Consider the following 144179-nt stretch of genomic DNA (forward strand, 5'->3'; position numbering starts at 1 on the left):
TGCGCGTTGTGCAACATTACTGTGCACTCACTTCCAAGTTCCCCTTGAAGTGCAGCCCACCAAGTGCATGCCCTACATATGCTGCTGTGAACCCTATTGCACGCCAATGTGCTTGGATGATCCAGCTTGGAGGAATGATGGCATCGGGCTGGCCTTATAATGATATGCAGATATATTACAATGAGTTTCCCGACGTCCGATGATGGGAAACATGGCCCACCATTGACGAGCAGAGTGGACAATTACAAACTGGTTTTGCAACGTCGTGAAACCGATCTTTGGCCTTCTCGCCATATTGTCCGCTCATGCCCACCATGATGCCCAACACCAGTGGGCAATGGAAATTCTGCCCTCGGAAATGAGTCTCCAAGCAGCGATTTTAACCATCATCCTGTCAACTTCAGTGTAAAGAAGATCAAGTGTGGTTAAAAATCAGCTGTTGATTCACTCCGAGCCTGGTTTGAGCTGCTTGTGTAGGCCTGTTTCACCCTCAACAGCTCTGATTTGAATATTTTTCCCACAGCCTTCATTTGAACTAAATGGTGCTTTTGCTTCAGTGTTTCATCTAATTGAACACCTCACAACCATGAAAATAGATCCAAATACACCAAAACTTCATCTATTCAAATGTCAATAAAAATAATTCAAGAAATTACTGTAGATGATATAAGTGAACAAATGCTCAATGCATTATGTGACAATCCTTTTAGCTCCTTTTTAAGCAGTTGTCTACTAATATCACCAGCCATAATTTCTAGGCTATAGGCTTTGTCCATAGTTTTATTCACACTTTGTTTTCTGTTTTCTCTACAGCTGATTTCCAGTACGATCCACACAACATATGGCATGCACTTTGTTCTAATGCGATTTGCCTGCTATGTGCACTGGACAGTAAAACTATAATAGGTTGGAGCAACGAATTAACTCCTCTTATTGTTAACAGCGTGAACAGTTGCTTGCAGCTGCTTGAAGCCGTAGCGTAGCCTGAAATCAGTGAAGCTGTTAAGTCGCTTAAGTACGGAACTGCAAGAAACATCCGATACGATTAATACCATTCAAGGATTGCCTTTGTGATGAACGTAATAGTGTTGAACTATGTAGCTGGTATAGCTGGCCATCCATGATAAGCATGGCCAAATGTAATGGTCGGTAAACGGTTGGAATGGTATCGTTTTTGACTGTCATTTGCCCATATGTGGATGTGAATGCATGTAAAAAACCCTATTTAGGTTGTTTATCATTGTACATTGTTTTTAATGCAATGTAAAACCTCAGCCAAATTGGTTTGTTACTTTATGAGATTTTGGCAGTGCTGACATAGATTTAGATTTTTAATCTTCATATTGTAAGAATCTGAAAACTCTCAAACTATTGATCTGACATCAATGTGAAGTTTGTCTCGTTGTCGTAGTCTTGGGTTCAATTGTGTTATGGGGTGCTGCCAAAGTCAGTATCTAAATGTAATCATGACATCAGTAAAAGTCTGATTCATCCAAAGATAAATGATTTCCTTGACATTGATGACAATGTCGATTGAAACCCTATAGACAATGTTCCAATCAAAGCATCCCACATGAGACAGCCTTTTTTGTCTGAGTATCAACTTTGTACGTCAACAACTTTTTATCATGAGTCTTGTTTCTTAAAATTGCACAAAAATACAACATACATTGTGAATAGCTTGACAAGCACATTAGTGCCCAGTGTATAAATGGCTGCCAGTTTCACTTAAAAGCCCTGTGTGAATCAACCTTCAGTAATTCAACTTTATTAGATCATGTTCCACAGGTTGCGTGTCAAGGTGAAAAACAGTTTCCACACACTTAATTACTGCTATGGGAGAAAAGTACCATCATTGAATTTTGAAAATTGCAGTCTGGTTCTGTGCACTTATTACTTCTAAATCATTCAGAGTGACAAGCCCATGTTCATTTTGATGTGGCTCAGCATGTCATCCTAGTTACCCTTTATTTCCTGTCAAAAATAATTCACTAAGGGCTGAACAATACTTAAATGCTCCTTTTTGGCATGATTTGACCAATACCAATCAAAATGATGCCTGAGCATAATCTTTCCCAAAAGCAAGTTTGTGAAATGCAAATTTGTGAGTGGGTATGACAAAAAAACCCCAGCCAGCCATAACTTTCTCTTTAGCAATAAAGCTCTTCAAGCAGTTAAATTCGCACTTAACCAGTACAACTCACCAAAGTTTGGAGTACCTGCCAAGATGGTGAGAAAGCTTTCCCAACTGTCCACAGAAAGAAGCCCTAGCCAAAATGGAATAAGGTTTGCCATGATGACAACTCTATCAATTATTTGTATAAATGCAGCAATTACAGAATCTTAAACATGAATTTAGGAATAAGGTATGTTGTATATTTATAGAAATCTATTAGACTGCAAAGTCTGGGCCAATATGTCGTGTAATGTTGCAGGAGATTTTAAAGCAAACTTTTAGAGTCCAACCCTGTTCTCATCCAGCATTTACACAGATGATTGTAGGTTTTCTGGTTCCTGCAGCTGAGACTATTGGAATGTCTGGTAACCTTGATTACAGGAAGAATTGGGTGGGGAAGAGTGCATGCCCCTGGCAGACTCTGCTCAGTGTTCCTGCAATTTCTGTGCCCCAGTAATCCAATATTGTCAGATACAGGAGCTGGAAAATCTGACCCATGTACCTTTGAGTGTCGGAGTCACTGGACAGCAATCAGAGTAGGAACCCTGAAGGATTTTTCTTCCTTCCTTCATCTGTTGGCACTGGTGCACATTCCAATCCCCTTAGTGCCACTAACGAGGAGGCAAGGCTCGTGATCCAACCCTAAAACTGTCACTTCACATGTCTGAGTTCCAAACTGTGGAGTGCTTTTATTAACTAGACCATCGAGGGACTAAGGCTTGCTTTGTTTTAACATGCTTAACTTTTACAACGTAGCAAGGTGCCGATTTAGAAATTCTGCAGTTTATTTCAGATTAATTGAAGTTGCAAACTTTAGTATGCCTCTGGTGTTCTGATTTGATTGCACTGTTGATTTGTTAGCTGCAGTGTAATGCATCTGAAATATTTTATCTTCTCCTGTATTCTGAAAATTAAATCCGTGGGGAGAAATAAATATATGGGATACATTAGACATAGTGCTTAATATTTAGAGTGCTTACACTTCAAATCACTTTCTCCCGTATCCTACATCTGAAATCCTTACTTACATGTTTAGTGCTTATTTTAGCCTCAGTTAAAGCCAGAAACAAATGCAATCTGAGCATGAGTGGGAATATAGGTAAAGATGGGGAGCATTCTCTCTCTGTCCATAATATGCAGCTGATGTTGGGTGCTCTGAATGTCAGAGTAAGCTCTTTCCATAATAGGGGGCAGTAGTTTCAGTTCAAATTTTTGATGGGGGTGGGGTGGGGGAGGTGGGAGAAGTGGCTGAGAGGTCCCCACTATATTGCAGCCTACATATCAGACCTGCATTTATTTATTGAAGTGCTGACTTACAAGAGGCATCCATGATGGGCAGCTGGTTGGATGCAGAGATGTATCAAAAGGACAGGTGGCAACAAAGTACAGTGTTTACAGATACATTTTTTGCTTTTGTGCTGTGGGTTCTGACCCTGGCATATTTTGCTTTCATCGCAGAAATTTGGATAGTGGGCCAACTCTTCTGAGGTAATTTTAACTTTGGGTGATAATGAATCTGCAACCCTTGTTACAATCTCACCATATGTTTTAGTTCCATTGACTTAAAATGTAAAAACATTGTGACCCTGTTACAGTGGAACTAATTGCAATATGTTATTTAAGAGGAATGGTAATGTGTTAAGTGAGCATTCTGTTACTGCTGTGGATAAGAGCAGTGACAAAATGACCTGTGTTGCTCCCTGTTCTTACTGTGGCACACTGAAAAACTGCCTTGACAAAAGGTGACGGTAAATGCAAAATAGCCTTGGATGCTGCTTTGCTTATGATGTCATTAGTAGCTTCAGCAGCAGCACCAAATATCTTGAGTGCATAGAAGGGGAGAGAAGTTGCTATTTTCATTGGTGCTAGCAATACGCAACTTCTACCCCAACTCTTCTTTTAATCACTCAAACACAGTCATTTCATTAAACTTATTCAAATTCTGGGAATTCTGAGGAGTGGTTCCTTAATTTGGTGCAGCTGACAAAAAAACATAATAGAATCAGAGATTAATTGTGCCAAAGAAATATTTTGCTTATTCCTCAGGTCCATGTATTTTCATAATATTTCTTGCAGATGGGATCGTGTTCCTTTAGCCATTCTGATATTACCCTTTATCCTGTGAGAGTTTACAACTGTCATACTATGTATGTGCACATATTACCTAATATATCATGTGTGAACATGTCATTTGTGCCCCTTATCCACGAGGAAAGTGATTACATTCCACGGCATTCATCGCATGTCCCAATTTTGTTGTTTGATTAGCAGCAACATTATATTGTGTTTTCATTTCTGTGAAGGTGTAACAAAATATGTGCGGGATTCTTGTGACTGGATTGCAATCTGTAAATGCTACATGCATTTTTTTTTTTGGATTTTGAACCATGACCTTCTGAATATCCTTTGGATGGCATGCTCCATTATAAATCTTCTGTACTCGTGTTTGGGCACAGGAGTCTTGAGGCATTGCTTTGCTTCAAAGCCTGTCAACTGGGAGAGAATATGATTAATTGTCGTGCAATTCTAGACACAGGTATTCACAGACTAGCCAAGTATCAGTTGGTTCAATTTCCAAGTCGTTAACTGGAAAAGGATAAATGCGTCATGATGCTAGCTGAGGCAGTTAGGAAATATCTTGAAGATATTCTTGGCATTACCTACCATCTGCACTTCCACAGAAAATAACTCTTTCTTTTTAAGGCATGTGCATTCTAAGCAAAAACACAGATAAGTATGTTGCAGCATTCGATTGCTTCTTTATGATAGGTAATAAAACAGAGGCACAACCAAAGCTGCCTGATGCCCTATTCCTAAAGTGGCACATTAAAAGATGGTCCTGAAAGAAAGTTTGCCCCTAGATGAAAAATGTCGGTGGTTTATTTATTTATGATCCTTATTAGTTTGAGCAGGAACATCAAATGTTTGGGTAACATAGAAGGAGAGAAAAGTTGAGACCTTCATTGGTGCTAGCAATGCTTAACTTGTGCTCCAACTCCACTTCTAGCTACATACACAGGGCAGAATACTTTGCTCCTCTGGTGAAGAACTTGGAGGCAGGAAGGGCATGTAATTAGATGGGATGGTGGCATGCTGGAACTTCGCCATCTTCCAGCCTCCATTAGAATTAAGTTCTAGGTGGGAAGGCCCATGTTGACCTTCCACCCCTCTGCCACTGGAGGTCCTTAAGAGGCCAATTAATGATTAGTCCCTCGATCAAAGGCATTCAGTGCCCAATTGAGGGACTGGACTAGGGGAAGAGAGCATCAGGGAGCTCACTGAGAGCCAACCCCCTGCTCTTGTTGCTGATCTCCCTATACCCCTCTCCTAGTGACCCCCACCGCATGAAATCCACCACCCCCTTCCCCACTGTGGACTGGGACTCCAGAGTTTGGTCTTTTGGCAGCAGCCATCATCTCCATTGCGTGGTTGCTGAGCACAAGAGCCGCCAGCCTCTGATTGACTGGCAGTTCTCGTAGGTGAGACTTCCGCCCCCGGGGTCTTGATTACAGGTGAAGGCCCGCTTCTGGCTTCACCATTGCCCGATTGCCTTGTAGTTCAGTGAGCTGTCTCAAAAAGAGGCAGTGTGGCTTTCTCACCAGCTCTCCAGCTGGTAGGCGAGACCCCCCGATGCCCCAAGAAGATTCCATCCATCATCACTGTGTTGGGGCATTTCGTTAAACTTATTCCAGCTTTGGGAGGCCTGAAGAATGGCTCTTTGAACCTAACATGTTGATAATGGTGCCACTAGCATTCATTTGTTATTAAACTCTACGGGTATTTCATAAAAAATAGCTGCTCATTATATTTCATGATGTTTGTCATGCCACTTTACCACAGAATAATAGGAACAGAAGTAGGCCCCTTGAGCCTGTTACATCATTCAATTAGTTCATGACTGATCCTCCATTTGCTTGCCTTTGTTCTATATACCTTTATACCCTTAACCTTCAAAAATATATCAATCATAGTTTTAAAAATTTAATTTGGTACAGCTTCCATAGTGTTTTGAAGGGACAAGTTCCAGAATTCTATTAACCTTTGTGTGAACAAATGCTTCCTGAATTTACTCCTAAGTAGTTTTCATTTTAAAATTATGCCCCATGTTCTGTATTCCCCCACCAGAGGAAATAGTTCCACTGTGTCTTTTCTATTGAGTCTCTTTTTAATTTTAAGCACTTGAATTAGATCACCCCTTTTAAATGCAAGGTAGCACAAGGCAGATTTATGTAATCTGTTGTCACAATATAACCTTTTACACCCTGGTATGATTTTGGTGAACCTGCACTGTGCTCCTCTCAGGGCCCTATATATCCTTCCTGAGAAGCAGGCCTGGATTTTCACTGAATCGGCATGACTCACAAGCCCTTTAAAGATGGCAGGCAAGTCCCAATTCCAGGATTCCCGACCCATTCCTGGGCTGTCTAATTTTCAAGAGTGCCTTTCAAGGATGTGGGCTGGTTCCTGTCAAAAGCCCACATCCGGCACTCCCAACATGGCCAGTTCCATTGCAGAGATTGGCATCTCCTACTCCTCCACAATTTTAATCAAATCGGGCGAGGCTTTTAAATAGATGTAGTTCACGGCCTCTCAGAGGAATCATGAACCCTCATGTGCATGAGGGGACATTTTGAAAAGTAAGTTCAAAAGATCCTCATCATACTTCTATGCCAAGCTCTGCCCTTCCACTCATCCCCTATGTCCCTTCATGTCCCCATGCCAAGCTATGCCCTTCTACCCTCCCCCATGACCCTTCATGCTGCCACGGCAAGCTCCGCCCTTCCACCCATCCCATAATACCCCTCATGCCCCCATGTCTAGCTATGGCACTTCCGTGCTCATTGGCCCACTATACACTGTCTAGGGCCAATGAACCCTATAATGTATAGTGGGACATTCAAAAGGAAGCTTTAAAAACAAGTAATTAATTTATAACTTTCTCCTATGTTGAAAGAAAGGTCATTTCACAGTTAGCTAATAAAAGTATCAATCACCCAGACCCTTTAAAGTATCAATAACAAAAACCACAAACCCTTGAAACAATTTAACTTGTGTAAACAAACATTGTGAAATTGACAGTTGAGATCAGAGAGTCTGAGCTGTCAATCAAACAATGTTTTCTCTGGGGTGCAGGCATTTTGGTACTCTAATGGTTGTCTGGGCTCTCAGCCAAGCATACATAATATAGTGTAGTACTCCAGATAGGATCCCACCAAAGTGTGATATAACTGAAACACAACTTCTTTCCCTTTGTATTGCAGCTCCCTTGGGATAAAAACTTACATTCCATCAGCTTATTTTTGATTACTATGTGTACCCATGCATTAGCGCCATTGGACACCTTTGCTCCTCCAGAGCTCCTAGTCTTTCGCAATTAAGAAAATATTTTGTCTCTCTCAGATCCACACATTAAATTTCAACTGCAATTGCTTTGCCCACTCTGTGGTCTATGGTCTATGTCCTTTGTAACTTCCTGTTCCTATCTACGCAAATTACTGTCTCCTACATCTGTCATCTGCAAACTTGGATATATAACTCCCTACTCCTTCATGCAAGCCATTAATACATTACAATGCAAACCTAGAGGTGGTGCATGCAGACCGATTAACTGCCAGAACAGTTCTGAAATACTACAATGTTATGCTGGTGCCATGATTTAAAGGTAATATGTTAGTTATTTGAACTTTTTGTTCTGTTCCTACATTAACAGAGCAAAGTTAGCACTTGTTTATCATAAACCAGAGATTCACCTTTTGAACTTCTTTTGAATTCAGTCTAGCGTTTGCATTTCCTGAAATTTCACTAATGTCTTGTTGGAATGTATTTTCTAAGTAGGCATTTTCTGAATTTCTTTTATGCTCAAATTCACTACAGATGGCTTTATTATAAGAACGTAGGCATTAGGGTTAGATCCTCTTCAGAGAATAGCACTGAAAAAGCAGGCTTTCATCTGACATCATGCTGGCTGATTTATTTTGATGTGAGTCTAATATTATCACCACAAAAGTGCTTGGTTCAGTGCCAAAATAAAGACTTCATACTGGCCTTCTTCTATTTTCTAATTTCTCTTTTTATCCGAAATGTGCTTTCGAAAGAAGTAATTGAGTTTGGAAAAAACATAGTTGACATGGGTTTCACCTTGAAGAGGTGTAGGACTTTCTCATTTTTTTGTTAATCAGAAGTATTCCATGATTAAGGTTAGCAGGTTTATCAATGTTTTATTGATATTTCCACACCCAATGTCCTCTTCAATTTAAAGCCTCACCCGTCGCCTAGGTGTTGGTTGCACTATTTTAAGAAATTGAGGGCAAGGACATATGACACCACATTTTCCCATACTGTTCTTTTGAGCACTTCATTCTTCTTCTTCTTTCAGTCCCTTCCTCTTGCCGAGGGTTGGATGCAATGTTGCACCAGTCTTTTCTACTGATGGCAACAGCAGGTTTGTGACTCGATTTCATTTCTAAAAATGGGATGATGCTCAGTTATATCCCAATCTTTTTCAAGGTGACTGACCACAAGTCCAAATGGCTACAAGTCTGCTTCAGCAGGAGAATGCCTTGAACGTGTCACACATCTTGCTGGTGTCCGCCTTCAGAGCCATTGCCATCTTGCGAGGATCATCTGTCCTTTCCATCCTTCTAGACTTCATGTAATTAGGGGGCTGATGGCCCCCACCAGATCTACACCAGATGGAATTGATGATACCCTCACTTAGTTCAGCTTGTCAGCTGCAACAAGGTACCAAGGTATGCCTGATGGTGTGCATTACCAGCTATTTGGAGGTATTAGAGAGAGCTCGGAACACTGTGGAATACTAAAAAGCCTACTTTACATTCAAAACTGAAATGTGTGGTTGGCAATGACTCAGATATACAGTTATGTCACAGAAATTTCAAATATATCCCTTATACTTCCTTCTAATTAAACTATTTGCTCAGAGGATATTAAAGAATATCAATTAGTGCAGCCTCAACTGGAGGATTTAAACTGTATCCATAATCTAGAATTATTTATTAGAAAAATTATTGATTTGCATGAGTGATTCTTTGTGTTGGAAAAAATTGCCATGACACTAGTTTATTTGGGATTAATATTGTAGTTGTCTTGCTTTCTAGGAATGCTAGAATTTTTTGACAATTTTGCTGTTGTCTGCTAAAATTATTCACGACTCCAGGGTAATCCTGGAAAGCAAAGAGACTTCCCTTTCACCACAACCAACCATCCCCTTACAACCTTCTGCTCAGCCCCCTTAGCCCTCATCTATATCAACAAGTGCAAGGAGCTCATGGTGTTCTTGACCACTAAGACTGAGACCGTCTATTCAGCTGCGTTTCCCACTTACCCTTGCCTATACCAAGCTAAACCTCTTCCAAGGTTCCATTTTTAAAAATTCATTCAAGGGATGTGAGTGTCACTGGCTAGACCAGCATTTGTTGCCCATCCCTAGTTGCCCTTGAGAAGGTGGTGGTGAGCTGTCTTCTTGAACCGCTGCAGTCCATGTGGTGTAGGTACACCCACATTGTTAGGGCGGGAATTCCAGGATCTTGACCCAGCAACAGTGAAGAAACAGTGATATAATTCCAGGTCAGGATGGTGAGTGGCTTGGAGGGGAACTTACAGGTAGTGATGTTCCCATGTGTCTGCTGCCCTTGCCCTTCTAGATGGTAACGGTTGGTGGGTTTTGAAGGTGATGTCTAAGGAGGCTTGGTGAGTTCCTGCAGTGCATAGTGTAGATGGTACATACTGCTACCAGTGTGCGTCAGTGGTGGAGAAGGTGAATGTTTGTGGATTGGGTGCCAATCAAGTGGGCTGCTTTGCCCTGGATGGTGTTAAGCTTCTTGAGTGTTGGAGCTGCAAGTGGATAGTATTCCATCACATTCCTGACTTGTGCCTTGTAGATAGTGAACAGGCTTTGGAGAGTCAGGAGGTGAGTTACTCATCGCATGATTGCTAGCCTCTGACCTGTTCTTGTAGCCACAGTATTTATATGGCTGATCCAGTTCAGTTTCTGGTCAATGGTAACCCCCAGGATGTTGAAAGTGGGGGGATTCAGCGATGGTATTGCTATTGAACGTCAACGGGTGATGTTTAGATTCTCTCTTGTTGGAGATTTTTATCTCTGAGCCTGTGCCAATTTTTTATTTTTTATTTTCTCTTCTATGCCTTCCCCATGCACTCTCCGGTTTGATCTCCTCCATTAGACCCAACTCCTGCTTTCTTGACCGCATTCTCACTTAACTTCTGACCACCTAACTGTCCTTCCTGGCTCCATGTTAGCAGACATTGTAAATGGTTCACATTGCTCAGGAACTGTACTCCCCCATTCAAAGCCACCATTATGATTCCCTTCTGAAATGCTCTTTTCTCCTTGCAAATTACTGCCCGATTTCCAACCTCCCCTTTTTTTTCTCCAAAGCCTTTGATCAGTTATTGCTTCCTCAATCCCTACCTAAATTTCCATAGCTTCATGGTTGAATCTCTCTAATCATGTTGTTTCTACCGCCAGAGCACTGAAACACTCACTTTCCTTAGTCACTGAAGCACATTGAGCCAGGCTGTTTGCAATCTCGGCATCCTGTTTGAGCCTGAGCTGAGTTTCCAACTCCAGATCCATTCTATCACAAAAACTGGCTACTTCCATCTCAGTAATGTCAGTGATCTCAGCCCCTACTTCAGCCCTTCTGATGTTGAAACCTTCATTCATGCTTATGTCACTTCCAGACAACTAGTCCAATGCTCTCCTGGCTGTTCTCCCATTCTTTGCCTTCTATAAAATATAGCTCATCCAAAGCTCTGCTTCATGTACCCTGTTCCACACCAAGTCCCACTCATCTATCACCACTGTGCGCACTGGGTTAAATTGCTTCTGGTTCCCCAAAGCAGCCATCCTGCTGTTCAAATCCATCCATTACCTTAATATAAAAGCAAAATACTGCAGATGCTGGAAACCCAGAACAAAAACAAAAATACCTGGAAAAACTCAGCAAGTCTGACAGCATCTGCAGAGAGGGATACAGTTGATGTTTCGAGTCCGTATGACCCTTCATCAGAACTAAAAAATATAGAAATGAGATGAAATATAAGCTGGTAGAGGGGGGTGGGACAGGAGGAGCTCGATAGGGAGCCAGTGATAGGTGGTGGCCAAAAGAGACTGCCAAAGATGTCATAGACAAAAAGACAAAGGGGTGTTGACGGTGGTGATATTATCTAAGGAATGTGCTAATGGGGACATTAAGGGTAGCAAGCAGGACAAGCTAGTAGCAGATGGCCCTAGTGGGGGTGGGGGAAGGGATCGAAATGGGCTAAAAGGTGGAGATGAAACACTATGCTCTCGTCTGGATCTGGGAAAATGTATTAATTTTGCTTCCAATTTCCACCCCTCCATCATTTTCACATGGTCCATCACTGACACTTCCCTTCCCTTCCTTGACCTCTCAGTCTCAATTTCTGGTGATAGACTGTCCACCAATATTCATTACAAGCCTACCAACTCCCACAGCTACCTCAACTACAGCTCCTCACACCCCGCTTCCTGTAAGGACTCCATCCCAATCTCTCAGTTCCTTCGCCTCCATCGCATCTGTCCTGATGATGCCACTTTCCAAAACAGTTCCTCTGACATGTCTTCCTACTTACTTAACCGAGGTTTTCCATACACAGTGGTTGACAGGGCCCTCAACCGTGCCCGGCCCATCTCCCGCGCATCCGCCCTCAAACCTTCCTCTCCCTCCCAGAACCATGATAGGGTCTCCCTTGTCCTCACTGTCGCTTGCCATTTCAACACTCCACCCTGCTCTCATGCCCACATGTCCATCCTTGGCTTGCTGCATTGTTCCAGTGAAGCTCAAAGCAAACTGGAGGAACAGCACCTCATCTTTCGACTAGGCACTTTACAGTCTTCCAGACTTAATATTGAGTTCAACAATTTCAGATCATGAACTCACTCTTCCATCCCCACTCCCTTTCCGATCCCTCTTTTTCCAATAATTAATAATTTTTTTACAAATATATTTTTCTTTTCCCACCTATTTTTAAATTTATTTTGATCTATTGTTTCATCTCCACCTTTTCGATCCCTTCCCCCCACCCCACCCCAGCTAGGGCCATCTGCCACTAGCTTGTCCTGCTTGCTACCCTTAATGTCCCCATTAGCACATTCCTTAGATAATATCACCACCGTCAACACCCCTTTGTCCTTTTGTCTATGACATCTTTGGCAATCTCTTCTTGGCTCCACCTGTCACTGGCCCCCTATCAAGCTCCTCCTGTCCCACCCCCCTCTACCAGCTTATATTTCATCTCATTTCTATATTTTTTAGTTCTGATGAAGGGTTATACGGACTCGAAACGTCAACTGTATCCCTCTCTGCAGATGCTGTCAGACCTGCTGAGTTTTTCCAGGTATTTTTGTTTTTGTTCCATTCATTACCTTGCCCCTTTCTATCTGTAACTTTCTTCATCCCTACAACCCTCTGAGAACTCTGCATTTTTTCATCTGAGGCTACTTGTGTGTCCCCACCTCCAATATTGATGACCCTACATTCAGCTCTCTAGGCCTCAAACTCTGGAATTCCCTCTCTACACAAATGTCTCCACCTGCCTCTTCTTCTTGAAGACCCTCCTTAAAAACCACCTTGTTGATCAAGCATTTTGTCACTCATGTAATAGCTTCTTCTTTGGCTTGATGTTGTTCTTTGTCCAATTCAAAGTGACTTGGGACATTTTTTTAAATAGTTGTAATAGAAGTAATGGCAACAGAAATAGCACTGTTCCTGGTTCTGTTAGCTGTGGGTATATAAATTGCCTACACTGTGCTGTGCAAACCTGCCTTCCAATCTGCAATCACTTGAGCATGAACCAGCTACGCGACAATCGCGTTGGGGTTAAGTGCCTTTGCTTCTTTTGCTGGAGGTTTCTGTCACTACAACCTGTCGTCTCCCTGCTGCTTTTTAAATTTGCCATAATTGCCCATTGTTAAAATATTAGGCTTTGTTTATATTATGCAAAAATGCTACTATTTCAATCTATAATTTTTCCAAAGCTTTAAAAGAAACCTTTTAGCAAATTCACCTGGATCTGGAGAAAAAAAGAGGCAGTAAATGGCTAAAACAATGAACTACAAATGCAATTGAGAAATGAACAATTGGAAGAGTTGGGCTTAAGAACAGATATTACTTCATGGAATAATCCTTTTCTCAATAAAGGATAAAGCAAAAACCAGTGTTGATTTTTGCATGTTAAATAAATACTTGAAAGGATCATTTTACTTTAGCTCCAATAATACAGCTTGGTGATTGGTCTCATATGGGGAGGAGGGAGGGTAAGAAGCCAGAGGGAAGGGTGCAAATGGAAGGAGAATGCTGGAGACAGATAAAAGGGCTCACTGCGCCAGGGGAAGACTCCTGGTCAAAGAAGTGGGCACAGAGGTGAAGGCTCGGTGCCATACAGAGCTCGAAATCTGTTGTGGTGGGGGCATAAGGGGATGAAACTGAAGCCTTTGCTAAGGACAGCACATTCAGAGACAGAGAGAGAAAGGTTGGTGGGTGTTGTGAATACATGACAAGAGGCTAGAATGGAAAAAGGGATAAGGTCAGAGGGAATGAAAGGGTAGAAGGATCCAGATGGGTGTTGGTACGTATGAGTCTTTGAAGCTTGCGATCCTTCATACCTGAAAAGTTACTTTGGTTAAAGTGCCAATGAGACAAAGAATGAAATGAAAGTTGGGAACTATTTGTTATTGGCCAAGATTGGGGCAAGTGCCAACATATCATCTCTGTGAATTCTAGAAGATACTTAACCACAGACATGAAAGGCCAAGGTGAAACATACTGCTGTGAAACTTTCAACATACAACTGCTCACTAATTCCATGTGCAGGATCCATAGTCCTGGAGTGCAAGTACAATCAATCCTCCTGGGTGTCGCCGATGTTCTACATCATAGAAACAAAAGGCCCAGCAACTGCAGATCTACAAACATGTCAGGACCTCCAACTAGTAACAATCCAGGGAATCAGTCAAACATCGCAGTGCAGCTCAACCTCAGAAACTACTCCGAACACCTCAGTTCATGACTTATCATCAAAACATCTAAAATGTTTTGAGAAAATTGGCAGCTTCAAAGGAGCTGCAACATAACAATTGCAGGAGAATGCAAGTCCCTCAATTGATCTGCCACATAAGTGCAGTATCCATGTACAAGACAAATTGCAGGTCAAAGAGAAAGATGGAATAATTCGAAGAGTATAAATGTACACAGACTGGTACAGCTCAATCACATGTCTCATACAGAAGATGGATCATTGAGATTATGCCTCGAACCACAACATTTAGGCACAGCTTTGAAGTGTTGTCCTTACAAAATACTAATATTAGAAGTGTTAATTCCAAGATTTGCAGGTGCAAAATTCTTCTTGAAGCTTGATGCCAAGAATGATACATCTCGCAGGGAAGTCCCAAGAGCTTACTACAGTTTGTACCCCATTCAGATGATACTGTTTTCAATGTCTTCTTTTCGGGCTGTTAGCCAGGATCTCTTTCAAGCTCACAGGGACCACATTACATGCACTGTGTGTGAATGCATCTGTATCGCAGATGTCATAGCTGTTGTGGGAAGAAAAAAGCAAGAACGTGACTAATCTGCACGTAATATAATCTATATCAATGATTTGGAAGAAGGGACCAAATGATTAGTAGCTAAATGAGTCAATGGGACCAAGGTCGGTTAGAAAGTAAGTTGTCAAGAGGAGGTAAAGAGTCTACAAAGGGACATAGACAGGTTAAGTGAGTGGGGAAAAAAAATTGGCAGATGGAGCATAGTGTGGGTAAATGTGAACTTTTTCACCTTGGCAGGAAAATATGAAAGTAGTGTACTACTTAAATACAGAATGATTGTAAAACTTAGTGGTACAGAAGGACCTGGGCGTCCTGGCACATGAATCACACAAAGTTAGTATGCAGGTACGGCAAGTGATTAGGAAGGCAAATGGAATGTTGGCATTTATCGGAGGTAGAATGGAATATAAAAGTAGGGAAGTTTTACTACAGCTGTACAGGGTCACATTGGTGAGAACACATCTGGAATACTGTGTACAGTTTTGGTCTCTTTATTTGGAAAAAGATGTAACTGCTTCAGAAGCAGTTCAGAGAAGGTTTACTCTACTCATTCCAGGGATGGAGGACTTATCCTATGAAGAATGGTTGAACAGGTTGGGCCTATACCCACTGGAGTTAATATTGAGAGGTGATCTTATTGAAACATATAAGATCTTGAGGGGACTTGATAGGGTGGATACCCAGAGGATGTTTCCTCTTGTGGGGGAGAATAAAACTAGGGAACATAGTTTAAGAGTAAGAGGTCTAGCTTTTAAGACCAAGATGAGGAACATTTTTTTCTCTCAGAGAGTTGTTAGTTGTGGAATTCTCTTCCTGGGAAAGTAATGGAGGCTGGGTCTTTAAATTTATTCAAGGCTGAGTGAGGTAAATTTCTGATAGACAAGTAAGTCAAGGGTTATGGGGGGCAGACAGGAAGGTGGAGCCGTGGCCACAACCAGATCAGTCATGACCATATTGAATGGCGGAGCAGGCTTGAAGGGCCAAATGGCTTACTCCTGCTCCTAAGTCTTATGTTCCTATGTTCCAATGTAATGGAGGTTTGGTGTTGAACAGTCTGAAATATGGCATCAATATGCAGCAGATCAATTTATTTGGTTCTATTTATGTCCTAATCCAAATAAAATAGAGGATATTAAAGCCATGCCAACTCCTCAAGACAAGAACAATTGTCAACGTTGTGTAGGTCTCTTTAATTTCTTGTCTTCATACATTCCCAATTTCACTCAAAAATCTTCATCGCTAAGGGAATTGCTGAGAAAGGATGTGCTTTTCCTCTGGCACGTAGACCACCAATACCACTTCGAAGCTCTGAAACAGTCATTATCAGAAGCATCAACGTTACAATTTTATGATCCTAGGGAGACACTACCCTGGAGATAGTTGCCTCACAGAAAGGCCTGGGAGCATGCATACTACAAAAAGCCAAACTGACTGCATTTGCTTCAAAATCCCTGTCTGTAACACAGATGGGAAATATTAGTTTTGGTGTTTGGAATCATGCATTTTCATACTTATCTCTTTGGCAAAAGATTTTCTGTAGAGATTGATCACAAGCCACTGGAGATGATTTGGCGAAAACCATTGATGAGTGTGTCACCAAGATTGCAAGTCTTTTAATAAAGATTCAAGGTTTCAGCTGTGAGATTAGGTACAAGCCAGGCAATGATCACATTGCATACACTTAGCAGATTGTCCAACCCATATTGGAATGCAGGCAATATAGTCTAGTACAGAAATAGCTATTCTTCACATATCTCATCCTTTGGACTACACAGCATATTCTCAGAAACAAATTGAACTCTTGTCCATCTTCAGTGATCAAATGGCAATGCTATCATTGGATGCCAAGAAGAAATTTGATCTGATCAATTGCTTCATTTTTTGGCATTGGGCATTTCTGATAGATAGGTAGCTGTTTAATATGCAAATGGAAGTTAGTACTGTTGGATGGATATTGTCTATATTCAGGTTATACATAATATGCATTCCAAGGCTACTCCTTTGCTATTGGTTATCATGTTTAAACTGTTAGCTGAAGTCACTGCATTACAGAATAACTTCCAAGTTACTATAATGGACATCGCAAATATAATATTTTGTTATAATGCATGTGACATTTTTTTGGTTATGTTGCCTGGATTTAATAAGATATCAAAAACAAACTTTATAAATATATTATTTTAAAAATGCAGATTTTTTTTTTATATAATGGAGAAATTTGATATTCCACAAGTATAAAATTAGTTTCTCAGGACCAGAGAGGTTTATAATCAGTAATTACGGATTTAGTATGCCTTTAAAAACCCAATTAAACATCATTCAACATGGTGTAACGTTTTCAATGGTTTTGAAAAGTGAAATTAACGGCATGAAAGGACAAGTTCTCGTCAGTTCAGTGATTTTTATTTGATTGTATTCTGTGAGAACTTGAACAGCACACCATCTAGAGAAGTGATTATTCAAGACAGAAACTTCTGGATTTTTGGTTTAAGCATGCATGTACAGATGTCAGAGGGTGCTGCCAGTTTCAGAGGAGTACTGATGGCAAACACAGACAGTTTAGCCATCACGATCACTGCAAAATCCAGGGCAATAAATGAATTAGGCTGTAAAATAAAATGAGCAAACCCTAATCTGTGCAGAATAGTCATTGTGTCATGGACCTTGATGAGTAGTTGCCATTTCAATGGGGATGTAAAGGCCTTAAATATAGAGGAGCTACCTCGTTTATCACGAGCGATGCTGAAACTTATAAGAGCTTTGCCTTGATGGATTTCCAATCCCTTATTACAGCGTTATTAACAGTTGAATAAAAATATCTTTTGCATCTGAGGTTATTTTTTCCATTAAGAAGTCTTCATAAATAATGGCCAGAATTTTATGTCGCATGGGTGGGCATGTGCCCAACCCGATTGGGCATAAAATCGCGCGAGATGGCATTGGGCAAGCGTCCCAATGTCATCGCGCACTTGCGCGATATTTCGCTCGGCAGGTGCATGCAAAAGTCGGAAGCGCAACCACTGACAATTAAGAGGGAAAATTAATCCCATTAACGGCATAATTGACTCTGATTTTTCATGGCCCCTCCAACCTTACGGTTGGCGGATGGACGAATCGGTCAGGCGGCCTTTACATTTTTCACCAAACCTCATCCAAAGGTGGGATGAAATCTCAGTCATGAAATAGAATAAAAATAAATGTCTGTGGACAGCAATTTTATAAGGTATATTTTCAGTTGCTTGATTGTGATGCATGGACATTTTTTTTTTGCAGCTTTTTAAACCTTCATTTAACCATTTGCAGGTCTGAAGCTCCCTGAGACAGCTGTCTGCCTTCAGGAAGCTCTCTTGCAGCGCTCACTCTCACCCGCGGTGACATCATCACCCATCCTTTTCCCGCCCCCACCCCCACTCCAACAGCGCTGAGCTTTTCAGTGCGCATTTCACACTGGTGGCTCCCAGGCCCGCTGATAGCGCATGCCCGCCAAAGGTAAAATTCAGGCCTATGTTCTAATCTCTTTGATATGCTGTGGCAAGTGTTCCTGCTCCTGCCCTGAACATATTGGATCACCTGGGTGCAGCACACAGGAAAATTGAGTGGGGAGGACCACCACTGATTTTGCCTCCATGGAAAGAAAATTAGGCCGATTTCCTCATGAACATAAGATTACCCCTCCCATTTCTCCACCCTTCTGCTAAATGTTCTTCCCAGGTGACCCAATATGCTGAGGCACAATAACAGGACAATATATCCAATATATCTTTATAAGCTCCTAGTTATCAGCAGCTGACTAACATTGATCTCTTTTAGCAGGGTTTTGGCATTTGTTGTCCAACCTCCAGGTACATCATGTGGAATTTTGGAGTTGACAGTTTGTTGACAGTCAGTGATATACATGTGTAGTAGTGACCTGCCCAGGTTAATAGGCATCACACTCTCCTGGGTTCATTTTTGGGGATAATTGAATTTTGGCCCCTCGATGTTGCTAATCTTTCTTGTAATCTAAAGTTTAAAGAAATTATTAATGATGCAATATATGTTTACTTGTATAGAGAGGGAGATATTTCTCCAACCCTTCGCAGTCTTGAGCTTTCCTCATCAGTTGCTTGTAGAATCCTCCCATTTTCAATTTTAATGAGCAACATGACTTGGAAAAAGAATGCATGAGGTTGTTTCCTAAATGACTTTCCTTCAGATGTGTTTAAAGGAAACACAAGCCCTCTTCCCAAAAGATCCCCCATCTGTAAGCAGCCGTTATCCCTCGAGGCTCTAGCGCTTCCTCCATCACCACCGAAAATTTGCTGGTTCTGCCGTTGGTCATGTCTCGTAACCCTGCGCATGGGATTCTTACCCAGGACTGGAGTGACTCAGAAAAGGACAGGATTAACCATCCACTAAGATCTGAAATATCCCTGTTACCCTAATGGTGTACATATTGCTGGTGACATTACGCTTAGATTCCAGGTAGTGAGTTAGAAACACCTTTTTAATCTATGATTTTTTTATTTTTTTGTTGTATTAAAAGCGTGAAAAAGCTAAACCATAACTGAAGGATCTTTTGGAAATCATCAAATTAACTAAACAGCCATTAAACAAGTGGGACAATCAAGCTGTGGATTGCACAATATCTGTGAGAAATTCACCTATCATTGCTTTTTGATGAGCTGTAGCCTCCTCCGTGATGAGGTTGAGGTATCTCTGTTGCTGGAAGTAAACATACAGCCAGGGGTAAGCATGGATCTGAATGGATCTCCTTCTATGGGCTCAGAACACCTTAGTTCATCCCTGTCTTCCTCAAGCAGGTCCAACAAAAGACTAGTGAATGCACCATCTGAGGTATGGACTGAAACAGAATACTCCTAATATTGTCTCCTGCTCTGTTCCATGATGGACCTCTGCACGCTGTTTACTGTAATAATAGCGCTTTTTATGATGGGTAACATTAATACAATGTGGAGTCGAAGGCAAGAATGTGAACATTTGCATATTTATTTTCAGTTGACACTTATAAGCTCCTAAAAGCAATAAGAGCAATAACCTATAGTTTTATAGGTGCCTTCAGGATGTCTACAGGAAAGAAAGTAAAAGTAGCATGTGAGTAGGACTGGCGGAAGTAAAATTAAATCTCAGAAGCAAAAGAGCTTTTTGAAATCAGATAGGGAAATGGTATGACAGAGGGAAGGACAAGGAATTATAGAAGGCAAAAGCATAGTGGGAGCCATAGGAGTTTGAAGAGTATTGACATGAACGGTGTTGGGGGATGAATTGTGGGGAAGGGGGATGGTGCTTTTAGGAATGCAGACCATTGTGCGGGAGAGAACACAGGCTATTACATGAAGATTGAGCTGACGTTTGTGGAGAAAAATGGTCAATTTTAGAGAATTGATCCCTCAACATCTTAATAAACATTAACATTTGATTTTAGGACTCAGCAGAACTTTTGGGATGTGGACAAAATGCTCTAATGTTGCATTAATGCTGAGGCACCAAATTGCTACCCATTAACTAATATTGACTGCAGACTTTAGCTTTAGTCATAGAGCAATTTTAATCACGACTGCATTGATGTACAGATGATGTCTATGTTTTCACATTTGGACACTTTTCCCCTCATCAAGCTTTTGGCCATCTGCCCTCATATCGCCTCATGTGGCTCAGTGTCAACCTTTGCTTTATAACGCTCCTGTGAATTTGGGATGTTTTATTATGTTAATTGTGCCATTTGTTGCAATATAAAATCACACAGTAAAGTTTCACTGTAATCCTTTTCCCGTCTCTGCAAATTTGGAAGGAAAAAATATAAGCTGGCTTGTCATTTTTCTGTGTTGTGCCACAGCAATGAACATGGAAATAAGTGCAGCAAGAGAAAATAAGAACATAAGAAATAGGTGCAGGAGTAGACCGTACGGCCTGTCGAGCCTGCTTCGCTATTCAATAAAATCTTAGCTGAACTTCTACATCAACTCCACTTTCCTGCCCTATCCCCATAGCCCATACCCCATGATTCCTTTAGTTTGAATTGAAAGTGAAGGCTTCTCTATGACAGGAAGCCCAACATGGGTGACGAGGAAAGATTTTGAGATCGTGGCCCAGTTTTTATGCTCAGCAGTGAAGCTCAGCAGTCTGCCCAACGTGCTGCTGCTCACCAGATTCGAGTGGGACGCCCTAAAGCTAGAGAGCTGGCGCGCTCCACGTGCAACCAGGCGTGGAGAGGCGGGGGTGCCAGATGAAGGTAAGAGTGCAGTGCACAGAGTTGAGAGTTTCAGATTGTGCAACCATTCCAGTGTAGTCTCTTCACTGATGTGAGCTGAGAACCTAGAGTCCCCATTGATCATTGAAAGATGATGGCACCATGATGCAGATCTCCATTGTCTCACCAGGATACCTAGCATGCACAGTGACAGTGTGATGACTTTGACTAATGACGTGTCCTCAGATTCTCCCTTAGATTCACCAGCATGCACTCACTCTCTAGACCCTGAAGGGCCACGCCTGATGCCAGAAGATGGCTGGGTTCAATTGGGCCTGCTTCATGCTGACATGCTGACCTTGAAAAAGCTGCCCAAAGACCCAGCCATCTCTGTGGCTTGGATTTCCCCCTTTGCCGACAGCGGTGTTAAATCTGGCACAAGGTTAATGGGATATCTGGGCCTACAGCAGCAGCGATGGCAACAAGCAGGATAAGCACTCAATCACATTGAAGCATTCTCACAGAATGCAAATTAGAAAATTAAAAGCATTGATTATCCTTCACTTTTAATTTAAATTTTCTCGTAATGAAGTGACTGATTATGATTGGATTAAGATGGAAGCTAAGATAAAGTTAAATATGTGGAATCTTTTTATCATTACTGAGAAGTTTGAACTCCCACAAATATAAAATAAGCTTCTCAGCGCCAGTGAGAATGTTTAGCAGTAGTTACAAAGTTAGAACAATGTTTAAAACCCAGTTACACCTCCTTCAATGAGGTGCAACATTTTCAAGAGTTTTTACCGCAAAGCTAACAACATAAAAATGAAAGCTCTTGCCAATTAATAAGATTTCTAATTGACTGCAGTCTGGGGACAGTTGGGGGTTGGTGAAAATGGGGGCTACCACAAAGCGTACCCTCTGGAGAAGTGCAGAATCACTGACAACATCTTCTGCCATTCCTACATAGTTCTGCACATGTGTCGACTCCTTGGCCTGAATTTCACGCTTGGCATGCATGCCAAGTTGGCGGGAGTGGAAGCGGATGTGAATCGGCTCCCAGCTACGGCTGCGTTGAAAATGCGATTTCACTGACTGGATGGCCAATTAAGGCCCGTCCAGCCTGAAATGTGTCTGCCTAATGGTTGGGAAGGGTCGGGCGGTGGCAGTAGCCTGTTGGGTACCGGGTCTATAGTGACCCGACAGGCGCTTTAAAACCGGCAGAGGCAACTCCCTGAAGGCTGCCAGGGGGGAAACGTTGGAGTCTGTCCATGAGGCCACTTCACTCAAACAATGGCCTCACCAGCGGCTGGGAATGTCAGGCGGAGGGGCAAGTCTGGTGGGCACTCGGTCCCCTGTTTCTCGGACAAGTGCCTCGCAGTCCTTGTGGAGGAGGTTGGTGTCAGGCGGGATACTCTAGTGCCCAGGGATCGCAGGAGGAGGCAACTGCACCTGATCAAAAAAGCCTGGGAGGGGGTGGCAGCCAAAGTCAGTGGCCACGACATTGTGTGGTGCACATGGGTGCTGTTCTGCAAAAGTTTCAACAATCTTCTGTGCTCAGTGAGTACCACGTTGGCATGGATCAGTGTGGACATAGTGAGGTAACTGCCTCGCTGCCTGTAAACCCTGGCAGCAGGATAGTGGCCCCTTCTGCCATGGACTACCTGCTGTGCCTGCGCCTCTCCTCCCACAGGTCACTCCCCTGGAAGCTGCATTGGGACACCTGGCCTCCTCTCCCTCTGTCCCTTTCTTCCTCCTCAGAGGAGGTGCCACCAGTGGAGACCACAATCCCCATTACCAGGGTAATAGAAGGCTGCCTGGTGCCTAGAAGGGTCCACGCAGTCCGAATCCTCCAGGGGCCTTGGAGACACCACTGAGTCTTGAAATGATGCCTAGAAAAGCTAAGACTGAAGCTCAGAACAGAGATTAGGCTGTCAAGTTCAAATAAACAACCAGCAGCAAACTAACTCCTATCTCCTCACTATTCAGAATAGCAATGCTGCAGACTGTTTTCATCCCCCCCTTGGATGAGGTTTCATTAAAGAAATGGCTGACCAACTAAATACATACTTTGGTTCTGTCTTCACAAAGGAGGACACAAATAACACACCAGAAATGGTTGGGGAACACAAGGTTTAGTGAGAGGGAGGAACTGAAAGAAATCGGTATTAGTAGGGAAATGGTGTTGGGGAAATTGATGGGATTGAAGGCCAATAAATCCCCAGGGCCTGATAATCTACATCCCAGAGTACTTAAGGAAGTGGCCCTAGAAATAGTGGATGCATTGGTGGTCATATTCTGAGATTCTATAGACTCTGGAACAGTTCCTAGATTGGAGGGTAGCTAATGTAACCCCACTATTTAAAAAGGGAGGCAGAGAGAAAACAGGGAATTATAGACCAGTCAGCCTGATGTCAGTAGTGGGGAAAATTCTAGAGTTCATTATAAAAGATTTAATAGCTGAGCACGTGGAAAACAGTGGCAGAATCGGACAGAGTTAACATGGATTTATGAAAGGGAAATCATGCTTGACAAAGCTACTGGAATTTTTCGAGGATGTAACTAGTAGAGTTGATGAGGGGGAGCTAGTGGATGTGGTTTATTTGGGCTTTCAGAAGGCTTTCGACAAAGTCCCACATAAGAGATTGGCATGTAAAATTAAAGCGCATGGGATTGGGGGTAGTGTATTGAGATAGATAGAAAACTGGTTGGCAGACAGGAAACAAAGAGTAGGAATAAACGGGTCTTTTTCCGAATGGCAAGCAGTGACTAGTGGGGTACCGCACGGATCGGTGCTGGGACCCCAGTTATTCACAATATATATTAATGATTTAGATGAGGGAATTAAATGTAATATCTCCAAATTTGCAGATGACACAAAGCTGGGTGGGAGGGTGAGCTGTGAGGAGGATGCAGAGATGCTTCAGTGTGATTTGGACAAGCTGAGTGAGTGGGCAAATGCATGGCAGATGCAGTATAATGTGGATAAATGAGAGGTTATCCATTTTGGTAGCAAAAACAGGAAGGCAGATTATTATCTGAATGGCTATAAATTGAGAGAGGGGAATGTGCAACAAGACCTGGATGTCCTTGTACACCAGTCACTGAAGGTAAGCATGCAGGTGCAGCAGGCGGTAAAGAAGGCAAGTGGTATATTGGCCTTCATAGCCAGAGGATTCGAGTACAGGAACAGGGCTGTCTTGTTGCAATTGTACAGGGCATTGGTGAGACCACACCTAGAATATTTTGTGCAGTTTTGGTCTCCTTACCTGAGGAAGGATGTACTTGCTTTAGAGGGAGTGCAGCGAAGGTTTCCCCAATTGATTCCTGGGATGGCGGGACTGACATATGAGGAGAGATTGAGTCGATTAGGATTATATTCGCTGGAGTTCAGAAGAATGGGGGGGATCTCATAGAAACCTATAAAATTCTAACAGGACCAGACAGGGTAGATGCAGGAAGGATGTTCCCGATGGTGGGGGAGTCCAGAACCAGGGGTCAAAGTCGAAGGATATGGGGTAGACCATTTAGGACTGAGATGAGGAGAAATTTCTTCACCCAGAGAAGAAAGACCCATGGAAAGACAATATAAAATAAGGGGTGACATTTTGAAGAGGTTTCAGGAGCAGAAAGACCTGGGTCCCGGGTGTATATGTGCATTGGCCATTGAACGTGGCAGGACAGATGGAGAGAGCAGTTAATAAAGCATATAGTATTGTGGGCTTTATTAATAGGGACATAGAGGATAACAGCAAGGAGGATATGCTGAATTTATATAAGACACTGGTTAGACCTCAGCTGGAATATTGTGTACAATTCTGGGCGCCACATTATAGGAAGGATATGAACACATTGGAGAGAGTGCAGAAGAGGTTTACAAGAATGGTTCCAGGGATGAGAAACCTCAGTTACGGAGATAGATTGGAGAGGTTGGGATTGTTCTCCTTGGAGAGAAGAAGGCTAAGGCGAGATTTGATAGAGATGTTCAAAATCATGAGGGGCTGGACAGAGTAGGGAGAAGCTGCTCCCACTCATTAAAGGATCAAGAACGAGAGGGCTCAGATTTAAGGTGATTTGCAAAAGAAGCAAATGTGACGTGAGAAAAAACTTACTCACACAGTGAGTGATTCAGGTCATGAACGCACTGCCGGAAGTGTGGTGGAGGTAGGTGCAATCGAAGCATTCAAGAGGGCATTAGATGATTATTTGAATAGGAACAATGTGCAGGGGTATGGGGAAAAGACAAGGCAGTGGCACTTGGTCATAATGCTCATTTGCAGAGCCGGTGCAGACACGACGGGCCAAATGGCCTCCTTCTGTGACATTAAAATTCTGTGGTACTGTGATTTCAAAGTTTGCAAATGGCCAGAAACTCAAAAATATAACAAACAATGAGGGAGATTGTAATAGGTTGAACAGAAAGACATGGGACAGATTTTCTGGCCCCACCAGCCACTGGCATCGTCCGGTCCCGCTGAAAGTCAATGGATTTTTGGCTGGCTCGTCACATTGCCCATGGCAGGGCCAGAAAATCCCAGCCATAGACTTGTAAAATGGACAGACACATGGCAGATAAAATTTAATGCAAAAAAAATGTGAATTGATCCATTTTTTTTAGGAAGAATTAGTAGAGACAACGTGAAAAGAAAGTGCACTTTTAAAGAAGTACAAGAACAGAGAGAACTGGGGGTGTGTGGAGACAAATCTTTCAAGGTGCCAGGAAAAGTTCAGAAAATTATTAAAAATGAAACATGTTGGATCCTTGGCTTTATAAACAGAAGCATGGGGCCAGATTTTTGTGAAGGAGATGGGAAGGTTGAATCAGGAATCTTCCCAACCAGCAGACCCGTCCCCTTTAAAAAGACCCCAACCCGCCATATTTTCATTCCGGGAAAGTGGGAGAGGGATGGTGTTAGGCCCATTACCTCTGGAGGCAGGCCCAAGGTGACAATGGGGGTGGTTGGATGATCAGGCCAGCGAGCTGGAATACCCGCCTTCATTCACTGTGACGTCAGCCCAGTTTTAACAATGAATGTCAGGGCCTCAAACCTTTACACATCACTCCCCATCCATCCATGCCCCATACCACCCCAATGTCCCCAATACACCCATGCCACCACCTCCATGCCCCATGGCCGGTTCAGACATGATGGGATGAATGGCTTCTTTCTGCATCATAGCTTTTCTATGGTTCTATGGTTCTACCCCCATCCCCTCCATAGGCACTCACTCAGTATCCACTATGGGCAGATCTCAGGATATCTTTGAAATGGGGGTGGCGGTGGCATAATGGTATTGTCACTGGGCTAGTATTCCAGAGACCCAGGGTTATGCTCTGGGGACCTTGGTTCAAATTCCACCATAACCAATGGTGAAATTTGAATTCTATGAACATAAACATAAGAACTAGGAGCTGGAGTAGGCAATTCAGCCCCTCAAGCCTGCCCTGCCATTCATTACGATCATGTCTGATCTCATTTCGGCCTCAACTCCAATTTCCTGCCCTCTCCTCATAACCTTTCAACCCATTACTAATTAAAAATCTGTCTACCTCCTCCTTAAATTTATTCAGTGTCCCGGCATCCACTGCACTCTGAGGTAGTGAATTCCACAGATTCACGACCCTTTGGGAAAAGTAATTCCTCCTCATCTCTGATTTAAATCTACCAACCCTTAACCTAAAACTATGGCCTCTCGCTCTAGAATGCCTCAGAAGGGGAAACATCCACTTCATGTCTACTTTGGCTATCCCCTTTAGCATCTTATATACCTCAATTAGATCTCCTCTCATCCTTCTAAACTCTAGCGAGTATAGGCCTAAATTGCTCAATCTCTCCTCATAAGACAAGCCCCACATCTCTGGAATCAATTTAGTGAACCTCCTCTGAACTGCCTCCAGTGCAACTACATCCTTCCTCAAATAAGGGGACCAAAACTGTGCACAGTACTCCAGGTGCGGACTCACCAATGCCTTGTAGAGTTGCAACAATACTTCCCTATTTTTATACTCTATTCTTTTCGCAATAAATGCCAAAATTCCATTTGCCTTCCTTATTACCTGCTGTACCTGCATACTAGATTTCAGCGATTTATGCACGAGGACATCCAGATCCCTCTGCACTGAAGCATTCTGAAGTTTATTTCCATTTAAATAATAAGTCGCCTTTTTTTCTTCCAACCAAAATGGATAACCTCACACTTATCCATGTTAAACTCCATCTGCCAAATTTTGGCCCATTCACCTAACTTTTCCATATCCATTTGTAAATTTCTTATTTCTTCATTGCAACTTACTTTCCCACCTATTTTGGTGTCATCAGCAAATTTAGCTATAGTACCTTCTATCCCTGAATCCAAGTCATTAATATTGATTATAAATAGTTGGGGCCCAAGGACCAAACCACAACATATTGCTCCAAGAAACAATCTCTAATACACTCTATGAACTCTCCCTCAAGGCTACCCTTGCCAATTTGATTAGTCCAGTCTATATGCATATTAAAATCACCCATGATCATTGCCATGCCTTTCTTACATGCTCCCAGTATTTCCTGGTTTATACTGTGCCCTACTGCTAAACTACTGTTTGGGGACCTATAGATTACTCCCACCAGGGACTTCTTTCCCTTGCTATTTCTTATTTCTACCCAGACTGACTCTACGTCTTGCTCTCCAGTGCCTATATCATTCCTCACTATAGCACTGATCTCTTCCTTTACTAACAAAGCTACTCCACCTCCTTTTCTTTCCTGCCTATCCTTCCAAAACATTGAGTACCCTTGGATATTCAACTCCCAGACCTGTTCTCCCTGTAACCACGTCTCAGTAATCGCCACCAAATCATACCTATTTATCTCTATTTGCACAGTTAACTCATTAGTTTTATTCCGAATACTATGTGCATTCAGATACAAAGCCTTTAAGTTTGCCCTATTGTCAATTTTCCCTACTCTTCTATGGTTCTTTGGTGCAATATGGTGTTCACACACTCTGTCCCTTCCTTTCATGTTTTGATAGCAATCAGCCTCGTCACTAACCTACACTCTTACCCTCTCCTTAAACTTTGATTTTTTGTATTTCTATGCAACTGAACCCTCCCCCCAACTATTTAGTTTAAAGCTCTATCTACGACCCTCTGGAATGATGATGACTACGAAACTGTAAAAACCCATCTGGCTCATTAACGTCCTTTAGGGAAGGAAATCTGCTGTGCTTACCTGGCCTGGCCTATATGTGACTCTAGACTCACAGTAATGTGGTTGACTTTTAAATGCCCTCTGAACAAGAGCAATTAAGGGTGGGCAATAACCGCTAGCCAAGCCAGCGATGTCTACATCTCATGAACGAATAAAACATTTGTAGATTTTTTAAAAAGGCAGAGGTAAATAGATTCTTGTTAGGCAAGGGTTTCTTATTCTTACATGATGAAAACTTCGAACATTCTAATCAAACTGTCATATTCAAGGATACTACATATTGAAAAGTCTCATCCATAAAATCCATTCAAAGAAATGGAAATCCACTCAATTGGTCAATCAGTTATAAAAACAAACACTCATCCACTTATGACATCAAAGAAAGTAATCCTATAATAATCTCTTAAAACTGTCAATCAAAATGTGAACGCAGCTGCACTGCTGAGATAAGTGTTTCTGAACATTTTGAAACTGAGCCAAGCCTTCATAACAAAAAACAAATCCTGGAAAATGTCAACAATGGAGTCCATTGAAACTGAAATACCTAGTGGCCTTTTTTTTTTAAGCTGCAAGCTGCTTTTTCATTAACATTTCAAAGTAGATTGGCTGTCAATCAATAGAGTGCAGCAGATGCTTAGATATTTTTTAAAATTTCAACAGCAGGAGCATTTTCTTCAAAGCCAAAGATTGTTGGACATTTAAATCTGTACCCAAAACATGACAGGGGAGTTTCCCAGCACATTTCCTACAGTTTTGAATGCACTATAGCACTTTCTTCAATGGGAAAAGTACTATAAAGCACGTTAACACTTACCAAATAATGTTCAGTGTAATGGTCAACTTAATTTGCAGGACAGAGACCAATAATCAATTATTACATTGAAAACACATCTAACTTACAAGAGATCATCCAACTATTGAAACTGAAAGAACATTTTTTTTTTGTATTTCAAAACCTGTCAATGAAAGGATTCCAGGAACAGGTGACACTTTTTGGTTCTTCATCTGGAACTGGGCATTCCTCATGGGTCATGATGCCTCTGAGGTGCCATGAACCACAGGCTCGACTCCATGTAAATATTGGGGCTTCTGAAATGCCCACCTCTGCAATGGAATAGGCAAGGGTGGGATTGTCGAGTGTGGCCTCACTACCCGCACCTTATCCCATGGCTATAAAAATCCCATATGAAGAGATGGGAATTCCGAAATCAGGTCCCATTTTGCCATTTTTTGATCTTCCCGCCTCCATTCCAACATGGACGGAGGCATAAAAATCTGGGCTATAGAGTGCAAAACCTAGCAAATTGTGTTAAACTTCTATAAAACAATGGTTAGGCCTCAGCTGGAGTATTGTGTCCAACTCTGGGCACCACACTTTAGGAAGGATGTCAAGGCCTCAGAGAGGTTTCAGAGAAGATTTACTAGGATGGTATCAGGGATGCAGGACTTCAGTTATGTGGAGAGACTGGAGAAGTTGAGGTTGTTTCCCTTAGAGCAGAGAAGGTTAAGGGGTCATTTAATAGATGTTTTCAAAATCATGAAGGGTTTTGATGGAGTAAATAAGAAGAAACTGTTTCCAGCGACAGAAAGGTCACAGATTAAAGTTATTGACAAAATAACCAGAGGCCAGATGAGGAGAATGGCTTTTAGATCGCAAACTGTTATAATCTGGAGTGCACTGCCTGAAAGGGTGAAGGAAGTGGATCCACTAATCACATTCAAAGGGGAATTGGAGAAATATTTGAAGGGGGAGAGTTTTGCAGGTTTATGGACAGGTACAGGCACAATAAGGCAAATGGGCTCCTTCTATCATTCTACCAGTCACAGTTCCATTGATAGTTTGTTTCATCCACCCTGCCCACTCATTTGGCTGAAAGGTCACATTGTCCTGGATAAATAAAAGCCAAATGGAATTAATTAAAAAAGCAGCAACTCTCCCTGATTGTTCAACTCTAGAATTATTTGCTCATTGTTAATCACTGGTATTGAATACTTGGACGCACAAGCATCCTTAAAATAGCTTGGCACTTGAAATGTTTAAACATTCAACAAGGTGAACTTAAAGATATATTGCTGAAATCTACAAGATTTTTTTGGCCTTCTTTATTCTTTTAATGGCTTTTGGGCACACAGCTCAGTGCGTTCATCTGTGACTCAGTGCTAACTAATCATAAGTTTACTGGCCTTAAGCAAACAAACAACTTTTATTTTTTTTCCATAACAGATACGAATTCATTACTAAGAAAATACACCTCAAAACCGATCTGCTGTATTGCATTTAAGATTAAATTTGAATCCATTTCAAAGCAATTCGGGCTGAATGAAGGACTGTGTGTGAGGTGTCAGACCCATTCCATCATGATTTAGCTTCTGTTGACTCTGCAGGTTTCGAGAGTTCCTGAGCCAGCAGGCGCAGTTTTAAGTTACTTTGTTGACAGAATGAAAGCAGTGGAAAAGATTGCATTTGATTAGTCTAAGTGCAGTAGCTGTGTGATCCCTGTGCCCCAGTTTATTCCCAGTTATTTCATATTTTCCTTCTGTGGCGGACAAAATAAGCATTAACATCTAAACTAATGCCATTTTAACCATTGAAAGGTTATGTTAGTATAGCCTGCACTAATGATTCTTAAAGATATATCAGCATTGCATTTCACAATTTCAGATAGACCTTAATGATAACTTTGACTTACATAAACCAGAAATTGTACCAGCCCGAAGACCTATGCATCTTAAAGGGATGCTATCTTGTTAGAAAACCTGCCTGCTAATTGCTTTCTTGTTCATAGAAGATCTGTAACAGCTGCATACTATTTCATTTTGAGATGCTATGTAAACATATAAAAAAGAATTGGGCAAAATGCTTAGGTGGTGCCAGTGTCATGTTAACACCCATGTTAACCTTAAAATAAATTATAAGACATTGTTCTCCATGCAGTTGGAAACAACAATGCTAATGCACAATGCAACAATGCACAAAAAGCACCCATTTATTTTTTTCAATTCCACCTTGATAACTTAGCAGATATTTTCAACACTCAGTTCCAACCACTCTTTCTCCATTATAATCATTGTTGACTGTGACTCTCTCTATTGACAATGCTTTGGTCAGTGCACAAGTGAAAATTTCACTCTGACTCTTTCTAAAGTTCAAATATAGTGTTCTGCATAATCTTCCTCATCCCTACATTTTCAGTCTCCTGCTCTAACATATTTTCAAAGCTGGAACATTTTCTACCTCCCTCAGTTTTTTCTTCCTCCTCTAAGCTTCTAGCTTTTGAAAATACAATCATGCCATTAACTAATAACTAATCCAAAGGAAGGACCATAGGAACAGATGGAGGCCAATCAGCCCCCAAGTCAGTTCCATGATTTGTTTCTTAACTCCATCTACTTCCATCATTTTTAATATCCTTGTCTTACAAAAATCTAGCAATCCCAGCTTTGAAATTTTCAATTGACTCCCCGCCCCCGCCCCACTCAAGAGCTTTTCTGGGAAGACAGCTCCAGATTTCTACCACCCTTTGTGTGAAGAAGGGCTTCCTGAATAATCTGGCTCTAATTGTACCTTTATGCTCTCTCCCACAAGAGGAAATCATTTCCTTCCATCTACCCTGTGAAATACTTTAGTCATCTTAAACACTTCAAGTAAATCACCCCTATAGTCAAAGGAATACAAGCCGTGCCTATGCAACCTGTCCTCATTATTTAATCCTTTTAGCCTTGCTCTCAGTTTGCACTGCACTGCACCCCCTTCAAGGCTTCCTGAAGTGTGGTGCTCTGAACTAAATGCAAGAGTTCAATTGGAGTCTAATCAGAGTCTGTACACCTTTAACATAATATCCAAATGTTTGTTGCACCTCGAAGCATCTTTCTTTTTCCTTCATGTTCCTGTTTAACCAATTGGGTAGCCAGCTGATCTCAGGGAGTGGGAGTTTTCTTTCTTTCCCCTTTGACTCCAATCATTTTCTCCCTATCCCTCACCCCCAAAAAGTGTTCACTGGTGTACAGTTCAACAGGCATGGCCAATCTGCTCTGCCATGCTTGCGTCCAAGTAGGTGGCCATTGACCCGCAGTTGGGAGCACTGCATTCTCTTTTGCCTCACCAACCCTGAGGCTGAGGCCAATTGCGTAGCTCCTACCATTGCTTTAGCTGGGATCAGCTCACACAATTCAGGATGCCTTGGTCTGTATGGTATAGCTACCCTCTCCTTAACTACTTACATCACAGGCCAACAAGATCATTCAGTAGCAGAGACATTGGGTGGAATTTTCCAATTATGAGACTAACTGTGGTGGTGGGCTGTTTTGGCAGCACCAGAATGGCCGGAATGGCTGGAACTTGTGCCTGATTCCGCGCTTGGAAGCTTATTCATTACGCACAGACGAGTATCAGGCTGAATCACCCGGTGGGCCAGGAGCTGATTCATCTGCCCGCTGTCAGCTGGTGGGGTTGAAGGCCCGGACCCCACATTCAAATGCCAGTCCAACACATAATCTCACTTTCTCCAGCCCAACTGTCTTCAGGACATGTGCAGAGATGTCTTCCAGCCACGAGAAAGTGGCAAAAAGCCTCAAGAAGAGAGCAGCATTCCACTTCAACCACTAGGCACTCCAGGCCTTGATCAGAGGAGTGCAGGCACACAGGCATGTCCTGTATCCTAGGGATGGCTCCAGGAAGCACAGCAGCCTCATGCCTCCAGCCTGGGAGGCTGTCGTAGAGCAGGTCAGCACAGTGGGCAACCACACCCGAAACACCATCCAGTGCAGTAAGAGGATGAACGATCTCATCTGTTCCATCAGGATAAGTCATCCTTTAACTCCCTCCAATGTCAAACTCTTATCATGGCATCATGCAGTCAAACGGCTACTCTCTTCAGGGATCTCACACAACCATTAGAGGGGGACATATCAACACTCGTTCTGTCACCGAGACTTTCACATCGCCACCATCCCATCCATCATGTTGCTTACCCTCCATCCTCTGGCCCTTCTGGGGAGGGTTCACCACACACAGGGGATGTGCATCTCACCCAACCTCTGCTCAGTCCCTTCTCATCACATGCCTTTCCTTCTTCTTCAATTAGGCCAAGCTGGCACACAACAGGCAGGAGAGAGCGCAGACCAGGTGAGGGACGGCCGACATCATCGCCCTCACTGAGTTTGAGGAGGCTGCAGCCAAGCTGGTTGGGGAGGACAGGGATCGCTCCTGTGGGGGAGGGGAGATCGGCCTCTCCCACCAACCCAATACGGATCACAGCTCCATCACTTCATCATCCTGACAATCACAGTGAGTCACGTGCAGTCTTACGTAGCTCATGTTCATTAACTGAAATTCTATGTTCTATTTTATAGGTATCAGCAGATCGATGCACACAAGCCAGTCGAGTACCAGTCCAAGCTGCCAGACCATGTCCAAAGAGGAAACTCTGGAAGAACCGTCACAGCGCTCACACACACCCTCCACCAGTTCAGAGACACACACATCGGTGGGGCACAGATGTAGATTAGGCTCGGGCTCTCCTTCTGGAGAACACCTCACTAAAACGTTCCCACAGCAGTCGGAAGCAGGGACAGTACAGGTCTCCGGCACTCGGAGGGCTGCTGGAGACCAGCCACCTGCTCAGTCCGAGTCAGATGATGAGCCTCTGGGAGTGGCCGCCAACTCAATGCTGGAGATGCAATGACAGGTGGGTGAACATCAGGCAGAGATTCAAAAGTCACTCAGCAGACTAGAGCGAACGATGGAGGAGTCCATCCATGTTCTGTCTGATGTCATGGCTCCATCACGCGAGTGCCTCTAGGTCACCATGGGAAGGCTGGTGACCACTATGGAGACCTTGGTCCAGCAGCTCTTGCTGGATTTGTGCTCTGCTCTGCACTTCTTGGCCACACACCCTGGTGGGCACAATCAGGATGCAGGTGACATTGGGATGAGGAACCTTGACCTCCCTCCAGGTGCGCCATCACCTGCAGGAGTCAGGATGGGGCCCTCCGGCACCCACAGGGAGGATGAGTGTCATCCGGACACCCCAGGGGCCTCCTGTAAGGACACTCCAAGGGTGTGCACGGGCTCACAGTTCCCTCTGCCTGTGACCCCATCCAATCCAGCTACTCAGACCACCGAGGGAGCTTCTGCCCATGTGCAGCACGCCCTTATCAGGCCAGGGCCCTCCAGGGCTCAGGCCACCAGAAGACATCCGCCAAGGTCATCACAGACATCAGGACATAGCAGTCAGCAGGCTGCCTCCATCTCTACCGCAGATGTCGGGGGGGGCTGCACCCAGGTGTAGCAGCAGAGTTAGGAAAGTAAAGGAATTTTGGTGTCACTTTTGGATCACGGGTGTGTTGTAACTGTAAAGAAATTGCACTTATGTGAATTTATTTGATGGTTATGTGAATGTTTTAGCCAACTGAAGGTGCAGTGAATTTGGAATCCTCTTATGTCGAGGTTTAGCCTTTCTCCCACTCAGTCATAGTGTCCCACTGTGAGATTAACATTCATGTTATGTCAACCTCAGTTGAACTAGTCTCTGCATTCTTGTGTGATGTCAGGAAGATGTGTTTAAAGCTTTATTTGAAATGTGTGAAGTAAGTGTTTCTAACCCTTCTTCCTCAAGGAACACCGTTGAATGAGGGCAGCTCATCAGCATTGATATTCTAGCAGCATTAGTGTCTCCTCAGTGGTAGTGGCAGAAGAAAAGACATGCACGGGAGGAGGAGATCCCCAGGCATGTCCATATCTCAGCTGCAGCAGTGTTTGCATCATTAGATGGCACCAAAAGCTTCAAGTCTTCTCTCGCATCACTCTTGTTCCTCCGTGCACTCTCTGTTCCCAGAGTGAGTTCACTCACAGGGCACCGTGGGCCAAAGCAGAGACCATGGCCTGGCAATTCATGAGGCCAGAGCATGCAAGTGTGAATACAGGACTCATTCTCGCTGCGAGTGGTTGGACATCCCCTGAGATGAAAGGGAATGGTATTGAGGGCTAGGGAATATGTAGCCATATTCCCTCATTTAACTTTACTCATGCTGGAACCAGCCAGCAATTAAAGTATCACGGGCGTGTCTCCCAAGTCTTCCTTCCTCCACAGCATGATCGCGTTCATACTGACCTTCAGCAGCCTCCTGAGCTTCCTGCGCCTCTGGCTCTTCATCCTCCAATGAGCTCTCATCCTCCTCCAGCTCACCCTCAGGAAGGGGGTCATCTCTTTGCAGTGCCAGATTGTGAAGGGTGCAGCACTGCGATGATGTGGGAAACCTTGTTGGGAATGTATTGTAATGAGCCCCCTGAGCGGTCCAAGCATCTTAAACGCATCTTCAGAAGCTCTCTGATCAGCAAGGTACCCCGCTTTGGAATGACTCTGAGGACGATGCCATGATGTCATCAGCCATTGTTTCAGTGGGTATCCCTTATCCCCAAGCAGCCTGCAGACGTAATGGTCTCTTGAAAATCTCAGGAACCTGTGAGTGACTCAGGAGTAGGAATCATGGCAACTCCCAGGATATCATGCACAAAGGGTGCATTGTGGGTGCTTCCGGTGATCACACACCAGTTGTACATTGATGGAATGATAGCCCTTGCAGTTTATAAACATTAGGAGCTGCTGCCATGGGGTCCATATAGCCACATGTGTGCAGTTTATTGCACTCTGCACTCTAGGGAAGTCTGAGATGGCAGCAAAACTGGTGAATCTTGCAGCCTGGCCATCTTCATCCAGAGCAAACCTCACATAGTGAAGTGCCTTCCTGTAAGGGAATCTGTGACCTCCTTTATGCACTGATGTGTTACCGACTGAGAGATGCTGCACAGGTCTCCTGTTGATCCTTGAAAGACCCAGAGGCAAAGAAATTGAGCGCTGTGGTCACCTTCAAAGCCGCTGGCAGGGGATACCCTCCAACTCCACGTGGTGCCAGGTCTTCAGAAAGAATGTGGCATATGTGATGTACCAGAGCTTAGGGCAAGCGCAGATGTGCATGGCATCGCCTCTCACTCATTTGTAAATAGACACTCTTCTACAGTAAACCCTAGGTCTAGCAAGTCACCCCCGTTGTCTGGGTCTCTCCTAGTGGCCCTCCTGTTCATGCCCTGGCTCCTCTTGACCATGTCCCTCAGATATGGCCTTCTGCTGGAGCTGTGCGCGGCATCACCTCTCCCTCCTTCGCCTCCTCCATTGCATTAGGACCCTGACAAAGGCAGAATTGAGCCCTGGATCCGCATATGCTTTTGCCTTGTCTCTGAAAGGAAACATTGAAGACATTAATGATTCAAGGGGTAAGAAAGTGAAGCTCAGAGGATGACACATTTGGAAACTGTAAGGGTCCATAGGTTTTCCTGCCATACTTGCTTGATGGCTGATGCTGCCTTGTCCCTGAGACACTAGCACACACATCGAGGTGACTAAGAGGCATCGCAGATATGTAACATCTTGAACCCTGTGTGGAGTGCTAAGGTTTAATGGAAATGAGTGACCCAACCTAGCTCTGTGCTCCAGTCTCTGATGTGGCATATTAATAACCAAACAGTTGCTCATGGTCAATGAGTGGATACCCTTTGGCCCAGTAGGAGTGTCACATCTGTTGAACATGTGACAGGTCTTCATTGACGGAATTCCATATATGATGCAGTTGTACCTCCTTCACTATTGCCTACATTCCCAAATTCTACATTCCTATGTGTTAGTCTTGAGGTGCAGCATCTGTGATGTGAAGCCACTGAGTTCTAAGTAGCCCTTTAACAGTGCTAATGAAACCATTGGCTTTCAGTAGCTTTCATCCCAAGGAGGTCTTCCACCTTTCCCTCTAAGCAGATTCCTGTTCACTCTTGCAGCAACAACAAGTTAGAGGGTGACCCCAGAAAGGCCCACTTGTGTTTGCCCTTCCCCCTCACAGCTCTTACACAGCCTTCCTTCCCCATTGCCCACCTTGTGTTCGTCATCCCCACCCTCGCCTCACAAGCCACTGCTGATCAAAGTGCTAGTTTCGGAAAGTGGAGTTCTGCCTGACTACCACTGCACAATGTTGTCCTTGTGGACAATGGTCTCAACCACCAGGAGTAGAAGACCCCTACGCTCCTCAACCTAGGCCGTATTGTTGGTCGCTGTCTGAAAGTGGAGGCCTGCATGAGTACCGCAGCACAGTGGTGTTCCTCAGAACAACGTAGGTAAATCTGGGGCAGACCAAAGCTACAGCCCCACCAGTGTGGCATTCATCTCAATGAGACCGGCACAGCACTATGGCAGGTAGGCTATGTATGTTCCACTCACCTCCAAGTTATGATCAAACTGAGGTCTGGCTTGTGCACGCCACCCCTTTTCAAATGGGCTTGAGACCAACGTAATTTCCCACTGGCGTGATGCAACTTTGGAAAGCATGACAGAATTCTGGAAAGCAGCTGTTTTAATGAGCATTCATGAGATGTTAATGCATGCAAATGACATTCATGCCACTAGTCGGCAGAATAACTGACCTGTCATTAACCTGCCATCGGGAGAATTGCAAACTGTTTTCACGCTGGTGGATTTCCGACTTTTTGCCTACCACTGGATTCTCCACTCCCGCCCGTCACTAAACCTGCCATGGGCGGGATGTGAAAAATCCCACCCATTACAGTAAACATGTGTTGAACCACAGTTAGCTAAAATCTGGAGTATTGTGCTTATTTCTGGTCTCAATATTGTTAAAAAGGCTATAGAGGCACTGAAGAATTACAAGGATGATACCAGAAATAAGAGACCATCAGGAAAGACTGAACAAGCTCTTTGCTCCAGAGGACGACACTGATAGAGGCCTTCAAAATTATGAAGGGGCTTGATAGAGTAGACGTGGAGAAGATGTTCCTAATTGTCAGGGACAACAAGACCAGGATAGTCACCAATAAATCCAATAAGGAATTCAGGAGAACCTCCTTTACCTAGAGAGTAGTTTGAATGTGTATGTTGCTATCATATGGAGTGATTGGGGTAAACAGCATAGAGGAATTTAAGGGAAAGCTAGATAACAACATGAAGGAGAACAGAGTAAAAGGTTAGGAAGATATAATGGGAGGAGACTCATGTGGAGCATTAACATTGGCAAGGGTCAGTTGGACCAAATGGCCTGTTTCCATCGGCATAAAAACAATGCAATTCTCATCGATCGCGGTTTATTGGCGGGTCGGTTATCCCGGCGGCTAGTGGCGTGAGCGCCATTTGCATTCATTAACACCTCATGAATGTTCATTAAAACAGCTGCTTGCCAGAATCCTGTCACACCTTCCAAAGTTGCGCCAGTGGGAAATTACGTCGGTCTCAAACCCGTTTGAAAAAGGGTGGCGTGTACAAGTCAGGCCTCAGTTCGCTCGTAATTTCGAGGTGATTGCAACAGACATAGCGCTGCTGTAACTTCTATGTACTTTTTTTGAAATAAAAACACTCTTTACAGTGTTGGAGATCATCACACTAAGAGCTCAGTCTCTAGCCACAAAGTCAAAAATAATTCCATTGGCTATCAGTCTTTAAATAAACCATTTTCTTTTCATATTTTGTGCTTATCAGGCTGACAAATGTTATTTCTAAAAAATTAACAAATCACCAAGTTGGGCAGCCAGCCTCACCCAATTCAGTCATGGAGAAATGCATTGTAAAGTGAGACATCGCCTGATAATATATTTTGAGCTGCGCACTCAGCCAAGTGTTCCATAATGAAATTTTTGCATTTCCCAAGACAGCCATCCTTCTGGCACTTTTGAATGGCTGCCCATTTAATACTAATTAAATTTGAGGCAGTTTCGTATTGTGCCACCTTGCCAAATATGAATTCAGTGAGCTCTTCTCAAACTCGGTTCATGTCGGATCCTTTTGGTCAACAAATTAACAAAAACCTCGCTCCAACTGTTTAGGTTGAATTCAGACTTAAGTCACAGAGATGAAAGACCAGTGTTGTTAATCTATCTCGCTACCTAGTTCACTCCAGAAATGCAATATTTGGTACTCACTATTTATTCCTTAGGAGCTTTGTTGTGTTGTGTGAGGCAATAGTACATATGATGTATGATGCAGGGAAAGAAACATCTGGAGGCTGATTAATTGGACAATGACGATACTGAGTGATGAGATTTTTGTTGAGTGTGGATTCTTCGGGAGGACATGAATATTGAAACTGACAAGAAAACGAAGGTCAGTTAATTTGAGAGCGTGTGACAGCCATTGCATGCCCTTCCCATTGAGTCCACCCCCCTTCACTGTCCTTACCTGCAAGCTGCATATCACCTATTTCCACTTCCATGACATTGCCCAACCCTGTCCTTACCATTGTCCATCTGCTCCTGAAACCATCATCCATTCCTTTGTCACCTCCAGGCTTGACTGTCCATTTGCACTATTAGCTGGCTTCCAATATCCTCCCTCTTTTTTTGTGGCGTGCGACATTTTCAGTTAAATATACAGTGCCTTTATTTTTTTTTGTGTGTGGCCACACGCTTATGTAACTTAAAGAATAACTTGCTAACTTCTAGATTGCTACATGGACACACGCACGCACTTTAGAAGGAAAGTTTCTGGGCTTGCATTCTCCACATTCCATAAACTTTAGTTCATCCAAAACACTGCTGCCCAATCTTTTCAGACTATGGGCTGAATTTTCGCTCTCGAGTCGAGAGCACAAGAGTCTGAAAAGTTCCCGATTCCACAAAACTAACTTGGGAGAAAGTGCCCTGGTTGTTCTAATTTTCGTTCCAGGGAAGGAGGCACGGGAGTTGACGGGAGTCAGGCCCACCGTCCAGGGAAAGAGTGAGGAGGAACTCACAGGGGCTGCTGGGTGTGGAGGTGGGCTGTGTGAAAGACCAACCTCGGTGTTCCGGGATTTGTAAGAAGAAGAATAAAACGAAAAGCAGCCCTCTAGCCCTCACTCCTGACACCCTCTTACCCCCACCACATACTCCTCATGATCTAAACATTTCAGATGATGGCCCACAGTTTGCAAACAAATGTTTTAGATTTGTCCGCACGACTAGCTCACCCACAAGCTAATGGACAGGCTGAAAGAGGAGTAAGGATGGTAAAGACTTTGGTGAAGAAAAATGACAGTACCAACTTGGCACTGTTGAGATACCGTTCCACATCACCCCAGAACATTTTGGCTCCATCTGAACTTCTAATGGGAGGATGACTATGAACCTAACTTCCTGCTCTTCCGCATGCGCTTTTGCCATGTCTCAAAGCAGCAGATATAGAGAGAGCAAGGGAGAAAGAGAATGAGTATTGTGCAAGTCAAAGCAGAAACTGCAATAAATGCCATAGAGTGTAGGATTTAACAGAAGTTGAGCCAGGTGAATCAGTATGGACTCATGGCTAGAATTGCAAAGGTCAAATTTTGGAAAAAAACACTACATCGTATCTTGTAAAGACTGAAAATGGAAGCGTGAGAAGAAGCAGAAGTGCACTCATATCTACAAGAAGACCTTCAATGGAATGGACCAACTGCCCAGACGATCAGGAAGACAACCTGAACAGGGAGCCAATAGTCTCTGATGATTCACATTCTACTGAGTTCAAGAGAGAGCATGGGGAGCTTGAATCGTATACATCCCCTGAGAATGCTGAGAAGAAGTTTGGGGAGACTGGTGAAACCACCACAACAGCTATCTCTGTGAACCAGGGATGAAAGCAGAGACTTCAGGGGGAGATGTAGGATAATGTAAATAATGTATTTAATACGATCAGAGACTTGGGGGGGGAGATGTAGTATAAAGGGTTAATGTTAAATATGTAAGTAGACAGTCTACATCATCAGTGATGTAAGGTCTTACGACAACAGAGTATGCTGTGAGATAGTTCTATGTGAAGCCTAATGCTGTACATAGCACAAGGTAAAGTTTACTAACTAAAGTTTACTTGCCTCCAGCAGCCTCTAGCAATCATGACCAAGAAAAACCTCATCTAAGACCCACAATGATGATAACAGACTGTTAACCAAGGATGTGCAAACTACAAACTGTCCCTGCTGCCCCCCTGCTGAAATGGTCAGTGCCGGGTTCAGGGCCAAGACTTCCAGAGTCGAAGTTCCGGTGCCATTTTGGCTAAGCCGGAGACCCCTTACATTCCCTCAAGAGTTCAGGCCTATATCTCTCTGATCATCCATGTCCTCATTGACCTACATTGATATTTGATCCCTTGGTAGCTCCAATTTAAAATTCTCAACTTTATATTTAAAAACCTTCATGACCTCAGCTTTCCCTCTCTCTGTAAGTTGCTCCAAATGAACAAGTGCACCCAGAAACCTAAAGTCCTTCTAACTCTGGCCTCTTGTGTTTACTCCTCCATCTTTGCCCCACTGTTAGTGGCTGAGCTTTCAGTGGTCTAGGTTCCTAACTCTGTAATTCACTCCGTCAAGCCTTATTCCTTCTCCTTCTGTAAGAGTCTGCTCAAAATCCACCTCCTTGACCATGCTTTTGGTCACTCCCCCAATATCTCTTAAATAGTGATGTGAGCCAGCAGGCCAGAGGAAAGAAAGTTACAATGCCTGGATGTGAATTTGGGAGACCAGAGAGATTTAATGTCTAGGTTTGGTGTTATGAATGTCAGAAAGCATGAGGGAAAGCTTGGGTTAAGCAGGCAATGAGGAACGAATCATGGAAGTGTTTAAATCTGGTGGCAGGAATTAAGAGGCCCAGAGAAGCGTAACTTTGGTCTGGATGCAAGTCAAGAGGCCAGTATGGGGACAGGCCGATTGTGTGGTTAAGGAAGTTGGAGCCCGAGTGTTTGCTGGTAGGAAGGTTGAGACACTGAGTAAATGTTAGTAGTGAGGCCAGAAAAGTGAAAACGCTGAATGGGGGTCAGAGGGATGTACATCGGGAGGCCAAGGCAAGTCAGTCCAAAACTAATTTACAATCCTACCAAATTATCAATACATTAACAATAAAAACAAACAAAATGTATCAACTTGGGAAGAAACTAAATCATAAAATGAATACATGCAAAAAAATCACGCAGTATAATTGTTGATTCAATACAGACAAAATTTTTTCCGTGATCCCTTCAGCACAATCTTTCCTGCAGCTTTCACCTGGCAATATGTATGTCGGTATCTGTGGATGAATTTCAAAAAGCAAGACGTTAGCGTAAAGAGAATATAGAAAGAAAGAACTTCATTGATACAGCACCTTTCATAACCAGAGGACATCAGAAAATGCTGTAAAGCCAATTAAATATTTTTGGGATGCAGTGCCTGTTCTAAAGTAGGGAATCAGCAGCTAATTCATGCACAGCAAGGTCCCTTAATCAGCAGAGATAAATGACCATCTAATCTGTTCCAGGGATATTGTTTGAGGGATAAATATTGACCAGGACACCAGAAAACCCCATCCCCACTGCCATCGCTTTAGCTCTTCGTCAAGTGTTGGCACTTTTTTTCTACTACTTGAAAGGTCAGGCAAGACATCAGCTTACTATCTCATTCAAAAGACATCACCTACAAAAGTGCAGCACCCCCTTAGTACTGCACTGAAGTGTCAGCCTAGATTGTGTTCAAGTCACTGTAGTGGATCTTGAAACTGCAACCTTCTAACTCAGAGATGACAAGATGAACAAGATAGCTTAGCTCCCTGAATAGTTTATTAGAGAATGTGCTGCTGAATGTGATTTTGAGCACAGAAAAGAGCCAGCCCTGGGCTTAATCCTGATCTGCACCGTATGCAATCATCTTAACCCTCTGAAAGTTGTGACACTGAAAATGACTATAACATTACGTGAATGTAATGTGGGAAACCAATCTGGGTCCCAATTCTAATCACTGTCCAAATACCCATTTGGTGACTAAGTGTATGGAAACCAAGCTGACAAGATCAGGTCAGGGAGAGTGGCTTTGTTAGACTGGATGGTGCAATGTAATGACAGCTAACACCCATTGCCTGGACTCATGCCTAAAGAATGGCTGGGCACCAACAGGTTAGGTACACATTAGGATTGTACCTGAGCATGAGTGATTGCTGACTGCAGGGGGTGGGGGGAATTTAAAAAAAAAAATATTCATGGGATGTGGGCGTTGCTGGTTGGGGCAGCATTTATTATCCATCCTTAATTGCCCTTGTTCAGAGGGCATTTAAGAGTCAGCCACATTGCTGTGGGTCTGGAGTCACATGTAGCAGATTTCCTTCCCTAAAGGAACCAGATGGGTTTTTTTTTTTAACATAACAATCAGCAATGACTTCATGGTCACCATTAGACTTTTTAAATTGAATTCAAGTTCCACCATCTGCTGTGGAAGGATTTGAACCTGGGTGCCCAGAGCATTACCCTGGGCCTCTGGATTACCAGTCCAGTGACAGTACCACTACACCACCGCCACCCCATAGGAAGGGAACAGAGGCCGGAACCTTCTGTTCTGGAGTTTCTGTTCGGAGGTGGGCACGGAAGTGAGAGTGATTTTGGCTGTGGGGCAGGACAGCTGACCACGCACCATCTTGCTGTACAGCTGATTGCATATGCATCCTTGAGGAGCTCGCCGATTCTCGCGGCAGGACGAGCAGGAAGTCACCATTCCCGCTGTTTCCTCATGTGGTCGAGGGTCCAGGCACCATATCTAAGGAGCATCCGGACAGCCTGCACTATCCCTTCCACCTTCGCCAGCCATTGCTCTATCCTTCCTCGCTAACCCTTCCTTGGACATCCTCCACGTAACTTGCACTGCCACCGCCTGGCCTCAAGCATTTACAGACACTCCCCAAAGAGGACAATGCAGCAGAAACTCACTGTTAAATATGGACAAAGTTGACCTCACCAGGGGCACACCATGTGCAGCTGTGAACGTGACCATTCTTATTTCTCACTTAATTTGGAGGGGAAACTTAATTCCGACAGGTGGCCATTTAATTAGCATGCATGACATGCTAATTCATGCAAAAGGCTTTCCCAACATTGCTCGTTGGAAAATCCGACCCACTAAAATTCATCCCGCTGTCGGAAAACTGATTTTTGGCTTCACGTCAAATTAAGTTTCCCCCACACGCCAATCTTCCAGCTGCTGGTGGGGTGAGGAGATTCTGCCCAGAGTATCTGACAGAAGACTGTACTTCAGAATTCATTTCTATTTGGACGGATTCTGTTATTCTTGAATTGTAAATTTAAGTCCCCTGAACTTCACTGTGTCGTTTTTCTTATTTATAGCTCACTGCATACTGTGCCTGTATTCTTACTATAAAAAGTAAGCTATTTAAAATAGGAATAACATAAAAACACATGGAATTTACAGCACAGGAACAGGGAATTGGCCCAACTGGTCAATATTGGTGTCAAGACTCGAGATGTGCCTCCCCTTTCATTTAATCCTAATACCCAACGTACCTTTCTGTTCCTCTCATCCTCATGCAGTTAGCTTCCCCTTAAATACATCTATGTTAATCACTTCAACTACTTCATTGGCATGAATTTTATGGCAGAATATTGTGGGTGGATTTGCAGGTGGCAGTGAGCATGGTAAAATTCTGCCTTTCCTGCTGCCTGCCTGCCCTCCTCCGATCTGACCATAATTTAATGTATGGCAGGCGAGACCTTGGGCAGCCCGCCCACTCTCATGCCAATTGAGGTCCTTAAGTGGCTAACTAATGGCCACATACCAAGTGGCTGCAAATTTTTGGCCATCAGAAGGAGGTTGGCAATGGGCGGTAAGTCTGACAGATAAGCATGCTTGAGCCTCAGCCTGGAAAAGAGGGTTGCCGCCTTCCAATCAGATGCATCCCCAGAATATTTGCCATTCCTCTTCTCTGGGTACCACCCACCCTATCCCTATCATGTGCATCTCAGCCCCCACCTCATTACATTCCCCACCACCCGGGGCCTCATCTTCCAGCTCCACTGAGAACCCCCACCCCAACTCCCACCCCCCACCCCCAACCAACTTACCTGTCTTTGGCTCCTGGGCTATTCTTCATTGGAATTAGATGCAGTCCTATTAGTGGCCACCACTCCCCATGGTGCTGCTGGGAGCAGGAAGCCACCAGCCAATCTGATTTGCCAGCAACTTTTGGAGGTGTGTCCTCCTCCCCAGAGGGTTAACTGGCTATGGGGGCAATAAGACTGATTGGAGGTGGGATTCAAGGCAACTTTTGTGGCAGCGGGGAGAAAAACACCCACACCTGAAAAAGCCCATCCCATGTGTTAGTGAGTTCCACATTCTTACCAGTTTTGCAGTTGCCTTTGCAACAGTTACAGAGATTGGCTTTTTATAGATAGTTTTCACGAGGGACAGCCTTGCTGATTGGTTAATACATCTTTCAATCACACTTGGTCAAACTCATTGACAATAACTCTTTTGTCTGTGTTCTGTGATGTAACAATCTAACTGGCCAAATGAATAATCCACTTAGTTACATTATGAATCCACCTAGAAACAGCAATCAATCATGACAAGAAAAAGTAGCTTTGGCACCATTTAAGTTGTAATTGAATGCTGTGTGTTAAAACACCATTGGGAAAACAAAAATACAATGTCAGCATGACAGCACTAATCTTTCTATTATTTGTGCTGACCTCTGGTAAGTAACTTGTCAGTTGAGGAAGGTTTTTATTCTTTTGAACCATGTGAGGCTATGAACTCCTTGTGGTTTCATTTCACCCGGTGGCAAAGTTGATTACGGTCCCTTTCGCTCTTAACCCAATGGAGTTGAGCCGTGGTGCCTCCTATGGCAGGTGTTCTGCCAACAGCCCCTGTTGAGACTCACACACAGAGAAAGAACGTTTGGGTGAGGTACCAGAAGGTTCCTAAACTATGGGGCTGTAGATCGGCAATTTAATGGGCACAAAATTGGGATTGTCTGTGCCTGTTTTTTGGCTGCCATGACTACCCGTAGACCTCCAAAATGGCAATCACGGTGTGGGAAAAACACGCCAGACACCAGATCAATGAGGGCTTTAATATGCTATCAGTAAACGGCCAGCAGAAGTATACAGAGCAGGCAGATCAAGCCATGCTGATTTGATGTCAGCATTGCCATTTTGGAGCTTGATGCTGGAGGTAACTTTCTTAACCCCGCACAGCTGAATATATATTCAGTGGTAGGAAAGACCTCCACCAGTGCTATTCAAGGGGATCATCAACTGCTTACAGGTTAGCGTGCTAATGTTTTCTGCTGGCTGCTGCTAAAATTGTACAAGTGTTTGTTGCCTTTGATGGTTGTTTCAAGTTGCACAAGTCTACAGGTATGGTAGGTGATGAAGGGCATTTTGCTGACTTCAGTGCTTCTGCATAAACCAAGAGATGGGTGTGCTAGTAACCATTCCCTTGGAATACAGTGTGACTTGGGGAATCAGCAGGGGTTATGCAGAGCAGGACAAGCTGCTGGAAGAGAAAGGAAGAGGAGGGGGACAAGAGCTCTAAACGGGAAGCCATATCCATCAATGGAAAGATGAGGCTCAGTGAGGAAAAATATGTGAGAGGGCCACGCTTCAAGTAGCATGTCCTCACTGAAATCTGCCAACTTAGCAATCACAACTGCAAACTCAGAGCAGAGCAAGGATGGCATTGACAGTGGCTGTGGCATTGCGTCTGGCTGTCTCCAGACTGGAGCTCAAGATATTTGAAACATCTCACAGTTTGCCATATTGCTTATGGGAGGTTACTGGGGCTCTCCATTAATTGAGAGCGTACATATGAACGCACAAACAAAATAATTAGGAGCAGAAGTAGGCCATTCAGCCCCTCAAGCCTGCTCTGCCATTCAATAAGATTATGGCTTATCTGATTGTGGCCTCAACACCACTTTCCTTCCTACTCCTTATACCCTTTGACTCCCTTGTCAATCAAGAATCTATTTAACTCAGCCTTAAAAATATTCAATGACACTACCTCCAGCATTCTCTGGGGACGGGAGTTCCACAGACTCATGACCCTCTGAGAGAAAACATTTCTTTTCATCTCCATCTTAAATTGAAAACTCCTTATTTTTAAACTGTATCCCCTAGTTCTAGTCTCTCCAGCAAGAGGAAATGTCCTTTCTGCATCCACCCTGTCAAGTCCGCTCAGGACCTTATATGTTTCAATAAGATCACCTCTCAAACTTCTGAACTGCAATGGGTACAGGCCCAATCTGTCCAACCTTTCCTCAAAGGATAACCCCCTCATCCCAGGAATCAGTCAAGTGAACCTTCTCTGAACTACTTCTAATGTAATGATGTCCTTTCTTAAATAAGGAGACCAAACTTGTACCTAGTACTCTCGATGCGGTCTAGCCAACCCGTGATACAATTATAGCAAAACATCCCTACTTCTATATTCTATTCTCCTTGCAATAAACAACAACATTCCATTTGCCTTCCAAATCACTTGCTGTACCTGCATACTAACTTTTTGTGATTCGTGTACCAGAATGCCCCGATCCCTCTGTACCTCAGAATTCTGCAATCTCTCCCCATTTAAATAATATGCTGTTTTTTCAATCTTCCAAAGTGGACAAATTTGTATTTTCCCACATTATCTTTCTTCTGCCAAATTTTTGCTCACTCACTTAACCTATCTTTATCCCATTGCAGATGTCTTATGTCCTCTTCAAAAGTTACCTTCCTACCTATCCTTGTGTCATCAGCAAATTTAGCAACTGTATATTCGATCCCATTATCCAAGTAATTAATATAGATTGTAAATAGCTGAGGCCCCAGCACTGATCCCTATGGCACTCTACTTGTTACATTTTGCCAATCCAAAAATGACTCATTTATGCCTGCTCTCTGTTTCCTTTTAGCTAACCAATTCTCTATCCATGTTAATATGTTACCTCCTGCACTATGATCTCTTGTTTTGTGTAGTAACCTTTGATGTGGCATCTTGTCAAATGCCTTCTCGAAATCTAAGTACACCACATTCACAGCTTCCCCTTTATCCAGGTTGCTTGTTACCTCTTCAAAGAACCTGAATAAATTAGTCAAACACGACTTCCCTTTTACAAAGCCATGTTGACATTGCCTGATTAAATTGAAATTTTCTGAGTGCCCCTCTAAACCTACTTAATAATAGATTCCAGCATTTTCCTTAAGGCAGATGTTAAGCTAACTGGCCTGCAGTTTCCTGCTTTCTGTCTCCCTCCTGGCTTGAATTGAGGAGATACATTTGCTATTTTCCAATCTGATGGGACCTTTCCAGAATCTAGGGAGTTTTGGAAAATTGAAATCAATGCATCCACTATCTCAGCAGCTATTTCTTTTGAGAACCTAGGAAGAAGTCAATCAGGACCTTGGGAATTGTTAGCTTTTAGTTGCTTTTAGTTCTAATAATTTCTTCAGTAATCTGTAACCTAATGGCCCGGCATATCCCCCACTCTACCATCACCATCAAGCCAGGGGATCAACCCTGGTTCAATGACTCCAACAAGATAGAGTCTAACCATTGCCCTTGATGTTCAATGGCATCACCATCACTAAATCCCCCACTATCAACATCCTGGGGGTTACCATTGACCAGAAACTGAACTGGACTAGCCATATAAATACTGTGGCTACAAGAGCAGGTCAGAGGCTAGGTATCCTGCGCCGAGTAACTCACTTCCTGACTCCCCAAAGCCTGTCCAACATCTACAAGGCACAAGTCAGGAGTATGATGGAATACTCCCCGCTTGCCTGGATGAGTGCAGTTCCCACAACACTGAAGAAGCTTGACACCATCCAAGACAAAATAACCTGCTTGATTGGCACCACATCCACAAACATTCACTCTCTCCAACACCGATGCACCATAGCAGCAGTGTGTACCATCAACAAGATGCACTGCAGGAGCTCACGAAGGCTCCTTATACAGCATCTTCCAAACCCACGACCACTACCACCTAGAAGGACAAGGGCAACAGATAGATGGAAACACCACCATCTGGAAGTTCCCCTTCAAGTCACTCACCATCCTGACTTGGAAATATATCACCGTCTCTTCACTGTCCCTCAGTCAAAATCCTGGAACTCCCTTCCTAACAGCACTGTGGATGTACCTACACCACATGGGCTGCAGCAGTTCAAGAAGGCAGCTCACCACCACTTTCTCAAGGGCAACTAGGGATGGGCAATAAATGCTGGCCCAGCCAGCGAAGCCCACATCCCGTGAGTGAGTAAAAAAAAACTCTTTCCCTGGTGATTGTAATTGTTTTAAGTTCCTCCTTCCTTTTCATCTCTTTCACACTTATTTCTGGGATGTAATTTGTATCCTCTACAGTTAATTCATCCACCATTTCCTTATTTTCCATTTTTAATTTCCCAGGCTCACTCTATAGAGGACTAATGCTCATTTTATTTACTCTTTTCCTTTTTAAATACTTGTAGGAACACTTACTATCTGTTTTTATATTTCTAGCTAGTTTTCTCTCATACTCTAATTTCTTCATCCTTATTATTTTTTAGTCATTCTTTGTTGTTTTTTATATTCTGTCCAAACTTCTAACCTGCCGCTAATCTTCGCAGAATTGTATGCTTTTTCTTTCAATTTGGTACGACTTTTAACTTGCTTAGTTAGCTACGCGTGGCAATCCTTCCCCTAGAGTCTTACCTTCTCTCTGTCACCTCGCATCTTAGGTGAAGTGGACATGAAGTCACTATTTCTGGTGTTTTCGTAAGTGATTTTTGGTTTTATTTCCCCTCGTTGAAGTTGTAATATTGCTTTAAGAGTGATGTCCCTTTAAGAAGCCCAATACGCAGATGTGCCAGGCACTTCGATGTCATCATGTGGCCAGGAGCTACGGCCTCTCTCTGCACTGTAGTACCTTACACAACACACAAGATAAAAGTTCCACAGTTAAAACAGTCTAACAGAGCAACCTCCAAAAACGTTTAGTCAAAAGTACACAATTAGACTACCTTTCTGGCAAAAACTCCTTAAAGATTTTTAACCACAAAAATCCAGTAAATATTACCCAAGTCAAGATTTTGTTGTCACTTTAATAAAGGTACACCTCACTACTTCTCAGATACTTCCACTTTGATGTGGAATTCCAAAAGGTGGTCTAGAAACAAAGTGTTTCCTAAAACAAAGACTCTCCTGGCTTAACAATGGATGGCTGCCTCCAATTCAAACTTTCATAGATTTTCACCAGCTCACACACAACGAAGCTGGTCTTCAGTGGGTTCCCTCACAGCAACTCTCAACAGTTAAATGTCCCAATCCTTAAATATCGTTTTCCCTTTTCATCTCAGGTTCCATTGCCCTCAAGCACCTCTTTGAAACTCAACTTCTCCAAATATAAAAATCTTTCATGTTTTCTGTTTTGCCTCGACTTTGGGTCAATAAAATTGAATGTACCTTCCCCTATTTACTCATGGAACCCCTGTAAGATGCAAATGTTCCTTGTTACCTCTGGGTCAGAATTTTGAGGTCAGCGGCGAGCACGGTCAGTGGGCCAGGGAGCGGCTGGGAAATGGCCCGCTGCCTGTGATCAGCCCCCGACCGCGATTTCACGCTGGCGGGCCAATTAAGGCCCACCAAGCATGAACGGCAGCTCCCCAATGGCCGGGAAGGGGGCGGCCGGGGGCCTGTCAGCTGTTGGATCCAGTGGTGACCCGGTGGCCTGTTTAAAACTGGCAGTGCTGGTCAGCAGCCATGATTATGCAGCGCACCTGCGTCCAGTGCCACAAGAGGTTTAACAACTTGCTGCACTCAGGACGGGTGAGTACCGTGTTGGCATGGATCGGTGTGTTGAAGTGTTAAGTGTAGCCATCCCCCCATGGAGCTCAGGAGCGTTAGAGTCTGAGTGCCAACTGTCAATGATGCCGGAGCTGACCAAGGGTGAGCCCTGTCTGCTCGGACTGAGTGCCTTGTGGCTCGAGGGTCACGACTTGGATGTGCTCTGCAAGGTGCTCCTCAGGTGGAGTTGGCCAGGCTGCAATGGCACTGCAGGTAGAGAGTGCTTCTCTACCCTTTCAGGGGAAGACGGTCCATAACAACATTGAAAGGTTGCGGACCATCAGAGGCCTTCTAATCTGATCCAGATACGAGCAGGATGCCTTGGAGCTGGAGAGGCGCCATGCACCTAGGACAACCGGCCGCGGGGAGGCTGGGGTGTCAGATGACGGTAAGAGTGCAGTGCACTGAAGTGAGAGCTTCGGATGGTGCAAACATTCTTCTTTAGTCTCATCATTGATGGGAGCTTCAAAACTGGATTCCCCATTGATCGTTGAAAGACGATGGCACCATGATGCAGATCTCCTTGGTCTCACCAGGGTGCCTGGCATGCACAGTGAGAGTGTGATCACTTAAACTAATGACATGTTGTTGTTCTCCCTTAGGTTTGCCACCCCACAGCCAATCGCAGGACTCCGAAGACACACCCCCTGATGCCAGAGGACCCCCAGGCTCCAGATGCACCTGCACTGCACCTGTTCTCTGAACCAGGCACCAGTGCAGATACAAGCACCTCAGTGGGCATTAGATCTTTGGCTAGAATGTCGGTGCACAGTGGTGAGGGCGCTTCACAATTGTTTGAGTCGCAGGCAGAGGGAGAGAATGCCCAGGGTGCCAGCAGTCAGAGGGCTGCTGGAGACCAGGACAATGCTGAGTCGAAGGTTGATGATGAGCCTCTGGAGTTGTCCATTAGGCAGCAGATGCTGGATGTCCAGTGAGATGTGTGGGAGGATCTGATGGGATTCCATGAGGGTATGTGTGCCACGGTCCCCATTATGGAGGATTCCACGCGGAGCATAAGCACTGTGTTGTCCCTCATGGCCGAGCGCACTGCCTCCTCCATTGAGAGAGTGGCGACTCTCATGGAGAGGCAGCTTGAGGAAAAGAATCAGGGGTTGCAGGGGGTTGTGCTTGGACCTGCAAGCCTTCACATGGGTAATGACCTCAGGTGGTCAGTGTCTGTGGAGATGGATGAGGCACCCAGTATCCCAGCTAAGTCCATCAATGATGAGCAGGGAGGTCCAGAGTGACCTCACGTTGGTGCACAAGCTGCCTGTCATCTCTGTGGGTTCCTCTCAGGGTGCTTTTGATGATGGCAGCATCTCCTCTGCCCCTGTGCCAATGACCATGACATTTGATGACACTGCGGCAACTGGGGAGATGGCAGCCGTGGAACTGGCCGCTCGCTCCAAGGCAGGGCCAGCACATGTTCCACTGGCCAGAGGATGATCACCAAGGTCATCAAGGTCAACAGGACAGCAGAGTCAGCGAGGGTGGGGGGCACAAAGACGCAGTACTGGCAAACATAAGTTTAAGGCACCATGAGCACAGGAGGGACTGGTCACAGGTGATCTTTTGCTTTGTAACGTTTTGTTTATTTTAACTGGTCTGGGTTGGGGATAAATTTTCATTTGTCGTAATGGCCTGAGTATGCTTCATCTTTTTTATTTAATGTGGCGCAGGGTATGCCAGTATGTAATGCTGGACATGGGTGGCTTGAAACTTCGTTGCACAGGCACTGAGTGGACTTTATAGTCAAAGGAAAGGGCCATTTCAGACATTTGGCATGGATGCGGCAGCCCTGGCATGAGGTGGTAGCACTTATTTGGCAGCCTAGCTGATGGAGCATTGAATCAAGGCATCCCTGCTTTCTTTGCCTCCATGGAGGTTACGGAGGTCTGCCTCCACACCCTCAGTCTTCTCCTCACTGTGCTCCTCTTCTGATTCACCAGTGGATTCATCATCTGTGGCCTGTACAGCTGCATCCACAACCTTTTTCTCCAGTAGGTCCCCCTTTGCCAGGTCTAGGTTGTGGAGAGTGCCGCATATGACTACTAACAGTGACACCCGCTCTGGGGTGGGTATTGTAGTGCTCCCCCTGAATGGTCCAGGCATCGGAAGCAAGTCTTCAGAAGGCCTATGGTCCTCTCTATCACCGCCTTTCTGGAGGCATGACTTCTAATATAACGCTGCTCTGCCTCTGTTCTTGGGTGGCGGAGAGGCGTCATAGGTCGGCTTTTCAAGGGATAGCCCTTGTCACCCAGCAGCCATCCATCCAGCCGGGCTGGAACGCTGAAGAGCCTCGGGACCTGGGAGTGCCTCAGCATGTACACATCATGGGAGCTGCCAGGGTACCTTGCACAGACTTGCAGAATCTGCATCCTATGGTCACACACTATCAGCACTTTCCTGTTAGCGAGGGCACCTGGCTGACCTGTTGGCACCTTGAGGTCCACATGTGTGCAGTCGATTGTACCCTGGACGAGGGGGAACCCAGCAATCGCTGCAAACCCTCTGGCTCACTCAGCCTGGCTGGCCTCCTCCATACAGAAATGAATGAAAGTCAATACCCACCTGAACAGAGCTTCTGTCAGCAGCTTGATGCGACTGTGGACAGCTAATTGGGAGACTCCACACAGATTCCCCACTGATCCCTGGAAAGGGCCAGAGGCATAGAAGATGAGGGCCACTCTGACCTTCAGAGCCACTGGCATGGGGTGTCCACCCACACAGTCGGTGCTGATCTCAGGCCCAATCAACTGACAGATGGAGTCACTGTCTCCCTTGAGAGGCAAAGCCTCCTTCAGCATTGCACCTCATGCATATTGAGGTAGCTCTATCACTGCCTGTAAACCCTGGCAGCAGGATAGTGGTGTCTTCTGCGGCACCTTCCACCTTGAACTACCAGCTGTCCCTGCCCCACCCTCTGCCTGCCCCTCTCCTCCCACAGGTTGCTCTTCTGGAAGCTGCATGGGGACACCTGGCCTCCTCTCCCTTCTGCCCCTCTCTTCCTCAGAGGAGGAGGTGCCACCAGCAGAGAGCACAATCGCCAATACCATGGTAAAGGAAGGCTGTCTGATACCTGGAAGAGTCCACACTGTCTAAATTCTCCAGGGTCCTTGGAGATACCATGAAGTCCTGAAATGAAGCCTGGCAATGCTAATAATGAAGCCCCAAACAGAGATGGAGCTGCCAAGTACCAATACGTCACCAACAGCAGATTATCTACCAAACTCCTCACTGCTCACACTGGCAGTTCTGCTCGCTCTTTTTGTCCCACCTGTGGATGAGGTTTTTGATATTTTTACTGGCCGCCTGCTCATTTTTGCCCATGCGACGAGCGCAAAATTGCATGGGCAAAGAAAAATCAGTGTCAATTGACTTTTTAATGGCCTTAACTGGCCTCTTAATTAATGGGTGGGCATGGTTCCCACACCTGTGTGCGCCTGCTCAGCGAAGTATCACATGAGTGGGCGATGACATCGGGATGCTCACCAGGCATCATCACGCTCTATTTTACACTCGAGTGTGTCAGGCATGCACCCCAACACCGAACAAAAAGTTCTGTCCCCGAACGCCCTTTTGAAATTCACAGCTAAAAACTCAATTTCCCAACTTATCTCAAAATGCAAATTTCAGATCCAACCTATTTACTTGTAACTCAAACCCATCATAAACTCTCATTACAAATACATAAACCTAACATCTTTAACCTTTCATATCTTAGACCTCACAAATAACCTATCTCTAGTAACCTCCCCCTGTTTAATTAACCCTAGACACACCCTCCTACAGATTTCTACACAGGAAACATAATCACAAAAAATACAAAAATATGCATCTCATCATCGTGGCTGTGACTTAATCAGTCTATGCTCTAAACTCTGCCTCCCCAAATATCTTTACTTGTTTGTCCATTACTCTTTTCTGTTTTAAAGTATTGCTTGAAACCTATTTTATTCACCAAGCTTCTGATAATCAAACTTATCTCTACCTACTTGGTTTGGTGTTAAGCTTTGTTTGTTGGCACTTCTATGAAGCATCTTAGGGTATTTTACTATGTTAAAGGTGCTACACAAATGCAAGTTGTTGTTGTGCTAAATGCGCATAAACAATGGCTTGCTGACTTCAAACTTTAATTTTCTTAACATCAGTAAGATAAAGTGGGTCATAAGAGAGGAAATGGTCTATATACTGCAGTTTCCTTGAGCTCTGATAATTTACTTAATTCCATTTGTTTTACACCAAATTCCTACACTCTGATGCCAATAGGTTTACTTTTTTGCTGCAAGTTGCCATTGACAAGATTGGCATAACAATGGGTGTCGATGTGTACAAAGTCTAATCCAGGAAATTCTGACCCATAATGTTTACCTAAACACATTGTTAGGTCCATCAGAGTTAAATTATTGCTTGGTATGGGAACTTTTCATTTTGAAGCCCCAGCTATCTTCCTTGCTATGTTTTTCTAAGGCTGTTTTGCACCTGGAACACACCATAAGATCATAAGGCCATAAGACATAGGAGCAGAAGTAGGCCACATGGCCCATCGAGTCTGCTGCGCCATTCAATGAGATCATGGCTAATCTGATAATCCCCAGCTCCACTTTCCTGCCTTTTCCCCATAACCCTTGATTCCCTTACTGATTAAAAATCGGTCTCTCTCAGCTGTGAATATACTTAATGCCCCAGCCTCTACAGTATTGAATTCCACAGATTCAATACCCTCTGAGAGAAGAAATTCCTCCTCATTTCTGTCTTAAATGGGTGTCCCCTTACTCTGAGATTATGCCCTCTGGTCCTAGACTCTCCCACAAGGGGAAACAACCTCTCAGCATCTACCCAGTCAAGCCCCCTATATATTTCAATAAGGTTGTCTCTCATTCTTCTAAACTCCAACGAGTACAGGCCTTACATACTCAACCTCTCCTCATAAGAAAATCCCTCCATACCTGGGATCAACCTAGTGAACCTTCTCTGGACTGCCTGTAATGCCAGTATATCTTTCCTTAGATAAGGGGACCAAAACTGTTCACAGTATTCTAGGTGTGGCCTAATTAGTGCCTTGCATAGTTTTAGCAAGGCTTCCCTATTTTTATACTCCATTCCCTTTGAAATAAAGGCCATCATTCCATTTGCCTTCCCTATTACCTGTTGAATTTATATGCTAACTTTTTGCAATTCATGCACAAGGACACCCAAATCCTTCTGTTTTGCAGCCTTCTGTAGTCTTTCCCCATTTAAATAATATTCAGCTCCTCTATTCTTCCTGCCGAAGTGTATAACCTCATATTTTCCCATATTATATTCCATCTGCCAAGTTTTTGCCCACTCACTTAACCTGTCTATATCCCTCTGTAGACTTTGTGTCATCCTCACCACTTGCCTTCCCACCTATTTTTGTGTCATCCGCAAACTTGGCAATAGTACATTCACTTTCCTCATCCAAGTCATTAATATATATTGAAAATAATTGTGGCCCCAGCACTGATCCCTGTGGCACTCCACTATTTACAGTTCGCCATCCTGAAAATGCCCCCCTTAGCCCAACTCTTTGTCTTCTATTAGTTAGCCAATCCTCTATCGATGCTAATATACTATCCTCAACACCATGGGCTCTTATATTATTAAGTAGCCTTATGTGCAGTATCTTAATGAATGCCTTTTGAAAATCCAAATATATTACATCTACTGGTTCATCTTTACCTACCCTGCTTGTTACCTCCTCAAAGAGTTCTAGTAAATTTGTCAGGCATGATTTCCCCTTCATGAAGCCATGCTATCTCTGCTTGATTATATTATGTATTTCTAAATGATTTGCTAATAAAACCTTTATAATAGACTCTACCATTGCCCCAATGACAGATGTTAAGCTAAGTGGCCTATAGTTACCTGTTTTTGTCTCCCTCCCTTTTTGAATAAGGTTCTACATTGGCAGTTTTCCAATCCTCTGGGACTTTTTCAGAATCTAAGGATTCTTGGAAGATTACTACCAGTGCATGCACTTTCTCTATAGCTATTCCTTTAATATTCTAGGATGCAACACATCAGGTCCAGGGAACTTATTGGCCTTCAGCCCCGTTAGTTTCCCTAGTACTTTCTCTCTAGTAATAGATATTGTATTTATTTCCTCACCCCCGCCTCCACCTCCCGGCTTTTTGCCCCTTGATTATTTGGTATTTTTGGAATGCTATCAGTGTCTTCTACCGTGAAGACTGATGTAAAGTATTTATTCAACTCCTTTGCCATTTCCTGGTTCCCTATTATTATTTCCCAAACTTCATTCTCTAAGGAGCCTGTGTTCACTTTGGCCTCTCTTCCTTTTTATATTTTTTAAGAAGCTCTTACTGTCTGTTTTTGTATTACTTGCTAATTTACCCTCAAAATTTATTTTCTCCCTCTTTATTTTTTTGGTCATTTTTGTTGGTTTTTAAAACTTTCCCAATCCTCTGGCTTACTACTAATCTTTGCCACATTGTACATTTTTTCTTTCAGTTTGATACTATCCTTAACTTACTTGGTTAACCATGGTTGGTTTACCCCTTCCTAGAATCCTTCTTCCTCACTAGGATATATCTTTGTTGTGAGTCATGAACTATTTTCTTAAACGTCTGCCATTGTTCATCTTTTCTGCTAAACTCCTTTCCTAGTCCACTCCAGCCAACTCTGCCCTCATTCCTTTGTAATTACCCTTATTTAAGTTTAGCACAGTTGTTTCAGACCCAAGTTTCTCACTCTCAAACTGAATGCTAAACTCTACCATGTTATGGTCACTGTTTCCTAAGGGATCCTTTACTATGAGATCATTTATTAAACCTGTCTGATTACACATTGCCAGATCCAAAATAGCCTGATCTCTGGTTGGATCCACAACATATCGTTCTAGGAAACTGTTCAGTATATACTCTATGAATTCCTGCTCATGATTACCTCTGCCAATTTGCTTTTCCCAAACTATGTGAAGATTAAAGTCATCCATGATTACCCTAATTTTGAGGGTAAATTAGCAAGTAATACAAAAACAGACAGCAAGAGCTTCTTTAAAAATATAAAAAGGAAGAGAGAGGCCAAAGTGAACATAGGCTCCTTAGAGAATGAAGTTTGGGAAATAATAATAGGGAACCAGGAAATGGCAAAGGAGTTGAATAAATACTTTGCATCAGTCTTCATTAATGTACTAATTAATGTACTGATTAATGTACTACTTTTTTAACATGCCCTCATTATCTCCTGATTTATTCTCTGTCCTACAGTATAGCTACTGTTAGGGGGCCTATAGACAACACTCCCACCAGTGTCTTCTTCCCCTTGTTATTTCTTCCTCCCACCCATATGGATTCTACATCTTCTGATCCAAGATCATTTCTTGCTATCGTACTTATTCCATCTCATACTAACAAAGCTACCCACCACCCTTTCATTTCTGCCTGTCCTTTCGAAAAGTCACATACCCCTGCATATTAAGTTCCCAGCTTTGATTTCCTTGTAACCATGTCTCCATAATGGTTATAAGATCATACCCATTAACCTCGATTTGTGCTGTTAATTCATTTATTTTGTTCCGAATACTATGTGCATTTAAGTAAAGAGCCATTAATTTTGCCTTTTTACTATTTTCCCCTTTGAATTATTTGCTGCTGTATTTTTATGTTTGTACACTCTGTCCCTTCCTGTCACACTCTGGGTATCATTACCTAAATAGCTGCCTTTCAATGCTGCCATATCCTTTTGCTTTGTAAGCCTACGTATTCCCTCTCCAGAACCACCACCCCCACCCCCACATTTAGTTTAAAGCCCTCTCTACAGCCCTAGTTATTCAGTTTGCCAGGATACTGATCCCAGCATGTTTCAAGTGAAGCCTGTCCCACTGGAACACTTCCCTTATACCCCAGTGCTGGTGTCAGTGTCCCATGAACTGAAACCCATTACACCAATCTTTGAGCCACGCATTTAACTCCTTGACTTTATTTACCCTATGCCAGTTTGCCAGTGGCTCAGGCAGTAATCCCAAGATTATTAACTTGGAGGTTCTGCTTTTTAGTTCAGCTCCTAACTGTTCAAATTCTTTCAGCATTACCTCCTTTCTAGTCCCACCAATGTCGTTGATACCAACGTGGACAATGACAACTGGATCCCTCCCTTCCCACTCCAAGTTCCTCACCAGCCCTGAGGAGATTCCTCAACCCTGGTACCGGGCAGGCAACACAGCCTTTGGGACTCATGCTCAAGGCTGCAGAGAACAGTATCTAATTATACTGTCCCCTACCACTATTACGTTCCTATTTCCTCCCCCACCCACTTGAATGGTTCCCTGTACCATGGTGTCGTGGTCAGTTTGCTCATCCTTCCTGCAGTCCCTGCTCATGTCCAAACAGCTTGCAAGAACCTCATAACTTGGACAATTGCAGAGGCCGAGGCTCCTCAAATACACTTGTGCTATCTGGATTATGACAGCTAAAGAGCAAATGTAAATGTGTATACTGCGTATTTAGTGAGATGTGGAAAGAAAGTCCAGGTAATATATTTGGTACAATAATTTGATGCTCATGTGTTACAAATATCGCACAGCAGACTTTCAACCCAAAGGTAACAAAGTGAAAATATTTGACAAATCATTTTGTTTGTTTCTCTTACGCCAACCCAAGAATTTCACCACTAACAGCAAAACATTGTTCTCCTTGTTCTGATAATTTATGAACCACTTAAGCCTCAACCTGTCTCATTTATCTGCTCGTATCCCTTTCAGTATTTTGACAGGAGGACATAGAAATCCCTTCAAGTCATTTCATTGCTTGCAGCCAGAAAAACATCGTCTGGAGTGAATTAACCTGTGTGGAAAAAGATTTCACATTAATCTCTTAATTTTTCCAAAGAACAAGCTCAGTTCAATTTTCTGAGAATGTTGCTATGTTTTTATCAGAATTCTGTGCAGTGAACAATCTCTGTTCTATGACAATAATTGCTGTGGAATTGCTATGGGATGGTGAAACGTTTTTGGGGCTTGCCGTAAAAAGCACATTCACACCCTCGAAGTTATTTTGTCGAAATTTCAGGACTTGCATCTAAACTAAGTGAGGGGGTTATCATAAGAATTAAATTCAATGTGAGGACATAGATATATGGGCTCAGAATTTTCATTCCCTGGCAGGATTGTACGCCAGAGGTTACCCCAGAAAATGCGCTGTGAGAGCTTCCCGGATGTCCCCACGCAAGGACTACACAGGAATTGCCTGGGAAGTTTAAATTTCCGATGGTCAATTACCCTGCATCTGGAACCATTCAAAATTCTGATTTAAACTGAAGGCTTCGGATGGTTCCAAATCTCTTAGCAGGGTAGTTACCCAGGAAAAGTTAGAAGGATTAAAAAACACTTCTGACTCCTTGGGTAACTACGGTACTGCCCTCCACCCCACCCCACACCTCCACAATCCCCATTGGATCCCCCGACTACTTCCCTGAACACCCTCCGACCCCTCGACCATCTCCCCACCTCCTGACTACACCCCACCCCACCAACTACCTCCCCCGTGACTATCATCACAAACACCCCTAACTCTCCTATCCAACTCCCCCTGACCACCCTCTCCACCTTCCCGACTATTGTCCCCACCCTGGCTACCCCCACAACCAGCCCCCAGCCCGCTGACCACCATCCCATCTCCCCACCCCCTTGACCACCTGACACCTCCAAGAACCACCTCACCACCCGACTGCCCTCCCTATTCCCGACATCCCGACCACCCTCCCCGACTACCTTGCCCACCCCTCAGCTACCCTCTCAACACCCATGGCCCCCTCATCTCACCTGACCAACCGACGCCACCCCTGACCATCCCCCGACCACCCGATCCCCCCCCGACTACCCAAACCTCCCCCAACCACTGAACCACCCCTGACCACTTCTCAAGGCCCAAAGCCCCTCAAGCACCTGAGACCCCTAACCACCCAGCCCTCTCCTGACCACCTGACCTTCCCTTCTAAGCACCTAACACCCACCTGACCGCCCAACACCATAAAAAGGCTTCATTCTCCCCGATGCTGCTGCTCTGCACTGAAGACTCCCAGGAGCTACTGCACATTTCCCACCAGACCTGGGACGGAAGATCAGGCAAGAAAGGTGTAGCTCCGGACTAAGGTTAAGTGAAAAGGAGCTGAGTGGCAATCTGAAGGTGATGGCTACTCCACTGAAGTTCTGGCCCATGGTTCAGCAATGACAGAATAAATTTCATCAGATGACAAAGGTGGAGGGGGATGGTTGGGAAGAAGTGACCTTGTTGCCATTTGTAGTAGCTCTAAACTCAAAAACATGGTTATAATGTTGCTACACATAGAGACCAGAGCAACCACTTCTTCATTAATTCATCTCTCAAACCAACCAGACAGTGAGTGCCTTATCAGAGGGAACATGGATGTTTTTGCATGTTTTTCACTATATCTTTCAAACAAATGTAAATTGCTCCCCGATGAAGAAAATGAGTGTACCCTTTTCATCCTATAATTCTATACTTCCACTTTCTAATTCTTTCTGCTCCTTTTTTCTGTTTGAAGCATGGACTAAAGTGTTTGTTATCTCACTGTGTGAACTGCCAAAAACATTTTGAAGATAGGAATTAGATTTGCTGTACACCAGTCCATTTTTTGCTTTTCAATTGAATCATTAATTATGGATAATAGTGCCTCTGCTATCTTCTCCCTAGTTTCTTAATTTGAATATCTGCAACCCACCTGGACCTTGGAACTTGACCTCCTTAGGCATGGTTATTTATCTAATATCTCCTTCTTAACTGTTGTAACATCCATCTATAATAGTCTTCTACTGTTGTTATTCTCTGTCTTATCAGTGAAAACTCAGGTCAGAATATCTATTCGCTATTCCTGTAATTTTAGTCACATTTCCTGTGAGTTTATACTGATCATCCCTTTGTGAGAACACCTTCATTCTTTTGTTACTGTGTGTACCTATAGAATACTTTACTACCTCTTTTCATACGGCTTGATATTTTCATTTCACATTTTCCCTTTGCATTGTTGATTGCCTCTTTAGTCCCTTTCCTAAACTCACCATATTCCCATGGTCATGCTGTATTGTTTATGCACTTTACATGTGCCTTTTTTCTTTAGATTCAACTTTATTTTAAATTCATTATCTTTATATATATAGCATTTCATTCTTGGCTAGTTTGTTCTTATTTTTCAGTGGACTATATTTCTCCTGAACACTATTGATTTCACGCTTAAACATTGTCCACTGTAGTTCTACCCCTTTGTCAATATGTTTCTCCAGTTTATCTTCTTTAGCTCCACCCTCATTTACTCATGGCTGGCTTCTTTCCAGATTATTACTTTAGCCTGTACTATATATACGTCCGATCGACCATTATTTTAAGCTTATTATACTGTGATCAATACTTCCTAAACTGCTTCAATTGACAATAACTGTAATTCAAAATTTTTTAACTTGCTCCAGCAATTTGAGCACACAATCTAGGCTGACACTCCAGTGCAGTTCTGTTTTGGTTGAATTAAGATGTTAAGCCAAGGTCCTCACAGGTGGGTATGAGCAGTGGTGCTTACTAAATGTCCTGCGCAACACTTATCTGCCACTTTACACCATAATCGGCTGCCATGTTTACCAACATTACAACACTGAATGCATTTCAAAAAGTATATTACTGGTTGATTTGACCCACTGGGATGTTCTGAGCTCATTAAAGATGCTACATAAATGCAATTCCTTTATTTCCCTTTTCTTTTCTCTCCTTAAATTCCCTCTGAGCTTCTTGTTATAGTCTGGATATCACCCAGTTGTATGATCTGCTGCCTGGATATCACCTGGACAATGAGATGGATAGTTCCTGGCAAAACATCTCAAACGATAGGTTTTTTTAAACACTAAAAATAATACAAAAAAGAGATATTTTTAGACTGAGATTCTTGAGCCTGCAATTTTTATGATGTTTAATTTGTTAAAAACATTCCTCAGTAAAGTGAATTTTTCTAAGGATCTTAGTCAATGCCTTCGGAAGGGCAGAAAATTGGGCGGGGGGGTGGGGAAAGTGTATCATTTATAAACCTCGCATTCACAAAATACAAAATAATATGTAGATCAGGGTATATGGGTGACACCCAATTAGTTGTGAAGATTGAACCAGAAATAATTAGCAATCTGATAGTAAGGGAACATCTTATTACCAGAAGAATGAGAGTGGAAATGCAAACTAAATGGTATCATTTTAAAGGAGAACAATGTAGAAATTGGGAGGCCTAGGGCTGTACATACACCAAAACTCTAGAGTTGGCAAAGCAGACTGAGAAGAATGTTACAAAGTACTGTAACCTCAACCCTTTTAACCTGTTGGATTGTGGGATTGGGGGTAAAATATTAGCATAGATTGAGGACTAGTTAACAGACAGGAAACAGAGAGAAGGGATGGACGGGTCATTTTTGTATTGGTGCGTTGTATCTAAGGACCAGTGCTTGGCCCTCTGCAATTTGCAGTCTAGATGAATGACTTCGGTGAAGGGACCAAATGTGATGCCTGCAAGTTTGCTGATAACACAAAGCTATGGGGGAAAGTAAGCTGTGAGGATGTTGCAAAGAGTCTGTAAATGATATAGACAAGTTTAGCGAATGGGCAAGAATATGACAAATGGAACATAATATGAAGAAATATGAGGTTATCCATTTGGGTAGGAACAATACATAAGTATAAGCACTTTAAAAGTGAGAAAGGAGAAAACATTGATATCCAGAGGGACCTGGTGCCCTTGCACATGTATCATAGGAAGTTAAAATGCAGGTACATCAAGCAACAAGGAAAGTAAATGGTATGTTAGTCTTTATTACAATGGGAACAACTGCATTCCTGGGAGGGGGAATTTTTCAAACAGGAGTTATTTCCTAGGATTTAGAAGGAGAGGTAATCTTATTGGAACATGCAAAATTACAAAGGGCCTTCCTTGATAGGGTAGATGCTGGGAGGATGTACCCCTGGTTTCCCACCACTGACTGAGGAGTCTAGAACACAGGGTCACAGCCTCAGAATAAGGGTTCAGCCATTTAGGGCTGAAAGTAGAGGACATTACGAGCAAGGAGCAGGAGTAGGCCACTCGGCCCCTCGAGCCTGTTCCGCCATTTAATAAGATCATGGCTGATCCGGTAGTAACCTCAATCTGCATCTCACCTACCCCCGATAACATATCACCCCCTTGCTTATCAAGAACCTATCCACCTCTGCCTTAAAAATATTCAAAGACTCTGCTTCCACCACCTTTTCAGGAAGAGAGCCCCAAAGACAATTATTCACTCAAAGGGTTGTGAATCTTTGGAATCCTGTATCCCAGAGGGCTGTTAATGTTCCACTGCTGAGTGTATTCAAGACAGAGACCAACAGATTTTCAGATACTAATGAAATCAAGAGATAGGGTAGCAAGGCAGAGTTGAGGTAGAAGGTCAGCCATGAGTTTATTGAATGGCAGAGCAAGCTCATAGGGCTGAATGGCCTACTCCTGCTCCTCCTATTTCTATGTTCTTATGTTAGAATTAATTGGAAGTAAAATGCTGACTCCCATAGGACATATTAAGCCAGTATATAGCAACACAAGCATTTTTCCCCCCTTTTTGCCTATTCATCCCAATCACACTAAATTGAGATGAGTGTTAGTTACCCTTAGCTGGACCGATATTTCACCAACTTGTATAAGCCTACATTTCTATTTCTGCTATTATTGTATTTGCAGTATTTTGCATTGAACAAGATAGTGAAGCACTCAAAAATCAGGTGAATATAGATGCAATCAAAGCACGCAATGACCTGGAAAATATGGAGGAGGCAGTGGATGCATTCATTGACAATCTTGAGGTAAAGCTTTGATTTCTACTGAAAAAGTTTCCATGAAAATTATTAAAAGATCCATTGTTTGTAAATTCTTCTCAAATCTCTCTCATTATTTTAGAAACCTCTGAAAGAAAAGCCAAAGTTCCTGGAAAAACTGAAGAAAGAAATAGCAAACGGTAAATATCAAGATGATCTTACGTCTCACAGTTCGGAGAATACTTATAGCAGAGTCAGTTTTTTTGTATCTAACTGTTGAGATATTTGCAAAGTAGATTGCAGATTGGATGGCTTATGCTGGATTATGTATTTTTTTTCATTTGCCAATCAAGCATAATTTTGCCATAGTGACTATACTGAAGCATTCTAATATAGTGTTATAATTTTGCTTCTGTATGCAATATTTTGATGTTATTAATGTGCATCATTATTGTGCTGTGCTATCTTTGCATCCTTAAGCAGAATTTTACATGCAGAATAAAGGAGATAGTATCTTGTAGAAACCAGTAATAAATCTAAAAAAGGAAAAAAAGATTTTGGTGTGACTACTAACAGTTTACATTCAAGACAAAATTCTTAGCTAAACTAATCAACCATTGGGAAAAATCACATGGGTATATGATTCAGATTTAATAATAATTCTAGAAGGACACTCTCTATCTACCCCATTAGGCAAGAACAGGGTGGCAGTGAAGTTAAAATGGCTATGGAGCACTTATTGCCCATTCCCTTCTCTGATTCTGCCAGCCATCATTTTAAGCACGTACCTTTTAAAGAGGCTCCCATGCCTGCCAAAAGCAGATGGGAACTCATAAGTACATGCAAATGGTGGTCCTAGGATGTCGACAGGGCCTGGATGGTAAAATCTGGCAGGGAAGAAGAGGGGACCCACCTGAGGTAAACGAAAAACTTTCCTAACTGGGGCCAGGAGGAGTGAGAGTGCTCCCCCAGGCTTCACAAGTTAAGTGTGAGTTTGCAGGCACAAATTATCCTCTCCCTACCCGCAAGACGGCTCACTCCATAACTTACCCTGGTGTTGGTGGACAGTCTCCAGGGCTCCCTGCTTTTCATTTTGAATGGACAGCTGACCGACTGGGTACAAATGAGTTTTAAACTGAGACTTGTTCCACTGGAGAAAAGAAGATGGAAGAGGCAGGTAAACCAGCTCTTTAAATTCTGGGTGTCACTCCTCTGAAGCTTAGCAGGTGTGTGGCTCTTTCGCCTTCCAAGTTGCCTGAGAACTAGAGTGTCCAAGCTTAAAATGAACCAATTTCAAGTAAAACTAAAAATAGGAATGAAGGCAAAAAACTGCAGATGATGCACAACTGAGATAGAAACAGAAAATCCTGACAACACTGAACAGGTCCTGCAGCAACTGTGGAGAGAGAAACAAGATTAACGATGCAGATTGGTGACCTTCTGTCAGAACTAGAAAATGTTGCAGCTATAACAGATTTTAAGCAAGCACAGAGGAAAGGAAATTGGGAGAGGGGAAGGTAAAAACAATGGGAGAGGTCAGTGCTAGGATGGAAGGAAGGGATAATAGTGCAAGGGATCATGCGATGGTAATGGCACAATTAATGAAACAAAAGATGGGTATAGAGCAGCATTAAAAAATGATATGAGCAGATCAAAAACTGCTGAACTCGGTGTACAGCCTGGAACACTGTAAATTGCCTCATAGAGAGATGAGGTGTTGTTCCTTGGCTGCCAAGATCTCTATGCAGGTGAGTCAAGTCTGGTAGCATATTGTGAGGGAATCTGAGTTTTAAATTTAATTTGTATTTTTTTGAGGTAGACCCTAACTAGAACTGAAACTGAACTGGAAAGAGAAGCAGAAAGGAAAACAGAATAGGTAAACATAGAAAGGAAACTGGCCCTTCCAATTTCTATAGAAACAAAAATAAAATGAGGCCGTAATTTTCCTTCCCCATTGGTTGCCTTCCTGTGGGCCAGCTGCTCCATCTGCAGTGACAAAGGATGAGGTTGAGGGGCTCACATGCAAAGGGGACCCGGAGGGAGAGGACAGCCTCTGAGATTCCTGAGTGGATGACCCAGGGTGTCCAGCTGCCGCTCCTCCTCCTTTCAGGTGCCCGAGGGCACCGGCCTGACTCCTTGAGGGGTAGGAGCACCTGGAGGGACATCAAGGTGCCGCGTTTCCCTCTCATGTTGCCAGGCACTCACCCATGGCTACCGCGATGGAGTGCAGGTCTGCGTACATCTCAGTGCTCTGCTGGACCAGGGTCTCCATGGTGTCCACCATCCTCTCAATGGAGAACTCCACATACGCACACGTGGGCACCACTTAATCAGAGAGCACTCCTCCAACTCACATGCCATTCCACTGAGAGCTTCCAACAGCTCTGCATGATGTTCCCCCACCTTCTGCTGACTCTCCAGGATGAGTTGGAAGGCTGAATCCAGAGGCTCGTCGTCTGACTCAGACCTCACAGATACCACTTCCCCAGCAGCCTTCAGAATGCCGGGGAGCTCAGTTCAACCTGCCTCCTCCTGCTGCGGACATGTGTCCATGCAGTGACCATGAGATTGTAAATCCAAGCCTGCTCAGGATCTAAGTCCCACTGAGGTGTGTGCTTCTGCGCTGGTGGAGGGTGTGGGTAAGCACTGTGACGGGTCTTCCAGGCTGCTTATTTCCAGCTCTTCAATGGAGGAGGAGTCCTCTTCGCTAGAGGTGAGGACCTGGAGGGAGCTGAGGGGCTGGCTGGCTGAGGGTGTCGGTCACTTGGCAGAGCTCCCTGTGAACCAAAGTAGAGATAATTAGTGCATGGCAACAGAGTCAAAAGCAGGAGAGAGAGCACTCAGAGTTGCGTTGAGGGAGGGATGATGTGGCGCAGGATCCTCAAGAGGGAGTTCGCCGCTGACATCACCGTCACCGCAGGCACGGTCCACGTCCTCACCATTCAGTGCAATGGCACGTTCTTCAAACTGAGTGAGGGGCCTAATGTGGGCCACTCCAACTTCACTCTTGGACCTCTCCCTGCTGTTGTGAGCCAGCTTCTCCTGCATGAAAATAGATGGAGAGAGTGTGAGCAGGATGTATAGCACTGCGTGTAATGTTTGTGGGGTGAGCGGAGCCATGGGTGGGATGATGACGTGAGCTCCAGAGGTTATGAGATTGATGGAGATGTGAGGGTGTGTGTCAGAGTTAGTGGCGTGAGATCCCTGTGGATGTGTGATAGGTTTGTGAGTGAATTGAGAGTGATGAGAAGAGTCACCTACCCTGGCAGAACGAATGAGACCATTCATTGTCTGTCAGCACTGGGTGGCTGTCCTCTGTTTCAGGGCATTGGCGCTGACCTCTGCTGCCATTTCCTCCCATGCTGGATCGGTGACCTTGCTTGCTGGCCTTCGCCCAGAGCAGGTGTAGAGGACATCGCGTGGATGACATCAAGGACATCAGGTGTTGAGTAGGCACTCGAGGGAAGCATTGCTAAATCTGGGGGTAGCATGTTTTCTCCCTTTGGAAGCCATCAGTTCCCAACATCTTCCTATATCTTGAAGAGTGCTAGCTCTTTGCAGGGGTGGTCTTTAAATATGGCACCCAGTTTACTGAAGGCCTGAGGCGATGGCAGGGTGGGTGAATCAGAAGATGCCCCGCCAGCGACCTGGCGCGTTTTCCGGGAATGCACAATTAACAAAATGGTAATGTGATGATACGGTGTGAAAACCTGCCATAGTGGCCAGCAGGTAGAACGTCCTTTTTCTTGCCCGCTACCGCACTTAGTGCAAATCTGGGAAACTGATCCTAGTTGAAAAATATATCAGTGCATAGATCAGTCCAAGCTGTGTAGTACAAGTTGTTGAGTGCACTGGTCCAGCACAGGCAAGCTGAAGAAGACTGGAGAAGGTAGTGTCCAGATCCAGAAGCTGAAAATACGTTGCTGTATTTGTTGCTGCAAGATAACATTGGTGGGTCAACCCCAGTCAGCACGATGGCCCCAGGCTGAGTTGAGCAGCTTCTGCAGGCATATGCCATTTGTGGTGAAGACCGTGCCCATGGAACTCAGGTTGGTTATGCATTGCTGTCAGCTGGGGATCAGACTAACTTGTAGAAGGAGAGGAGCTTCAGCTTGATCATTCCTCATGAGGAAGACAGATTTTGAAGGATTTTGTGACTGAGTGTGATCACCAAAGCCTGAGTGGATGGCTGAGCCAATTCATAAGATCTGCCTTAGTTGTATCTACCATGTAATGTGCAAGCTATAGTTTATATTCGACCATAACTTGCCTGTTAATTCATGTTTAACGTATGTTAATTCTCAATGTAACAATACAGAACAGATAGTATTTAGTGTTTGCTTTGTTGACTCTTGTATAGTAAAACCACAGAATCTTGTGACTTTATATTTTTAGTAAATAACTGGAATTACAAATTTTGTCTACTTTAAATAAAAATAGTTACTGGCCTCTACTAAAATGGCAACAATATTAAGACGGTTGGAACCAACTTTACAAAAGTGAAGTTCAAGTTGTAAACAAATAATATTGTTGTATGTGAGTCTAAATCATTTTAATGGGCTCATGACAATAGCCCCGATGCTGAAGTGTTCCAAACGTGACTTATAACTTGTTACAATCTCAGTGGAGACCGGTAATTAAAAATAAACAAAATCCCAGTTATTTACTAAAGGGACGAAGCCACAAGATTCCTCGGTTTAAAACATTCGGGCCAGAATTTTTAGCTCGTCGGGTAGGCGGGCACCCGACACTACCGAGTGTAAAATGACACATGATGACGCTGGGTGAGTGTTCCAACGTCATCATGCACTCGCACGATATTTCGGTCGGCGGGCGCAAGTGGGAGTCAGCAGCGTACCCGCCGACAATTAAAACGCTTATTAAGGCCAGTAAACTAATAATTTAATTACATTTTCGTGCCTGTCCAAACTTACGGTTGGTGGGCAGGCGAAAAGGCCAAGTGGCCTTTGGATTTTTTAGGAAACATCATCCACAGGCGGGATGAGATTTCCAACAGCTATTAAAAAATTAAATAAAAATTTTAACATTTCATTAATAACATATCCCTGCTCATGTGACAGAGCCTCATGAGGGGGCATGTTTTGTAACATTTTAAAGTTCTTTATTTCTAATTTTTAAAATCTTCAATCTCTCTGAGATGGCTCTCTGCCTCAGGGACTCAGGGAGCTTATCCTGGGTGCACTCGCGCGCTCAAAGTCTCCCACTCGTCCTTGCACCCCCCTCCCCTCTCCCCCCCCCCCCCCCCCCCCCACCGCCACACACCGGGCAGCACTGGACACTGCAGCACGCATTTCATGCTGGGCAGGCCTTATTTGGCCTGCCAGTATGAAATCGCAGTCAGGCCCCGATCTTGGGCGGCAGCCAGCTTCCTGATCGCTCCCGTCAAGCCCGCCCGATGAGGGCAAAATCCTGGCCTAGAATTCTTACCATACAAGAGTCAAACAAAGCAAACACTATATATTATCTTAGATAACCTCCTATACTCTAGCATCCAAAATATAAGTTAAACATGAAGTAACAGGCAAATTGCAGTCAGTTATAAACAATGAAGTACAGATTAAGTGGCAGGTGTAACGAAGTCAGATCAGCAGTCCACACAAATTCAAATTCAGAACTTCCAAACTCTGTCTTCCTCACAAAGAATTTCAGCTCCTCTCCTTCTAGGAGCTAACCTGATCCCCAGCCAACAGCAGCAAACAACCAACCCAAGTTCCATTGGCACAAATGGCACATGTTGGCAGAATCTCCCCAGTTCGATCTGGATGGTGTAGATCCACCAATGTTATCTTCATGTAACAGGAACAGCTGCAGCAACTTATTCTCACTTCTGGATCTCTACTCTTTCTCTTCAGTTCACCTGTTCTGCATCACTGGCTCATCAACTACTGCTACTGAGCTTAGAGGCTCTGTGTCCCTTTATATAGCCTCAACAAGTCTCAGTCTGTCCAGAAGTTTTGGTTTCCAAATCTGTTTCAGTTTTTATTTCCTTAGATACTAGGAGGGTCAGTTCTTTTTCTATGTTTCCTTTTTTAATTTTCCTTTTCAGTTTCTGTTTTTGTTAGGGTCTGCCTCAAAAAATATAAACCCTGAAATCAAGGATTCCATCACAAAGTGAATATAATGAGAACGTTCTATCGTACCTCCCCCACTTTCAGTCGTTGAAAAGAATCTGGATCATTTCACTATCTTGCATTTTAGAAAATTCAACATGGAACTTCTCAGCAGCAAATGAGTATGTTCAGCGATTCTTTGCTCAGTACTTTTAATTTCAACCAACCAAGTCATACTTAGCACAAAGGAAGATGACTATGGCTGTTGGAGATCAATCATCTCAGTTCCAGACATCACTGCAGGAGTTCCTCAGGGTAATGTCCTAAACCCAACCATCTTCAGCTGCTTCATCGATGACTTTCCCTCCATCATAAGGTCAGAAGTGGGGATGTTCAACACCATTCACAACTCCTCAGATACTGAAGCAGTCCATATCCAAATGCAGCAAGACCTAGGCAATATCCAGGCTTGGGCTGACAAGTGGCAAGTAACATTCATGTCACACAAGTGCCAGGCAATGACCATCTCCAACAAGAGAGAATCTAACCATTGCCCCTTGACATTCAATGGCAACACCATCACTGAATCCCCCACCATCAACATCCTGAGGGCTTACCATTGACTAGAAACTGAACTGGACTATCCATATAAATTCTGCGGCTACAAGGGCAGGTCAGAGGTTACGGATCCTACGGCAACTAACTCACCCCCTGACTCTCCAAAGCCTGTCCAACATCTGCAAGACACGTTAGGAGTGTGATGGAATACTCTGCACTTGCCTGGATGAGTGCAGCTCCAACAACACTTGAGAAGCTTTGACACCATCCAGGACAAAGCAGCCCACTTAATTGGCACCACATCCACAAACATTCATTTCCTCCACCACCAACGAACAGTGGCAGTGTGTACCATCTGCAAGATGCACTGCAGAAACTCACCAAGGCTCCTTAGGCAGCACCTTCCAAACCCACAACCACTACCATCTAGAAGGACAAGGGCAGCAGATACATGGGAACCCCACCACCTGGAAGTTCCCCTCCAAGCTACTCACCATCCTGACTTGGAAATATATCGCCATTCCTTTACTGTCACTGGATCAAAATCGTGGAACTCCCTCCCTCACAGTACTGTGGGTGTACCCACATCACATGGACTGCAACAGATCAAGAAGGCAGCTCACCACCACCTTCTCAAGGGCAATTAGGGATGGGAACTAAATGATGGTCTAGCCAGCGACACTCACATCCCATAACCGAATTTAAAAAAATCATTTTTGAGAGAAAGTTTTCATTCCCCATTTCAGCGGTGACCAATTGTGTTTTGGTTTCTTATTTTAGCCTGAAGTAAAAAATCCTTTACACAGCTGTGCCGCACAGAAGGGTTGAACTCAGAATGTTTTGGTTTGTTCAATGAGGGAATCAATCTCATCAACATTCTTAGCGAATATAGTAACTTTTGGAGGCGCAATCGGAATCCAATTCACAATTTAGCATGCAGCCCCCATAGCGTGACACAATCCTCAGTTTGCTTTGACGGGTGAAAAATTTTTCGGCTTGTGTTGAAAAAGGTTGAATTGGGACATGAAGACTAGAAATAATTTGATTTGTCAATAATTCTTATGTATGGGGAAAACCCAAATCCCAATCTTTTCTATGGACTGATCAGTCCTATATCATTCCCTCTCTTCTGAAGAATTTTCAATGGTCTAAGCACTGAGTGCAGATAATTAATTAAGAAGTGACTCAAGAACCTATTGTGATCTCTTGTCTCAAAGTGGCAAAATTACTGCCCAGCATGCTCACACAATTGAGATCTCTCTTTCAAAAAAAATCTAGGTGTAGAAGTATTATCAGCAAAGAAACATGATGAGCCATGTATTTTGGAGTAAAATAGCAGTAGCCCTTTTTTTAATGCACTATTTCATGATATTTTTCACTACATTATCTTTATCTGCAAATCGCCACCTCTGTCCATATTTTACATCCAGAAGTTGTACTGAATCTCAGGTAACTGCAAATGATTTTATGTTTGGTATTCTGTACAATTACATCCTCTAGTGAACTTATAAGAATTTATAAATATGATCTGAGATCTCCCTCTACAGGTAGCTATTATGAAAAAAAAATTGATGTGGCTTTCGAATTTCTAAGCCCCAAGTGTAACTTAAACTGTCCAATGGGAATGGGGAAAATTTGGATTTTTTTTTAATTCAAGTGTTGTAGGATGTAGACATCACTGGCAAGGCCAGCATTTATTACCCATCTTTAATTGCCCCTGAGAAGGTGAGTAGATTGGACACCAGTTTTGCACTTTGCCCAGTTTTGTGATCGATAAAGAGTCAGTAATTTCTCTGTAATTATAACTAAATTGAGAATAAAGCAGCAAGCATGTACCCAAAGTGAAAAGAAAGGAGTGTGGTAAGAAAATGTCAAAGTAGCTGGTCAGGTATTTACAAGGACAGATAAGGTGAAGGATTCTAGAACCAGGGGACATAGATTTCAAGATAAGTGGCAGAAGGTGTAGGGGGGATATGAGGAAGAACTTTTTTATGCAGAGGGTAGTGGGTGTCTGGAATTCGCTGCCCAAGTTGGTGGTAGAGGCAGAAACTCTAAACTCTTTTAAAAAGTACCTGGATCTGCACCTTAAGTGCTGTAAGCTGCAGGGCTATGGGCCGGGTGCAGGAAGGTGGGATTAGAAAGGGCAGCTGGGTGTCCTCAGGCTGGCATGGACGAGATGGGCCGAATGGCCTCCTTCTGTGCTGTAACTTTTCTATGGTTCTATGGTTCTAAGGTGTAAACAAAAATGTTTCTACAAATCAGCGGCATTGAATACTCAGCGAAACAAAATTAAGTGCTAGAAAACAAAGGTTGTTTATTAGATCAGTTGAAAGGATAATGGAAAAGAGGACCATGGACAATTGTAGAATAAATAGGGAAAGCTTCGTCAGTTATGTGAAGATTGTATTGAATGATGGAGCAGTGTCAAAGGACGGAATGTTTCTTATGTTCTTGTGTTATGTCAGAGACTGTTTTGGGCCACATAAGGGTTTAGAAGGGCAGATTATGAAAGACTCACTGGGTATGGTGGCAGTATTAAATAAATACTTTGTACTGGTCTTCACTCTTGAAGATAATACTCGACTGTTAAAACTGAATGAAGATTTTGACAATAAAATGAATACTAACAGATTGTTTTATTTGGAGTTAAGAACTTGAAAATAGATAAATAATATCCACCTGAGGGTCCTCAGTAAGATGGAGCATGTACTGTGTGAACCTTTTCTTTTTTGCTTTTATTTTGATTGTTCACTGCATGTCCCCAGATTTAAAAAAAGGAGACACAGTGGAACTGAGTAACCATTGGTTACATCAATAATAGGAAAAAAGCTTAATGGATCATTAGGTATGCAATATATGATACTGGGACAGACAGGAACAACCAGCATGGCTTCGAAAAGAGGAGGTAATGTCTAACAAATCAGGTTATATTTTTGAAGAAATCACCAAGATTGTGGATGAGGGAAGCCCAGTAGACGTCCGCTTGGACTTCCTGAAATCTTTTTACAAGGTACAGAGCAAGACAATAAGGTCAAAGCAAGCTCAGAAGTTAGTTCCATAATGCAAAGCAAAGTTCTTTTTCTGTGCTATTAAAAACCCATCATGTACACTCGAATTGCTTTATTGTTTCTGCCACCTCGAGGTAGGTTTAATGACAGTAAATAAGACAGTCCTGAGAATATCCTACTAGTCGAACTATGTTGCTACTTAGGCAGATATAGATACAAAGGACACACTGGATCTATGGTTGTTGACGAATTTCAGATATGCATGGAACAGCTCAGTGAAGCCTGTAGAACATGCGAGTCAATTAATCATATTCATTTCTTCTGAACTCATCCTTATTTCCTTTAAGTTTATCCTTGAACCTCTACTTAATGTTCTTGAATAATCCTCATTAGCAAAATGCCTCATTTGTCTCTTGAAGCATTGATTATTTATGTGGAGAATTAACCCTCCATTCTGACAAGTTTGGTCAGCAACCAAAACTCTCAATTCTTTTTCCAGTAATTGGATGAATACAGTGCAGCCAAGAAACTATCACTTATAAAATTTGAATGTCCACCTTATTGCGTAGCTTTCTAAGATACCATATTTCAAATGCAACAATACATTAAACTCTTATTGGTATTTCTCCATTAAACCTAAGGTGTACAGTTTGGAACTCTTCATACAATTTGGAATTATCAACTAATTTCAGACTTTTTTCTTCACAGAAATTGAAAAATGTGACTGTGGATATTTAGCCAAAAAAGAAAACTTGAAAGTTGTCATTACAGTTATGACTATTATCTTCATCCTTTTAGTAATAGCAAATGCCATCATCCTCTTCATTCTGTTTTCAAAAGCAAAGAAAACATGGTAAGTAGTGTCATGGATCTATCCTGTTTGCAAATGTAACCATCTTCAAAAAGCCCAGCCTCTGCGCAGACAGTGGGGACAGTTTTTAACATAAGTCATCATCGGACCTCTGACAGGATTGGGTGCAACACTGGTTTACACCATGTCCAATTAAATGTGCCATTGAAGTCAATGCAAAGTGTGACTGCGCAGGGTGGAAAACTGGCATTCTGCGCAATCCAGTGGATTTCCTGCCCAGTGATTTAGGTTAAAATGACCCCTAAAGTTTAAATTCTAGTTAAGTAAACTCCACTTGAGTGAATACCTCGTAATTGAGCATTTCTGTTGGGTGATTTGAAACTGATCTACACTGTTGCTCTTTGAGGGTAAAGGCACTGCCAATATGGTACAGAATCCCAGGGACCCCTGGTCTGCAAGAACACTTCCACTTCTCCCAGCCCACAAACATGCAATAAGACTTACAGCAAGTTCCCCTTTGGGTGGACTGTCAACAACACACCATGATCTTTGCCAAGTCCTAAGATGGAGAACAGGGTTCTATGTTGATCAATTTATGTGTTAAAAGGGTCTACCATTGATTCAGTCAGATACCCCCAGTTGAATAGCGGTAGGCCTGAGGCAAGTTTACTGCAGCTGCAGCTGCAGCGATGACAGGTATGGGGCAGAAAGTCTCAAACGTTTTCTGGTTGGAATCACTTTATTTTCAGCAGGCAACAACCTTCTAAACCTCCCTCCATCCTTCTACCACAGCCAGAATATTGAATCTGGGATCTTAATGCTCCTTGTGGCTCAATTACTTACTTGTCTTCATCATCAGGTAGGCTAAACACTGTCCCTCCTTTGAGCTGAGATTAAACCAGTGATCTAAGACTGGTTATTTTACTTTTGCATAGCAACTCTCCCTTCCAACACTTCAGCTGTCAAATACAAGTGTGTTGACTAGAAGAGTCGGAAATGTGGTCCATTCATAAGTATCAACTAAAGTCAATCTTTATTGCAGCGTTAGTCAAATATCTTAAGAGCATTTGGTTAGGAATCAAATAAACATTTTGATCACCCCATTTTCCAAAGATTATTGACATATTCAAAGAGAGAGTCAAGGATAATTCCAGGATTTTAAGGATTTATGTTTGAAAGTGGCTTATAGATCTGAACTTACCTTCATGTGACAAAAAGAAATTAAGAGAGGACATGCTGTTGATTTAAGTAACAACGAGAGAAATAAATTTTGTACATATATGTAGATAATTTAAGTTTTGAATGCTGCAGTAAAGGGTACAAATGCAAAACTAATAAGGAACAGATTGCCAGTTAAAGCAGTTAATGCTGTGACTATTAATGTTATTTTCAAAAGAGTTGGGCCAGAGTTTTCCATTCATTGGAGGGCTCGGTGGGAACCACCCGCGATCGGATCCGCACTGCGATTTCACGCGGGTGGGTCAATTAAGGCCCGCCCTGTGTGGATCGCGAGCGGGCAGCAGGGGGAGGGAGAGCCAGGACTAGCGCGCAGTTTGCGCATGCGCGCGAAAGAGCATGGAGCTACCTCAGGGAAATTGAAGTGCTTTATGAAAAAATTAATAAAGAGCAGAAAAATTCAATGAAACATATCCCCCTGTCCCATGAGATGGGACATGTTTTTAAGTTCAAATGAAACTTTTTATTTAATTTGTAATAGCTTCAGGGAACCTTATCCCGCTTGTGGATGAGGTTTCCTAAAAAAACGTAAAGGCCGCTTGGCAGGGTAAAATTCAGGTTAATTACCTGGTTAGTGGCCTTAATCGGCCTATTAATTATGCGGGCACCCAGCTGGCACCGGTGCGCGCCCGCCGAACGAAATATTGCGCGACTTCGCGATGACGTCTTGACGCACGCCTGACGTCATCACGCGTCGTTTTACGTCCCGGTGTGTCAGATGTGCACCTGCATGCCGAATGTAAAATTCTGCCCTTGTTTAACTATATGGTTTGGAATAAAATGCAGAATTGTAGGATTATATGCAAGAGAAATAATTAAACGCTCCAAGGCATCTAATAGTTTCTGAGAAGTTGCAACCATTAAAACACCAATGCAGGACGGCCAACCAGTCAAGGATAAATAACAAATTTAACTTTACCACCTGATTTGCATTTAAGGGCCAATGAAAATCTTTATACAAAATGTTGCCAATGATAAAATGGATGAGGTAGATAATATAATGGTGTATGGAAGGACTGGGATCGTTGGACAAGGTGGCCTTTGCTGGTTACGAGCTCTATGTTCTGAACGCCATCATTGCTCACCATGGTAACATTATTTAAATAAAATCTAACCCAAATGTTTTCCATAGCATGGTGTTATGCATCCTGCTTAAGTGAAAAGAATAATGTTTTTGCAGCTTCTATAGACACAAGCATGACTTTTGTATAGCTGAAACAAATTGATTTTCACCAGAGAAAGGCCTAAAGCACCGAAGTAAATGGGAGGAAATACTGGTCTTTAGAAGCTTAAGGATCAACACTGTTAACATAGTGCATGAAGGTGAATGTTAATGTATTTCAGACAGTATTTCTATTGTCTGAGATTAAATCAATAAATAAAGAACAAAATTTTTTTAAAAACTTGAGTAGAAATCTAAATTAGGGATGGAGTCAAGAAACTTGTGGTATTTAATTGCAGATACGCTTAGGTCACAAGTGAAATGGTTTGCACTCTCAGTCCAGTCTATTATAAACTAAGGATCAACATTCAAAATTATGGAGCAGCAGTTTCAGTTTTTTAAGAAGTTTTAGATTGACCATTTGGAGAGAATATTGCATTTTCAGGGCTAGGATTTTCTGGCCCCTCCCAACCGGTGGGATATTATGATCCTGCCAAACTGAATGATTTAAATAGCTTGCTGCATCAACCAGGGGAAGACACACTGCGGCAGGGCCATAAAACCCTGGCCTAGTTGAAGTTTGCAATATTTCTCAATGGGAAAGGAGTGCTTTCCTGGAGGAAGCTTATTAAGATTCTCAACAAAATATGAAACTGGAACAATTAACAGTATCTAAATCAAGTCCACAGGAAGTGTTCAGCATGATTTTTTATGTTCATTTCTGAAAGAGACCTATAGATATTTGTTTATTCTTTTTCCTATCACTCCTTCCTCACTGGCTTTTATTCATCTCTCATTTGTCTTGTCTCTAAAGATTTATTTTTGAAGTATTAGCTTGGTTCAATTTCTAGTGACATTGATTCAGACAATTGTGAGTTCAAGTCCATTGTGGATTTGAGAACATGAACCAAAGTTGATTCTATAACATGGAGGAACTGTGGAAGCTTAATAGATACTCTACTGATAAAACTTCTGCCAGCTCAGGTGTATCCAATAAATCCTATGGCACTATTTGAAGATAAGTAGTAAGTTTGTTTGATATCTTGGCTAACATTCAACCCTCAAACACATAATCAAAAACAGGTTAAGCAGGCGTTCTCTTATTGACTGCTGGCATTACCTTGCTTTGTGCATTAGCTACCAATATAACAATAGTGACTGCTGAAACATTTGGTTGCAAAGCACTTTGAGAAATATTGAGGATGTGGGATGTGATAAGGCATTAAGTATAAATTATTTTACTTCATGCTTCCCTATCTCATGACTTCTGCACTCCCAATCTCGTCACGTATTATGCAGTGTCAGTATTTTTGTTTTACAAATATGATAGCATATATGCATTGTTCAAAATCCTATTCTAAATATATGTTTGTTTTATCTTCAGTACATAGGCTTAAGGTATTAATTATATTTGCTTTGAAGGCAAGCATTGTATTCAAAATAATTCATATTCAAGATCACTGATTCACAGGGTATAAAATGGGTCAAATGGGAAAGCAAAGTGAGTGTGATTCTGAAAAATATACAATTCTTAAGGGACTTGTTAGGGTAGTTGCTGGGAGGATGTTCCCCTGGCTAAGCAACTGTGGGGTCAGGGTATCAGAATAAGGGGTTGTCCATTAAGCACTGAGATAGGGTGAAGCTTCTTCATTCAAAGTGTTGTGGATCATTGGTTCACAGCCCCAGGGAGATGTGGATGTTCAGTCATTGAGCATATTCAAGATAAAGATTGAAATAGTTTTGGATACTAAGGGAATGAAGGGATATGGGGATAGTGAGGGATGGTGGAATTGAGATAAGAGATCAGTCATGAATGTACTGAATGATAGAGCAAGCTCAAAGGACCGAATGGCCAACTCCTGCTCCTATTTCTTATGTTCTTATGACACTAACTAATTTCGCTCCCATATTTATCATGGAAAATGAATGAATTCCAGAGTGTAATTCCCAAAGCACCTCTAAAAATCTTGGAATCTCAATGTAACAAAAGTGGAATTTGATTTAATTCCATCACTGGAAATCAGTAACCTTGTTAGGATGTCCTTTGCGTTTAGCATGTCTATTTAGATTGTGCTATTTATACATTAGTTATAATCAAGTGATTCACAAAGAGTTCACATCATAAAGCTAAATGGTGAGGCCGGGAGTTTCTGCTTTGGGCACAAGCAGCGATCTGGGTGCAAACTGTGCCAAAATTTGTATTCGTTTTGAGAAGTTTTTTGTTTTTAAGTTTTCGCTCAAACTCGTTTGCACAACACTTAATGTAAAATCTGTCAGGAGCGCAAAAGGGCAGTGCTTTTAAAAGAATTGCTTTCAGCTATTACTTCTTGATACATTTAAGAGTACCAACTCAATGCAGTTTGATTAATACAGCTGAAAATGGATTTTTCACAGAAGGGGGCTTTTAATCAGAGTGCCTAGTCCACCTCCCATGAGCAACCAGATTTTAAATAACTGATAATGACTTTAAAAACTATACAAAAACATTTGCTAGTTGCATTGGTGTGCAGTAGTGAGTATCTCAGTAAATTAAAATATAAATATTCAAAAACTTTTAAAATGTGCTTGTTAGTGTCCTTGCTCATAAAATAAACTTAATTTTTGGAGCCTCCTCGAAGGCCTGTAAATGAGCGTGATTAATGGAAATGCACAATGTTGATTAATTTGATCTGGGGACGTGATCGGTTTTGTGGGAAGGGCCAATTTCTAGCAGAATGCTTCTTAAACTAGCATAAATTGAGAAAGTGTGAGAGTCTAATGAATCTTATATGCTGAGATTCCACATTCTAATTTCCACAGGATGAACTGAAGTCTTTTTAAATGCAGTATCTTGGGTCTATTACTTGGCAGGTTGACTGATTGATATGCTATTACAATATATCATGGTGATGATCCTGAGGGACATAGCAACAGGAGTAGGCCATTCAGCCCCTCAAGCCTTTTATTCCAATTAGATCATGTCTGGTCTGCTCCTAAATTCCATTTACCCTCCTTGACTCCACATCCTCTAATACCCTTAACCTAACAAAAATACAGAATATCTCCATTGATGATTCCATCACAAAAAATCCACCAATAGTTAATTCTGGATGGTAGTTCCCATTATCCATACAAATTTTCCTGGGAGTCAGGGCTTATTTCTGGATAAAGCAGCTAAAATGTAGTTGAGTATTTAGAATTTATTTCTCACAGATTCTGGGCTTTTGATCCAGCTGAATAAGTCATTGTTTACAGGATGATTCAGTATGTGGTCAAATTTGCTATCCATACAGTTCTGGGTCAGAGGATCAGTATGCTTCAGGTCGGAAAGACTAACAAGTCAAACTGCCAGCACCTTCTCAAGAATATTTCATTTTTAAAATAGAAGAGCATTTGGCCTTGTCTGTACATGCTGGAAGCCTGCATTGGTAATTAAGCAGATTTTTAAGGGAACATAATACATTCGAGATTCCCACAAACTCTGGAACCAAGGGACATGGATTCAAGTTTAAAAGCTGGAACTTGCACAAGTTAACTTGAACTGTGGGTGTTGAATGCATGAAACGGAGACCCATAGAGTTACATGAAGCAAATAGGGTGTAACATTTTAAAGGAGAATTGGACGGATGTCTCTGGGAGTCGGCAATTGGCCTTGGGGCCATCCACATGAACTGCAGGGTCTTATTTTTAATCCTGTGCTCTCCGCTGCTCCGAAACAGATCAATCAGAAGCTGAAAAAAACCTTCATCATATCTGACATACCATGAGCATACATAAATAACAGACAACTGGTCTATCAATCACTTATACAGTCATGTTTGTTGAGCATCAATGTTCCCTCTAAGATATATGTGGCTGTGGCCTCACAGCAACCTGGAAAGTACTGCGCAGGCTGCTCACAAATTGACCCCCTTAGGGCAGAATTTTGCGTCTCGCGAGCTCGACCTGATGGGGCATAAAATCGCGCGAGAAGACGTCGAGCGAGCGTCCCAACGTCATCCAACGCTCACGCGATGTTTCACTTGGCGGATGTGCGCAAAAGTCGGAAGCGCACCCGCCGACAATTAAGAGGGCAATTAAGCCCAACAGCACAATTGTCTCAGAATTTCCGTGGCCCGTCCAACTTTACGGTTGGCGGACAGGCGAATCGGCCAGGCGGACTTTGCATTTTTCATCAAACCTCATCCAAGGGCGGGATGAGGTTTATGATATTAAATAAAATAAAAATGTGTGGACAGCATTTTTATCATCTATATGTTAGGCCATAAGACCATAAGACATAGGAGCAGAAATTAGGCCATTCGGCCCATTGAGTCTGCTCCGCCATTCAATCATGGCTGATAAGTTTCTCAACCCAATTCTCCCGCCTTCTGCCCGTAACCTTTGATCCCCTTACCAATCAAGAGCCTATCTATCTCGGTTTTAAATACACTCAATGACCTGGCCTCCACAGCCTTCTGTGGCAATGAATTCCATAGATGCACCACTCTCTGGCTAAAGAAGTTTCTCCTCATCTCTGTTCTAAAAGGTCTTCCCTTTACTCTGAGGCTGTGCCCTCGGGTGCTAGTCTCTCCTACTAATGGAAACATCTTCCCCACGTCCACTCTATCCAGGCCTTTCAGTATTCTGTAAGTTTCAATCAGATCCCCCCTCATCCTTCTAAACTCCTTCGAGTATAGACCCAGAATCCTCAAACGTTCCTCATATGTTAAGCCTTTCATTCCTGGGATTATTCTCGTGAACCTTCTCTGGACCCTCTCCAGGGCCAGGACATCCTTCCTGAGATACGGGGCCCAAAATTGCTCACAATATTCTAAACCACTAGACCAGAGCCTTATAAAGCCTCAGCAGCACATCCCTGCTTTTATATTCTAGTCCTCTCGAAATAAATGCCAACATTGCATTGGCCTTCCTAACTACCGACTCAACCTGTAAGTTAACCTTAAGAGAATCCTGGACTAGGACTCCCAAGTTCCTTTGCACTCCAGATTTCTGAATTCTCTCCCCATTTAGAAAATAGCCTATGCCTCTATTCTTCCTACCAAAGTGCATGACCTCACACTTCTCCACATTGTATTCCATCTGCCACTTCTTTGCCCATTCTCCTAACCTGTCCAAATCCTTCTGCAGCCTCCCCGCCTCCTCAATACTACCTGTCCCTCCACCTATCTTTGTATCATCTGCAAACTTAGCCAGGTTGCCCTCAGTTCCTTCATCTAGATCATTAATGTATAAAGTGAAAAGTTGTGGTCCCAACACTGACCCCTGGGGAACTCCACTAGTCACTGGCCACCATCCTAAGAAGGACCCTCTTATCCCAACTCTCTGCCTCCTGCCAGACAGCCAATCTTCTATCCATGTTAGTACCTTGCTTCTAACACCATGGGCTCTTATCTTACTGAGCAGCCTCCTGTGCGGCTTGTCAAAGGCCTTCTGGAAGTCCAAGTAGATAACATCCATTGGCTCTCCTTTGTCTAACCTACTCGTTATCTCCTCAAAGAATTCTAACAGATTTGTCAGGCATGACCTCCCCTTGATGAAACCATGCTGGCTTTGCCCTATTTTACCATGCACTTCCAAGTATTCTGAAATCTCATCCTTAATAATGGACTCTAAAATCTTACCAATGACCGAGGTCAGGCTAATCGGCCTGTAATTTCCCGTCTTTTGCCTCACTCCCTTCTTAAACAGGGGGTTAACATTAGCGATTTTACAGTCCTCTGGGACCCTCCCTGACTCCAGTGATTCCTGAAAGATCACCACTAACGCCTCCACTATCTCTTTGGCTATCTCCTTCAGAACTCTGGGGTGTAATCCATCTGGTCCAGGTGATTTATCCGCCTTCAGACCTTTCAGTTTTCCTAGCACCTTCTCCTTGGTAATGGCCACCATACTCACCTCTGCCCCCCGACTCTCTTGAACTTTGGGGATGTTACTTGTGTCTTCCACCGTGAAGACTGACGCAATTCAGTTCCTCCGCCATTTCTCTGTTCCCCACTACTACTTCTCCAGCGTCATTTTCCAGCGGCCCAATGTCCACTTTTGCCTCTCTCTTACCCTTTATATATCTAAAAAAACTCTTGCAATCTTCTTTTATATTACTGGCTAGTTTACCCTCATATTTAATCTTCTCCCTCCTTATTTCTTTTTTAGTTGTCCTCTGTTGGTCTTTGTAGGCTTCCCAATCCCCTGGTTTCCCACTGCTCTTGGCCACATTGTATGTTCAGGGACCTGATTGTGATGCTTGAGGCAGAATTTTGCCCTTGGCATGTGGGATTGACGGAGACAGTCGGGGGCGGTCGGTAAGCTGACCGCCGCCCGCAATTGGCAGCGCTCTGCAATTTTATGCGGGCAGGCCAATTAAGGCCCGCCCAACGTGATATACGAGCAGCAGCGCTGAGCACTGCCTGTCTAGGCGGGGGGGAGGAGGGCGAGCAGGCCTAGCACAAACTTTGTGCATGCGTGTGAAAGAGTGCTGAAAAATCTCCTTAAGGCACGGAGCTGCGTCAGGGAGATGAAGAATGTATTGAAAACATTATCAAACAGTAGAAAAAATTCATAAAACAAGTTCCCTCATGTGACTTTGTCACATGTTTTTAGTTAAAAATTAAAGTTTTTATTTCGTTTTTACTTGCTTTTGGAAACCTCACCCCGCCCGTGGATGAGGTTTCCAAAAAAATGCAAAGGCCGCTTGGCCTTTTCGCCTGCCCGTCAACCGTTAGGTTGAACGGGCAGTAAAAAATTTAGAATGATTGATTACTTAATGGCCTTAATAGGCCTTTTAAGTGTTGGCGGGCATGCTGTTGGCTCCGGTGCACTCCCGCCAACTGAACTATCGCGCGACTACATTCAGCCGGCGTCAAGCACGTCACTTCGCGCTCGATCGGGTCAGGCGTGTGCCCGCTGAGCTAAAGATTCTGTCCTTGGACATTCTTTTCCCGATTTTCAAAACTTTATTTCATGATTTTCAGGTCTGCAGCTCCCTGAGGGGGCTCTCTGCCTTCAGGGAGCTTGATCTCTGCGCTAGCCCGCGCCCGCGGGGACATCATCGTCCGCCCTCCTCAAACCCCCTGTTAATTGGCCAGCCAGCATGAAATCACGGTCAGGGGGCCAATGGTGGTCGGCGGTCTGTTTCCCAACCGCCCCTGGGCCTGTCGATCGCGCCCGCCCGCCGATGTGTGCACAACTACTTTAAAGGTACCACACATTGAAATGAAGAGGCCACCACACAACAAACAAAAAATTTAGAGGGTGCATTGTTGGGCATTATGATCCTCTGTACTCCCCATCCACCAGCGGTCTTGTACTCTCCTTAGGAAAATTGATTAAACAGGTTAAAGTGAAATGTAGATCAATTAAGTGGAGAGGGGAAAATTTCTGGAAAATTCATCTTCAAACGCCAAAGGTGATTGAAACAAGTTCCGGAAGACCACAGTGACTAGGAGAAACATCACATCTACCTTTTGTACGTGATAATATTTGCCAGAGCCAGAACTCATCCAACTTTCTTTTGAACATTTGCAATGAATCCATATTCACTGAATGAGCGAGTAACCTATTCCTAAGTTTTCTATTTCTCCACAAAAAGAAAACCTCCCGACACCGAACCATGTTTTTTTGCTTATGATATGTACTTGCACATAAGTCGACTTTCAGAGATCCTTTTTTTGGCAAAAAGTTGAGAGGTCAACTTTTACACAGGTAATGTTTCCAAGGGGCTTACTTTCAACTACCAATGCTTGTGGCTCACACAACCAGCAGAGACCCGTGCTGGATTTTCAGTCTCAGTTTCAGATACATGTGGCTCGCAAGAAAGTGGATTGGAGCAAGGAGAAAGCCTGAAAAGGTAAGTTTTTTTTAAAAATCTTTTTTCTTTTCCTATGGGGACATAGAACTGTTCATGGCAGCTCAATGAGCTCAGCTCCATTTCTGGGAAAGTTTAATACATTTGTGACTCTCACACTCGGTACACGCTGACTCTGCGGTTTGTTCCAATCTTACCTCCATCATTTCAATGAGAAATTACATTTTTACTAAAGTTCCCTGATACCTCAGTTGAACTCTGTGATGTAGCGCCGACGCAGAAAGCTGCTGTTTCAAATCCTGGTGTCTGCTGTGTTACTCCTGACACAAAGTGAGGCAGTGGGCTAAGTCAGAGCAGAGTGTCCTTGGAAAGTCAGGGGTTGACTTTTACATGAGGTCTATGAAAAATTAAGGATTTTCTGGCCAAAAATCAGGGGTCAACTTTTACATGAGATCAACTTTTCCTCAAGTGATTACAGTATACAATTCTTAAGCATTATCCCTAATCTACTTAATTCAAATATTCTATCCACATGGATGCAGTGTGGACACTTCCTTAAATACGCCAATCAAACTCACAAAGGCCCATGCTTTTTCTAGAGTAGAAAAGCTCAGCTCTAAGCCAATCATGGCATATAGGGGCTTTTTAAACAAGGTACCAATCTGGTGGCCCTCGGCTGAAACTTTTGCAGAGTTTCTATACCACTCACAATGTCTGGGGACTAACTAGAGCTAGTAGGTTGGATGAGGCCTTGCACGGTAAAATCTAACTTTCATAGAGATCCTCTTTAAACATCCTGTCCAATGTTCCTCTCCTTTGAAATCAATCAAAAGATGCCTGACAGGTTGTGCAATGAGTGGCAGGTCTGTTATTGTCTGTAAAACAGGCTGCAGTTTAATTTTAACCAAGTGCTTTTTGTTTTATGTCGAATCATCTTAGCAATACATCTTAACACAATTTTGCTGCAAGACATGTCATGAACTTGTACCATAATCATATACCATAACACCAAGGTGTCATTGCCACTTAACATATTTTAGTCTGGAACTCTGCTTAGTGTAAATATGCTAGCCCTAAACTTGTGAAGAATACTACAGTAACTATCCTTTAGGTGCATTTCCTCATCGTATCTAATTCTGGTTCTCATTGTTTTTTCACATCCAAGATACAATTTTGTGCTGACGTTGGGGGTTCTGCCAGGCAGGGAGTGGGGGGCGCTTGCTTTGGCGATCCTGTCAACACCTGCTCATCAGTCTCAGCTGTGCCACCAGCAGCAGTGGCCACTGCTGGAACTGCATCTGGAAGAAGAGGATGCAATGGGTGGATGCCTCCTCAAAACTAGGGGTTAGTGGGGTCACGGGCGTGTGGGATGTGCTAGGATGCTGTGGCCAGTCAGGCAGGCCTCGGCGAGGGGCAATAGGTGAGGGCAGGCGGCGGCATTGCTGTTGAGCGGCCATTACCGCCAGAGTGCCCCACAATAAGCCAAAGAGTGCTTGAATAGGAACCCCCGTCGACCTCCTGAGCCTGCTGGGAAGATGTCAGGGTTCATCTGACAGACTCTGAATGCAGTGAAGGGACTCAGACACTGGGAAAGGGCTCTTAATTAGCCACTTTGGCTCAACCGGCCTCCAGGCCGGGAGGGGGGGGCATCTGCCATTTTCCCCACTGTTGGCAAGAAAGAATGGCAGTGGGAAAAGCACAGGCACACCAACTTCACCTCCCCATGCCATTTTATGGCCTCTCCCACCCCACCTCCCGGCCTATCCCCAGAGGGCTGGTAAAAACCAGCCTTTTGTGTTTTCTGTGAATTTGAGGGCAAGTCATTAATGTAGGCTGTGAAGGACAATGGGATGCTGTCAAAGGGAAAGATGATTTATTTACACCACAGTATTTTGTGTAATCATTACAAGGCATACATAAGGCATACATCACATACACTGCTTGTGAGAAGAATAGTGGTTTGATTGGATACATGAAACAAATTCCCATAATCTGTAAGCGAGACCTATCCATTATGGTAGATTATCAAGATTCTCTGTAACTCGACGCTCACTGTAGTGTTTCTGGAATCATCTGATTTAAGTGGCTTTATTTTATCCTATGGGTACTACCATCAGTGTGTAAAATATCTGGTATGTGGCTTAAAGTGCACCATGATGTAAATATGTAACCAGAAACAATTTTACTGGCAAAATTTATATTGTGAAACTCAATAAAGTAAATCCCTCATTTAGCACTGTAAAATTAAATCAGAAATCCAACTATTAGATGATAGAGAAACAGGGAAGCCGTAAAGAAACAAATGTTTATTTTTTTCCATCTGCCTTGCTGAATGTTTGGACCTAGTCTGAACGATTAAAGATCTAAATGTTGCATGTGTTGGGTGACTGTACTGAACGTAACATTCAGAAACATGCAAATTTAGTCAGGATTTATTTGATTCGAACTCTACATTAAATTTGCACAATAGATTAAAAGCTCCAAAATGGCCTTTAATGTCTGGGGCTGGCTGAACAGTAATGGAATGGAATGGACATTGTTAAAGAAAGCCTCATGGTTAACAAACACTGAGCCTATTCTCTGCTATTTTAACAGAGGGGATAAAGTCTGAGGGAATTAAATTCCCTGTGTTCATTATCCCTATTAGATACTTAGTGTGAGTTATATGATTAAGGATGCTGAGGTTAGATGTCAATTCTATATGTTTCTTTTTTTGAAGGGATAGGTTATTGCTAAGTGTTATAATTGATATCTCCATTTGTGCCATTATCTCTCATTCGCTACTTATCCTGCCTCATGCTTCAAAACATCTTGTTATGAAGATGTAACCTGTGAATTGAAATTCTATGTGAAAATTATTATTATAATGCCTACTTATGATGCAGACTATATGGCAATATCGCTCACAGCCACATGCACTGCATTGGTGATGTCTGTAGAAAGTCTGGCATGTTTTCAGACTCACCCCAATCAGTCATTTCTCAGCTAAAAACAAAAAAGGACACTGGGATAACCAGAAAGCGAACAAATGTCTCTTTCTACAAAATGTTGGATGAAATGTAATAACACACCTTGCCTTAACCTCTGTTGAGGATTGCCAGTCTTTCTGGAGCTTGGGCGGTGGGGGTGCGAGGTTGGGGGCAGGGGTGGATGGGTGGTGGGTGGTAGGGAAAGCAGAGAATCACTTGGAATGTGTTCTGCCTCCCTCTTGCCACTATGTGAAGCCAGGTCCCTTTGGAACAGGGTATATTAATCTCCATTGTGTTTCCTGCTGTTGTCCAGTTTAATTACTGGATGCAGGGGGTTGCATGTCAGGTCTCGGCATCCAGTGTTCAAAAGCAAAGGCCTTCAAGGGACGAAAGGAGCTATGTAAATGCTCGCTGAACCTAGGCAATGCACAGGCCTCATCATCAAAAACAAAATTCTGAAGATGTTAAAAATAACATCCTTTCAGGCAGCGGCTACCTATTTGTCCAGCTGCCCGCAAGGCTTCCTGTAGCAAGTTGCCACCAGTACAGCTACCGCACAGGCTGGGCAGCCAAGTCCCACATGTGAATGATGCTTGGGCTGGAGTCAGGGGAGGAGGCATTTCTGAGGCAGATAGCTGTCTGACCAGCTCAAAAGCAACCCCCACCCCACCCCAGAAACAGAAAGTCTAACCAATCATATCTCATTATACACATTGGACTTAATCCGTAACCATTGCTTTTGTTGCAGGTAAATAAGAACAGTACAATTAATAGAAGCATTTTGCAGTTACCTTTGAAGCATGATTGAATAATATTCTGAAGTTGAGCTCTTTGCTTTCACTTTCAGGTAAAGCACACGTACAAGGCAGTATCTAGGAGCCACATTTAAACAAAGAAAACATGCAGGAATCTGTATTTTTCAAAATAAACTTAACTTTACGTAGATACTGATGCATGAGTTCTATAATTGTATTATCCAACTTCATCATCCTTATAACCAAGGAGTAACCTGTTTCCCTTGGGTGAGCAAATCTCACTCTACTCCATTTGGATTTGGTTTGGACTTTCTTACCCAATTCACCCTGCAAGCTTTGCATCAGTGGAAGATGGCTTTTGTTTCGCACTAAGTTGCAATGCACAGTAAAATTTTTGTACCTAACCTGCTGTTTCACTTTGGCAATTTTAATTGAGAAATATTTAATAAGGAAAACTAAATTTGACTATCACTTTTTTTTCCATTCAAGCCCCAGGGTCACCATTAAAAATTAGAAAGGAGTAAAGAAGAGGAAGGTGATTCCTTTCCAGTGCACAGGTAGTAAGACTTCTAGACTAAATTACCATTGAAGTAGGCAGTATAAATTATTTCAAAAGACAACCAACTGTGTTTCTGGAGAGAGAAGGGATGAGGGGTATAGTGACAGTTTGGGTAGGTGGAATTGGTTCCTGAAGGTTTATTGGGCAATTCATTTTTGTTTCAATGCTCTGAAGGCAACCTTTCGGATGGTCTGACTGAAATCCAATAAAGTTGCACAAGTCTCAACTTTATACTCACTACAACTCTGCTGGTTGGAGTCATACCGAGCACAAAGGAAGGTGGCTGTGGTTGTTGGTGGTCAATCATCTCAGTTCCAGGGCATCACTGCAGGAGTTCCTCAGGGTAGTGTCCTCAGCCCAACCACCTTCAGCTGCTTCATCAATGACCGTCCCTCCATCATAAGATCAGAAGTGGGGGTGTTCGCTGGTGATTGTACAATGTTCAGCACCATTCGTGACTCCTCAGATACTGAAGCAGTCCATGTCCAAATGCAGCACCTGGACAAAATCCAGGCTTGGGATGACAAGTAGCAAGTAACATTCACACCACACAAGTGCCAGGCAGTAACCGTCTCAAACAAGAGAGAATCTAACCATCACCCCTTGACATTCAATGGTATCACCATTACTGAATCCCCCATTATCAACATCCTTGGGATTACCATTGACCAGAAACTGAACTGGAGCAGCCATATAAATACTGTGGCTACATGAGCAGGCCAGAGGCTAGGATACCTGCGGTGAGTAACTTATAGCAGCACTTCAGCTACGTGGAGCAAATCTTCCTATTTGTCTGCTCCCAAATAACTGATCCTTTAACTAATCCATCCTGTTAACATCTCCCTTTGGGGTTCTGGCCCCTGTAGTGAAGCATGATCAAATGTATCATAAGACCATGAGAGAAGGAACAGGAGTAGACCATTCGGCCCCTTGAGCCTGCTTCGCCATTCAATAAGATCATGGCTGATCTTCTTGTGTTTCGATTTCCACAATCCCATCTAACTCTGATAACCTTTGATTCCCTTGCCTAATAAGAATCTATCTACCTCTGCCTTAAAAATATTCAATGACCCTGACTCCTCCACCTTCTGAGTCACAGAGTTCCAAGGTCGCACAACCCTCTGAGAGAAAAAAAATCTCCTCATCTCTGTCCTAAAAGGGTGACCCCTAATTTTAAAACAGTGCCCCCTAGTTCTGGACTCACCCATCAGAGGAAACATCCTTTTGACATATACCTTGATAAGGCCATTCAGGGTCTTGCATACTTCAATCAAATCACCCCTCACTCTTCCAAACTCCAGTGGAAACAAGCCCGGTCTGTCCAACCTTTCCTCATAAGACAACTCACTCAACCCAGGTATCAATCTAGTAAACCTCCTTTGAACCACCTCCTATGCATTTACACCCTTCCTTAAATAAGGAGGCCAAAACTGCACACTGTATTCCAGGTGCAGTTTCACCAATGCCCTGTATAACTGAAGCATAACATCCTTACTTTTATGTTCAATTCCTCTCATAATAAAGGATAGCATTCCATTAGCCTTCTTAATTACTTGCTGTACCTGCATACTAACTTTTTGTGGCTCATGTACTAAAACACCTAGATCCTTCTGCACATCAGAATTATGCAGCCATTGTCTATTTTAGTAATACTTTGCTTTTTTGTTCTTCCTGCCAAGAACTTCACATTTTCCCACATTAAACTCTATTTGCCAGATCTTTGCCCACTCGCTCAGCCTATCTATATCCATCTGTAACCTCCTCATGTCATCTTCACAACATACCTTCCTACTTATCTTGTGTCATCTGCAAATTTAGCTACCATGTCTTCACTCCCCTCACCTAAGTCATTGATGTACATTGTAAAAAGTTGAGGCCCCAGTACAGACCCCTGTGGGACTCCGCATCACATCCTGCACATCAGAAAAAGACCCATTTATGCATACTCACTGCTTTCTGCCAGCCAGCCAATCTTCTATCCAGGCTAATATGTTACCCCTACACCATGCATTTTTATTTTCTGTAATAATCTTTGATGTGGCACCTTATCAAACACCTTCTGGAAACCCAAGTACAGTACATCCACAGGCTCCCCTTTATCCACTGTGCATGTTACTCGTTCAAACAAATTCCAATAAATCGGTTAAACATGATTTTCCTTTCACAAAGCCATGCTGACTCTTCCCGATTGCCTTGAACTCTGCTAAGTGCCCAGCTATAACCTCCTTAATAATCGATTCTAATAACTTTCTCATAACAGACATCAAGCTAACTGGCCTATACTTTCCTGTTTTCTGCCTCCCTTCCTTCTTGAATAGAAGGGTTATATTTGCTACTTACAAATCTGATGGAACCTTTCCAGCAGCTAGAAAATTTTGGAAAATTAACACCAACGCATCGACTACCTCATTAGCCACCTCTTTTAAGACCCTAGGATGTAGCCCATAGGAACCCAGAGACTTGCCAGCCTGCAGCTCCATCAATTTGCTCAGTACCATTTCCCCAGTGATTTCAATTTTCCCAAGTTCCTTTCTCCCATTCACCTCCTGATTTGCAGTTATTACAGGAATGTTTTTTGTATCCCTTGTAGTGAACACAGAAGCAAAAATATTTGTTCATTTCTTCCGCCATTTCCTTATTATCTACTATTAACTCTCCACTGTCACACTCTAGAGGACCAACACTCACTTGACTTACTCTTTTCCTTTTTAAATACCTGTAGAAACTCTTGCTATCTGTTTTTACATGTCTAGCTAGCTTCCTCTCATACTCTAATTTCCTTGGTACATTATTTGCCTTAAATGTTACAATCTCCAGTCAATCTAGGGTCCCCCCTCCACCGACCCCCTCAAGTGTGAAATTACCATGGCTCCATACTTAAAATACACACAGACAAAAAGTCCCAAAAATATAGATTTCCTCATAACATAACCATCAAAGTCAAAGGAATGATTAGATAACTTTTAACTTCCGGGAATAAAACTATGTTCAATTTCTAGCACTCTTGAATTTTTATACTTTTATAAAATGAACCTTATGGAGGGTGTCAACTTTATTTCACCCACCCTAGGTGAGATCTTTGCAATCTACATGAAAAGTAGGGGCACTCTCATCTGGTTCCTCAAAATAAATGAGATGCATTGTAAAATGAAATGCACTGCAGTAACTGCCAACTGAACATGAACAAAATAAGACTCAGGCAGCTTAAATTGGATCAGTCAAAAGGGAATGCTGCTTCTAGGAAATTCCAAAATCAACATTGTCAATTCATTTTGTTATTTAGGAATTCTCTACTGTCCTACCCTGTCTTGTGGCTCACATGATATAAAAATGAACAGTGGTTGGGTAGATTTTTAAGACAATACGGAATAAGGTCATTAGCCCCTTTCTTCAAGGCATCTCAATCAACAGTAGGGGTACAAGCTTTACGCATGGATGACAAAACCCAGAACATGTTTCTTTGAAACTTACTGCTTCTCCCTTGCTCATATGTTAAAGCTGAAAGCAACATGACCTCACTCAGCACTAAAGTTCAGATCCATCTTCTGAATTATTGCCTGAGGGTGTCTAGACTTGAAACTGACAGACTGCCAAGGAGATGTCTAATGGAGGCAACATAATACAGAAGGTAACATTTTTCCATGGTTCAACTTTGCCTAAAAAAAAAAATCCTTCATAAGAGGGGAGATTGGGAATACATGGAAAAACCTTTCATTCTGCAAAAACTTCCATCTTACAAAAATAAAAAGATTAAATAAATGGAGACTGGAAGATATCTGTCATTAAGATGGAATTAGGCCCAAAGATTTTATTCCAATTCAACAGAAAATCACATTTCTAAAATTTACATTAAAAATATTGAACACTGGGAATAACCTTCACCAGATTCTATCAGGAGTTAATTTAGAAGATGGCTGTTACTTTAGGCAGGAGCTAAAGAATAGAATCAGATACTCAATCTAGAAAACAGGGTATGAGGAACAGAACAGTGCATGCCTGGAAACATTAAGAACTTAAGGAAACACAGTATTCTTGCATAATTGTAGGCTTCAAACAACTGCACTTGTTGCAATTTGTAAATTAATGAAATACTGGCAATTTTTCCTACCCTTGAACTTCTGAATCCAAGTTTATGCTTGCAAAGAAAACTTAGAAGTGTTAAGGACCAATCTGAATTGGATATTAGTTGTATTGAGGAAATAACGAGGTACCCATCAGTTTCCTTTTCATGCTTAGAGTTTCGGGAAAAATGATATTTAATTATGGGATATAGTAAAATGTTAGTAATATGCTAGAATAGGCTTTAGACTTTCACTGAGCAGTAAGTTAGAGAGTAGAATTGGAACCCACTCCTGTAAGATATTCCTTTATTTGGACAGCCAAAACTCATTTTAGGGGTTTCATTCCTTCTGTGTACTATTTTCAGCAAATTAGTTAATGTATCAACATTCATTTCTCATCTCTTGTTATTTTAACACGACGATTAATCATTTCTTTTCAATGTCAGCAGTAAAGTGGACAAGGCTAATATACAAATGAGTTCATACATTCATCAGTCCCAGGAACTTGATACCTGGCACTTCTTAAATTAAATAATTAACATTTGTACTTAAAATACACCATTTTGCAGGAGAAAATGATTGTTCTTGCCATGAACGATTATCCACAGCTTCAACTGCTTTTCTGCAAAGTTACACGTTGTTACAAAATTCAACATGATATTTTAAGACAAATTAAAAAGAGGATCAGCCAGGTCAAGATGAATTCTTTTCTCATGAGTCTAATAGTCAAAACAAATTGAATGCTGAAACTATTGTGACACAAGTTAATAGCAACATTGATTGGTCAATTGCATTATTCACTTAGCCAACACCACAAAATAATGGTCCAGGTTTTGCTCTCAAAATAATATCCATAAAGTTAGAGCAACTTCAGGCAAGCGCCTTAAAATGTGAATATGCAGTCTGAGGTGTGCCATTCCACCATTAGCTTTGCAGAAACAGCATTTCAGCCTCTGCATCACCATGACAATGCATTGAATGGCATGATGTTGCTTTATTTACCTGCTAAATACAAGCTAAAGTCATTATAGGAAGTTAGGTCCTGTCATTAAGTGTAAATGCTACTTTAACAATGTAATGTCAATTATTGCCACTCAATCTCTCTGGCACTGAAAATGAACTATTACAAATTTGGAGTCTCTATCCTTCTGATATGAATTGGTCGAGATTTTAAATATGTCATTTTTTCCTATTCTCTTTTTTCACTCTCTTCTCCCTCCTTATTTCTCCTTCTGTATCTGATTTGAGATTGGATTCACCCACTCTAATTTGCATTTCCCTCTCAGTCCTTGTGCTGTTAATTTCTCAATCCTTCAACCTGATTGGTTAAGGGGATACACAGTTGCTTGTCCTTCACTCAGGTCTCAGATGCCCTGTATTCAACACTGCAACATTATCGGCTGGCACCTTCAGGTGCAGAGGTTGATGCAGCGGTTCCTATGTTACACCAGTAACTACAGTTCAAAAATACTTCATTGTAAGTGCTTTGGGATGTCATGAGGTTATTAAAAAAAAACACTGGGCAAGAAAAAGCATCTTTTTTTCTTGGAAACTACGAATGCCCTTAGAGCTCTAAGATGGCATCTGCTGAGGGCAAGATTGCACACACTTGTGTAACGAATCACGCCAGGGACCGGATTGTTGACAATGTCAGCACATGTGGCACAGTGAATGTCCAGTGGAAATTTAGTAGAAGGGTCTGGTACATATAGGGTTAATGTGGGACTGAGTACAGTACCGCCCATGCAGTGATGTTAGAAGACACCTGACTCAGAGCCAGGATCAGTCTGGAGATGGACACAGTTGGGTTAAGACATAGAATGGAGTCAGCCCCATAACTGTACGTTTTACTGCAAATATGTACAGAGTAATGAGTTGTTAATAAAGACTTACTGTTAACATACTCCAGACTGGAAAGCCTACTTCTTGGTGGCTGAAGCAGGATTATTCGTGGTGGCAGCCTCGGGGTTAAAATCCCCATCCTCACAAGAATGCTGCGAAACTTTGAAAAAAGACACCTTCAACAGATTCTGCACTGAACCTAACCCCCAAATGAAGCTACAGATGCTGAGAAAATCCAGAAAGAAAAGCTCCAGCGACACAAAAACCTGGAAGCAGACAAGAAAGGTAGAAGTTTTACTCAAGCAGAAGACTCCGTTGCATTTCCCTTGGAAGTCCAGCTTCAGCAAGTATCACTTGCAGTCCGCAAGGGTGAGATAATTTAAAAAAAATTCCAGGACAGCCAGTCCTGAGAAACGTCATTTAAGTTGTTCAGTCAGAAGCACTGCTTGAAAGCAACTCATTGCTAAACCCAATTCCAGACTCCTAAGTCTCGGCACATGACTCCCAAGTCAGGCAAGAAAAAAAAAGAGTCACCATTAATAATTCATTTTGTCTGCTTCGGGTACCTTGTGGCCGTCCAGGTTCGGAAACAGCAAACCCGCGGTTCCTTTTCAAGAGCCCCATCTCATAACACAAACCACCAAATTAATTAAGTTGGTAGCCAGCCAACCTACACCGCCATTCTGGTCCCTTCTTCTTCAGGCAGAAGCATGCTGCCGCCATTTTGAAAAGCCCACCAAAATCCGGCAAACACAGGAAAATCCTTTGCTCAGCAGTAACCGGCAATGCCATCTTTGAATATCTTAAAGCTGTACCCACACTTTTTTTATATCTTCAAAATGGATTGCAATTCCACACTTCCAGCCCCACTTGGATTCACTCATGGCTCAGGCCAGTCACGTAATTGGAGTCTTTGGAGGAGAAGATTTTTAAGATATAGCATTGCTGCAGGTCTCAGTAATGGAAGCAGAACAAGCTAGTACACTTCTTCACTCGATTGGGCCAATAGCATACAACCTTGTTGCATGGCAAGCCATTGGTGAATCACCAATTTGATTGGTGATTTGATGATGTTTTGAAATCTTTCAATGTCCATTTTGACGAGATCCAATTAAGTATTGGAGAGCGCTAAATTTAATAAGAGAGCTTGCTGGGGAATCTGTTGATTCCTTTATTTATGATCTCTACAGGATGGTAGAAGGATGTGACGATGGTGATTTAAAGTCTGAGCTCACCTGAGACAGAATCATGGTGGGTGTTGCAGACAATTCACTTTCTGACTTCCTACAAGCTAAAGATAACCTTACCCTCGGTCATGAAGAGATATTAATGTCTATAGTGTTATTGGAAATTATTTTAAAAATGGAATTGTAGTAGGGTCTGTGTCTATGTGTTTGACTGTGTGTGTTTTAATTGGATTAAAGCCAGCTAGACTGGGTGCTTTGATGTATAGTAGTTTTGAGATGTTAATTAGATAAACGCAAGGAAGTTAAAAGGTAAAGTGTAAATTTACATTTGTTGAATAAAGCATTCAAGAGTGGGAGTGAAATCTTGCACCTAGCTAGGAGACGCCAAGCAATGTGTTTATCTTACTAATAAGACGAGTGGGATGAAAATGTCATTGTTAGAAGACGTGACATTAAAAGCCAAGGATACCATTGGAAAATTTACATTCAAAGGAAAAGCTAGGTATAAACAGAAGGGAGTTTTTGTGTGTAAGTCAGAGGCATTTAAGATCTAAGCAGCCTGTAAGCCTACAACTGTGTCTGCAAAGGAACCCAATTGCAAGTAACCTCATTTTGAATTCGTAAGGTCAAATGTGCTTTGCCTGGTGTCTGTTTAAAGTCTATGGGTTATTGTTGCCTTGGTGAAGATTTACCTGGGAGTGATTAATTCGGGGATTTGTTTAAAAGTTATTATTTTAGTAATTTGTAGACATGTGCATGTGTTTAATTTGGTGTTAACTTAATAAATGTTTAATTTAGTTTTATATTAATAAAACCCTCTTGAGTCTTGGTGGTCTTATTCCTGAATTCAGAGTTGCACCTCAAAAGTACCAATTGAAAACATGGGTTATGATAGTTGTTCAAGTTTCCCTCTGGGATTTAAACAACTCAGCCTTTACCAACTTCTGTGTGATAACACCCTCAACAAGGCAATTCAGATAATTAGACTGTCTGAGCTACATGAATAACATGGGACCATCCTAAGGGGAGAGAATACTTCATGGGACAGAAACCATTCCTCAGTCCACTGCATCAGATCATAAAAGTGCAGGGACCACCCAAGTCAGGGAAAGCAATCTGTGAATCACCCAGCAGAGTGACCTTGCCAGCGCTACAGTATGAAGCACCTCACAGGAGAGATCAGTGTCATGTGAGTACAGCCCAATGCTTGCACTGCAACAGACAGGGACATTTTCGTGAACTGTGCAAGTCAAAACCCCAGCACTGTACAGGTAGCGCAAAGGTCATCCATGAGGTCAAGACCAAAGACCCAGAAGATGCATAGCCATTCTTCTTGAAGGACAGTAGAGAATGTGGGTCTTCATTTTGGAATGTTGATATCCTGGTAAACGGTCATCTAACCAATGTTAAATTAGATTCAGGAGCCAGCATCCTGTCAGGCAAGGAACCACGACTCCAAGGCCTTTGGATTCAAACGGCTTTATGGAGCAGGGGGAGTCCAACTTCCGGTCATCGGCATGATCCTTGAACCCTGAGGTATGACAGCAAACAAATCTTTGAGCTGATGTATGTCATCCGCAATCAGCTTTTCTCTCTTCTGAGCAGAGATGCCTGCATAACCTTCAATCTTATCCAGCAGGCCAAAGATGTCAAGACTACCACATGCATTAGCTGGCCAGACCAGCACATTCCTGAGTCCTCAAACACTAAAGAGTATTCAGACTCTGATTTTAACTGTGATCTTTCTTTTCTTTTTGTGGAGCAGGTTTGTCCATCATCATTCCAGGTCCTGGAAAGTCCCAAATGCTCCTCCAACCTACCGCACACAAGATTAGCATTGCACCTCCGGTGGTAGTGGCAGCAGACATATCAAAAGGGTGAGGAGCCTCTATCTCCAACTATGATGGTAATACAGTCAGTGGACACACCAACATAGCAACTTCCAGCCAGTGTGCCAAAACCACAAGAGATGCTGGAACCTGGTAACAGTTGCACACCGTCAATGACAAAAAGCAGAAGTGAGCATGCAACTGAATCTTCTTCTTGCCACAGGAACACTCTTCCTCAGCCTAAACGGAGAAGGAAGAAGAACAAAAAAATGCCAAGTAAACAAATACCACTTTCGTCCACCCCACAAGAAATTGTCAAGAGTAACAGCAGCCATACACAGACAAACCAGGTGTGATTTAACTTCATGCAATGGAAGAGATGGATGAAACTATACCCAAACATCAGCCCAACCTTCAAGTCAACAACAAGAACAAGCAACACCAGAGCCTGCCACTCTCCTGACAGAATGTGGAAGAGTCACAAGGCCTCCAGGCCACCTGAACCTGAACTCTAACTTCAAGGACTTGGAGAGGGGAGATGTGGTAGTGAGAATGTTGAGAATGTTGTTAATGTTAACACTATCATAGCAATAATGTTAGAGTAGCATTAAAGTTGTAACAATGAGATTAACGGACAAGACTTAGAGCAATGTAATACTTGGAAGTAAACTAAAGAAACTCTATATCCATGGGATAAAGACTTGGGGAAGGTGTAGTAGAAGGGCCTGGTACAAATAGGGTTAATATGGGACTGAATACAGTACCGCCCACACAGTGATGTAAGAAGACACCTGACCCAGAGCTAGGGGCAGTCTGGAGATGGACACAGTTGGGTTAAAGCCTGGAATGGGGTCAGCTCCATACTGTACCTTTTACTCTAAATATGTAGAGTTACAAGCCGTTAATAAAGACTTGCTGTTAACATACTCCAGACTTCATGGTGTCTGAAGCAGAATTCTTCAGAAGTATGCAGAGTGGGCAGATTATGACGCCAATCAGTGTGCAGCATTAATTTGATGCTGGTTAAACAATTTTGAGGATCAGTGCTCCAGCTTACACCCTCTTTTAGCCTTACACAGCTGAATATGCATTCAGCAGTGGGAAGGACCTTCTACCAGCACTATTTACTGGGATCATCAATTACTTGTAGGTTAGTTGCAGGTTGATTTCTTCTGGCTGTTACTTTTATTTTACAAACATTTGTTGTTCTATAGTTGTTTCAAAATCCAAAAGTCTATGGGGAGTGGAGTGGCAGGAACCAAAGGAGTTTTAGTCACTTTAAGGCTTCTGCACAGATCAGCTGCCCCCAGATATGGGTGCACCGGTGTGCATCCACCTGGAATGCAGCATGAGTGTGAGAATGAACCGAGGCCACAGGGAGCAAGACCAGGTGTATAAGGGTGGACAAGGACTCTCAGCAGCAGACTATACCCACCCAGTGTGTTCAGAGAGCAATTCTCCTACCTCAGCCTCAGCGGGGAGCAACAGGCAGAATAGCAACCGTGGTGTGCCCCTCCCTAAGGTAGAACCAGAAGTGAGAGCCGTTTCTGCTCTCTTGCTTTTTGGCAGTTCCCACACAATTCCAATTAAAATCTGAAGTGCCGGTGGAGTCCACTGGAGACACAGCAATCGTGCAATGCGAGATGCTTTACATTGGCGAAACCTGCCATCAGTTGACAATGCAGCAAGTATGGGAGGGCTTTAAAAGAGGTTCCTGGCCAAACAGGGGAGCTGTGCATCATGGCCACAACTTCCCTGCCTAACTCCATTGCTATTAACATAAGACTTAATAGGAGCACAAAGATGGCGTGGGTGTTTTTCAAATTTAAATTTCACTTGTGAATATTTCACATTTCATTGCTTTAAATTTATTCACGTGTGCATCATCACTATTTGTTGAGACTAGCTTAGTTAGAGAGCTAAGTGTACTGGCATGCCACATCGTTGGCAAGCATTGATGTCTACAGGAGAGTGAGAGACACTTCTTTCTTGTGGAAGAGACAATCTTGTCATTTGCGTTCACTCTTAATTGAATGTTAATGTTAGTGTTGTACTCGTCATTCTGGGGGGCTTGGCTGAGCTTGCAGGCTGAGCTGGCCTTTTGTACTATGCATTGTAAAGGAAATTGTCTGAGATCAAAGCCTTATAAGGATTCTGCCAGCCAACACCCTGAGATGGACCCACATGCGGAGAATACTGACCCTGCCCTCGAGGCACCTCATTTCCTTACATTAACAGACTGTCCCCACCACCCACCCACACCCCCAAACACACCTCAGGCACCAGGCCCTTCCCACTTCACTCCTCCATGCTCCCGACCCCATTCCACATCCTCCCCGCTCGCCCCGACGTGCCATTACCGGTCCCAAGCCTCCATGCAAGCTGCCATTTTCCTGCTCCCTACCTTGTGTCGCAGAGATCTACAAAGAAAACCACTGACCTCAGACACAACTGCACAAAGCTGACTATTGCATGCCACCTTCATACCAATGTGAACCAGATGCCACAAGATCCTCATGCGACACAGGCTTTATCTTGTGGGTAGAACCTAATTACAAAAGGTTTTAATATAATGAGCATGAAAATGTATTACAAGTAGAAACCTGCCACAGGATAGCATGAGGCCTACCCTGTCACAAACACTCCACTGACTTAATCTTTAAATTTGAACCTGCCATTGGGAAAGCAAAATTTCGTCTCTGGCCTAAAAAAAGGTCACCCCACCCAGCATGTTTCCCGTTCTTGCAGGCCCTAAAAAATTCCCCTCAACATGTATGATGTCTGTGGATTCACTGTGTTACGAGGCTATACCCTTTTATTTTTTTGTAAGTATAATTTTTCAAAGTTCAGCTGATTGGAAATTTTGCAATTTGAACTGAGACAGAGCAAACTGCTTAAAAATGCAAGGCCACATTCCAAAGTGAAGGTGAGAAATAGACAAATCACCCTTGGAACTGTGAAGAGAGAGACATTTCCTATAATCCAGACACCCATCAAAATTCGTAACCGTCAAAGGAAGAGACATTAAAAATGCAAAGTACTAGGTATCTGCTGCTACAGGCAGACACACTGAAAACCTCTTGGAAATACACAATGGGTGAAGTATTTCAAGCCAAGGCTGTCCAGCCACTTGAGAAAGATTGCAAGTGACACAGCGATATCAAGAAAGTCTTCAACAGAGGAAACAGGCTTAAGTCTGCTCTTTTCCTCTCTCTCTTTTGCGATAAGGGTGTCGCCCGGTTCGGGAAGCCAACTCAAGCAGAAACCTACCAGCAAACCGAGATCTCATCATAGTTGCGATTTCTTCTATATCTGACTGTATCTAAGAAACCAGCTAACCCAAATCAGCCACAATGTTAAAAACGTATACCTCAGGGACAATCAAAGGACACTTAACTTTATATTCTTTTACTATTTTTTAAATTGGACTCTAGCTCCCTTTATTTTTGATATCTGTGTGTGTATGGGACTGAATGACTGCATGAGGGACAAATGCGTGACATCATGGCCTGAATTTTGTACTTGTTGGACGCACACGATCAGTTGATCTGGAAGCGGATGGGAAACAATCCCTCGACCGCGCTCAGCCTCCGGCCGTGATTTCACACTGGCTGACCAAGTAACGGCCAACCAACATGAAATGCGCCCAGAGAAAGGCTCAGCGCTGCCGGTGGGGGTGGGAAGAGGGCAGGTGCCGACGTCCCCGTGGGTACTGGTGAGCACTTCCACTGTGCTCCCTGACGGTAGACAGATGCGTCAGGGAGCTGCAGACCTCCAAATAATAAAATAGAGCACAAAAATGCCACAAAAGATGTCCATGCAGCACAATCAAGCACCTGAAAGCATACCTCATAAAAAAAGTGCCCAGATATTTCTTAATAATTTAAATCCCGTCTGCCCTAGCCACAATGCCTCTTGCCTTTAATTTAGATTTCACCCTGCCCTTGGATGAGGTTTCATCAAAAATGTGAATCCCGTCTGGCCGATTGACCCGTCCACCAACCATTAAAGTTGGATGGGCCATTAAAAAATCGCTTACAATTGAGCCAATAATGAGTTTAGTTGCCTGCTTAATTGTTGGCGGGCATTCTTCCGACTGTTGTAAGCACCCACCAAGCGAAATATTGTGTGAGTGCACAATTTTATGCCCATTCAGGTCGGGCTTGCGCCCGCCCATGGGTCATAAAATTCTGGCCCATGTTTTTAATATTTATTTTGGAGTTTGTAATTAATAAATTTGCTATTTCGTTGACTCAAGAAAACCTTGTTTGATTGGCTCCTTATTGCTCACAGCTTAAATAGTTAAATAAGTTCTCATTTGGAAAAGGTATATCCTCATGAAAATGAAACTTAATCCCTTGTTGCGACCAACCGAGGAGGTTGAATAGAGGGGAGCCAGTTCACCCCTTCTCACATAGTCATAGCAACTGAAATCTGCCACCTACTGCAGCCAAAGATGCAACCTCAGAGCAGGGCTAGGACAGCATTGCCAATGGCTGTGAAGGTGACTGTGGCGATGGAATTTTATGCACTTGGCTGCTTCCAGGCTGGAGTTGGAGATATTTGCAACAAATTGAAGTTTGTTGTCTAATTTTGCATAGGGGAAATCACTCTATTCCATGAGCATTAATTACATTTCGTTCTGTCTTGCCGGAGATAAGTAGGTGGAGTGAGCATGCGACTTCACTAGGATTGCAGGCTTCTTCATGGTGCAGGGTGCCATTGACTGCTCACATGTCACTTTGCAGGCAAGCATGAACTGCTTTATGCCCGAATGTAAAGGGATTCCACTCCCTGAAAGACCAGCTGGTGTATGACCATTTGCTGCAAATCATGCAGGTCAACAGCTGGTATCCTGGCAACAGTAATGATGCCTTCATTCTGCAGCAACCTGCTGTGCCAGCTACCTTTGAGCCACCAGGGGAAACCAAAAGGTGGCTACTGAGTGACAAGGGCTATCAGTTGGTGACATGATTGATGACTCCAGTGTGAAGCCCATGCACATGTGTACAGTATGCAAACAGTGAAAGACATGCTGCCACATGAAATGTGATGGAGCAGGCCACTGGCTTGTCAAAACAATGCTTCCATTGCCTGGACCGCTCTGGAGGAGCCCTGCAGTACTCAGCAGAGCAGGTGTCAAGATTCGTGTTGGTCTGTTGCATGCTGCATAACCTCACCATCATGACTGTCCAGCCTTTGAATTTCTTGAGGCACTGCATTCAGGTACTTGGGGTTTGATTCCAGGCACTGACCTCCATAGCTATCTACTTCCACTGCCTTTATTTCCATTTACTTCCATTGGATGTCTGAAGGACCTCCTAGACTCTTTGTGGATTCAGAACAACTCTCTTTCTTGCCACCTTCTCCACCAAGACCTCCAGTGCAGCGTCCAAAAACCTTGGAGCCCACTCTCTCCTATGTTGTGCCATTCTTTACCGTTTCCAGGGTCAGATTCATGACTGCTACCATTTGCTCCAGCCTCAATGCCTCTTCCCTTTAAGTGGTACAGTTTTAAGTGACACTAGGAAGTTGTGATTTTGAGACCCCTATTGATGTGCGCAACCAATGAACAGTGTGGTTAGCATGTAACAATCATTAAAATAAGCAGGCAGCACAAAGTTAGCTTTGCTGCCTGAATTACAATGAACAGGCAGAGGTTAATTATGTATCGCTATCCCCATTGTCTTTTTTGGGGGGCTATCCAATTATGCTTCCACTATATAAATGCAAGTTATTTCTTTAATTCTTTCACTCCTCTGGAGCCTACAAAAGGGCAGCCAATATGGACTCCATTTTCATTTCAAAGAACAAAGAAAAGAACAGCACAGGAACAGGCCCTTCGGCCCTCCAAGCCTGCGCCGATCATATTGCCTGTCAACTAAAACATTTTGCACTTCCGGGGTCCATATCCCTCTATTCCCATCCTATTCATGTATTTCATCAAATCTCATTTAGTGCAAGTTTATGCTGGTTAAACTGGTCTTCAAGGATAGTGTATTGAGAAGGAAAATGCTCTAAGATTGTTACTATCTCCAGTTGAATTGATTTCAGAGACAGGTCAGTCAAGGTAAAGTCATGACAGAGTATGCAGAGTGTTCTCTTTTGTTAAAATTGAAGTTATTGCCATTGAAATAATGTAGAAATATGCAGTCTCATGTAGTTAGAATAAAGGATAGGTGTAAAAGGTGGGTTAGAAAAGATACCTGCTTTTGACTGATTAGGATTTTTGACTGAAGGATTTTGACAGGAGGATTTCCAGTTTCTTGAAAGACTAATTAATGAAGAATTAATTTCACCCCTAAAATACTTTTATTCTGTATACAATTGGCCATTTCTCATAAATCTCAAATGCCAATTAAACATTGTCAAATAATGCTGAACCATTGACAGCAACACTCAAGTTCCAGGAATTCGTTTAAAGATAACCCTAACTTAAATTCTGTTGCCTATATAAAGGGATTATCCACAATCAGGCTGGAGACTTGTTGAGGTAAACTGATTGTTGGAAAATGATTGAGTAGCATTTCTCATGGAAAATTCAGGTAATATTAAAGTCATTCCTGCAATTGTTGTTGTTAAAAGAAAGCAAAATGGCCCTCATAATATTAAAAAAAAGGAAATCAAGACACTCTTAGGGGAATGTTCAAGTTCGACACTGTAGAATGAAGAGGGCCAAGAGCCAACTCAGCTTTAATAAGGCTAACTTCAAGAAAATTACAAAACAGCTGAAACAAATTGAAAATCCCCTAAATCATTCATGACATAGTTGGATGCCATGATGGGATATCAGTAGGATGTTTCCTGGATGCATTTACTAAAATAGTCTGAATGGCCTCCATAATCTATATTTAATTTGTAAATGTTTGCTCTTCTAAGCCTGTTTATCGCACTATGTCAGACTCATTTAAGTCTCTGTTATGATGCTTGGAATGATCATGCTGGAAGGAAAAGGGCAATGATCCATCAGTGGAACGATGAGAGAAAAGTTCAGAGCCAACACACACTTAAGTGCAATAAATATCACTTTATAACCTTCCTCAAAATGAATTATTGTATCTTCAGAAGGGGTCTATCCATTTAATCAAAATTAATCCGCTGGTTTTTCTCATGCCCACTCCACTTCCACAGGCAAGTCCAACCTCCCTATAGACCAAAAAAAATAACCTAATGCATTAAGAAGTGTGGAATAGTAGATAGCAGGGTAAAGAACAAGCTCTTTTACTAAAGAGGTATACACTGAAAATAAGATAACTGCCACAGTAAACTCCAGATTTCTCTAACTAACTGATAGGCAAGATCTGCCAGACTTCTGGGGGCTGAGGCGATTCCTATGGGGAATCCTATGTTTATCCACAAGAACATTGGTGGAACAACAATGGATGCCCCAGGAAAACAGTGTAAATATCATTTGCATTGTTTTTACAGGGCCCCTATGCCTCTTCAGCCAATGTGGATGAGAAAGAGAACCTGCAAGAAAATTCACCTCCTTTTAATTCAGAGAAAAAGAAAAGAGCTGGGAAGAAGAGTGGAGATTTGACAGAGTTGTTCAAAATTATGAAGGGCTTGAATAGAGCAGACACAGGTTTAAGAAAACTGACATACTGATCCAGAGAGGGAAATGGGGAGTGTTGCTTTAATGCAGTGAGTTGTTATGATCTGGAATGCACTGTTTAAAAGGTAGTGGAAGAAGATCCAATACTAATTTCCAAAAGGGAATTGTTTATACGTTTGAAAAGGAGCAATTTACTGGGTTTTCTCAAAGAGTGGGCGGGAGAGCAAAGGCTACTAATTTTTTAGCTCGTTCCAAGCGATAACACAGACATGATAGCCTGAATGGCCTTCTCTAGTCTTAGAGTTATAGAGTCATAGAGGTCTACAGCACAGAAAAAAACTTTTCGTTCCATCAAGTCTGCACTGGTCAAACAATTACCTAACTATTCTAATCCCATTTTCCAGCACTAGACCCATAGCCTTGTATGCCATGGCATCGCAAGTGCACATCCAAATGCTTCTTAAATGTTATGAGGGTTTCTGCCTCTACCACCCTTACAGGTGGTGAGTTCCAGATTCTCACCACCCCCTGGGTGAAAATATTCTTCCTCACATCCCCTCTAAACGTCCTGCCCCTTACCTTAAATCTATGCCCCCTGGGTTATTGATCCCTCCACCAAGGGGAAAAGTTCCTTCCTGTCTGCCCTATCTATGCCCCTCATAATTTTATATACTTCAATCATGCCCCCCCTCAATCTCTTCTGCTCCAAGGAAAATAACCCCGGTCTATCCAATCTCTCCTCATAACTAAAACTCTCCAGCCCAGGCAACATCCCAATAAATCTCCTCTGCACTCTCTCTAGTGCAATCACATCCTTCCTATAATGCAGATTCCAGAACTGCATGCAATACTCTAGCTGTGGCCTAACCAGCGTTTTATACAGTTTCACCATAACCTTCCTGCTCTTATATACTATGCCTTGGTTAATAAAGGCAAGTATCCCATATGCCTTCTTAACCACCTTATCTACCTGTCCCGCTACCTTAAGGGACCAGTTGACATGCACACCAAAGTCCCTCTGATCCTCGGTACTTCCCAGGGTCCAACCATTCATCGTGTATTCCTGTGCCTTGTTTGTCCTGTCACACTTATCCGGATTAAATTCCATTTGCCACTGATCAGCCCATCTGACCAGCCCGTCTATATCCTCTCGTAATCTAAGGCTACCCTCCTCACTATTTACCACCCCACCAATTTTCGTGTCATCCATGAACTTAACAACCAACACCCCTACATTCAAGTCTAAATCGTTTATATATACCACAAACAGCAAGGGACCCAACACCGATCCCTGTGGAACCCCAATGGACACAGGCATCTAGTCACAATAACACCCCTTGACCATCACCCTCTGCTTCCTGCCACTCAGCCAATTCTAGATCCAATTTGCCAAATTGCCTTGGATCCCATGGGCTCTTACCTTTGTTATCAGTCTCCCATGTGGGACCTTATCAAAGCCTTGCTGAAGTCCAAGTAGACTACATCAAATGCATTGCCCTCATCTACACACAAGGTCACCTCTTCGGAAAATTCAATCAAATTGGTCAGGCATGATCTCCCCTTAACAAAACCATGCTGACTGTCCTTGATTAATCCCTACCTCTCCAAGTGTAGATTAATTCTGTCCCTCAGGATTGCTTCCAATAGATTCCCCTCTGCTGAGGGTAGACTGACTGGCCTGTAGTTCCTTGGTTTATCCCTTCCTCCCTTCTTGAATAACGGTACCACATTGGCTGTCCTCCAGTCCTCTGGCCCCTCTCCTGTGGACAGAGAGGTATTGAAAATTATTGCCAGCACCCCTGCTATCTGCTCCCTTGCCTAAATCAACAGCCTGGGATACATTTCATCCAGGCCTGGAGATTTATCTACTTTTAAGCCTGCCAGGAACCACTTAGAACTTCCTCCCTTTAGCTATACTAAGTTCTTTAATTATATCACAGTCCTTCTGCCTGATTTCCATACCCACGTCATCCTTCTCGCTTGTGAACACTGACACAAAGTATTCACTTAGAACCCTACCTACGTCTTCCGGCTCCACACACATATTACCACTAAGGGTCCTTAATGGGCCCTACTCTTTCCCTAATTATCCTCTTACTCTTAATGTACTAGTGCTATATGATACTAAAATTCTGAGTAAAAACTTTGAATAAAATTTATTCTGAGGAAAGAAAGGCTTGCATTTATATAGCATTTATCATGACCACCAGATGTCTCAAAGTGCTTTACAGCCATTGAGATACTTTTCGAAGCATAACCACTGTTGTAATGTAGGAAATGTGGTAGCCAATTTATGCTCAAATTCTCACAAATTGCAATGTGATAATGACCAGATAATCTGTGTTTTGGTGATGTTAATTGAAGGATAAGTATTGGCCAGGACACCAGGGATAACCCCTCTGTTCTTCTTAAGACAGTGTGATGAGATCGTTTACATCTACCAGAACAGGCAGATAGGGCCTTGATTTAATGTCTCCTATGAAAGATGGCATCTCTGACAGTTCAGTAAGATAAAAGCCAAATACTGCAGATGCTGGAAATCTGAAGAAGAATCGTACGGACTCAAAATGTTAACTCTGTTTCTCACCCCACAGATGTTGCCAGACCTGCTGAGTTTTTCCAGCATTCCTGCTTTTATTTCTGACAATGCAGTGCTCCCTCTAAAGCAAAATTAAATCAAAATTAGAGAATGCACAGCAAATTTTACTAGATTACAATATTTTACTTCAACTGTAGTCCCTAGTTCAAGCTAATAAAAGGTTCAAGTTCTGAGTACTCCCTGTTGTTTTACACTGTCACTTTGGACCAATGTCCACGACATAAAGTTTTACATGAGAGTATACTCTTATGAAGCTTTCCTTAACTTGTCCCTATACAACAAAACAGCAAGAGGAGAAGTATTGAATTAAGAAAAGTCAATATTTATTTTTCCTGTCAGACTGGCTTAGAGTATACAGTTGTCAGTCAATTATCGGACAACATCGCGATCAGACAGCCTGGATGTAATACCTGCCATTGCAGACCTGTGGGACGTCTTGTGGCACAGTGGGTGGCATTCCTGTCTCTGAGGCAGAAGCACTGGGTTCTCCACTCCAGGAGATGGTCAAGGAAGGTGCATTCATAATGCGGCCAAACAAGTTGAATGTCAACATGTAAATCCTTCCAACACACACCAATGGCAGGTTGTAAGAATGGGAGAGATTCCTGGTCAGCCATATGCTGAAAAGAGATTAGAGCCTCTACCATCAAACAGCCTGGTTCATATTTTGTAGACTGCCTTGCCTCTGACATTCTCTTATAAACAAGGAGACAAGAGAGATTCCACCTCCCAGAGCTTGACTGTGGCCATGCATATTTTCTTCAAATATAATTAAAGACAACAGTTAAGAAAAAGAACTCAAAGTCGTACTATTTACATAACTATGAGTCACAGATGGTGGGAATCCTTGTCCAAGTAATGTGTGTTCCATCTGGACTGGCTGCTCGAGCCATACAATACCAATTTAAAGTGAACACAGCTCAGGTTAGGCACAAACATATATAAAGTACCATCAAAAACATTAGGGGAAATTAATGAATGAAAAATCGCAAGCTGGCACTGAGCTATTTTCCAGTATATTGGGAATGCTGAAACACAAAATCTCCCCTGTATGTATGTATGTTCATAAGTTATGTTCTACAAATTTATTTTATGATCCAAAATCAGGCATGTGATCAATTTTTACATTTTCCATGTATCAAGATACTTCAAGCAATTATTTATATCAGAATTATGTAAAAATAAATGGTTGGTTTTCATTTTCTTGCTCTCTTTTTCTGTCCAAGTGAAGCATTGGGAAGAGGGAGATTAAAACCACAGAAAAAATTGCTGACTGACTGCCTAATCTGGTTTTTGAGAGTACCTCAATTTAGGTGGCTGGCAACTCCTACCAAGAACGGGGCCTAATAAATATATTCAACTGACGTTCATCATTAGGACCCAATCTCCACTTCCATGTAGTGCTGCCACTGCTATATAACCAACATACCAACAAACCAGACAGTAACGTGTGGTTAGCAACCATTTGCAACACCACTTAAGGGGACTATAATCTGATTGGGTAGTGTAATGGTGGCATATACAGAGTCCCAGGAGTTTGATCTCAAATTTTTCTCTGACTAGTACGTTTTACATTTTTCCTGATCCCTTCCACATCTTCCTCAGTTTATATCCTCACTACTATGCTGTGACATGTCAGCTGATTGCTCCTGTCCCTCCAAATTCCCAGGATTCTGGTAAATGGGCCAATAGTGATTGACAAAATCACTATTGTGCTGTTTTGACATTGTCTCAGCCTGACTGCTTCCCACACCACCTCTTGTGTAAAAGAATCAGCAGATATAAGTGCAAGTTTGTTAACGCAGGTTTCCAATTCATTATTCTCTTTGATAAGCGAAACTTAAGTTTTCTATGAACATTGAGTCATTCACCTCACCTAACCTGCAAACCAAGAGAAAGGAGGATGAATTTAGAACATATCATTGGTGCACGTTTACCCCGAACTCAACAGGAACAATTTCCACTGGTTCAATACTGACGTAGGCCAATATATTTCATTCAAAGATTTAATTTTGATGTTGTCTCTGCTATTATACAAGTTTTGTTTTTCCTTAAACATGTTTATTTAAAACTAAAAGCATTTTCACTCTATTTCGGCATCAGTATCCCAAAAATATCTAGCGACTGCTTAAGTAAACATTCCATTGTCAATCACATGACTGACTCAATCTCTTAAAATGGAAATGGAATCTGGTATCTGAATGCGCCCACAGCAACAGTAGCTACTTATGTGTTACCTTTTTCCGTGGTAATGGAAAATAGATAGCAACATAATAGCAAGCCAAATACAATTGTGTTTTTGAATCTTTGTGCTGCCATGACATGCATAATGTGAATGTGATGAGATCCTTTGTTAAAAAAGCCTTAACTGTGACATGTTATAGAATTATAATTGTTCAGTGAGGACTAATTGTAGCTTCCAGATAACATTTGACCCCACCCCATTATTAATATGGATTTAGGCATAGGAATAGACTGCAGATATAAGAAGTTGGAGTAGGCCATTTGGTCCTTCAAGACTGCTCTGCCATTCAACAAGATCATGTCTGATCTTTTATCTCAACCTCAAATGAATGCACTTGCTTAATTTCCTGAGTATCCAAAAATCTAACTACCTCTGTCTTGAATATACTCAAAGAGTGAGTAGCCACAGCTCACTGGGGAAGAGAATTCCAAAGCTCCACAACCCTTTGAGTGAAGGAATTTCTCCTCATCTCAGTCCTCAATAACCAATCCCTTATTCTGAGATTGTGAACATGTGTTTTAGATTCCCTAACTAGGAAAACATTTTCACACCATCTACCCTTTCAAGCCTCTTAAGAACTTTATGGCTGGGATTTTATGTCTACCTCCCCCCTCCCCAAGGAGGGTTGTGGAGGGGGGTAGTGGGGTGGGGTGCAACTTGGAGGGCATGGCAGGGGCACTCTGACCATTGCCTTACCCACCTTCACTTGGATGTTTTCAGCGGCGGTATGCGGCAGATGACCTGCTCACCCTTGGGTCAATTGAAGCCTTTAAGTGATCAATTCAGCCCACCGCTGCTGTTATTTTACAAGCTGCAGAACATGCCCACTCCATGTGACCAAGCTGCCAGGTGAACCCTGGCATTCTCTTTGCGGGCCCTGGCGGAATCCCTCATGTTCTGGCACCCTGCCATGCCAGTGGGGACCCCCCCCCCCCCTCACCCACTTGTCAGGACCTGCCAGGCTGGCCCCAGTGAAACCCACGCCCCACCTCCCTTCTTATCCAGATGCTTTTCATTGGGAACTAGCTACAGTCCTAGCAGTAGCCACCACTTCCAGTGGCACTACTGGGGCTGGAGAGCTGCCAGTCTTCTGATTTGTCAGCAGCCTTCGGTGATGGACTTACTCCTAGATGGAGGTGGAAATCTCATCCTGAGCCAATTACTGGCCCCATGGCCATAAAATAACTTGGGGATTCCCAGCCACGTGGAGACGGGCTTGACCCCAACCTCTCAGCCAGGGCCTCCACATAAAATTCTGGCTTTTATGTTTCAGTTAGACCACCTCTCATTCTTCTAAATGCCAGAGAATATTTATTTTATTCTTTCATGGGATGTGATTGTCACTGGCAAGGTCAGCATTTGATTGATCATCCCTAATTGCCCTTGAGAAAGTGGTGGTGAGCCGCCTTCTTGAACCATTGCAGTCCATCTGGTGTAGGTACACTTGCCATGCTGTTTGGAAGGGAGTTATAGGTCATGTCTACTTAATCTCTTATTTTAGAAATATTTCTTCTTGCAGTCTCGTGAACCTTTGTTGTACTCCCTCTAGGGCAAGTATAGCCTTCCTTAGGTAAAGAGACAAAGCTGCACACACAGTATCTCATTCATTGATTGTTCTTTGTTTACAAATGAATGAGTAAAGAAATAGAATGATACCCCATGGTATCATTCTATTTCTTTATCTGGTCATGTGAACACAGTTATAATGTTTGACTTTCTTCTACCCTACTCCCAAATAGCACCTGAACAATAGGTGCAATGTGGAGGAAACATGGACACTAACCTTCATTTTCACTGTCTTTTTCCTGAAGAGTGCTGCCCCCAAACTTACTTTTTGGCTTTTCACTTGAATACGATTAACTGTGCCTGAAGAGGGCAAATGAATATTGGTTGATAGTCGCTCTGGGGTCAGACAATAAACCGATGCTACTGCTTCTTGATCTGAAATCCACGTGATATTTGTCTTGAGGACAAGCTAATATGGTCAAGAAAGACCTGAATTTTTGAGTTTTAGAGTTGTAGGGGAACGGTTTTGTTGCTTTAACACTTGTTGCAGGATGCTCAAGTCTTTTACATTTAAATGCTGGAAGCATTCAGTACTATCCCAAGTTCCCCTCCTACTCTGCAACCTTTGCAAAATAGATTATTCAGAAACAGACAAAACGGAAGCAATTGCAAGACCTGTTGTCATTTCTACATCTTGAGAAGTACCAGTAAATATTTCTGCACTACAAGGTAATAATACTCACTTCCACCTGGAATAAAGCGCAAAGCCTCATTGTCAAACCACCATCCTTCGCCTGCTCCTGTTCATCGATCTGCACGCCCACATTAGTTTTCTATGGGAAGTTTGAGCATTGAACCTTTTTGGTACCAGTGGGTGTGTCTCTGGTGCTCGCTGCCCAATTACTCCTGACAGCACTGGGAGAGGAAAATTGTGGATAGAATTTAGTTTTCCTTCCAAGTGGAGAAGGGAGCAATTAATTGACTTCACTGATGGTTCAAACTGAGTGCGCACAAATGATGGAATCCACTATGTAATTTTCAGCAATATGAAACTGAAAATGCTGGACATACTCAGCAAGTCTGGTGGCATCCACAGGAAGAGAAACAGAGTTAAAGGCTGGGATTTTACCCACCCGTTCATGGCGGGCATCATGGGAGGTGGGAGTGTAAAATAACGCAAGAAGGCCAAAAATCAGTTTTATGCTGTTGTGAAACCAGTTTGCGATTGTCTGCTCCATCCATCAATGACGGGCCGGATTTCCTGCCTTGCCACGTCAGGAATGTCATTTTAATGCATTTGCATCTCATTATAATCCCTGCTCGCTGAAATCATTCCCCCCCCCACCCCCCACCCCCCACGCTGGATTGTCAGGCCACGTTGGTGTGCAATTAGAACGACGTGTTTCACATCAAGATATAAGCAACATGCACCTGGTGACCTCCACTTCATTCGTCACTTCGAGGTTAGTTTGCCTACCTCGCATCATGCAGCGCTCACAGGAATCAGCTCCAGGCTTCGCAGGCAGCACCACATCGCTTTCAGGGGGGTGTCACAGGCAAGTCTCAACCCACCAGCTCAAGGGTAAGGCGGGGGTGGATTTTAATGGACGGCAGGGTTAGGGCTGCACTGGGAAAAGGGGGAACTAGCCGGAGGCAAGGGAAGGGACTACAAGGCTAGGTCGGTACTGGGGAAGCGGGGGGAAATGGCCTCAGACAGGAGAAGGGGCTGCAGGGCTGGGCCTGTACAGGGGGTTACGAGTGGGGAAGGTTGCCCACAGACACGTGAGTGGGGGGGGGTTGCTATATATTGAACAGTGTAAGTGGCCTCAAGATGGGGATGGGTGAGGTTCACATGGGCTGTAGGCATATTCAGTTCAAAATGGCTAACAAATGGACGTGCAGCAGAAGCGCGACAGGATTGAAGAATCCAGCGGGTGGATGGAGAGGTCTGTGAGGAAGGGAAACCTGAACATGACTCTCCTCCAGGATGATGGGAGGGGATTCCATACTCTCACAGGGAGAGTCCAAGCTGGTCTGGCAGTCAGAGTTCTGCACCACCATCTTCCAACCTGCAGCGATGGCACAGCGCAAAGTGACAATGAGGAGCAGCTCTGCTGCTGAGGGCTCTGTAGGCAGATTGGAGGGCAGGGGCATGCACTGGGGTGGGGCTGATTACAACTGAACTGTGCATTCCCAAACCAGGAGAGAGTGGCACAGCTCAGACATTTTAGGAACCTTTCAATGACAGTGCAGGGAATCGGGAAAGTGAAGCAATGATGCCCAATCATGCAAGGCTAATCCTACTAAGTGGCATTAATCAATCTCCTTGATTTATCTCCTTGTTGGCAGCGTGGAAACTCCCCAGAGTAATAACGAACTCCATAGCAATTGGGTGAATGGACAAGCTCCAGAAGCCTGTTAGAAAGTTGACACTGGATGGTTCACAGAGAAAAAGCCTCAGGGCCCCTCACCCCCCCTTCAAATAATCTTATTTCCTGAATAAACATTTACCCTCATGTTTATTCTAAGAGTGTAGTAATGAGACTTACAGTACCTGGGCTAAAAGCAGCATATCTAAGCGCATGGCCAAAGCAATATCATAGCAGTCAGTCATGTGGGGGTCTTGGATATGCACCCTACACCGGCCATCATTTCAGGGGTGAGTACTCTTGACATGGGAACAAAGCCCTTGAACCCACATTCACTGATGAGTCATTGACAGAAAGAAGACCTTTGGAGACTAATGCTGACTCCTGTCTGTTTCTCATTGATGCTGCAGAGAGGAGACCATCAGGAAGTTTGAGCCTGGATTTATTGTTGCCTGAATAATCACTTATAGGCAGGAGAGGAGGGAGAGGATTTACGGAGGTGTCTGGCTCATCAAAGGGAAGAGCAAAACCCTCAAGTCAAAGGGCCAGCAGGGCCTCCTCCGGACACAGAGGATGAGGATCACAGAAACATCGTGCGTAGGCAGCTTGTAAGACCCAGATGTACAAAATCCTGCATGTCTTATCTGCAGATGAGTGAGGACCAGTGTCTCCAATGCATGTTCAGAGATCTGGTGACTCAAATTTGCCACATTCTCCAGAATTGGTGCCACGTGGACAGGAAGGTCGCCCATTTCCACTGGCTGTGAAAGTAACAGCCACTCTGAACTTCTACATGAATGGCTCCTTCCAGGGCTCCACTGGGGACCTCTGTGGCATCTGTCAAGTATCCACTCACAACTGCATTCATGTGGTGACAGACGCCCTTTTTGCCAAGGCCCACAATTACGTCAACTTCATCAGAGATGAAGCAAGCCAGGATGCCAGAGCACTGGGCTTTGCTGAGATTTCCAGATTCCCACAGGTGCAGGGTGCCATCGACTGTGCTCATGTGGCTATAAAAGCTCCAAGCAACAGGCACTGCAATACATAAACTGAAAAGGCTACCACTCGTTCAGTGTACAGCTGACCTGCAACCACAAGAAACTTATCGTGTTGTTTTGCACCAGATACCGAGGAAACATCCATAACTCATACATCTTGAGTAGATCGCAGATCCTCAACATCTTCGAGGAACCAAACAGAGTCCAGAGCTGTCTCCTTGGCAACAAAGGGTACCTGCAAAGTATGTGGCTGATGTTGCCCCTGCGGCAGCCACGGACTCCTGCAGAGAGAAGGCACAATGAGGCTCATGGCACTAGCCGAGCATTGGTGGAGCACACAATAGGGATCCTAAATTCCGATGCCTGGACAGATCATGCAGAGCACTCCAGTACACTCCCCAGAGGATCTCATGGATCATTGTGGCTAGCTGCATGCTGCACAACCTGGCACTGCAAAGTGCAGAGGACTTGCCAGATGACGAGATGGAGGAACTGCACGTCTCCTCTGCGAAGGAGGGCCTCGAAGGGGATGAAGATGATGAGTTTGAGGAAGTTGAGGCTGCAGGGGATGAGGCCATAGCATGGGCCAGATGAGGCAGGCGTGCGCGTGAGGCCATGATAGCCACCAGATTGCGCCAGGATGATGAGTTGTAGTGATTACCCTATTGGACAAGAGCCCTCCATCATGGGCTACCATTACGATTCATCTCATTTCACCCATTCATTTCAATATGAGAGCGAATAGTTACACATTGGGCTAACATGGTCCTGACCCTTTGAAGGATGATGAACCCTTGGCAGCATGTGTCCTTGCTGAGATGAGGTGCCAACTGGAGGAAGATGTCCCGGCATTGGACATCAGAAGGTGCTAGCTCTTCAAATGTCTCTCCAGCATCCCAGTTGCAATGGCAGCCTACAAGAGCCAGGGGCTGTCAGTCGATCCTCAGTGGTCTCATAGCTGTATGCCTTTAATGTGACAAGGCTCCTCAAGGAGATCCATCTGAAGCCATGGAACTACACATTCTGTGTAACATCGATTGTGAATCAGATAATTCACACTTGGGCAAGACAGCCAATGACGTTCTGCTGCTGTGAATCCATTTATAGGCGACTCAGTCATCTCTGGTGCATTCTTCCAAATCACACTGACATCCAGCACTCTCAGTTAGGAATCCTGGGCTGCATTTATCCTCAGCTTGATATGGATGATGTGGACCACCTGACCATGATGATGTCAAACACTTGCCTGCTTCTTTAAGACAGACATTGTCCCACATGGCCAGCCCTGGTCCTTGCCAAGTCCGAAATGCACATACACCATGAAACCCTCAAGGACACGCATCATTGCAAACAAAGAGCAGACTTCAACTTCAGTACATCCTCACTCCTAACCCATTGCTCCCCTACACAGTGTCTAAAGCAAATATGTGTGCTTCCGGAGCCTGCTTAAAGCCTCTATTGCCTTCCAGAAATGACCATTTGGAATTAGCATCAGTGACCCTGATGAGTGGTCAGGTGAGGGGACACACATCGCTGCATCCCTGTGACGAGAGCCTTGCCCCTGCACAGGGGGAGAGAGGCACAAGGTTGGACATTCGAGTGCAAGGACAATAATGTAGCTGAGAGGGGCCACACTTCATCACCTTGAGGTGGCAAGGTGCCTCAGTTATTGGTGAGCTTAGCAGATGTACACTCTGAAAGTTGACAATGCGATTGGCTGACAGCAGCACACACGAGCTCTGAGTATTGACTCATAGCATGAAAGCCCTGCCAAGAGACAGAGAGCACTTTGAGTTGCACAATATATGACCCTTCTCCATGTGTGAACACATCTCTCTCTGTACACTGCAGCTTCACCTTAATGCAGATGAGATAGGAGGACACCTCTGTCTGAATCTTACACAGCCAAGAATAAACATAAGGTAACCTGGCAAAGCACGTGAACGCGGTTTGTTCCACAAGCACACTTAACATTAAGGTCGAGACATCACTGATGTCAAGAATGATGTGCAAAAGGGGCACACACTGTGGTGATATGGAAGCACACAACATAGACGACAGGCCCATGAAAGCGACATCTGCGATAAGTGAGGGGGGGGTGTGTGTGTGCACCATGGTATCACACCTGATTGGCAGCAACACAGCTCATCATAAAAAGGAGGCATATACAAGCGGAGATGTAAAATAGGTGTGATTCTATTTACGTTTGTGTACATTATATAGATGCTATGAACACCCGTGCCAACATTGTGCTCCTAGATCTTTGTAACTTTCCTAACCTTACCGCTACGTTTTGGTGCTTGCTCGACATCCACAGCGGAGGTGGAGGCAGCCTGCTGACTGCTACGCCCTGTTGTCTGTGTTGGCAGGACACCCAGAGCAGGCTGAGGCGGAGCGCCTCGGTCTCCTGCTTTGGGTGTCCTGCTGTGGGGCACCCTCCTCGGCCTGTGGAGCTGGAAGTGATGGGGTCACAGGAATAGGGGATTTGGATGGGTCAAAGAGTCCCGGATTCACTTGGGTGGATGGCCCCAGGATGTCCAGCTGCCGGTCCTCCTCCCTATGGGTGCCCAAGAACCCCTGGTTGACGGATTCCTCCATCGTACATTGCAATCTGAGGAATGCAGTTGACATCCCTCCCTGATGTTCCAGTGATTCTTGCTCCAGCTCCAGCAACTGAATAAGGACTGAGTCCGAAGACTCATCATCACACTCGGACTCAGTGGAATCATGGCTTCCGGCAATCCTCCGAGTGCCAGCGACCTCGGATGTCCCTGCCTCCACCTGCTGTGGAGCAGGTTGTGCGCTGTCTTCACCAATTTGTGTCCCAGAGGCTGCTCTAGAACTAGGTCCCACTGAGGTGTGTGCCTCTGCTCAGTTGGAGGGTGTGGGTCAGCGCTGTGATGGGTCTTTAAAGTTGCAGTCCTCAGGTTCTTCATCTGACATGTCTTTGCGATTGGAGCAAAGGGCCTGGCTGGTTGTGGGCCTCTGGCACTTGGCAGTTGTGCCTATGAAAGAAAGTAGAGATAATTAGTGCATGGCAGCTAAATAAAAAAAGGACAGTCCATTTACAGTAGCATTGAGTGAGGGATAAGCTGGTGCAGGGTCCTCATGTGGGTGTTTGCCGCCGACCTCACTGTCACTGCAGGCATAGTCCACAACCTCTCTGGTCAGCTCAATTGTACGATTGTCAAAAGGAGTGAGAACCTTCAGTTCTGGATTCCACCCCCAGTCTGGGACCCCTCCCTTTTATTGTGTGTAAGCTTGTCCTGCATAAATACAGAAGGAGAGAGTGTGAGCAAGACACATGCAAGGGCTATGCGGGTGGTGAGTGGAACCACGGATGGGATGAGGACATGATCTCCAGAGGAAATGAGGCCAGATTGAGATGTGAAGGTGCGTGTGGAAATAAATGGTGAGCTGGCAGTGAACGAGGATCCTGTGAATGTGTGATGGGCTGATGAGTGTGTGAATTAAGAGTGATGAGATGGTTGACTTACCTTGGTGTCACAGGTCAGATCATTCATCCTCTTTCTGCACTGACCAACTGACCTCTTATGTGCAGCAGTGGCACTGACCAACACTGCCACTGCCTTCCAGGCCGGAGTGATGAGGTTGGTCGACTTCCTGCAGCTATCACAGGGGTATAGGACATGCCTCATGTGGTGGGCCTCCACAGCATCCAGCAGGCATTGGAGGGAGGCATCACTGAACTCAGGTGCTGCTGTCTTCTTCCTTTTTGGGGCCATCTGTGGTATCTGTAGCAGTCCTGGGCTGGAGAGATTGAGAAAACTGTGCATGGGTACCATTTAAATATTGTGTCCTGAGCGAGGAACTGGCAGGGCGGGCAAATTAGAGGCCGCACGCCAGTGATCCAGTGTGTTCCCTGTGCGTGCACAATCAATGAGGCGCGAAGCAGACAATACGGCACAAAAACCTACCGTTGCAGTCGGCAGGAAAAACACAATTTTTCGCTCCTGCTCCCATATATAGTGCAATGGGGGGGAAATTCTGCCCAGTGCATTAGCTTTTGCCCTCAGTAGTTTGACTATAAGGATTCTCTTTTTTCTCCAGGCCAGAGGGAGTATTCTTGCTTTACCATAGGGAAATAGTTATTCGTGCCTATTTAAAATATGATTTGCAACCTTAAGGATCCACTGGCAGACATATCAGGTTAGGGTTGTACAGGCAGAAACTGGCTTTAATTCCACGCCAGTTTGATTCAAAAAAGCCATTTTAGATACTAGACCAGAAGGATCCAGCTAACAATAGTCAAAATTCGTACTCATGACAGTTGACAAAGGGCCAAGTATCAATGCATTCCCTCTGAAGGAGTTACACAATTGTTATGACCTTTGTGCTGCACAGTACCCACTCTCCCATTCAACCAGAAAATCCCCATATGTTTCAGTTTGAGGATGCAATCCAAGTTGTTTAATATTTTTTACCTTACCCATCGAAGTAACGAGTCTCCTGGAAGTAACAATTGGAACAGGGGCAATCTATATAAACATAGCAACGATTTCAGATCCTAAGATGTCCAGGCTAACATTTATCCTTCAACAAATATAACCAAAAAGCAGATTAAGCCCTAACTTAGCTCATCGCCATTTGCGGACCTTGATGTCAACAAATTCTCTCCACAGTTTCCAACTTTAAATGTTGTCAAAGCTTCCAATTGGTCGTGAAACACTTCAGGATGCCCGGAGGATGTGAAATGGAGTAACATAAATGTAAGTTCTTTCTTCCATTAAGCGATGGAGATTGGAATGACAAAATTTCCTCCATCATACCAATGCTACTTGCGGCATTACATTTGCTCTTTCAAAGAAGAAAAGGAAGTAGCCAATGTTGTGCAGGAAGAATAGGACTCGCATGTCACGTTCATCCCCCAAAGGATGATTGCTCCACAGCCAATCATCACACTGGATGGTTGAAGTTCTGTTGGCAATTAAATTTCCCAAGCAAAGTGTGTTTTGTTGTTAAAACTGCTAGATTGAATTAATCTGCATTGAACCAAGTGCTAGACTAGCTATGAGAAATGTACTTAGCTATCCAGAAGACAAAAGCATTTTGACTTGAACCACACTGTTTGGATTAATATAACTGTTAAATTACTCTTCAGGCTATTGGTCCACTCCCACTCTTGATAAGTCTTGAGGAGTTGTGTTGTGCTTATTAGATAAGTATCCAAATATTTTTCATTGGGTTGGGTGAATGGCAAGTTGTGGAAGGCTACATTACTTCTGTCAAAGTTACTTAAACGGAAAGTAAAATCAATTAGCATGCCACACATTGCTCTGTCCCTCCAAACCATCTTAAAATTGGAACTAGATTCGGATTCAGACATCTATCCAGGAGTTGTTCAATATAAAGTTTGTTTATAATTTCTCTTCATTTCTCACCCTCTTAGATATTTTGTATAGTGCACAGAGGGAACAGAAAACGAAAAAAAAATGTTATTCTGATTCACACATTAACGAATGTGAAGCTGAACAACAACAATTCTTTTACAGAGCATTCAGAATCCACAGATTTTGTGTCAATGAAGCTGGAACCTCTTTACACCAATGGTAGGTATAATCTGTAAATCAGGTCTGGAGCTTTGAATAGACTGTAGAGTAGCGGATGGAATCTCTGTTTGTTGTTCTGAGGCAACCATTCCAGTGAAAATGATCTGTTAATTAGCTGCCAAATGCTTTAAAGGCATTCAGGCAGCAGTGTTATGGACGCAGTTCAGTGTGATGAATCATATTCCTTCCAATGCAATAGATCAAATTAATTTAGATTCAGTCAAGAAACAAGTCTTCATAACAAGTGGACCTTACAGTGATTGGCAAAGGCTCACCTAGGAGAAGAGCTATGGCTAGCTTAATAACTTGTGCTTACATACATCAACAACAACTTGTTTTTATATAGCACCCTTAAGTTAATAAAATGCCTCAAGGCATTTCACAAAAACATTATAAAACAAAATATGACTCCAGCCACACAGGGAGATCTTCAGTCAGGTGACAAAAAAAAACTCGCTGAAAGAAGTTGTTGTTAGGAGTGACTTAAAGGGAGAAAGTGAAACTGAATCATAGAACAATAGAATGGTTGGAGCAAAGCAGGCCATTCGGCCTGTACTGTCTATACTGGCTCTCTAATGGAGCAATTCACCTAGAGTCACTTCCCTTTTCCTCCCTGTAGCCCTGTGCATTCTTCCTTTTCAAATAATAATCCAATGCCCTCTTGAATGCTTCATTTGATCCTGCCTCTACCACATTCTCAGGCAGTGCATTCCACATCCCAACCACTCACGAGTGAAAAAGTTTTTCCTCATGTCATCATTGTTTCCTTTGCTAACTACCTTAAATCTGTGTCCTCTTGTTCTCGATCCTTCCACCAATGGGGTTGGGGTGGGAGGGGTGGCGAGGCAAACCATGGAGGGATTTGATAACAAGAATGAGAATTTTAAAATCGAGACATTGTTACTGGGAACCAGTGAATGGCATTTTGTGCAAGTTAGGCAATAGGACGACCTCAAGTTTATAGAGGGGAGAATGTGGGAGGTTAGCCAGGACTGCATTAAAATGGTCAGGTCCAGAGGTAATAAACGCATGGAAGAGGTCTTCAGTAGCAGAAGAGTTGAGGCTGGGGTGGTGACTGGTGATGCCACTGGGGTGGAAATTGGTAGACTCACTTATTCAAAAACTCAGCAGGCCTGACAGCATCTGTGAAGAGAAGAAACAGATTTAACATTTTGAGTCTGTATGACCCTTCTGCAGAGCTCTGAAGAAGGGTTATACAGATTCCAAGTGTTAATGCTATTTTTCTCTCCACAGATGCTGTCAGGCCTGCTGACTTTTTCCAGCATTTTTTGTTTTTATTTCAGGTTTCCAGCATCCGCAGTATTTTGCTTTTAGCCTTAGTGATAGCATGGATATTTGGTTGCAAGCTCATCTTGGGGCCAAATATGACACCAAGGTTACAAAACAGTCTGGTTCAGCTTCAGCCAGGGAGAAGGATGGAATTAGTGGTGAGGACACAGAGGTTGTGGTGGACTAACTATAGAACAATGACCAATGGTGCTTCACTGAGAAAGTAGAAGCTGAACCAAGGAAGGAATTGTGACCAAATTCTTGGTCAGAGAGATGGGTTTTAAGAAGGGAAGGATGGAGAGGTGAAGAGATTTGGAGTTGGACTTCTAGAAAGTAGGATCTAAGTGGCTGAAGACATGTTTGGCAATGGTGAGGCAAAGGTAAGAGGGATTACACAAGGAGATTGAATGAGGGCGACGAAGTATATTGAAGGGAGTCTGGACTCAAGGAGGTTACAGATATAGGACAGAGCATGACCATGTATGGGATTTAAAAACAAGGATTAGAGTTAAATATGTGGCACATGGGATCAGGAATCAATGTAGCTCATTGGGAAAGGGCGAGCAGGGCCTGGTCTGCGATATGATATGTAGTAGCAGAATTTTAGATGAATTGAGGCCCATGGTTGATGGAGGATTAGAGATTGGCCGGAACATGTGAAAACATTGAAGTCTGGAGCCTTAAGCCTGGTAATTTCACAAGAACTTCTTATTTAACTCAGAAGACTGGATATTGTTCAGATTACTGAAGATACACTGTACAGTTGTCAACACACTGCACTCTTGGTCCCAATGTTTTTTACTGTGAATACAGGCTGTGGCATGTAAGTAAAATGTGGCAAGCAAGCAAGATGGCCAAAAATAATTCCATCAAGTAGAGTGTAATCAGTTCCCAACTGTCCTGATTTTAAGCGAAAATTCTTGACGCTATTGGAACAGATCTAACAGCGAAGAGGATTTAGTACACTCCAGCTGCATTATAACAAGCTCTGTTTCGCATGTTTATGTGTTACAAGAAATTGTCTGAAAACACATAACATGAAGAAAAGCAGATTGTTTAACTGGACCATTAGATCTAAAACAGAATAAATTCAAAATAAAGTGAATTTAAATAATCTCTAAGTACCATAATAAATATTGTAACTCCTGTTAGGCATGACACCCAAACTGGACTGAATTCTTTCATACTCATTAGCCGGACAGTCCTGTAAAATATGTGGTACAAGTGAACCAGCACTTTGATGAAACAATGGCATTTGGTATTTTAAAAGTCTTCTTCTGCTTAGGCAATCTCTCGTGGTTGAGGATGATTAGCTTCCACTCCAGTTCAATGGGTTCTCAGATGGATGATAAGTCCGACGTGTGATCTGCAGACTCCGCCATATGCAGGGCAGGTGGTACTTGTATGGTTGGGTAGGTAGGTTGTTAGGGTGTTTGTGCACCTCCAACACCTTGACTTCACCGCTGCACTTCCTGACAAAGTCTCTTAATGTGTTCAGTGCCTTTCTGAATAAGCCTTCACCATTTTGGTCAGTCCTACACTTGGGTCATGAGTCAACGGGTATGTTTGACCTCTTCAAAGATGCTTTGAGGGCATCCCTAAAACAATTCCGCTGTCCTCCTGGGAGTCTCCTGCCACAACTGAGTTCAGAGTAGAGCAGTTGCTACAGGAATCTGGTAGTCAGGCATACAAGCAACAGGTCCTGCACAGCGTAGCTGGTTTTGAGTGATTAACACCTCAATGCTGGGCATTTAGTTTGGGAGAGGGCACTGTTGTTGGACTGCCTTTCTCGCCACTGGATTTTGAGGATCTTGCAAAGGCATCACTGGTGGTACTTCTAGTGTTTTGAAGTGCCTGCTGTAAGTTGTCCAATTCTCTGAAGCATATAGGAACGCGAGGATCACTGATGCCAGTAAACAATGACTTAACCTCGGGTTTGAAATCCTGGTCCTCAAATGCTCTTTTCCTCAGCTGGCCGAAGGTTGAGCTGGCACATTGTAGAGCGATGATGTACTTTGTCATCTATGTCTACCTTTGTCAAGAGTAAGGGATAGTCACAAGCGTTCCTTTGACATTTTACACATAGTATAAAAGAGCAAACTTGAATTGATACGGTGCATTGTCACATCCTCAGCAGATTCCAAACCACTAAAAATCCTTGTTGGCATTTAGGCAAATGCAAAGCCTATTTTATGTTTCATGTTAGTTGTGGAAAGAATCTTCTGCTTTTCTTACTGTAGTGCCATTGGATGGTTTACATTAACCTGAACAGGTAGACAAAGACATAATTTATTGACAAATCTAAAAGACAACAAAGTAACATTCATGTCCCTACCAGTCTGTATATAACCCAAAAGAGCATGATTGATCGAAGTGCCAACTTATCGCTTAGTTCCCACCTGTTCTGGCTTTTGGACAGATCTCCACCTAGGTTGCCAGAGCTTCACCAAAACAGGGGTTTGTGAATATATGTCAATTGGAATCAGGAGGAATAGTTTTGATGGTTAATAGTATTTTCAATTCTGCTTCAGTTTGTGCAAGGAGTAGAACTTGAACTTTCTAATGATATTAAGCAAAGCTAGTGTGGCTGATTTTTTTTTTTTCATTTGTATTCATTCTCTGACATGTCCAGGTTCATGCCTTGGTGCCAATAAATGTAGGTTCTGGAATGTTGATGGTTGTAGATAAAATGCCCCCAAACATTTACAGTTTTATTTGTTGGCCTCTAATGGTCTTGATTATCCTCATGGAAATTATACACCATTATTGAAAATATAGTTACCTCCAGACTTAACTATTCTAATATCTTCCTGGTTGGCCTCACACAAACTACCCTTTATGAACATGCGGTCATCCAAAACTCTGCTGCCATTTCCTAACTCACACTAACTATTGTACACCCATCACCGTGGTTCTCACTGACCTACACTGGCACCCAGTTAAGCAACACATCAATTTAAAAATTCTTATCCTAGTTTTCACATCCCTCCAAGGCCTTGTCCCTCCCTTTCTTTGGAATATCCCCCAACACCACAGCCCCTAAGATATTTGTGCTAATTTAATTCTAGCCTCTACAGCATCCCAACTTTTAACTGGCCTGCCATTGCTGACATGCTTTCAGTTTACTAGGCCTAAGCTCTGGAATTTCCTCCATAAACCTCTCTGCTTCTTTTCCTATCTTTCCTCCTTTAAGATGGTCCTCACCTGACCTAACTGCATTTTGTGGTTCAGTATCAAATTTTGCTTTATAAAACTCCTCTGAATTGCCTTGGTGTGTTTTATTATGTTAAAGACATTATATAATGTTGTTACACATTCTCATTTTGTATGTGTTTAGTGGTAACAGCAACCAAAAACAATGAAGGAAAATACAGGCATGAAACATTTTTTTTCCCCAAAATGCAAAGTTGTAGACTATGTAAAAAGCTAAAAGAATGAAGTGTCAATCGGGGAACATTTAGGGAACAGTGATCATAGTGTCATAAGGCTTAAGTTAGCTATGGAAAAGGACAAGGGGCAAATCAGGGTAAAAATAATTAATTGGGGAAGGCATCTTTCAATGGACTGAGATCAGATCTGTCCCAGGTAAATTGGAATCAAAGATTAGCAGGTATATCTGTAAAGAAACAATGGGCTGCCTTTAAAGAGGAGATGGTTCAGATAAGGTCGAGGTGCCTTCCTATGAGTGGAGGAAGATAGGAAAACTAAAGGCACTTGCTGGATGGTGAAAATGATAGAGAGTAAAGTGATGATGAAAAAGGATGTGTACAATAGATGCCAGGTTGATAATTCAAGTGAGAGCCAGGTTGAATATAGAAAGTTCAGAGGGGAAGTGGAAAGGAAATAAGAGGGGCAAAGAGAGACTTTGTGTAGAGACTGGCAGTTAACATAAAAGAGAATCCAAAAGCCCTCTATAGGTATATAAATAGGAAAAGGGTGGTAAGAAGAGGGGTGGGGCCACTAGGGGCCTTAAAGGGACTCTCTGCATGGAGAAAGAGGGCATGGCTGACCTATGAAATGTCTTTATGAAGGAAGAAGATGCTGCCAAAATCATAGTGAATGAAAAGGTAGGTGAGAGGCTGGGTGGGCTAGAATTGGCAGAGAGGAGGTATTAGAAAGTTGAGAAGTTACCAGGATTGGATGAGATGCATTCAAGGAAGTTGAGGGAGGTGAGGATGGAAATTGCGGAACCACTGGCCATAATCTTCTAATCCTCCTTAGATACAAGGTGGTGCCAGAGGACTGAAGAATTTCAAATGTTAGCCCACTGTTCAGATAAGTTTGTAAGGAGAAGCTCCACAACTACAGTCAGTCAGTTTAGCCCTGGCAATGGGAAAGATTTTAGGAATGATTATCCAGGTTAAAACTAACATGCATTTGGTCAAATGGATTAATTAAGGAAAGCCAGCATGGATGCATTAAAAGCAAATTATTGTTAACTAACTTTATTGAGTTTTTTGATGATGTATTGGAGAAGGTTAATGAGGCTATTGAAGTTTATGCGGTGTACACGGACTTCCAAAAGATGTTTGGATAAAGGGACTCTCATAATAAGCTTGTTAGCAAAATTGAATCCCATGGAATAAAAGGGAAAGTGGCAACATGGATATAAATTTGGTTGGGCGGCAAGAAACAAAGTAATGATGAATGCTGGCTTTTCAAATTAGAGGAAGGTATACAGTGAGGTTCCTGGGGTAGCTACTAGAACCACTGCTTTTCATGGTCTATATTAATGACCTTAGATCTGGCTGTAGAGGGCACAATTTCAAAATTTGCAGACGACATAATTCCTGGAAACATTGAAAACCAGCGAGGAGGATAATGATAAACTTCAAGGGAACGTAGGCAGGCTGGTGGAATGGGTGGATTTATGACAGACGAAGTTTAACGCGGATAAGTGATACATTTTGGTTGGAAAAATGAGGAGAGGCAACTTAAAATAAGGGACACCATTCTAAATGGCATGCAGGAACAGAGAGCTCTGGAGGTATATGTGCACAAATTGTTGAAGGTGGCAGGGCAGATTGAGAAAGTGGGTAAAAAAAGGCATACAGGATCCTGAGCTTTATAAATAGGAGTACAGAATACAAAAGCCAGGGAGTATGATGAAAGTTTTCACCACTGTTTCGGCCTCAACTGGAGTATTGCGTCGATTTCTGGGCACCATGCTTTAGGGGGGATGTGAAGGCTTTAGAAAGGGTGCAGAAAAGGTTAAAGAGAGTTCTTCAGCTATGTGGACAGATTTGAAAAGGTGGGATTGTTTCCCTTAGAGGAGAGGAAGCTAAGAGGAGATTTGATACCGGTGTTCAGCATCGGCAGCTCCACAGCAGGTGTCTTTCTAAAACCAGTACCTGTAACCTTGGTGAGTTACACTTGCTTTTTGACCATGACCCCATAAACTAGGTGCAAAAAGAAAAAAAAAAAGGTGAAGTATCCTTTTCTCACTGGTTGCGCATGAACTTCAGGGTCTCCAGAGAGAAACGAATAATTTCAATCATGTATGTTTTAGAAAACTAAAAGCCAACTGTCAAAATTATTTTTCAACTTTAAAAGGGTTGAATCTAACTTAAATTAAAACATCCAGAACTAAACGTGCAGCAATAACCTTACAAATGCATAATTTAGGCCATGAAATGAATTTTAAAAATATTTACCTAGTTTCTCCTCTCTTATCCAATCTGAACTTTGCTACACCATTAATTGCAAAAGAAAATTAGTTTGGATCTAGTTACCTGCCAAAATAAATCATTGGATTTAATATTTGTCATATGCTGCAATGCATATGCAAACCGACTGTTCTTGCTACAGAGATGTATTTATTTGTATTATAAATTGACTTTCTTTATCCTTTGGAAAATTGAACTTTTCCCAAGTCGAGTTTAACTATGGCATCAGCAAGGAAAAGTTCATCACTGAAAATAGCACGGCCTGGCTCAAGGGACACAACAATGTCGGTTGAAGTATGCGGCCACAACTTATACTGTCAACACATTTTACATTCTCCCCAACATCTGCAAAAATTGCAGATGTCAGTTCCACAGAATGTAAGATTCGACCGGCCGCATCACAGCCCTGCAATGCTTGACCTCCGTTTCTTCGAGAATTAAGGAAACAGAATGCCAGAACATCAATTTAGCAAATTACTGAGGCCCCAACATAATTAGTTAGTCATTATAATTAAGTTCAGAAAATAACATGACTTTTCCATATCTGTCATATGTAGCTCCAATGGGTTGTTCAATTTGAGCTTTTTCTGTAACTTGGCTGAAAACTCCAGGAATTATATTAGCCAGCTCCAATCCTTAAGTATATCTACAACATCAAGGGAGTCATGTGTATATGTTGGCAACATTTTATGCAAATAAATAGTTTCTCCCCCAAATAAAGCTTTCCATTTAGATAGCAGTCATTCTAAAAGGCGTCATGTAAATTAACATACAAGCATACAAACATACGAATTAGGAGCAGGAGTAGGCCACTCGGTCCCTTGAGCCTGCTCCGCCATTCAATAAGATCATGGCTGATCTGATTGCAACCTCAGCCCCACATTCCTACCTACCCCCAATAACCTTTCACCTGCTAGCTAGTCAAGAATCTATCTTTCTCAACTTTAAAAATATTCAAGACTCTGCTTCCACCGCCTTTTGCAGAAGAGAGTTCCAAAAACTCACAACCCTCAGAGAGAGAAAATTTCTCCTCGTCTCTCTCTTAAATGAGCGACCCCTTATTTTTAAACAGTGACTCATAGTTCTAGATTCTCCCACAAGAGGAAACTTCCTTTCCACATCCACCCTGTAATGCTACAGAGCTTTCTGCAAACCTACAACATGATGCAGTTAATTGGTACAATAGCACTGCGCTGCTGCTAAAAACAATAAGATCTTGAGTTTATTTAAATTGGACATCTTTTGTCATGCCTGGTAATTACTTCATGGAAAGCATTACTCTTGGGGGAGGTGTTGCCAAGTAGAATTATAATTAAATTCAATAAGATTTTTTTTTCCCCAAGATAAATGAAACCAAAATTCCCACTTTAAAATGGGTGGAGACACTAAATTCTAATTGGTTTTTGTAGGAATATAGGATCATGAAAAGGCTATTTAGCCCCTCATGTCTGTTCCATCATTCAACGAGATCACAGCTGATCTGTAATCGTAGTCAATTTATTTGTCTTTTCCCCATATCCTTTAATGCACAACTCTATCAAAAATGGTTTTAAGATTTAAATCGATCTATTGCAAATTGCCACGTGCAGAAAAGAATTCCAAACTTCTACCACGCATTGCATGAAGACCTGATTTTGAGTTTCACTCCTGAAAGGTCCAGCTCTAACTGTTTCTGACGATGGCCCCTTATCCTCAGCTCCCCACTTAGCAGAAATAGTTTCTCCCCATCGATCCTACCTGTTAATTTCTTAAAAACTTTGAACAAGTCATCCCTTATCATTCTACATTCTGGGGAATACAGCCCTAGTTTGTTTAATTTCTCCCCATAGCTTAACCCTTGGAGTTCAGATACCATTCTAGTAAATCTATACCGCACTCCCTCCAAGGCCAATTTATCCTTCCTGAGGTGTGGTGTCCAGGACTGCTCACAATACTCCAGGTCTAACCAGGGCTTTGCTGAAGCATTACTTCTATCCCCTTGTATTCTATTCCTTTAGATATAAAGATCAGCGTTCCATTGGTTGTTTTGATTATTTTTTGTATCTTTTTTTAAGACCTGTATACCTGGATCACCAATTCTCTTTGTACCTTCACTGTTTCTCGCTGTTCAGAACTTAAAACAAACTTCGGAAAGTACCGTGATCTAATCTTTTTGGGCCTAAAGCGATGGCCCCACATTTGCCTACATTGAAATTCTGTTGCCACTGTTTTGCCCATTCTCTTAATCCATCAATATTTCTTTAAGTTTCACCGTGGCTCAATAAGTGAACTTGGGAAATTATTGGTGAAATTTTAATTAAACATTCTATATTTAATAAAATCCAGTTACAATTATATGACTAGTTAACACTAGTTCTAAGCATGCTTTAATGAAGCAGGGCTGAATCTACATTTGGAAACCATAGCTATAAAAGCCATTTATCATATAAAATCATAGAATGATTCGGCACAGAAGGAGGCTGTTCAGCCCATCGTGCCTATGATGGCTCTTTGAATTAAGTCAATGAGCCCAACTCCCCTGCTCTTTCTCTTAGAATTTTTCCCTTCAAATATTTATGCAATTCCCTCCTGAAAGTTACTATTGAATCTCCTTCCACTAGCATTCCAGATTGCAATCACTGTGTAGAAAATGTTTCCTCATGTTGCCACTGTCATAGCTTTCTCTGTAATTTTTTTCTTTATTCTTTCATGGGAAGTGGGTGTCACTGGCAAGGCCAGCACTTGTTGCCTATCCCTAATTGCCCTTGAACTGAGTAGCTTGATTGACCATTTCAGAGGGCAGTTAAGAGTCAACTACACTGCTGTGGTCTGGAGTCACATATAGGCCAGATCAGGGAAGATGGCAGATTTCCTTCCTTAAAGGACATCAGTGAACCAGATGGATTTTCAGAACCAAAAAAAAGATTGTTTCATGGTCACCATTGCTGAGCCTAGCTTTTAATTCTAGATTTATCAATTGAATTCAAATTTCACCAATTATTGTGGTAGGATTTGAACCCATTGCCCCAGATCATTAGCCTGGGCCCCTGGATCACTAGTTCAGTGATATTGCCACCATGCGACCATCTCCCCCCATATGCTAAAGATGGCTTCATTGCACAGGTTCCATACTATGCCCAGTTATTTTAATTCATTCATCTGATGTGGGCATCACTGGCAAGGCCAGCATTTATTGCCCATCCCTAATTGCCCTTGAGAAGATGCTGGTGAGCCAACTTTGTGAACCACTGCAGTTAATGTGATGTAAGTACACCCACAGTGCTGTTCAGTAGGGCATTCTAGGATTTTGACCCATTGACAATGGAGAAAAATAACTTATCCAAGCCAGGATGGTGTGTGACTTGGAGGAGAACTTTCAGGTGCTCGGGTTGTCATGGTCACATCATATTCCTGTTAAGCTTATTGGAAGATGGTCAATTCACTTTTATAAGAGCAGCATGGAATTTTGATACTGTACCTTGACAAGATGGACTCCAGAAGGGTCATGTGACTTATTTTATGGTTTCTATACAGAGAGGGGCTGACTCCATGTCTGCTCACATCTCTGGAAAGTCATCATGTTGATGGTCATCCTCTCCATTTCAATTGAAGAGACTGAAAGTTACAATGGCCATTAGACTTGCTAGCCCCATGACGATGGGATTTTGATTTAAGGCATTCAGAAGGTTACTTATGGTTGGAATTTTGATCGGGTATCATTCATTCCTCATTGTGTGTCAATTACATCTGCCATCAATACATTGCGTGGACAATGGAATACATTGGCATTGTTGCCAAATGACTGAAACTGGCTGGACAGAGCCAATACCACAGGGAAAGCCAGTGAGTCAGTCTGGGATATGAAGGCTAGAGGGAAGTCATTTGTTGCCCAGCACAAGGAAGGAACCTGCCTCAACAATCAGCTTAGGCAGAGAAGAGGGGCTTATTCATTTTACCTGCCACCATATGATTCTTCATTACAGGGGCTGAACCAACTCAACCGACTGGAAATCCAGAAGCTTGCTGTTATTTGAGGTAAACCAGTGTGAATCCATCACTAGAAACCTCCAAACTTCATTTTTCTTTAGCGCATCAAGAGAGAATCCTTCAGGCCTGCAAAATTTCAACTATTACCTTGAGGGCTGATTAGAATTGACCTTTTCTTTTACACTTTAAATAATTAAGTGCGTGTTACATCTTTAGAAACCATTTTGCTTGTGTGTGTGTGTGTGTGTGTGTGTATCTAGTATGTTTGAGGAGTGACTGTTGTGATTATATTTCGGTCATTATGAGAAATAAACGTTTATCCTTTCTTTTGATTTAAACTTACAAGAAAGCCTATTTTGAGTCTGTTCTTTAAAGTCACAGCACTCAAAGGGTTAAAACCCTCTGTAAAATGCACCTCAGGGTTGAAATGTTATCAGTGGTAGGCAGGAATGTGGAGTTGAGGTTACAATCAGATAAGCAATGATCTTATTGAATGGTGGAGCATGCTCGAGGGGAGCGATTGGCCTACTCCTGCTCCTGATTCATATGCTCGTATGTTGTTGCAGTCAGCCAAGAGGTGAGAAAAGGGGGAAAATTACCCTACATATTCCTCTCTGTCTGTAACAGTTTCCCATGGCCTTGCAGCCTTTGTTCCTTTAGATGATAGAGATCATGGGTTTGGAAAATGGAATGGACAGAAAGAAGTACCTGATGCCCTCTGCCAATGACAAAACACAAGGTAGCCATCCACACAAACTACAAAAGTCACTTGTTTCCAAGAATGTGCATCAAAAGCCTTTCTCCCCAAGGCCAATCCCACGATGGAACAAGCTGCTAAAGGAAATAGTCACAGCCCCCTCAATTGAAATGTTTTTTGTGGATGTTACCACTGCTGTGGTTCTTTGATGGTGCAGGGAGTGAATATATGTGGAAAGGGTGCCAATTAAGTGAGTTGCTTTGTCCTGGGTGGTGTCAAGCTTCTTGACTGTTGTTGGAGCTGCACTGATCCAGGCAAGTGGAGAGTATTCCATCACACTCCTGACCTGTGCTTTGTAGATGATGAACAGGCTTTGGGGAGTCAGGAGGTGAGTTACTCGCTGCAGGATTCCTAGCCTCTCACTTGCTTTTGCAGCTACAGTATTTATATGGTTAGTCCAGTTCAGTTTCTGGTCAATGGTAACCAGCAGGATGTTGATAGTGGGGGATTCAGTGATGGTAATGCCATTGAATGTTAAGGGGTGATGGTTATATCCTCTCTTGTTGGAGATGGTCATTGCCTAGCACTTGTGTGGCACAAATGTTACTTGCTACTTGTTAGCCCAAACCTGGATATTGTCCAGGTCTTGCTGCATTTGGACATGGACTGCTTCAGCATCTGATGAGTCGCAAATGGTGCTGAACATTGTGCAATCATCAGCGAACATCTCCACTTCTGACCGTGTGATGGAAGGAAGGTCATTGATGAAGCAGCTGATGATGGTTGGCCTAGGAACTCCTGCAGTGATGTCCAGGAACTGAGATGATTGACCTCCACAACTACAACCATCTTCCTTTCTGTTATGTATGACTCCAACCGGCGGAGAGTTTTCCTCCGATTCCCATTGACTCCAGCTTTGCTAGGGCTCCTTGATGCCATACTCAGTCAAATGCTGCCTTGACGTCAAGGGCAGTCACTCTCACCTTGCCTCTGGAGTTTAGCTTTTTTGTCCATGTTTGAACCAAGGCTGTAATGAGGTCAGAAGCTGAATGAACCTGGCAGAACTCAAAATGAACATAAGTGAGCAGGTTATTGCTAAGCAAGCACTTCTTAATAACATTGTTAGTGACCCTTTCCATCACTTTACTGATGATCGAGTGTAGACTGATGAGGCAATAATTGGCCGGTTGGATTTGTCTTGCTTTTTGTGTACAGGACATACCTGGGCAATTTTCCACATTGCCAGGTAGACGCCAGTGTTGTAGCTGTACTAGAACAGCTTGGCTAGGGCCGTGGCAAGTTCTGGAACACAAGTCTTCAGTACTATTGCCGGAATATTGTCAGGGCCCATAGCCTTTGTGGTGTCCAGTGCCTCCAGCTATTCCATGATGTAATGTGAAATGAATCGAATTGGATGAAGACTGGCATTGGTGATGCCTGGGACCTCCAGATGAGGCCGAGATGGATCATTCACTCGGCACTTCTGGCTGACGACTGCTGCGAATGCCTTATCTTTTGCACTGATGTGCCGTGCTCATCGGGAGCTGGTTATATGCTCTCTTATTGGATATGATCATTGCCTGATACTTGTGTGGTGCAACTGTTACCATCATCCCAAGCCTGAAAGTTGTCTAAGTCTTGTTGCACACAGGCATGGCCTGCTTCAGTATCCGAGGAGTTGCAAACTGAATATTATGCAGTTATCATAATTCCATTTCTGACCTCATGATGGAGGGAAGGTCATTGATGCTTGGGCCTAGGACACTACCCTGAATAGGTCCTGCAGCAATTTGCTGGGGTTGTGATAATTGACCTCCAACAACCACAACCATCTACTTGTACTAGATATGACTCTAGACAAATGAGAGTTTTCCTCTTGATTCCCGTTGACTTCAATTGACTAGGATTCCTTGATGCCATACTCGGTCAAGTGCTGCATTGATGTTAAGGTCGGTCATCCACTGCTGGAATTCAACTCTTTTCTGCATGCTTGGACTAAGTCTATAACGAGGCCTGGAGTTGTGTGGTCCTAGGTGGTACCCAAACTGAATATTGGTGAGCAGGATATTGGTAAGTGCTGCTTGATAGCGCTGTTGACAACACCTTCCATCACTTTGCGGATGATTTAAAAAGGACTAGTGGGCAGTAATTAGTTGGATTGTATATGCCCTGCTTTCTTTGGATAGGGCATATCTGGGCAGTTTCTGACTTTGTTGCATGGATGTCCATGTTATAGTTGTACCGGAACAGCTTAGCTCGAAGTACAGCTAGTTTTGGAGCACAATTCCTCAGTATTTCAGTTAGGATGTTAACAATATCCAAAGCCTTTAATGTATCTAGTGTGCGCAGCCATTTCTTCATATCATGTGGGGTAAATTGAACTTGCGGAAAACTCTTATCTGTGATTGTCGGGATCTCAGGATGAAGCTGAAATGGATCATCCACTCAGCACTTCTGGCTGAAGATGGATGTAAACACTTCAGAGTTGTCTTTTGCACTCAGGTACTGAGCTCTGCCATCATTGAGGATGGGGATGTTCAGGAGGCTCCTCCTCACGTTGGTTATTTAATCGTCGACCACCATTCAGGATTGAATGTGGCAAGACTTTGGAACTTTGATCTGACATGTTGGGTTGTGGGATTCTTTAACTCTGTATAACATGCTGTTTCTGCTGTTTATAATGCATGCATGTGTTGTAGCTTCACCAGGTTGGCACCTAATTTTTAGCTATGCCTTGTGCTTTTCCAGGCTTGGTCTTCTACCTTCTTCATTCAACCAGGGCTGATCGCATTGTTTGATGGTAATGGCTAATTATGTTACTGTTGGGATATTAAATTACAGATTGTAATGGAGTACAATTCTACTGCTGTTGATGATCCACAGCACCTCAAGAAGACTCAGTTTTAAGCTGCTAGATCTGCTCTGAATCTATCCCATTTAGTACAGCGATGGTAACAAGGTGAATCACAGTATCACAGAAACACACAGTGCAGAAGAGTCCCTTCGGCCCATCGGGTCTGCACCAACACGTGGGAAACCTGACCTACCTACCTAATCCCATTTACCAGCACTTGGCCCATAGCCTTGAATGTTATGACGTGCCAAGTGCTCATCCAGGTACATTTTAAAGGATGTGAGGCAACCCGCCTCCACCACTCTCCCAAGCAGTGCATTCCACACTGTCACCACCCTCTGGGTAAAAAGGTTTTTCCTCACAACTCCCCTAAACCTCCTGCCTCTCACCTTGAACTTATGTCCCCTTGTGACTGACCCTTCAACTAAGGGGAACAGCTGCTCCCTATTCACCCTGTCCATGCCCCTCATAATCTTGTACACCTCGATCAGGTTGCCCCTTAGTCTTCTCTGCTCCAATGAAAACAACCCAAGTCTATCCAAACTCTCTTCATAACCTAAATGTTTCATCCCAGGCAACATCCTGGTGAATCTCCTCTGCACCCTCTCCAGTGCAATCGCATCCTTCCTATAATGTGGCGACCAGAACTGCACACGGTACTCCAACTGTGGCCTCACCAAGGTTCTATACAACTCCAACATGACTTCCCTACTTTTGTACTCTATGCCTTGATTTATAAACGTAAGTGTTCCATATGCCTTTTTCACCACCCCACTAACAGAGATCTATGGACATACACGCCAAGGTCCCTTTGTTCCTCAGAACTTCCTAGTTTCATGCTGTTCATTGAATACTTCCTTGTCAAATTACTCCTTCAAAAGTGTATCACCTCACACTTTTCAGGGTTAAATTCCATCTGCCGCTTATCTGCCCATTTGACCATCCGTCTATATCTTCCTGTAGCCCAAGGCCTGGATAGAGTGGACGTGGGGAAGATGTTTCCATTAGTAGGAGAGACTAGGACCCGAGGGCACAGCCTCAGAGTAAAGGGAAGACTTTTGAGAACAGAGATGAGGAGAAACTTCTTTAGTCAATGAGTGGTGAATATATGGAATTCATTGCCACAGAAGGCTGTGGAGGCCAGGTCATTGGGTGTATTTAAGACTGAGATAGATAGGATATTGATTGGTAAGGGGATCAAAGGTTACGGGGAGAAGGCGGGAGAATGGGGCTGAGAAACTTATCAGCCATGATTGAATGGCGGAGCAGATTAGATGGGCCGAATGGCCTAACTTCTGCTCCTATATCTTATGGTCTTATGGTCTAAGACACTCAACCTCACTGTTAACCACCCGGCCAACCTTTGTGTCATCAGCAAACTTACTAATCCTATCTCCCACATAGTCATCTATATCGTTTATATAAATGACAAATAATAGGGGACCCAGCACAGATCCCTGTGGTACGCCACTGGACACTGGCTTCCAGTCACTAAAGCTTCCTTCTGTCATCACCCTCTGCCTCCTACAACTAAGCCAATTTTGAATCCACCTTATCAAATTACCCTGTGTCCCATGTGTATTTGCCTTCTTTATAAGTCTCCCATGTGGGACCCTGTCAAAGGCTTTGCTGAAATCTATATAAACTACATCAACTGCACTACCCTCATCTACACACCTGGTCACCTCCTCAAAAAATCCAATCAAATTTGTTAGGCATGACCTCCCTCTGACAAAGCCATGCTGACTATCCCTGATCAAACCTTGCCTCTCCAAGTGGAGGTAGATACTCTCCTTCAGAATTTTCTCCAATAGTTTCCCTACCACTGTTGTGAGACTCACTGGCCTGTAGTTCCCTGGCTTATCTCTCCAACCTTTCTTAAATAGCGGAACCACATTAGCTGTTCTGCAGTCCTCTGGCACCTCCTCCGTGGCCAGAGAGGAATGAAGGGTGTCTTCAATGTTAAAGTAGGATGTTGTCTCCATGAATGATATATAATTATATATTTTTAAAATTCTACAATACCCTGGCTCCCTTATAGCAATTTTTCAGTTATATAACTGAATTTGTAGGAAGATTATTATGCATAAAATACATTTTAACTTATTATGAATGGTAAAATATGATGAAATTAAAATGTTAATGTTGTTTCTAGCTTTACAGATGCTGCCTTACCTGATAAGTATTTCCAGCACTTTCTGTTATTTCAGGTTTCCAGCATCCACAGTATTTTGTTCTGCTAACTCATTGTGATTTGAAATCCTGCTTCCATTGACCATTTTGAAAGAAAAATCATTTTGAAGTAAATTATCACTCAAGAGCGTTATGACAAGTTTCTAAGAAATTGTAACAGTTTGTGGATATCATTGCTGTATATATTTCAGTATTGTTCAACGCTCACTAAAGTCAGATAGTCATCCAGTTCCAAAAAAGCAATAGTATTTGTACATAGGGTCAAGTGGGTGTAACGAATTCCAAGAACTTCTATAGTAAACACACTTAGTTCTGTAACAAAAATAAAATGGCTGATTACATGTGAGATGCTTGGGAGAATTCTGTGTTCAGAATCAATTCAAATCATCGCTTTTAATAGTGGCCAGTAGTGCAGGATGGAAAATTAAAGATCTTGAAACAGCTACAAGGCTAGTTTTCTTGCAGGACTAGAAAATAATTCTTTGCAAATTACTTCCGCTACTTGCATTTTTTTATGAAGACAAATATGTTCTTCTATGTAGCAAAGTTTTGACCAATGTAATTTAATCATGAACTGGTTAAACAAACTCAACTGATCATATTATTGTGATGATAACAGCTGCTGATTTATTTGATTGCTTCAGCTTGCCTTAGGTACTTGCTCCTTCAATTCCAGGATCATGTTGTACCAGTATTTTCATTGCTGTACGTGCCCAGGATTTACGCAAGCAGTAATGTTAATAGGAAAAGTAGGTGCTTGTCAACCACTCTAAAGTGAGTCCTTGTCACTAAATAGCAGCCAGCAATTTTTTTCACATAAATTTATATTGAACTACTAATGCAGAATTTGCTTATAGTTTGAAACTCTAATGGTCTATTTATCTTGCTCTGCATAGCCTCTGTTCATTCTGCTAGTCATGCTAGATTCCAACTGGAAAGACTCCCGGTATACCCCTGTTTGGCAACAACTAGCCTTGAAGTCAGGAAAAAAGTCCTTCAGGATTTGTCACATCACCCCTTGTAGACTTTGACAACCTGAAACAACTGGAAGGTACCAACATTTTGTAGCCAGAAGAAATCAAACTACAAATAACTTGTTAGTAGTTAAAAGCAAAAAACTGCGGATGCTGGAAATCCAAAACAAAAATAAAAATACCTGGAAAAACTCAGCGGGTCTGACAGCATCTGCAGAGAGGAACACAGTTAACGTTTCGAGTCCATATGACTCTTCAACAGAGCTAAGGAAAAATAGAAAAGAGGTGAAACATAAGCTGTTTTAAGGGGGGGTGGGACAAGTAGAGCTGGATAGAGGGCCAGTGATAGGTGGAGATAGCCAAAAGATGTCATAGAGAAAAGGACAAAGAGGTATTGATGGTGGTGATATTAGCTAAGAAATGTGCTAATGGTGACATTAAGGGTAGAAAGCAGGACGAGCAAGGTACAGATAGCCCTAGTCGGGGTGGGGTGGGGGGAAGGGATCGAAATAGGCTAAAAGGTACCTTCAACACCTCTTTGTCCTTTTGTCTATGACATCTTTTGGCTATCTCCACCTATCATTGGCCCTGTATCCAGCTCTACTTGTCCCCCCCCCCCCTTAAACCAGCTTATATTTCACCTCTTTTCTATTTTTCCTTAGTTCTGTTGAAGAGTCATACAGACTCGAAACGTTAACTGTGTTGCTCTCCGCAGATGCTGTCAGACCTGCTGAGTTTTTCCAGGTATTTTTATTTTTATACTTGTTAGTAGTTGATGCTCCCTTTAAGTAGAGCTAGTGGGGAGAATCTTTCCTGATGCTTAATGTGTGTTCTGTTGTGTAAGATTAATAAAGGATATTGGCTGGAGTTTTGAGCCCCAAAATGGCACCACTGCCATAAAATCAGCATTGCACACTGATCAATGGTGTGATCTGCCTGTTCTACTTTCGACAGATGTTACCAGCACCCATTCTGACTAGTGACAGAAGTCGACATTAACCGGCACCCATAGTACCCAAGTTCAATTTTGCACCCCAAAACCTTTAGTATGTGTCTTCAGGAAAGTTTTATCCAGTGCCCACTGTTTAAGCGTGCATAGTCCTCCTCCTTTAACATCTATGCAGCATATCACAAGATTTAAACAAGCAAACTTTCGAATCAGTCCTGACGCATGGAATTGTTCTTTCAACAATGATCCACTTCACCACTACCAAATGAATCATTGATTGGAGTATGAAATCCTTGATAATGCCTCTGACAATTACCATCTGAATGATGAATCCCAGTAGTAGTTTCTGTATGAATCAAAAGTATTTTGCCATGGCAATTTATTGTCTGATCAACATTCAACCTTTGAAGAAAGAAGTACACCTTTCAAAGGTGGCCCTGATTTTGCTCTCAGTGGCAAAGCAACAGTCCTCACTACTGACCTTGAAGAAAGCCGTCCACAAAGATCTAGTGATGTCTGCGACATGCTTTTCCCCTTTCCCAACAACAGTACATTCCTGACACCAAGTCAAACAGATCTGTTAATGTGCAGCAGCAGTGAGTTCATCAAGCAGGTAGGTACCCGATCACAGTGAAGAATTCACACGCATTCAGCAAGCTTGGAAGTTAAAAGCACTTCCTATACTTCAACCACAAGTAGCAAAATAAATGATTAGGATTAAGTTAGAATCTGAAATAAAAATAAGCTGTTTGAAAAAAAATACATTTTAAAAAGAAATATATGGATTTTTTTTATCATTATAGAGATATTTGAGATTCCACAAATACAAAATTAACATCTCAGGACCAGTGAGGGTGTTTAGCAATAATTATGAAGTTAGTACAGTGTTAAAAACCTGGTTACATCTTATTCAACAAGGTTTTCGAGGGTTTCTACAGTGAGATTAATAGCATAAGAGTGAAAGTTCTCATCAATTCACAAGATTTCCATTGATTGCAGCTGGAGGTTCCTGAACAGTGTACCCTCTTGAGAAGCACAGAATCACTGACAGCAACTTCTGGATTTACGTGTTTAACTGCATATGTGCGCACCCCAAAGTTGCTGTCAGTTTCTGTGGAGTAATCACATTGAACTCTGACAGTTTATGCCATCATTACTATGCAAAATCCATTATATCCCTTTGCTTCAACGAGCTCTTTACTATCAAGTCTTACTGGACCAATTGCATCGATTATCTATGGATAATACACCATGTCACATATATGTTATGGCTGTGACCCACTTTTCTAAATCTAATGACAGTTCTTTGATTCATAACATTTCAAGTACCCATTCAGCCTTCCAAGCATATTTTGGAAAAAGCATTTATTCTTCAGACAAATATTTTTCAAAGGAAACACTTGAATTTGTATTCCAAGGAGATGGAAGCCCTTGGATGACTTCCATAATTTCTGTTCCACTGAATACAATTGTAAACCTATAATAATACTCCTATTTTTGTCTCTCTGGACTGTTTTGATTGGACGGTGGGCTGATTTGGTGGGTGGAACATGGCTCACACAGAAGCCTGGAGGACTGGAACTCGTGACGCACGTGCTGCTGCCAGTGATTGTTGGTGGTGGCAGTGGCGGCAAAGAAGTAGGCCGTTAGAGTGTGACATGGGATACTTAATACGTGGACAATCAGGAGTGTGTGATTCACATGTGGCTGCTGACAGCTGGCGATAGCAACGGCAGTAGCAACAAAAATAGCGGAAAGTAAGGATGTGACCTGAAAATATTCCATTATGCAGACAGGGATATAATCGTATTCTAGCGGTATATTACCTCTGGATCAGGTTAGCACAGTGGGATCAATGCAATCTTGCCTATCGTGCAAGGAACCCAAAATGCTTCAAAACTGTGTTTGAGTATTGCAAGGCTTCAACCCGTGCAAACGGCTTATATAATCTGTGAGAGGCCTATAACTACCCATTCTTTGCCACAGTTTGGAAAGACAAAATCTTTAATTGTACCACTGGCTTTTGCTATTCAAGTGACTGAACTTGTCCATTGTCAGGCTGTGTTAAAATCTCATCAACAAACATTTGTATGAGATTTTATAGCCATCATGAGCTTTGCTTTGTGGTAACCCTAGCTGAAGAGATTGTTTCCGTGAGGGATGGATTGGATTGACGGGAGGAATGGGATTCCAAGAGCGGGATTGGGATGGCATGGCAGGAACGCAATGCACACAAAGGCATGGAAGCTTGGGGAGGGGTTAGAGTGCATGAGGTGCTTGCAGTTGACTGCAGTTGGAGTTGGCAACAGAAACCAGTCGAAGGTGATGGTGTGGCTGAGATACTTAATAGTGTTCTATTACACATGCAGGGATATAATTGATATCTGGGGATGTATTATAACAGACAAATTTCAAGGAAATAGGGCAGAACTTTGCCCTTGATGGGCGGGCAGGCTCCACCAGCTCGGCAGTGGGTGGGCAGCCGATCACCGCCGCTGAAACGGGCCCCTCCGCCATTTTAAGTGGGCGGGCCGCCAAATGGGAAGTGCTATGCACTTCCTGTGTGGGCTGAGGGGGGATTCCCCAACTGCCAGAGTGCGCTCTTTCACACATGCGCACGAAAAAACGTACATCTCCCTGAGACTAAGTGTTGCCTCAGGGAGATCGCTGAAAGTGTTTGAAAGTTTAAAAATAGAAAAATAAAAATATTATTAACATGTCCCCTTCATGTGACAATGTTACACGAGATGGGACATGTTAATAAATATCACAGAAACTTTATTAAAGTTTTTTAGAACCGACATGAAACCTCATCCCGCCGGTGGATGAGGTTTCATGTTTTTTCAGAAGCCCACTGGGGCTCCTGGCCTGCCCACCAGCCTTAAGGTTGGACGGGCAGGGCCTTTAGTTGATTTAACTACCCTGTCAATGGCCTCAATTGGCCATTGATAGGTCGGCGGGCGGACAGCTGATCGCGCTGTCCCCCCACCTTCCTGAATATTTAAATGGGGCCAGATGGTGTCGGGTGTTCCACCCGACGTCATCCCGCTCATTTGCACATCGGCGAGCGGGCCCTGCCCCTAGCTCGCTGACGGAAAAATTCTGCCCATAGTGTTTATTCTTCAAATAATATTGAGTCCATTGAATGTAAAACCACCCTTTCAACTCAGAATGAAACAGTCCCCAACTAGACTTTCATTTTCTATGACTATGAACGAGTCACAAAGTAAGATTCTTGGCAAAATGTGTAGCTCTTTCCTAGGCCTCTTTTTACACATGGGCAGAATTTTACTCCCCCTGCTGGCAGGTTTTCAGGCAGAGGGGGTCCTGTAAAATTCCTTGGATAGCCTTCCCACCCAATTCCCGCTCACCTTGACGTCTCTGCAAATTTACAGTGTGACAGGCAAGGCCTGGGCTGGCCCCACCTCCCGCCCTTTCCTCAGTTGTGACACTTAAGCTTAAGCGGCCAATTAATGACTGCTTAAGGGCCGTTTCCTGTGGAGCCTTAATTTTCAGGTTGGCAGGAGTTCAGGAGCACGGGAAGCCTGAAAAGTGACCCGCCCTGGCCTTGGGCAGGAAAGGTTGGGGTGGGTGGTTGGGGATGCCTCCATCATTAGCCTACTTTCAACATTGAGTGCTCCCCTAAAAGGTCTGGTTCCTGCACGTGGTCCCTCACTGCCCGGCCTCTCCACCAATACCCCCATTGTAATGATTCAATGGAGCGGACAGGTTTCAACAAGAAATAGATTAACTTTATTACAGAGAGATTTTCAGGTGCTACATGCTCGATCAGGACTCTTATTAGGAAGACCCTCCCCACGGATTGCCCGCACTTAGGCCTCATTAGTCAGAGCCACCCATGTGACCCCTGATAGACAGCAGGGGAGACTATACTACAGTTACTACATTTCCTCCCCCATTAGTTTTTTACAATTGCTATTTACAGGGAAAAAACATTTGAATATCCAACAACATATATATATATATATATATATATATACAACTTTACATTGGACAGTGAGGATGCAAATTTTATTTCCTGAACTTTCTCTTCTACTGGATGCAAACCCATGGTGTCCACCCTGTGTTCCAGGTAAGTATCTTCTGGGGCTTGAAATGTGCATTTCTCCTCATTTAACCATATGCCAGCTTCCATAACCTTCTTACCACCTCCTTCAGGTTGGTCAAGCATTCGATTTCAGTTGACCCTGTGACCAGAACATCATCTAGGTAAACTGCCACTGGGGAAGTCCTTGCAAAAGACTCTCTATTGGTGTCTGGAAAATAGCACATGCAGACAAT

The sequence above is a fragment of the Cetorhinus maximus genome, chromosome 10 (genome assembly GCF_964194155.1).
Source record: "Cetorhinus maximus chromosome 10, sCetMax3.hap1.1, whole genome shotgun sequence".
In the NCBI taxonomy this organism is placed as follows: Eukaryota; Metazoa; Chordata; class Chondrichthyes; order Lamniformes; family Cetorhinidae; genus Cetorhinus; species Cetorhinus maximus.